The sequence below is a fragment of the Myotis daubentonii genome, chromosome 9, assembly GCF_963259705.1.
Source record: "Myotis daubentonii chromosome 9, mMyoDau2.1, whole genome shotgun sequence".
Classification (NCBI taxonomy): domain Eukaryota; kingdom Metazoa; phylum Chordata; class Mammalia; order Chiroptera; family Vespertilionidae; genus Myotis; species Myotis daubentonii.
The window spans coordinates 32021914-32166092 of record NC_081848.1 but is presented as its reverse complement, the minus strand read 5'-3'; positions in this window follow the sequence as shown (position 1 = coordinate 32166092).

Below are 144179 nucleotides of genomic sequence, written 5' to 3'. Positions count from 1 at the left end.
TCTGATGAACAGAATGAACTGTTGATTATAATAGAATCAGGGACATAGAAAGGGAATGGACTGACTATTCTTGGGGGGGAAAGGGGTGTGGGAGATGTGGGAAGAGACTGGACAAAAATCGTGCACCTATGGATGAGGACAGTGGATGGGGAGTGAGGGCGGAGGGTGGGGCGGAAACTGGGAGGAGGGGAGTTATGGGGGGGAAAAAAGGAACAAATGTAATAATCTGAACAATAAAGATTTAATAAAATAAAAAAAAAAAAAAAAAAAAAAAAAAAAGATTCTGCATTTCTACTAAAAGCCATTGCAATGAGTTAACAGACCACACTTTGAATAATAGAGTAGTAAGAAACAGGGAATCCCTGAGGGGTTTTAACAATAATTGCAACATACATCCAAGTTATGCATATAAACACATGTGTGTATATACATACATACATGTATATGAATATTTTTAAAGGGAGGGTCCCATCTCAGCAGCATGGAAAATGTACAGAGGTGGGATCATGGGAAAGGTAAGAATAATAATTAGGAACTGAGACAGATTAGGACTTAAGGGAACATAACAATCAAGATCAACTCCCACTTTTCTAATCATAACTACTGGGGAGTGGTGTTGCTAGTGGGATAGAACAACTCCCATTTATCTACAGTAACAACTGAGATGGTGGCATACGATCCAATGAGCAGAGAATTGATCAGGAGAATGATTTATGCTCGAGGGCTCGAGAGGGTGAACGTTTTCCTGGAACTTTCAGAATTCTAAATTCTAACAATTTATTCATGTACTGTCAAACCAAATTTTCATGAAAACTGTTGTCCCCTGCAAGGTTGGTTCAAGAACTAAATTACTTAGATTCAAAGAAATGTGTATGTATTGGTAGAAATATCAGAATAGTAGGTACTTGAGGGAAGGGTTATTTTCATAGATTTCAAATCTGGGACTAATTTTGAATGCATACTGGAAGAAAAGGTTGAAATATTTAGTTTCTTTCTCTCACTAGTATTTACTATAAGTACACATAAACCTGGGAAACATATACCAAAACAGAGAAAATCTACATCATATCTACATCATCCTGATTACACAATAAAAATTTGCAACCAGAGTGGTAACTGGCTAATTGAATCAATGATACTACTATGAAGTTTACCCTTAAGTGTCAGATTCCCCAAAAAAAGAGATAAAGGAAAAGGAAGATGAGAAGGAGGAACAGAAACATCCACCACTATTTAGTGCCTGTGTGACATATACAGCCGTTATACTGCATATGATGTGCAGCCACTATGTGTATCATTTGTACTAGCGCATTCCCTTTGTCTGGGATGATCTTCCCCCAGATCTTCACAAAACTGTTCTTTCAAGTTCCCAGAACTTTCCAGAGAGGACATCTCTGTCCACCCTGTCTAAAGTAGCCCCTGTCTCTTTTTAGACTCATCCAGCCTTTTTGTATTCCATTTCTCTGCTTTCTTTAAATTATGGCCGTTATTGCTATTTAAATTATGTCTATTACCCGTTTGCCTATTAAGGCCAGTTTCCTCACTCTGTAATATAAGTTGTATGAGGGCAGGGACTTTGTCTAATTTACCCACTGTTGTATCTCCACTGCTTACTCCTGGCACTTAGAATGCACTAAGAAAGTTTTTATGGAAGTAATGAATATTGTGTTTAATCCTCACCACAATCCTTCAAAGTGCTCCATTATTATTTTATTTTATAAATAAGGAAACTAAGATTTAGATTGATTAATTTGGCCCGAACAACAGGACTAATAACTGGCAGAGCTAGGATTCCCTCAAGAATCTGATGGATTCCCAAGGCTGCGCTTTCAAACACTAGGCTATGCCGCCACTCTGAGCCAAATTCAGCGATGGATGCCAACTGCTATCCACCTGCCCAATAACTGATTCTCTGAGGGACCTCAGGCATCCTATGCCAATTTGCCTGGATCACTGTAATTCGCATAAAATTAGTTCTAACGCATATATGGATACAAGTCTCATTTTCTCCAGCATACAGCAATGCTACTGGTAATACAGGAGCCCAGTTTACTCTAGAATTTCCTCCTTTCAATAATTAGAGTCATCTCTTCCAAGTGTACAGTATTTTATAGTTTTCAAATACATAAAATAATTTGATTCTGTACAGTAATCCTGTGAAGGAAGTACTAATAAACCGGTATCATTATCCCCATTTCAGATTTGAGAAAATAAGGCTTAGGGAGAGTAAATTGAATTAAGATTTCTAATATAATAAATGGCAAACTGAAGTCTATAACTTTATTTTCTGAGCCTTGGTCCAATGCACATTCCCAAATTGCCTTTGGTGAAACACACATACAAGCAACCCGAAAGGCCTTGCGGACAGCAGTAATCCCGGGTAATCTGCTCTAAGAAAATCTTATCTGCAAACATTCAGATGAAATAATGGTGAAATAATAAAGGGGGTGATGAATTCTTTGGTACTTATGAAGAGAGTTACGTGATTATTTAAATTCTGAGTACAATAAATGTGTTTCAATGTTATTTGATTTGTAAAATTTGATTTGCACTTGTTTCCCTTGCAAACCCACATTTGTCTTATAAAATAAGATTTAGCTAAAGGTCTTAGAAAGGCCAATCCTCTCCAACTCATAGCTCTTACAGCTCATGCGGCTTACACTCATAGTGTTAGAAAGGGCTAATGTCGTGAATAAAATCTTGGTAATGAGGTTTGGCAGAAAACACTATTTACTACAGATGTATTAACAGATGACTGGTATGATTCATGTAATAAAATGTTATTTCATTTGTGAAAGTTTACTTTTACCATCTATGGCTATGTGTCTACAACAACTACAAATCTACACTAATTTTGAGTGATTCAGGCCCACCTAACAAAGATTGCAGCAGGGACTTAATGAAACGAACACCAAGGAAAGATAAGATGGTAGGGAGATTGCGAACCCCAATAGAAAACAGTACACCTCCCCCTACAAAGTAATATAACAAGCACTTTATACTTCTTATCTCATTGAATCCAAATCTCATACGACTAAACAAAAGACAAACAATAAAACTTAAAAATGGGCAAAGGACCTAAGTAGACACTTCTCCAAAGACGACATAGAAATGGCCAAAAGACGCATGAAAAAATGCTCAAAGTCACTAGTCATCAGAGACATGCAAATTAAAATGACAATGAAGTATCACTTCACACCTGCCAGTATGGCTACCATCAACATATCAATAAATGACAAGTGCTGGTGAGGATGTGGAGAAAAGGGAACCCTAGTACATTGCCAGTGGGAATGCAGACTAGTGCAGCCACTATGGAAAACGGTGTGGACTTTGCTCAAAAAATTCAAAATGTAACTGCCATTTGACCCAGTGATCCCACTTCTAGGAATATATGCTAAGAATCCTGAAACACCAAACATAAAGAATATATGCACTCCTATGTTTATAACAGAGCTAGTTACAATAGCTAAGATCTGGAAACAAATGCCTGTGAGTAGATAAAAAGAAGCTATGATACATTTACCCAGTGGAATACTATGCAGTTATAAAAAGTAAGGATTTCTTACCCTTTGAGACAGCATGGAGGGAGGGACCTGGAGAGTATCATGCTAGGCAAAATAAGCCAATTAGAGAAAGATACGCATTGCATGATCTCACTTATATGGGGAATTCAATGAACAAAATAAACTGACAAACAAAATAGATCCAGAGACATGGAAGCATGGAACAGACTGACAGATCTCAGAGGGAAGGGGAGAGGAGTGGTGGGAAGAGATTAACCAAACTTATACGCATATATGCATAACTCATGGACCTAGACAACACTGTGGTGAAGGCCTGGAGGGGAGCGGAGTGAGGTGGAAGGGGTCAATGGGCTGGGAAGGAGAGACTTCTGTTATACTTTCAACAATAAAAAAAACCTGTGAGATAGATACCATGTTACAAAAGACAAAACTACAGTTCAGCAAGAGAAAGGTGAAACCACTGTATTTTACTGAATAGGGGTAAGAATTGGCAAAGGGGCACATGGCAGAAAATAGGAAGAGAGTGCTCAAATCAGAGAAACAAAATGGGTGAGAGGTCAAGCATCAGTGTTGGGGTTTGGAACCAGTGTTAATGATGGAGGAGAAAACCTATTTCCTTTAAGATAATATCTTAACCTCTTGATATTGCTGACTAAGCCCCTAGCTATCTTTGCAACCTTTGTATCTTGCTACTCACCTTGGACACCTTACACCCCATTCTCTCTCCTCTCTTCTCTCTCTCTCTCTTCTCTCTCTCTCTCTCTCTCTCTCTCTCTCTCTCTCTCTCTCTCTCTCTCATCATCATCATCTGTCTATCACACGTGGGACTTTTAAAACACTCTTCCCACCTCCATTGTGCCCTCCATTTTGCTTATCGGCTTAAATGTTACTTCTTCAGAAAACCTTTCCTGGATAGTAAGCCCCTGCTTACTCTGCAACCCAGCCCTCCGGATTCTTCAGGTATCCCTGTGCTCATTTCCACAGCACCCTGTAGTCACCCCCTTATCATACATCACTGTTATTTCTATAATTCGCTGTTTCCCCATTTGACTAAAAAAGTTCCACAAAAACAGACTGCTATTGTATTCCCATGCCTTCCAAAATGTCAGGCACATGTTAAACATTCAATAAGTACTTGTTAGATGAATGAAATGAATGAATGGATGTGCTGCTTCCACCACGAGAGCAGATGCAACTATACACCTGCATGAATAAATAGCTTTGTCTATGAAGACAGGGCCTCTCAGGGAAGCCATTTGTTGCCTTGGTGATTTCTTTCACGTTCCCTAAATAAAGCTCCCATAGAAAATAAAAATTTTAGCCCACCATATTTCTATGGTAAGTCCATTTCTAAAAGTAAGACATGCCATTTTTTACTATTGTCATAATAAATAACACAATATTTATTAGCCTCGATTTCAAAATCTCTCTTAAATGCCCAGCAAAAATTTTTATTTCCCATAGAAATTCTAAAAGACTTTAATTTTGGTAAAAGATGGTGGATTGATGGAGGCAAAGAGTGATCTTATTGACAGAACAGATGTAGTTAAGAACATCAATAAATGTTTATTTCATGCTGTCTGATCCACTTTTCATTTTTCTGTTTGAATTTTATTATGCGTAACCTATTAAACATAGTAAAATTAATAGCATCATCATGCCTTACTTTAAAAACTACAGCAGTAACTTATAACATATTTTAGTTGTCTTCATAGATGATTTTTTTAAACTTAAATGTCCATTAAGTCTGGTTAATGGGCATCTGAAATGATACAAATGTTTGATTCACACAATACTTTTTAAGATACTTATTGCACATGAATAATGTTATTTTCAGAAATAATGTACTTTAGTATAATATTAGGTTAGAAATAGAATAGGAAGAACCTCAGAGATGCAGTGAAATACTCATTTTACCAACAAGGACACAGATGCCCAAATGCCTCTTGGTGCCCAAAGTCACAAAGTACAGATTTACTTTCATTTTTCACAGTTCCACATTTCTTCTGTTCTTGTATCAAATCCAATATGTTATTACACATGATACTTAAGAAGTCGCACATAGCCAAAGAAATTTCTACTGACTGCTTGCATTCTATTAAATTTAGCCCAGAATATTCTGCCTGCTGTCCAGCATGCTGTCCTATTGCCAATTATCTTACAGATTGTCTCCGCCTTCACATAGGCTAACATTATTTCCTTTGTATTTCAGTTATCAGACTTGCTGGGATGATTATCTTTCAATGATTCGAAACATATTTAAGACATGTCCTCTCTGTAAAAGGTGTTACATTACTCAATTGTATTTAATCAATATTGCTGAGATGACCTCATTTTCCTCAGTGACCACACCCAAAGAGAGGAATAGATTAAAGACATCAATTGTGAGTTGCTCAATAAATTATCCTATACTGAATTCTTTCCATATGTCAGGAATTGTGTTAGGTACTTCCTATATTTTTACCACATCATTTACACATAGGTAATATCATTTCCTTTTCACAGATGAGGAAATCAAGGCTAAGGGAGGTTAAATAATGTATCCAAGTCCTTTACCCAGTAAGTGTCAGAACATCAACTCAAACCCAAGTCTTGCCCTAGAGCAGCAATTTTCAACTGGCGTGCCGAAAGAATTTTAAAACATGCAACACCTGACTACTTGGCCGGGGGCACTGACCTCTTTTAGATTGTCAAATAAAATAATGACAACAGCCAAAACAAAATAGCAATCCAGTGTAAATGCCCTGTCTTGAACCATAAATCTATAGGTTATATAATAGAGTTGCATCTTATTGGTCACATCACATAATAAGGTTATGCAATTAGATTGGTTAATCCTTGGTACCAGAAATCCTTACAAGTATGGGCACCTGATTTTTTTAAAAGCCACTATGGGATAAAAAGGGTAGGTAATTACTATTATTATTATATTTTTATAAACCAATCAAAATTATACCTATTTTTTGTCAGATTGGCAAAAAATATAGTAATTTTAGTAATTAGTTTGTATGTGTCATGAGAGAAAAAAGGTTGAAAATCGCTGTCCTAGAGTTTTGCTCTTCACAATAAGTCATGTTACTTGTCTTTCTCAGTAGTGATATCTGAGACAAAAGAATTGAAATTGAAAACGGACAGAAACATTTGATAAAAGAGATGACTTAGTTTTCTGATGTAAGAGAACTGTCTGAACATCTGGAAAGACCTTGAGACCCATGTGGCAGAAACTCCGTGCATTTGGTGACTCTGATGATTTTCTAGCCTAAAAACTCTTACCCCACATCTGAGGGGTTCTTCAAATCAGTCCAGCCAGACTGAAGACCTTAAGAGCGGTTCTCAACCTGTGGGTCGCGACCCCTTTGGGGGTCGAATGACCCTTTCACAGGGGTCGCCTAAGACCATCGGAAAACACATATTGAATATATAATCACATATTGTTTTGTGATTAATCACTATGCTTTAATTATGTTCAATCTATAACAATGAAAATACATCCTGCAGATCAGATATTTACATTATGATTCATAACAGTAGCAAAATTACAGTTATGAAGTAGCAACAAAAATAATTTTATGGTTGGGAGTCACCACAACATGAGGAACTGTATTAAAGGGTCGAGACATTAGGAAGGTTGAGAACCACTGCCTTAAGACCTTAAGCAATCTGAGTCTTATGGGTGATACCTAGAGTAGAAATATTTCATCAGGGTGGGGGAGGGGGTTAGAATCTCATGAAATGTGCCACAATCATTTCCTTCCTTTAATATGAAGAAAAACTAACAATCAAAACACTTCATTATGTCTAATAGGTGCTTTTATATAGCCATTAGTCAGTGCTTTCTCTCGATTTGTTATAATCTCTCACTAATCTTCTAGTTTTCATTTTTTTCTTTTTATTTTTTAAATTATCTTTATTGTTGAAAGTATTACAGGTGGCCTCATTTTTCCCCCCTCATTAACCCCTTCAATTCCCCCCTTCCCCCACCCAGGTCTTCACCACACTATTTTCTGTGTCTATGGGTTATGCATATATGCATACAAGTTCTTTGGCTGATATCTCCCCATCCACCCACCCTCTCCCACTTTCCCTCTGAGCTTCCTCAGTCTGCTCCATGTTTCTATGTCTCTGCATGTGGAGGAAAAGCATGAAGAGAAATTTATTTCCACAGTGTGTGTAATAGAAGGGGGTGGGAGAATGAGCAGGTACAAGAGGTCACGGGAGGATCCAAGGGAACAGCAAATGCCTTTCATGACAAGGCAGGAAGGAATGAAGAGACCCGTGAAAGTAGTTATAGTATTTGTGTTCCCTGCCACTGCAAACTTTGACGGGGTGGGGGTCAGCTGTGATATTGAGATGTGCCACGCACAAGGTGGCACCTAGGACAGATCAGGGTAGTTAACCGTTGGTCTCACATAAAGCAAGACGAAGAAAGTGTCTCAGCTGAAACTGCTAGAAGGTGGACTCGTTGCTGAAGGGGAAAGAAACGGATATTAAACTGAGATAGAATTAAAATGTGCACATTGTTGGCAAGTTTTTGGTCAGAGTCCCAGCAAAGTGGAGCAAGGGCATCCCAAGTGCACTTGGGCAAAGATCATCAATGGTGCTGTGTGAGGTGGACAGGATTGCATTCTGAAGTTCTCCAGGAGGGCTCCTCACCTACGTGCAGCTTTTAAATCGATCATGCATTATTTCCCATTTCAACATTGGAATATAACTTTGTTGTAAGTATGTTTGTTCTAGAAGGAGGATATATATGCCACCCTAGAAATATTCATGAGCATAATTACATCAGAAAACTCATGACGTCTCATATATTCGTTTGTCCCATTGAATTGTATAATTTATATGAAAAATCAAAATACTGGAAATGACATTTACCTCTGTTATAGCATTTAAAGAAGAAGGATATGTCTTCCTTTTGTATCTGTGCTCATTTATATTTTGGTAAGTTGATATAAAGCACGTGACATTTTTAAAATTAGATCATGTTTTCCAAATTGAGGGAACTTAGATTTCAGTGTTGTTTTAACTTGTTCAATGCAACAGACTTCCAGTTTACAGTTCTGCTTAATAACGTCTTATAACTTATTTTTAAAGTACTAATTATGTTTCACGGTATCTGCAATTATCATGATTTTGGAATAAATAATTATGAAACACATATAGGTCAGATTTTATAGCATTCTCTCAAGAAAAGTAACACCAAATGTAACACCTCAGGAAGAATAAAGCATGTTTAAGAGAATTTCCTTTCCTAGATTACATAAGAATATCCTATTTCCCATTTAGCTTTTTTTCCCCTTAGTTCATTTTTACTGATTTAACTGGAAAAACTGAATGAGATGTTTCATAAGTTTTAGAAGTAAAATAAGGTATTCACCTAACTTTGAAAACTGGTCAACTAACCCAAATAGAAGTTTGTAGGTTTCAAATCAATTAACATTAATTGCAGCTGCCATGTGATGCTAGGCCCTATGGGAAGATATCCATTAAGATTCTCTGAAAAATAATTTGTTAAAGTAAAAATATTTAAGGCCATTCTATGGGGAACTTGGTCTGTGGCTTCAAAATCAAATAATCTTTTTTTTTTTTTTTTTTTTTTTTAGTAGTGAAAGGAGATCACAGTGGGAAATCTACACTTAATGAGTCTCATGCACTAAGCTATTGATTTTGTCATGTTTAATGGGTGTCCAATCAATGTGAGATCCGCAAAGACATAGCTCAAATGAACTCACGGTATGCTTACACGCAAAATGAAAAGGAAGCTAATGAATAAGTGTGTTTTAATTAGTTTTTTCTAAAAACAATAGTAATAACCAGTGTTTATGAAATTTAAATACATTTAGAACTGACACCAAAAAATAAAATGTTTTTGAAATGTTTAGCTATTTTCAGCAAACCCACAAAAGTATTACCTACTGATTTTATTCCATTCCTAGTTTTACGTTTATTTCTGATAATGCAAATAATGTGTTCCTAATCAAAATAGAGAGAATCAGCTCAACACTAAATATTGTTTGTTTCAAAAAACCTACAGATTTTTTCCTTTAAAAAATTTACTAAAATGCAGAATATCATAATTCTCCAATCAGAAACAATATGTCAAGCCACAGTAAAGCTGATTGGCTTCTTCAAGCACAGAAGATATGGTTTTTAAATGAAAAGCTAATTATCACACTCAGAAAGACTACCCTGGTATGTTATGTTAAAATGATGTGTAAGCTACACTACTACTATAGATATGTTAATTTTGAGCTATAAACAGATGCAAAAGCAAATCCTGCCATAAAAACCCCAGGCAAATTCTCCTTCCATCTGCACAAAATACACAATATCACTTTAAGAAGTTGAAATCAAATAAAGACAGGACCCTCAGACCCTCCTGGGGAACAAAATCCCCGGCAAAGTAAATTACACTCATCCTTTCATCCCAGGAACTGGCAGCACCTACCAGACCTGCTTAATGACAGGACCAGAATAATCACAGGAAAACGCTGCACACACACCAGCAGCCCTGTTTCCTAGCCTACCTTTGTGGTGACAATGCACAGGCAATCCATCCTGGATCCCTACACAGGGCTCAGTGCATGGAAATCACACCAGCAAATCAGCCAAGGTGAGAAAAGCCTTGTGGTCAGTGGCACACAGAGAAGCAGAGCCTGGATTCAGCACTGACGGCTCTTCCAAGGGGGCCCCTCACGGGAAGGTCGAGCCCTCCTCCATACAGCTCAAGGCAAGCCGGGTTCTCCTAGGCACCGGAAAAGCCCCTAGCAATCAGCTCCGGCAAAACTTCCAGGTGGCTCGCGGGGCTCCGCGGCTGCATGTCTCTTAGCGAATTCCGTGATCAGTACAAGCCTCCCGTGAGTGCCTCGCACCGCTTGAGCGCGGCGGTGAGTGTTACACGGAGCAACAGAGAATCACATTTCAGCTCTCGTTCTTGTTTCTGAATTCGGATCTGCTGCTTCGGTACACACATGAGATCTCCCGTGCCAGAGTCCCCCCCTTTGGCTGCCTTCCTCTTCCCTACTAACAACTCTGAGTAAGCACCACACAAAAAAACTGCCCGGCCCATCGATCAAAGGGCTGTCGTTCTGCTGCCAGAATAGCGGCTTTGGGTAATAAAAAGCTATTTGTTATGAGCATGATTCCAGGGAGTCTCAATGAATGGAGAGATAGGACTGAAAGAAACGCTAAGGTGCACGGGGTGCTGCATACATCACGTCTCAACTCGCTTGCAATTACAAGGGCAGCTTCTTACAAATGACTAACAGCTGGAGAAAGGGAAATCGGGCCAGGGACTTTTATTTTAAAGAAAAAAAAACACACAAAACTGTGGATTTGGAGCTTGAACTTAGAAAACATGAGCTTTCTTCTTTTCTTTGTGTACCTAGTTGTGTGGTCGATGACGCACGCAAATACACACACAACCTGAATATCCGGACAAAATGGTATATTAAAAAATTAAGGTGGGAGGAGAGCCCAGAGTGTTTACAAAAGTTCCACATTCAGAGAGACAGAAAACTGAGTTCTTTCCCAAACTTTTCTCTCCTCGCTGGCTGCCTGCAGGCACTTATTACGTGGGCAGAGCGCTGTGCTCCCTCTGCAGCATTTTGCCAGGCAAATGACTGACTCTCCCCCTTCCCTCCAAACCCTCCCTTTCTTCCAGTGAAACTGCCACATAAACTGCCTTTGAGGGGCTTGACAAGCATCACTGTGGGTAATAATACACTTGTTTTTCATTGTCTTAGACGCATAGGCAGAGACAGACTAAAACAGATACAAAGAAAGAAACAGGGGTGCAGACAGAAGGAAGGATGAGAGAGCGAAAGTGAACGACATGATGAAAAGCCCTGCCTGACCAATAAAAATGGAAAATCAATGCGGCCTTTTCACTAGGAAGAAAACAGAAGAAATGCCCACCCTGGCCAGGTCGCTCAGTTGGTTAGAGCATCGTCCCGATTCACCCACATGTGGGTTCCATCTCCCAACAGGGCACGTACAAGAATCAACCAATGATGCATAAGTAAGTGGAACAATGAATGGGTGTTTCTCTCTCTTTCCCTCTCTCTCTGTGTCAAATCAATCCATAAAAATAAATAATTTTTTTCTAATGAAGAAATGTCCAGGGACCCATACATTGTGTTAGTGCTTTAAGATTTCAGTAGGGCCCTAACTGGTTTGGCTCAGTGGATAAAGCGTAGGCCTGCGGGGACTGCAAGGTCCCAGGTTCAATTCCGGCCAAGAGCATGTACCTTGGTTGTGGGTACATCCCTGGTAGGAGGTGTGCAGGAGGCAGCTGATCAATGTTTCTAACTCTCTATCCCTCTCCTTTCCTCTCTGTGAAAAATCAATAAAATATTTTTTTTTTTAAAAAAAAGGGTTCCAGTAGAACCCTTCTCCCCCCACAAAGTATTTTGCACAATGAACAATTTTTTCAAAAAGGATAGACATGTAAAACTCCTCTACTTTTCATGAATTATCTAGGTTCTAACCTCAATATCTTCCTGATTGCTTAATAGATGAGTGTCTCAGAAACTGACATGGCATTATTTTACCATAATAAGAGCTCTGTTTGTAAAGACATAAAAAATAAAAAAGTTCACAGCAAATCAAATGTGTCCAAAGCAAAAAAAAAAGTAGTTCCAAATTTATTTATAGATGAAAAATAATTTCCTCTTTACTGTTATCTTGCTGGAGTAATAAAATTCAGGTAATTTTCAAGTTAAGCAACACAAATAAAACCCATGCTCTGGTCCATTCAATTAGGCAGTTGTCTTATGGTTCAGTACTATTATGAAAAGGTCAAAAAAGCATCACTTTGCCTATTCACTTCTTTATTTATTATATATCACAATAATTTAACATAACATTTCCTAAGCCTGTCTCAGAGCAGGGATAAATCATGTCCTTGAGCATTGCCAGGTATCAGATTATATTTTGGACACAACCAAAGCAATGAATATAAAGTTGATGCTGATTGTCGCATTCATCTTCAAACTAATTAGGCTTTATGTTCCTATAGCACATAGTTGACAAAGCACTTGTAATTTTCTCACCAGCTTGAAAGTTTAAATGACTTCCCAAGGAGAGATAAGTTATTGCAAGTCCAGGGCTTGGTTAGTCATTATCAGAATAGAGACAGTCAGAGATTAGAAAGAAAGAGGCAGTAAATTGGGTAGCAGAGTAAATGGATATTTTATAAGGTGTCCTTGACAGAAAAATACCTTTGGGAACTATGTCCCTATATCCTACTGTGGAGAAAGCTAAAATATGAGCAAACTGGCCGAGGGAGCCTGATTAGTCTTCTGACCCTGGCTGAGCACAGATGAAAGCACTTTGTAAACTATAAAGACCTGCAGAAACGAAAGGCAACTCATCTAGTGTAACTCCTGGCATTCCATATACACTCCCTAAGTCAGTGGTTCTCAACCTGTGGGTCGCGACCCCTTTGGGGGTGGAATGACCCTTTCACAGGGGTCGCCTAAGACCATAGGAAAACACATATATAATTACATATTGTTTTTATGATTAATCACTATGTTTTAATTATGTTCAATTTGTAACAATGAAAATACATCCTGCATATCAGATATTTACATTACGATTCATAACAGTAGCAAAATTACAGTTATGAAGTAGCAACGAAAATAATTTTATGGTTGGGGGTCACCACAACATGAGGAACTGTATTAAAGGGTGGCAGCATTAGGAAGGTTGAGAACCACTGCCCTAAGTCATTCATATACCACATGTTTATTCAGAGCTCACTATATGATTTTTTAAAAATTAATGTCTGTATCACCTACTAGGCTGTAAGTTCCTTAAAGTCAGTTTTGACCCTATATTTCCAGTGCCTGGACTAATGTCTCATTCATTTAATAAATAATCTTGAGAATGTACTTATATGAGGACACAAGAGTGAGCCCACTCTAGCAGAATCCCCGCCCACAAAGGATTCAAAAACTATACCACAGTACAGCAAACACTTGGGGTGTTTAAGACACAAAGTAGAGGCAGTTAAGCCAGAATGGAGTAGTCAGGAGGCATTCTAGAGAAAAACCTTGAGCTGAGAAGGACCCATAGGAATTAGCTAGAAGTTGTAAGGAAGAAGAATTCCATGCATTCTGTTATATTTGACAAATAAGTGAATCAGTATATTTCATCTTTCTGCAAAAAGCTTACATGAATGAACATATCCAAAGGGCTTTCACTAAATCAGAGCACTTTAGAGCAGGCATTTCACAAACTGACCATGCAATCCCTACTGGAGAAAAAAAAAAAAGAACATTCATATGACATTAAGTGAGTACAAAGGTGCTGTGGAAGTGTGTAGAAACCATGTGTCCTTCCTATAATCATTGGGTTGTATTTACCCACATGATGCATTTGGATAATCTTGGTATCCTATATAATAAAACCCTAATATGCAAATCAACCGAACAGCAGAATGACTAGTCACTATGATGTGTACTGACCACCAGGGGCAGATGCTCAGCACTGGTGGTCAGTGAACTCCCATAGGGGGAGCACCGCTCAGCCAGAAGCTGGGTTCATGGCTGGTGAGCTCAGCGGCTGTGATGGTAGCCTCACAACCCTCCACTGCAGGCAGGCAGTAAGGAGCAAGGGCCCCAGGACTGCAAGGGGGATGTCCGCCTGCTGGCTTAGGCCCAACCCCCCAAGGCGTCCTGGACTGCAAGAAGAAACAGGCTGGGCTGAGGGACACCTGCCCCCCCCCCCACTCCAGTGCATGGATTTTGTGCACCAGGCATTTAGCATTTAGATAAAAGTAAGCAGTTAACATTTTAAAGTATAGTTCCTCATAGGATGCAGCTTTCTGCTTTGTGTCTACCTTGCCTTCTACCAATTTTCCTCAGATATAAAGATCAAAAAAGATAATCCACTCCTTCACCTCAAGGGAAGTATTCTTTTATTTTTAAAAGTAACAAGGCATTGGCTTGAAGCATTTTTTTATGGACACAGAGCTCAATTGAGCCTGTAATTTTACAAGAAGTGTTTGGCAAGAGAGAAAGCCATACCCTGCACACTCCTTTTCTTGATTCTGCTTCAGGTTAACGATATGAAGCCAGGAACCTATTGATTTGTAGTAAAATCTACCACTGGAAGTTTGATATCAGGAAAATTACTATTATAAATTACTTGTACTAAACCTGTACCTTAACCATTAAAGTGTGTTACTTTTGTTTTTTTCCAATGGGGGAGGAGGGGCTAGAGAATCTCTAGAGTGAAATAGACCCTCTGCTTATTCTCCTAGATCAGGGGTGGGCAAACTTTTTGACTCGAGGGCCACAATGGGTTCTTAAACTGGACCGGAGGGCAGGAACAAAAGCATGGATGGAGTGTTTGTGTGAACTAATATAAATTCAAAGTAAACATCATTACATAAAAGGGTCTTTTTTTTTTTAGTTTTATTCATTTCAAACGGGCCAGATCCGGCCCGCAGGCCGTAGTTTGCCCACGGCCATCCTAGATTCTAAGTCCCACGAGGGCAGATATAATGTATACTTCTGGCATGTAGCATAGTATCTGCACTGAAGAGGTACAAAATTGATATTTTTTGGAATGAAAGAATGATCAGAGCTTCAGTTATACCATTTATTTTTCTTGATAGGAGATTAAAAAACACCTGTGATACACATCTTTTGTCCCTATGAGAACTATGTATGCATATGGTAACTATTATATATTTTATATGTATATATCTATACTAATAAAAGGGCAATATGCTAATTAGACTGGGAGACCTTCTGGACAAAGCCATGGTGGTGGGGCCAAGGCAGAGGTGGTTAGGTGCTATCAGGCCAGGAGTGCATGGCAGTTGGGGGTGATCAGACTAGCAGGGGAGGGGGTAGTTGGGGGCAAGCAGGCAGGCAGGGGGCCAGTTAGGGGTGAGTAGGCCGGCAGTGGGGGGCAGTTGGAGGTGATCAGGCTGGCATGGGAGGGCAGTTGGGGGCGAGCAGGCCGGCAGGCAGAATGGTTAGAGGCGATCAGGTAGGCAGGCAGGTGAGCGGTTAGAAGCCAGCGATCCTGGATTGCAAGAAGGATCCCAGATTGGAGAGGGTGCAGGCTGGGCTGATAGACACCCCACCCCCGCCCATGCACGAATTTCGTGCACCAGGCCACTAGTAAAGTATACATTTAAATATATACTTAAGAAAGAATATACTATGTTATATATAATTTTAAGAAAGAAATAGATTGGTGCATGTGGCTGAAGATATTTGCAAAAAATATTATGATTGGCGAACCCAGTCTAATGGGAGCAGGTGAGTTTGGAACAATCTGATCTGTAATAGAAAAGCATTTTCCAGCTGAAGTGCTTGCTGCTGAACTAGGTGTTTGCCCTGGTGATAGAAAAACAGTAATAAATACAAGCACTTTTATTAATAAAAACATTCACTTATTAAGTGGCTATTTTCTGAAGTCCTGTGGTAGATACTTGAAACATTATCTCTACTGGTCACAACACCCTTCAGAAAGGAGATATAGGCCCATTTTATAGATGGGGAAACAAGCTCCCTGAGATTGTAGGATTGGCCCTAGATGACACAGCACCCAGGTGACGCCAAGCCACGGTGCAAAGTCCGAGTGCTTTCCATCTTTTACCTCAAATCCTGAAGCAGTTTCTGCCTTCCTGGGTCCCACCCAAGGCTGTGGCAAAGAGATTCAAAAGGCCCTTTCCAGGCAAAGGTAACCTGGACTCCATGCAAACTAAATACTTGGGATCCGCCTATAAAGACGGACACTTCTCCAGGCTCCTACACTGAGGCCTTCATAGCTCATAGCAATGCAGAAGGAATGGGCCCACATTAGAAAGATCAACTCCAAAGAAAAGAACTGAAGAAATCCACCCATGTGTACTCCCATCCCCATCTGTCTCTTACACTCTAGACCCAGGACAGCAGGCCCACAAAAGGCTCTGCAAAGCTTGCTAGCTTACTAAAATAAATAGACTGCAGGCAGGTCATGGCAAAATGCCTGTCCTCATTTCCAAATTCTCCAGAGGCAAATAAGAGATAAGGATCAACCAGAAAAGATCTGACTTTTCCAGAGAGTTTTCATGATGAAAAAAAAAAAATCTAGATAGTGGCTGGTCCTGAAAAAATTTCATGAAAGGTGGGAGTCTATGTATTCTGGGCATGTAAAATGTTTGTAAAATGTTTGTAACAAAAATTAAATTAAAAAACTTTTTGAGTGAGTCAAAACTTGCTACAGAAATCAGTAAATGTTCACTTTTTACCTAATTTTTCATAATATTTTTTAATTGTATAGACCAGAACTGCATGTCAGTTTTGCTTACATGAATGAACTGGAACATAGCTACTTGAGAAGCATGTAACACCCCACCTTGTTATTAGCATCAAAATCTTAAATAAAACTCTGAGATTTCCATAATTATAGGTGATAAACTATAAATGATGAGAACACTTTGTAAAAATTCTGTTTCCTTAACAAATCAAAGTTTATATAAACTCTTCTGGACATCAAATATCTTCTTCATAAGGTTCAATTTTTCCTACTGTTATACAATACTATGCGTTTAATTGAGTCCAGAAACTAAAATAGTTGTGCATAGGCCTCAAATTTAAAAAGGTATATGGTCTTAAATATAATTTTGCTTTCAAGTTACTATAAATAACCTCAGTGGTATTGCTAAATGCCTGCCCCCAACTCCATCTCCTTACACTCCATCCCACTGGCCTGTTAGCTGTTCCTCAAATACAGTAAACTCACTTCATTCTTCATCGGGGCCTTAAATTTGTTGTTCCCTCTCCCAGAAACTCTTGTCCCCTGGATCTTTACACAGCTGGCTCCTTCTTATCATTCAGGTCTCTGCTTAGATGTTACTGCTTCATTAAGACCTTTCCCAATTGATCTCCTTAATGAAATTAGATTCCCGTCCATCACTCTCCATTACATAGTCCTGTTTACTTCACAATCTGAAATTATCTTCTCTACTCACATCTTACTGTATCCTCTATGTGAAATTTATTCTTAAGAGCAAAAAACTCATCTGTTTTGTCCATGGCTGCCTCACCAGTGTTTAGAATAATGCCCAACACACAGCAGATGCTATATACTTTTTTGAATAAATTAGTAAGATGCAGCACAACAAATTTCTTTTTTTAAAATAGGGATGGGATGAGGAATCCAATATGAAATTTTCAGTCTCACTTTTAATATAGCTTTGATTCTAAAGATCTGATTTTTACAAACCATGGTATTTACAAATATATAAAATGAAAAATAGTTTTCAGATTCAGCATTAACTTCTTAGTGAATAGGATGGGATTAGGCAGATTCAGGTATATACTATCACTAAGTATTCATAGCGAGTGAAGTATGATTTCAGAGGTGATAAAACTGAGGCTCAGGAAAGTTGACTTGCTCAAACTTACACAGCTACTGAGTTAGTAAACCAGGACATGACGGGCACTCCATAGACTGGGTGGATGAATCAGGATGTGAACCTTGATCATCTAAGTCCCACCCCATCTTTGTTATCATGGTGACATGTTACAATTTCAAAATCATTGAACTCCTGATCCAGGTAGTAAGTACCATAAACCTCAAATGTTTGGTTCTAAGTGCTTCATATCTGAACAAATTACACTTAGCTGCTTTCAAACATATGTAAAAACCAGGCTCCTAAATAGAGATATATCAAATGACCAGAGTCTCATTTCTGTAGTATCTGTGTCACTTTAGAGGTAGCTATTAAATAAATTAATTAATATTTAAATTTTTACTAATTAAAAATACTTTTCTGGATTTGCCAGAGTTAGTAGCACAGAAACCTGATTCTCTGCAGTCTTAATACAAAAGTCCAGTCATTTATCTTTAATAGCTAGAACACTGACCTTGAGGCACTACAATAGGCCTAAAGACAAAGCACAATATCTTCATCAACCTGGAAATGAGGAGAAATTACATTCTATGGTTAAAATTAGTAAAGAGAATTAGCCAGAGTTAACAACAGTATGCCATTAAAAAGAAGAGATCACTTCCCCATTAATTCCAGAAACTTGAAAGTTTGCCACTTCACCTTCACTGACATTGAAAAATAGAAAATACACTCCATGCTAAAATAGCTTGATCATTATGAGTGTAAAGAACGAATAAAAAGAATAACTTGCCCTGATAGAATGAACTATCTTGGGAGGTGATAAGGTGGTAAATATCCTATAACTAGAAACTTTCCAGCAGATGACAGATTCCCCTTTAGCAGGGCAGCAGTAGAAGAGATTCAAAACAGAGAATTAATGCCCTGATTGCCATTAAAATGATCTGTGGTATTTATTTATTTTTTATTTTTTAAATATATTTTTATTGATTTCTTAGAGGTAAGGAGGGGGAGAAAGAGAGAGATAGAAACATCAATGATGAGAGAGAATCATTGATCAGCTGCCTCCTGCACAACCCCTACTGAGGATCAAGCCCACAATCCAGGCATGTGCCTTTGACTGGGAATAAAACCCAGGAGCCTTCAGTCTGCAAGTGTTGCTCTATTCACTGAGCCAAACCACCTAGGGCTGATTCTGTGGTATTTTATGTGTTCTCCAGGGGGATAAACTCAGAACCATCACTTATAAAATAAGGACCATGGACAGCATCTACTTTACACATAGGCAAAGAAATCCTTCTTCTACTCAAATTCCCTAAAACAAAGAAACATCAACACTTCCTTTCCAATAACTAAGTGGCATTAAGAAAAGAAAAAAAGGGGGGGTTGTTTTTTTAAAAAATGTCAGTAAGGAGATTAAATAGAGAAATAGAGCTGAGCTGCAAAATTATTCTTAATCAGAAGATGATGGTGTTTGAGTATATTAACAGATACATTTTAGTCTGAAAAAAAATAATGGCAATATTGAGATCCTCTGAAATAACTAATTTCCTTATTCTATCAAATTGTTATAAATGTATTATAACTTAAAAGTACCCATAAATTATTTCATCAAAGCTCTTCATTTTATTAGGAAACTGAGGCACAGATAAGCCTGGTGATTTGTCCAAGAACACCCAGATAATAAGAGCAGAAAAACAATAACCCAAGATCTCTGGCTTCTAATAGGACTTACCCCTACACCATGTATCTTTTCCAGTCTGATATGTTTCCTATAGTTCTTACTCTCTACCTAGTTACCTCTCTGTTCTTGTTAAGAGACCTAACTTTCTTCCCTATCCTTTGTGGTATTTGCATAGTTTCTACTCAACCCCTTTAGTGGTTAATTCTAATTCATACAATTGGCTACCATCTATTTTCTGCTTAAGAAATTAGATTTAAAATACCAAACAACTAAAACACTATATAAAACTTAATATATTTTAAGAGACATTTTTGGAGACATTCTTGTTTCCAAATGTCTGCAATGACCAGAGCATTTAGCTATCAGTCCTTTCACATATTGCTATTTCATTTAGTTCTTACTGTACCCTAATAGGATAGGCACAATAGATGTTACCTACACTTTGCAAATAAAATAGAGGTCTTCTTAATCTGCTCAAGGTCACATGAATAATTGATGGTAAAGACAAGATACAAACTCTGGTCTCTGACTATGAATTTTTTGCTCTTCCCAATCTATCACACTGTCCTGCCTTAATATCACACTTGGTCCTCTCTAAATATTTTCTCTTAACTGTTGCACTGTTACCTCAGATTTAAGATGTCACCATAGAAATCACCTTTTATCTATTAATCAACATAAATATCCCCATTTTTGTTCTGATACCACCCAATTCTCAATCTACTTAGTCACCAAGTCCTGTCAATTCTTTAGGTTCACTCTTCTCTCTATGACCTGATTTTTTAAAATCCTCATTGTTTATCACTAGGACTCTGGGAGATCAAATCTCCAAACTTTATCTTAGTTTATTAGGTTTATTTAAACACAGAACATACCCATAGAGGATTATTTTAAACTAGAGGCCCAGTGCACAAAAATTTGTGCACTGGGGGGATGGGGTGTCAGGGGGAGGGTCCCTCAGCCCGGCCTGTGCCCTCTTACAGTCTGGGACCCCTCAGGGGATGTCCACCTGCTGGCTTAGGCCCACTCCCTGGGGGATCAGGCCTAAGTTAGCAGTCAGACATCCCTCTGGCAGCCTGGGAGCCCTCAGGGGATGTCCACTTGCCATCAGGGAGCAGGCCTAAGCTGCAGTCAGACATCCTTAGCACTGCTGAGGAGGCGGGAGAGGCTCCCACCACCACCGCTGTGCTGGCAGCCGGCAGCCTGGCTTGTGGCTGAGCAGAGCTCCCGCTGTGGGAGCGCACTGACCACCAGGGGTCAGCTCCTGCATTGAGCATCTGGCCCCTGGTGGTCAGTGTGTGTCATAGTGACCAGTCATTCCCAGTCATTTTGCTGTTAGGGTCAATTTTCATATTACCCTTTTATTATATAGGATTGTTCAAATAATAGAAATAAAATAAAAATGAAGGAATCAGGCACAGAAACCAATGGAACAGAATTAAGAGCCCAGAAATAAATGTACATGTATGTGGGTAAATAATTTTCAGCAAAGGGGCCAAAAACATACAAAGAAACGAGGGGAAGCCTCTTCAATAAATGGTATTGGGAAAATTGGAAAGCCACATGCAAAAGAATGAAATTAGACTGCTATTTGTCACCATATACAAAAATTAACCCAAAATGGATCAAAAACCTGAAACAATAAATTGCATACTGGTAGAAAAAAACATAGGTACTAAACTTAAGGATCTTGGACTTAGAGAAGATTTTATAAACTTCACCTCAAAGATAAAGGAAGTAAAAAATAAATGAATGGAACTATATCAAACTAAAATGCTTCTGCATAGCAAAAGAAATCATTAACAAATAGTTAAGAAAACTAAAAGATTGCCCAGCTAGTGTGGCTCAGTGGTTGAGCATCAACCCATAAACCAAGATGTGGTTGGTTTGATTCCCAATCAAGGTCAGGGCACATGCCAGAGTTGTGGGTTTGATCCCCAGTGGGGGGCATGTAGGCATGTAGGGAGAGGCTGATCGATGTTTCTCTGTTTTCAATGTTTCTATATCTCTATCCTTCTCTCTCTAAAATCAATAAAAACAGATTTTTTAAAAAACTAAAAGGCAACCAACCAAATGTGAGAAGATATTCACAAATACCTTTGATAAGAGGTTAATATCCAAAACATTTAAACCATTCATACAACTCAACAATAAAACAATCCAAATAAACAATGGCCAGAGGGCCTGGATGGTGTTGCTCAGTGGTTGAGCATGGACATTGAAACAGCAGGTCACAGTTCGATTCCTGGTCATGGCACGAGCCTGGGTTGCTAGCTCGATTCCCAGTAGGGAACAAACATCATTGATGTTTTCATCGCTCTCTCCATCTCCCTCCCTCTCTCTAAAATCAATAAAAACATATTAAAAAAAGAAAAAAAATGGCCAGAGAAACTGAACACTTTTCCCAAGAAGACATACAAATGAACAACAGAAATATGAAGACATGCTCAACTTCACTAGCTGTTAGGGAAATGTGAATCAAAACTACAATGAGATACTCCCTCATGCCTGTTAGAATGACCATTATCAAAAAGACAAGTAATAATAGGTGTTGAAGAAGTTGTGGAGAAAAAGGAACCCTCATTCAGTGCTGGTAGGAATTTAAACTGGTACAGCCACTATAGAAAACAGTATGGAGGCTCCTCAAAAATTCAGAATAGAGTTATCATATGATACCTCTTCTAGGTATCTACCCCAAAAATTTGATAACATTTATTCATAATGATATATGCACCCCAACATTCATTACAGAATAATTCACAATGGCCAAGACATAAAACAACCAAAGTGTCCTCCAATAGATGACTGGATAAAGATTTGGTACATATATACAATGGAATATTACTCAGCCATAAAAAAACGATGAAATACTGCCATTTGGGATAACATGGATGGATCTTGAGAATATGAGGCTAATCAAAATAAGCCAAGAACCATGTGTCATCACTCATATGTGAAATATAAAACTGAGAGCAACAAATAACACTCCCAAAAAAGCAAATAAAAACCCATAGTATGTCAATAGTATGGTGGTTACCAGAGGGGAAGGAAGATGAGGAGGTAGTAAAGGGTAAAGAGGGTCAAATATATGGTGATGAAAGTAAATTTGACTTTGGCTGGTGAATACACAATGAAGTATACAGATAGCATATTACAGAATTGTACACTGGCCCACTGGAAACCTCTAAAATTTTATTGACCAACGTCACCCCAATAAATTCAATAACAAATGAATAAACCATGTTAAACAAAAGATTTCTTCATCCATAGAGGGTCTGAAATTCTCAATGGTATCTTTTTTATTTTAATTTTCCAAAATTTAATCTTCTCACTGGATTTACATAATTTCATCAGTACTGGACAAGGTAGCTACAACAAATTTTGCAAAATTGTATTGCCCTTTGTAACACAGGGTTTTCCACATCATATGATAAGTGATAGCACCATGATTCCCTTAAGCCCTTGAACCAGAGCAGGATGAAGTATACAATTGGAAACACTGCCTTATAAGAAACAGAAATCAGTTGTCTAAGTCTCAATAATGGGAAAAAGCATTTCCAAATTTGTTGAAATAAGGCAGAAAGCATTTTTTTAAAAGTGGGAACATTTCCCTGCTGGACACAGATAAGGAATGCAACTGAGACTAATGTCTGATTCTGATTTCTATGATCAATTCTTTTAAAGACAACATCTCCCATCTTTCTTCTCTATTAATTGACTTATAAATCCTCAAATCACTTTCTGGATCTTCCCTAAATTGACTTGTTTAAAGTATATGACAAGAAAGATGGTAAGTGAACTCCCCAGAGAAATCCAGGGGGTTTACTACACATGACAGCTATTCTCAAATTTTAGCATACTTGAGAATCACTTGGAAGGCTTATTACAACACAGATGTCTAGGTGTCACCCCCAGCTTGTCTGACTTAGTTGGTCTGGGGTGAAGCCCATCAATTTACTTTTCTAACAAGTCCCTAGAGCAGTGGTTCTCAACCTGTGGGTCGTGACCCCTTTGGGGGTCAAATGACCCTTTCACAGGGGTCGCCTAAGACCATCGGAAAACACATATAAAATTACATATTGTTTTTGTTATTAATCACTATGCTTTAATTATGTTCCATTTGTAACAATGAAAATACATCCTGCATATCAGATATTTACATTATGATTCATAACAGTAGCAAAATTACAGTTATGAAGTAGCAACGAAAATAATTTTATGGTTGGGGGTCACCACAACATGAGGAACTGTATTAAAGGGTCACGGCATTGGGAAGGTTGAGAACCACTGCCCTAGAGGATGCTAATGCTGCAGGTTGGGGGACCAACTTCAAGACCCACCAGCTTATGCATGTTATCAACCTAATGTTGCCTAAGGAAGCTCTTCTTATTTGTTTTTCTAGATATAATTCACTTCCATCTACATTTGTGTGGGGTTCATCACCTATTGCTGCCTAAATACTTTAATTATACCAGTGGGTTCTCTATTCATACAATACAAGAGGCCCAGTGCACAGACTCGTGCACATTGAAAGGAAATTAATTAGAAGGTAGCTGGCAGGGTACGACTGGGAGAGTTGGGCCGGACAAGCCCTGGAGCCAACATTCAGCAGTCCCTCCCCAGGGAGGCGCCAGGGCTCGAAGGGCATTTGTGGAGTGAGTGGGGTCCCTCCAGCAGGTGGGGTCCCTTTGCCTGGCCTGTGGGGATCATGCCGAAAAAGGCAGTCCGACATCCCCCGAGGGGTCCCGGAGTGTGAGAGGGCACTCTGCAAAGTTGCTGTTGCTCCATAGCTCCTGCGTTGAGCGTCTGCCCCTGGTGGTCAGTGCGCATGATACCTACCAGCCAGTCAGCCATTCGGCCCATCGGCTGGTTGCTTAGCCTTTTATATATAGAGATAATTTATTATCTGCAATTACCGTCAAAGAATTATTAGACTTAAGATCTGGAAGATCTCTTAGGAATAAAATGATCTAATACGCTAATTCTGAAGATAAAGAAACCGAAGTCTAGTGTTATATTTAACAAATCTACATAATTATGATTTTCGAATTGGGGTTTACTGTCAATAGCCCTTGAAGAATGGTCTATGAACTAAAGAATTACAATAACATATTATGTTAAAATACTAATCATGATTTATTTTTCTTGTCATATAATTATATTATTTTTTAGTTTAATTAAGAACGTTTCACTGATGCTTAGGTTTTTTAAAAAAAAAATTTTATTGATTTCAGAGAGGAAGGAAGAAGAAGAGAGAGTTAGAAATATCAATGATGACAGAGAATCATTAATTGGCTGCCTCCTGCATGCCTCCTACCGGGGATCAAGCTCGCATGTGCCCTGACCTGGAATTAACACGTGACCTCCTGGTTCATAGGTCAATGCTCAACCACTGAGCCACACTGAGCCACACCAGCCTGGCACTGATGCTTATTTTAATTCAAGCAGAATTTATTTTGAACAATGGTAAGTAGAAACCTGCAATGACCAACTGGTTTCCAGGCAAAAGAATGTTAGACTCTTAGTAATGAAATACAGGCATAAATCCAAGGAAATCCTCAGAGCTCTCTATAATAGAGTCTACCACTTCAATAAAATAAATCTAAGAACTAACAATTAATTTCAATGGACTGAAAATCTACTTTTTGCCAGGTAGCACTGATATGCGGAATGGCAAGCTCCTAGCTAGACTCTCCTTATGGGATCTTGTCCTATGAAGATTGAAAAATAAATTTGCAGACTAAAATATTTTCAGAAAAATTGTGTAAGTTTATTGCAAGCATATACAAACTCCCCCTGTGAAGGGGTCCCCAAATTAGGAGAGCCCCCTCTCTCTCTAAAATGGGGGGGGGGGAACAGTCCTGTCCAGTGAATCTCTTTGTCTAGGGGTTTATAAATGCTGGTAGCTCTTTGTTCATTCACTTTCTAATTAGACCCTGTCTTATTTTATGTCCCCTGTGCTCTCCTAATTGGTCACTTTCCCTACTATCAGTTTCAAAGCCCACCCGGTGCCCCCCTCTTCTTCCCCTTACCTTAAAACATTTCTCCGTCCTCTGTGTATGTAAAATAAGCAATCTGGCAGTTTCGAGCTGTCTCTGCCTGTTATGTATACATAACTCTCCCATGGACATCCCTTCCCTAAAACTGCCTTCCCTGCCTCTAAAATCCTTTCAGTACTAAGCACTTCATAGTCTGGATCTCTACCGAACTACCCTGTAAGATAAAGAAACTAAAGTTTTTAGAGTTTAAATATCATAGGCTAGAAATATGGTTTCCCCTGGAAAAAAACACAAAAGTTACCTAATATATTTGCTAGCATGTATTATTTTATATATATATATATATATATATATATATATATACACACACACACACACACACACACACACACATATTATTGATTTCAGAGAGAGGAAGGGAGAGGGAGGGATAGAAACATCAATGATGAGAATCATTGATCAGCTGCCTCCTGCATGCCCCCTAGTGGGGATCGAGCCCACAACCCAGGCATGTGCCCCTGACCAGAATCGAACCCAGAACCCTTCAGTCTGCAAGCCGACGCTCTATCCAAAACAGCCAGGGCAGCACTTATTTAATTTAGCTGCTTGACAAGTGGGCACATTTGTATCCTACTAACATCTGATGACTTCATTTTCAGGAAGCAAAAATATTCTCTTTGACAGCCAGGAAATCTAAAATTTTGTTTTCTAAGTATTCAGGAGTCCAGTATGGATGTTCACCTCTTTCTCCCCTTTTGAAGAAAAGCAATGCTACTGCCAAATTAGAGGACTTCCTTTCCTGGAAGCACATTTATCATATTATAACACTCTCAAACAGTTCCAATACCACCTCCTGTGTTAAACAAAAACATTTTTCATCAGAGGACAATACAGTCTTTTAAAGACATATTCGATAAACTGATCTCTAGTTCAATTCAGCTCTAGGTTACATGCTTCCTTATAAAGGGAAAGACAATTCACCATACAACCTTTCTTATTTTAACTGAATTCCTCACAGCAATGATCAAAATTCATAATTGGGACTGACCCAGAACTTTGTCCAAGTCCCAAGGACAAGTCAACACTAGCAGGCTCAATCAATTGGCAGTGCCAGAAAATCTGTCCAGGTTATAAATGGTAAATCAACAGTGAAACTGTTCTTCATTGAATATTAGTAGACATATCCCCTTATATTTGAAAGCTATATGAAGGCCTATGGGGCCATATGGAAGACTGTCTCTGCTTGCTAGATTTAGAAAAAAGACAAGAAGAAACATCATTGAAGGTAAATTGCAAAAAGCCTCAATATATTCAATTTCTATACAGTAATCTCCCAAAAGAGCTTTATGTGTGCTTTAAATATTCACTTAATGTTCATAAAAATAATATCTGTGGTTTGTTTTCATTGTCTTCATAATTAAATTTGGAGTCTTTATGAATAAAATGAAGAATGGAACCCCAATTTTTATCATTGAGCTATAGTAAAGGGTCACCTTCTGAAAGTTGATCAGAAATAAATTAAATCTGAGGTTGCCAATTAGTAAAATACTTTTACTTGGAAATACACATAGTTTTCACAAGCTCAAGTTCTTGGTTTCATCATATAAAGCACTATGGCCTCTTTTACATGACCTGTAGATGATTTTAATTCCTTGTCTTGAATAAATATACAAGATGATGATTTTTAAAAAAGGTATGATTGAAGTAGTTTTTAGATTGCTTAGGGGAAGGTATTTTTTAAAAAAAAATAAAAACAGGGTCGAAAAACCACAACCAGAGTATAGTGTGAAGGTTCTGAAAGAGACCTGAACCAGGTAAGAGAGAAGTGAAGTTGCTTACAAAAAGGTTGTGTCATCACCAGCAACTTAAGAGTATACACCAAAACACAGAAAACAAAAATTTCAAAACGAAAATATAGTTACTCAAAATGACACGCAGTCGATGTCAGCTCAGTAGCAAGGGAATCCTGTATGCTGACCAGGCCAAAGGCAGAAATTAGGTTATATCCCAGAGAACAAGACATAGCTTGCCCATTAAATGTAGAAACAAAGAGAACACTCTAACACTTACACTGGTCTTGTTGTCACTTTCATTTCCAAAAAACTGATTGTCTTTATTTTGTTCAATATATGAAGCATTTGCCTTTGGTACACTGCAAGCTGTAAGCTAAAAAAATAAAAAGTTGTAAAACATCAGTACTTTTTGTTTTCTGCAATGTGAATGAAATGTTTTACAATTTTTAACATGCACATTACAATGTCTAAGAACTGAATATTATTAAATATTGTGTGTGTGTGTCTGTTTTAGAATATGAATACACTGTTTAACACATTTTTATATTGCTCCTAAAGAGAAAACATAAAATGGGACAGTTATTCAAAGGCAAGCTTTTCGTCAGGGGATGTTGAACTTGGATCATTCAAATGCAAATTGCTGATCTGCTAAAATCTCAGCTTGGTTAATGGGAAGATGAAGATAGAAGGGTTGATTGCATTTTATGTAAGTTCCCATACTTGCAGGAATCTCCACTCTGTAGTACCCTCTGGGGTCCATAGGCAGAGGCACTGAGTGACTTTGTTCTGGACTATCTTTTCAAGGACCTTTGTATGACTACAGCTTTGGATGACTGAAATAATGTTCCCTCATTGGCCATTGTAGAAGATGGTGTTCCCTAAACTGAGGGTTATTCTCCATTGTGTGCAAATGTATCACTTAGCCACCTTTGCATTGTCTGTAAGAATTAAGGGTTTGAGGAACTGGTTCAAGAAAATGCTGTCTGGCTACTGCTATTGTTGCAAATAATAAAGCCATTTGTCTTTGCCCTAGTAGCCTTCTGAAAGCATCCATGAAGTTGTGACAGGGTTTCTGGATTGCAAGAGTAAAATCCTAGACCCTTTATAGTTCTTGACAGTTATGGTGACAAGAACAGAATGTTGACAGAGTTGTGGCTTTCTGGATCCTATACCCTCAGCCATTCCAAACATTTCTAATGGAATCCATTGCACTGACTGATGGCACTTGGAATGTAATCTTTCCAATGTCTTTTTTTGTATCCCAATGGCACTCAAAGTCCAAGGTCAATTTTTATTCATATGGCAAGGCCCCCAGTACATTTACAGTGCTTTCTCAATACCTAAACTCCTCTGCGATCTGCCATAAAGATCTAGGGTGAGTGGTTTTATTTACTCTGTAATGTTCAAAGTTGTTACTATACTGTATTGATGATGCCCTGTTAGTTGGCAAATCAGAAGACTCAGCCTGCAGACGTGGAAAATGAACTGAGAGAATTGAGAGCCAATCTGGGCAAATTCCCTCTAGATGTCAAAGAAAAAAACTGCTGTTTGTTGTTTTTGTTTTTGTTTTTAGTCTCAACCTCAAAAAGGACATCCAATCCTAACTACATTGGACTCTAAATATTGGAGAGAATATGGTCTTACACGGGCATGTAACTCGATCTTTATTGTCAGCTCATGCACAAATCAGCATCCTTTAAGTGAGGTCCAAATCAATAGGCTGTGTTGGAGGGTCTGGCAAGCTGTGGCATGCTCTCTACCTTTGTAGCCCTAGAACCGTGGTCTGCAAACTGCGGCTCGTGAGCCACATGCAGCTCTTTGGCCCCTTGAGTGTGGCTCTTCCACAAAATACCACGTGGGGGCACACATGTACAGTGCGATTGAAACTTCGTGGCCCATGCGCAGAAGTCGGTATTTTGTGGAAGAGCCACACTCAAGGGGCCAAAGAGCCGCATGTGGCTCACAAGCTGCAGTTTGCCGAGCCGCAGTTTGCGGACCACTGCCCTAGAACATTAGTCCTCTAACTACAGGGCTTTATGAGTAAGAGAGACTGATTGAAACCTCTGGCAAAGAGAGGCAGCCTCCACCCAAAATCCCTGCTGGGGTTCTTGTTCCAGCATCAAGAAGGGCTCAGGAATCTGGAGAAGGCTGTGGGTAGATTAAATAGGAGTCCAGAGACACAAGATAATTTTGAAAGGCATTTGCGGGTCAGAGGAACTTAGCTAAAGGAGCTAAGTTCTAAAGTCTAAGGTCTTAAAAGTCTAAGGCAGTGGTTCTCAACCTGTGGGTCAAACGACCCTTTCACAGGGGTAGCCTAAGACCAGCGGAAAACACATATATAATTACATGTTGTTTTTGTGATTAACCACTATGCTTTAATTATGTTCAATTTGTAACAATGAAATTGGGGGTCAACACAACATGAGGAACTGTATTAAAGGGTCGCGGGGAATTAGGAAGGTTGAGAACCACTGGTAAGGTCTCTTTGTCTCAGGACCCCATGCTTTTTATTAACACAACTTGTCCTGAGGGGAGGCAGAGATATACACTTCAACGGGTATACACAAGCATTGTCAGAATGGGGGAATTAGCCTACAGCTGTACAGGTGTTTGGGCAGTAGGAGGCAATACCATGTAGATTAAGATGCCCTTTTAGCTGTCTGGCAGTCAACAATCATCCCTTTTCAGGTTTGGGGAAATGCCTTCAGCCATTCCCAGATTCAGCCCTGCTGTCATGTTGGAATTGGTCTCTGGCAAATACCCTGAAGCCAAACCCTGGCTCAGTGAGGTCCTCAAGCCACAGAGGTTTACACTCAATGCCTTGGCCTGCTTCACTAATGGTTTAGCTAACCTGAAGCCAGTCGTGTCCACTGAGATGCTGATGCTGTCTGCTCTCAGTTCCAGCTACACAGAATTGAAATGAATATGGTTCCTCCACTCATGGGGCAGAACCCAAGGCTGTTCTCACAGCTCTGGCCAATATGCTTCCTGAATTCAATACCTTAACTGGCTTTCTATGCTTTTGTATCCCCACCATTACTCCTTCCACTGTTAACATCCCATCAATTTGGCTTTCATAGAAATAATAATTTTATTCTATACTTCTATACTTCATTCTTGTAAAAATAAAGACCTTTGATTACTCTTGCTCCAAAACCAGCAATCTATTTCTGACCTTCTCAGAATAAATATTCTTAAAAGACATAATAGTTGTAATACTAACACTAAATAATTTAATAAAAAATTATAAATATAATAATTTATCGAAAAGGGGGTCACATGCTAACCTGACTAGCTTAGGAAATTAAAAAGCAGTTTATTGTGTGTAGTCATGTCCTAGGCTGGTATCATCCCTGATAAAGGTCAATCTTTACCTTAATAGCCTACTGTCTTTTTGCATCTACAATAACATATCATTGAAATGTCAAAGTAATTTTCCTTTTTTCCAGAGCCTCAAAGCACAGGCACCCCTCATTGTTATTGACTTAATTGTTGACTGTTAACTATCCTGCACTTTCCTAAGTAAAAGTACCGTGTCTACCATTTTACCCTTTATCCAATCCCAGAGGTCCCCCCCACACACACACACTTTGCTTTCTCCCGCCTCCCTAATCTACCACCAGTGGATTTCACTTATGTTTCTTCTTTTGATTGTAATGTGTAAAACAAGGTGCAAACTGCCATTCTCCACAGCATTATCTCAGTACCTTGAGATTCTGCTTCCTGGAAATTGTCAACAGTTTGGCTCAAATAAACTCACAAAAATTCTTTCTGGGTTTGAATGTTTCTTACCTTAACATAAGCTATGGGCTTGTAGGAAATGGTTGGTTTATATCCATTTATCTCAGTTAGAATGAAACAGAAACCTAGGAAGTCAACAGTATCATCCTTATTTCCTAGGTGAGAAAACGGAACCTAGTTCTGTCTAAGCACGAAGTCTATGCACATAGCCACTGCGCTAAACTCCAGCACCACTTCCTTACCGTTCACTTATCCTTTAACCTTTCAACATGTGGTCCCCAGACTAACAGACTCAGCATTACCTGGAGACTTGCTAGAAAGACACATTCTTGGGCCTCACCCCCAACCTACCGACTCTGAAACTACAAGGGCGGGAACTGCAATCTGTGTTTCTTGTGTGATTGTGACGCATCTGAGTTTGAAAGCCACTGACCTAGATGTCTGTGTCGAATGATGGCAAGTGCTTCAAATAAGTACAGTGACCCAGGTGTAAGAAATATTTAGAAAGAGATGGATGGTCCTTGCCAGAAAGGAGAGCTCATGCCGTTTAGTAAGAGCCATCTCTAGACATTTCCAAGCATGTTGCCTGCAATGAGAAAACCCCAACCCAATGTTGCTGGATGTTTAAAATTTTCAAGACAACTTGGAAGCCTGAACTTTTATGTGAAATACCTTGATTTTTAAATATGGACAAAAAGTATATATTTTTAAAACACCATATGAACTAACACAGAATAGATCAAACAAAATATAAACTCAGGCTGGAGTCTGCACAAGGGCAGCAGCTTGTGACTTTCACTTCAGTCCCTGAATGCTGCCATTTCTGCCCTGAATACTGACCTGACTGCATGCTTACAGCTCACCAAGGCTCTCCTAGTCCTCACTGTCTTCCACTTTCTCTGACTTTCTATAGTCCTCACTATCTTTCTTTTTCCCCCCTCTGGCATTTAATATCATTACTACTTCCTCCTCCATGAAACTGTTATCTCTATATTCAGAAACACATCTCTCCCAGTTGACACCCTATCTATAGGTGATTGATTACTCCTCTCATTTCCTCTTCCTCTTTTTAGCAGCACCTGAGCTCAGCTGTTTTTCCTTTCCTCCATCTCTTCTCGCTCCCAGAAGACTCAAATCTACAGAATCTGTCCCCCAATTTCTAGTCTTATACTTTCAGTTGCTTGTATTACCTCTAAAACTCACATTGGTACCTCAAACCTGTTCAATATAAATGGAATCATTTTCTCTTCAGAACCCACTTCTACTCCTGGCTACCCCATTTCTGTCACTACCCAATATTTTAAGAACTTCATATAGGCATCCCTCTTCCACAAAGCCTATACTAATCTCTTTTTTCAGCTAGATGAAGTGCTCTCATTTATGTACTTCTGCTTTACATTTTTAATAATGATTAATTACTTGTGTTTTAAAGAATAACTTAGAATATAAACAAAAGGAAAAATGAACTTAATATTTTTGTATTATCAACTCAAGTAGATTTTAAGTTTCTTGAAGGCGACTGATATCCTTCATGTGCCAGGTGCCAGAGACATAGAAGCATGGAACAAACTGGAATCTCAGAGGGAAGGTGGGGGTGGTGGGTGAGTGGGAAAAGGTCAACCAAACAACTTATATGCATATATGCATAATCCACAGGCACAAACAATGAGGTGGCGAAGGCCCCAGGCAGGGGGCAGGAGCATGCTAGAAGGGTTCAATGGGGGAAAAGGGGGACTTAAGTAATACTTTCAACAATGAAGAGTTAAAAATAAGTAAATAAATAATAATCAGAGGCCTGGAAATCCTATATAATAAAAGCCTAATATGCTAAGTGTCAGACAGTTCCACCGTTCAACCAGTGGCTATGACTCACACTGACTACCAGGGGGGCAGACACTCTGACCTGTCTGTTAGCTTGCTGCTGGCATCCAGCCAATAGGGAGGGCCAGGCATGTCCTGGAGCCTTCCCTCGGTCCCTCCCTGGTTGGCCAACCTCCCAAGTTCCTCCCAGGCCCCAATCTTGCACCAGTGGGGTCCCTCAGCTTGGCCTGCACCCTCTTGCAATCTGGGACCCCTCAGGGGATATTAGAGAGCTAGTTTCGGCCTGATCCCCACAGGCCAGGTCAAGGGACCCCACCAGTGCACAAATCCATGCACTGGGCTTCTAGTATATATATATTTACCAACTTTACTTTAAACTGATTCATCTCTTATATATCTCAGAAAAGTTTTCTACTTAAAAAAAATCTTTAGCAAATGTATTTTTTAATCTGTAACTCTTCTTGTAAGATAAATAAGCACTCACCTTAATTTAACTGTTTTATAACCTTATTTATTTTTTAACTTATTTTGTTTATTTATTTATACTATTTCATTCAAACCTGGAATTCTTTTCTTTGAAAATTAGTGTTACTACTGGTGAGCATCATGCACAAAATCTGTGTCAGGAACCAAAAGCCTTATAGACTCCCCAAAGTAAGTCTAAGAAGCTCTGTGATGCTGGTCAGTGGAAGCACTGCCCCCTCCATCCTCTGTGAATGCGAAGTATACAGATGAGCCACAGATATATCCCAGGTGTGTTCTGGAGTTGTCCAATCCTATTCCTATTTTCTAGCTTATACCTATGAAGCACCTGGTTTTACTTCACTTTGCGATATCCTCTTCATTTTAAAAAAAATATTTTTTATTGATTTCAGAGAGGAAAAGAGAGGGAGAGACAGAAACATCAGTGATGAGAGAGAATCATTTATCAGCTGCTCCTGCAGGCCCCCTGCCAGGGATGGAGCCCACAACCCTGGCACATGCCCTCAACCTGAATAGAACCAGGGACCCTTCAGTACACAGGCCGATGCTCTTTCCACTGGGCCAAACCAGCTAGGGCTGCAATATGCTCTTCAGATGTAAGAAACATTGCAAACTACAGGACTGGGAGGTTGAATACCTTTTCATGTCATAGGAAACCACCTGCTGCTGCTTTATAGATTCTGGCTCTGCTTTACAAACTGATGAAACTAAGCTCTTTTCTTTTCTGAGAGAAGAGTAAACTCCATTATTATGTGTATCCTGAAGATAAAGGCCTTGGGAACTCCTAAAAAGCTGAAGGAAGAAACAAACTAGGCACTCTGTAAGACCTCAAGAGAAGAGTACCCCTTTTCAAGAAAGGTCCTCAGCCTGTTTATTGATTTAACAAATATTCATCACATTCTACTACATGTGGTTCATAAACAGCAACAACAAAATTCATGTAAAAAAGAAGATAAGATATATACAAACGTCACTATAAAATCAGGTAGAAGGCTATGAGCATCATATAAGAAATGGGGACAAAGTGCTCTGGAAATTCAAAATAGGAGCAGTTCAATAAACATTTCAATAATGTTTACTGTGCTAGAGATTGAGGGAACTTAGACTGCAGTAGGTGAGATAATTGTATAAACTGACCAATTGAATTCAAGTTTGAAATAAAGAAACATAAAACAAAAAAAGCCTTGAAGACAAGCTGGGACCTACGCGGAGCCATGGGATAATAAAACAGAAGGAGGTAGTTGGAGGGGGACATTGATCTACTGTTGCTCAACCATGAGGCAAGGACTTTTAAAAAATAAAATAGAAAAGGTAATAAGCAGAAACCAGTTTCGGACCGTCTTAGATGTTAAGCCAAATAATTTCGATTATCTCATGAAAAATAGGAAACCAGAGAAAGGTTGAGGGGAGAAATAATAGGGAAGTAGGAGAGGGGTCAAATGGGAGAAATATTTCAGAAGTTAAGATCACATAAACATATTAGCCTTATTATTGTCTTAACTTAAAAATACATTTGGAAATAATTTCAGGCTAAGAAAATGTTGCATAAATAAAATAAAGAATACCATGTTCCACTCACACACATTTCCAAAATGTTAACATTATAAATAACTACAACACAATGATTAAAATCAAGAAAATAACATTGCTATATAGAGCTTACTCAAAGTTTACCAATTATCCTCTTAATGTCATTAGATTTTGGTACAGGAATACTTATTGCATGATTTTTATGTATTTTTAATTTCCTTTAATCTGGAACAATTCACAGTCTTTCTTTATCTTTTTAAACCTTGGTGTTTTGAAGAGCACTGAAAAGACATTTTGACAAATGTTCTTAATTTGAGTTTGACTGATACTTCATAATGATTGAATTCAGGTTATACATATATCACGAAATTACCACAGAAGCCATAATGTGTACTTCTCAGTACACCATTATCAGGAGGCACATGCTGTTAGTTTGTCCCATTGACTGGTAATGTTACCTTTGATGGCTTTGAAGCAGAATTTTTGGACTGGAATCCTGATTCTTTGTCCCCCGGAGTCGAAGAATGAATCCATGGACAGAAGATGGTACAGCAAAGGTGGGGATTTATTGAAGAACAAGTACAGACTCCCACTTGGGGAGGGGAAAAGGGTCCCACTGAGTTCCTTTTCCCTACGGCTTATAAAGACTGCAGATCCTTGTGCCTTGATATTCCCTCTGATTAATCACTATTCCCTTGGACTGGTTACTATAATAACTCCTGGGCTCAAAGGTCAAACCTCACATGTGAGGTTTCCCCCCCACCTCCTTATTGTTTTCCTATTCCCTTTGGGCTTTCTTATTCTCCTGGATGAAGGGCTTCCTTCTCTTTATTTTATAAATACAGACCTTTTGCTGTTCCCAGCTCCCTCATTCTATGGAAATGTACCTGATGCAGCTTTTCAGCTCTCCTATTCTATGGAAATATACCTTTTGCTGCTCTGCAGCCCTGTGTTTCTTCCATGGTTTCCTTCATTTCTAAAATTTTTAAAATTTCCTAAAACCTGTCTTTTTCACCCCCCAAAATTCCTGTTTCAGCTTGGCTAAGGTGGTTCTGCTGGGTTTCTCCACTGTAAAGTTAGTATTTTCCCTGCTCAACTAATAAGAATATTATAGACGACAATCTGGTGTAGATAAAATCCTGTGTTTCACCTTCTTCCACTCACTAATTTTAGCATTTATTGATCATTATGATTGGAGGTTGCCAGTGGTGGTTTTCCGATTCCTTCATTCCTTCTGTGCATATTAGTTGGCAGGAGGAGAGCATTCTCTTCTTCACTTGTTTATTCATTAATTCACATAATTTTACCAATAAAAACTCCTGGATTTTCATTTTATTATATGGGTTATACTCTATTGTTCACATTGTCCCAAATTTGGCCATTGGGATTCCCCTCAAGTTGGCCTTTGTGTCCTTTTGAAATATCTTCATTAAGTGTAGAGCACTTTCTTATATTCTGATAGAGTGAGATGTTTTAGGCTCATCCTGGACTTTCTTTCTCTGCCCCAGCCTTTATAACTATACAAAAAGATATATTCATAGAAGAGTTACTCTTCTCTTATTTCTTTTATTCCAATATAACCATACTCTTTAAATAACCAATATCATTAATATCTGACTTAGCCTTACTATTTTGACTCTTGCACAAATAAGGAAATATAAGTGTGTGTTTTTATTTCACGATCTTACATGGAAGATAGCATATCATAGGTATTTTTTGGCACTTTGTTCTTTTTACCTTCACAATATATCCTGGAATAACTCTATAGTAGTTCATAGAAATCTTTCTCATTTACTACATACATGTACAATAGTTAGCCAGACTTTTTAAAGGTTTACAATGACAAAGACTTCTGTTTCCAGCCATAATAGAGTATTGGTATGTGGTACTGGATAAGACTAACTACCATACACTGCATAAAAATATATGAAACAACACTTAAAATTTTAGAGAACAGGTAATGCAGGACTGTGATTCCCTGAGAAAACAGAAACATATAAAGAGAGCCACACAATTTCTCTGACTGTTTTCTGGAGGTACTTACTGCACTGAGGAACTGAGGCAGTAATAGAGGCCAAATAAATAACAGTGGCCCCTCTAAGCTGAAGAGGTTTAAGATCAAAATTCAGAACTGCAAAGGAGCTGAAATTTGCAGAGCAAGGTACCAAAAGGAGAAATCTCAGAAGAGAAGTTACTCTGGAAACCAGCATTCAGTTTCCTTTAAGTTTTTGGCTTAATAAAATGCTTCACATACAGAGAAAATGTCTTCAATGCCTGACATAAAATAGCTATTGGGGACCTGCAGGCTGAATAGATATATCAGAGGTTACACAGTGCTGATAAACATGTCATATGACCAGTCAGAGAAGAGAGAAAATACACAACACTCCAGGAATTCAAAATGAGAAATTAGAAAGCCATGCCTTAGAAATACAGTTACCATATATTTAAAATAATAGCTATTCTAGAACTGCTATAGAAAAGCTTTAAACACAAATGTTGAAAGTATTATTCATCTGTCAGTAAATTAACTGCCTGCCAAACAAAATTCAACACTACTTAAAGACAGACAATAAAACCCAAATTCTCAAAATGAAGAATTAATACTACTATTCAGTAAGTAATCAACATTTGCTAGTCATGTAAAGAAGCATAAAAATGTTACCTATAACAAGGGGGGAGGGGGGAAAAATTAACACAAACAAATCCAAATATGTCAAAAGCATTAGAATTAACAAATGAAGATTTAAAAATAGCTATTACAAATATGCTTAAGGATTTAAGAGAAAGGGTAAACATAATGAGTGAACAGATGGGAGAGAATTAATGGCAAAAATAAAGTATAAAAAAGAAACAAACAGAAATTTGAGACCTAAAAATTTCAATATCTACACTAATAAAAGACAAACACGGAGCTGGAGCAAGCAGGAGGCTTGGTTGCCCCAATGATGGAGGAAGCCAAGCGTCCCGCTTGCCGTGGCAGCCTCTGAGCTCCACTCAAAGCAACAAAGTTTCAATTATAGAAGGTAAATAAACCCCAGATACCTGCTTTCAGCTGACTGTGGCCACTGAGCTGGAGTGAGCAGGAGGCTTCCCTCCCACCCGCCCTGGCTGGTTCTGAGCTCCACTCAAAGCAACAAAGTTTCAATTACACAAGGTAAATAAACCCCAGGAAAAAAAAAAAAAAACGTAGAGGCTGGGAGCTTCTGTTGCTGGGGAGGCTTGGCCAGCCTAAAAACGTCCCTCAGCCCCTCACCCAGACTGGCCAGGCACCCCAGTGGGGAACCCCACCCTAAAGGGGGTGTGGCCAGCTTGAAAACAGCCATAATCCCCTCACCCAGGCTGGCCAAACCTCCATGGGGTGAGGGTCCCCACTGGGGGGGGGGCAGATTGACCAGCCTGCAAACAGCCATCAGGCCCTCACCCAGGCTAGCAAGGCACCCCATTGGGGACCCTCACCCTGAAGGGGTGTGACCAGCCTGCAAACACCCATCAGCCCCTCACCCAGGCTAGCCAGGCACCCCAGTGGGACCCCCACCCTGACCCGGGACACCCTTCAGGGCAAACCCACCAGCCCCCACCCATGCACCAGGCCTCTATCCTATATAATAAAAGGTAATATGCAAATTGACCCTAACAGCAGAAAGACTGGGAATGACTGGTCACTATGACACACACTGACCACCAGGGGCCAGACGCTCAATGCAGGAGCTGCCCCCTGGTGGTCAGTGCACTCCAACAGGGGGAGCTCTGCTCAGACACAAGCCAGGCTGATGACTGCCAGTACAGTGGTGGTGGTGGGAGCCTCTCCCGCCTCCTCAGCAGCGCTAAGGATGTCTGACTGCAGCTTAGGCCTGCTCCCTGCTGGCAAGTGGACATCCCCCGAGGGCTCCTAGGCTGCCAGAGGGATGTCTGACTGCCAGCTTAGACCCAAACCCCCGGCAGCAGGCCTAAGCCAGCAGGTGGTCTTCCCCTGAGGGGTCCCATACTGAGAGAGGCCACAGGTCAGGCTAAGGGAACCCCTCGCCCCTGAGTACACAAATTTTTGTGCACTGGGCCTCTAGTACAATAATAATAAAAAAAAACATTATTGAATGGGCTTAACAGGAGATTGGATACTACAAAAGAAAATATCAGTGAGTTTGAGGCAATAAAAATGATTATAAAGAAAACCTAAAATATAAACAATTAAAAGTAAAGAAAATAACTCACTGTTATTTTATATACATAATCAAAGTTCCAAAAGAAGAGTACATAAGAAAGATTGGAATAGGAAAAATTTAAAGATATAATGACTGAAATTTTTCCAAATATGATGAAATACATAAATCCAAGATGTAAGAATCTGAACAAATCCTACAGAGGATAAACACAATGAAAGCTATACTCAGATACTTTGAGCTATATACTCAAAGTTAAATTAATTAAAAGCAAAGATCAACAAAAAAAATCTTAAAAGCAATTACTAAAATGAACATATTACATAGTGGGGAATACCTAATAGAGTCAATAAAAATGGAATTCTAATGAATATCAGTTAATCCACACCAAAAAAGAAAAAAGAAAAAGAAAAACACCATTATCCCATCATCATCATTCTCAATAATAACAACAAAGATGGGACATGTGGAAAATTAAGTTAGCCTTACTACAGAAGTTCAAATCTTACTCCACCAGTGATTTAAATAAAGGAAAATGAAGAGAACCTGGAATGATAAACGGGAGAGGAAAATGTTAATGAATGGGAACTAATCTGATAATGTCTTCCTCATTTGAATTTGTGAATTTATCAATTTTATATATATATATATATATATATATATATATATATAGAGAGAGAGAGAGAGAGAGAGAGAGAGAGAGAGAGATAGATATAGATATAGATATAGATATAGATATAGATATAAATTTCACCTATTCCATCTATGCCAAGCATAAAAGAATCACATAAAAGGGCCACTATCCTTAAGCTGAAGACTGCCTACTTGGGAAGGCAGACACTGAACAACTGGCTATGGAAGAACTCTGAAATAAAACCTGTGAATACTTCTGCTGAGAGAATAAAACAAGTGTCAAAAGAATAGTAAAATGCTTATTAATGCATAACAGGATGTTTAATGAAATACACAAATTACAATCTATACTTACCCAGCCTACAAAAATATAAAATTCGAAGAAGTATTAGCAAAGTTTGGGGAAGATGTACTATTCTTCATAGTTCAAGTAGATATAAATTGGTATGAAAATTCTGGAACTATCTTTCAAAAGCCTGGAAAATACAGTTACCCATTGACCCAGTTATAAGACCTGATTCTGGACTTCAAGAGGCCACATGGGGGCAATGACAAAAATACATACAGGAATTAACTTCCATGAATTTATACTGATAAAAATAAATAAACAAATAAATAAATAAGGGAGAAGTGAAAGCTCTTCCTTATAGGGAAATGCCAATTAATGAGTGCGGAAAAAAATGAAGAAATTAGAAAACACTAAGGGGCAACCTCTATAGTGATAATTGGTTCAGGCAAGACTGATAAATGAATGCTAAAGTTCTTCTGCCAGATATGCTTAATCTAAATTTGATAATAAGAAAACACCAGAAAAATTCAAGTGGAAAACTATTTTACAAAATAAGTGTCCTCTGATAGAACAAGCTCTTAAAGAACTGACCAAGATAGCCGAAACCGGTTTGGCTCAGTGGATAGAGCGTCGGCCTGCGGACTGAAAGGTCCCAGGTTCGATTCCGGTCAAGGGCATGTACCTGGGTTGCGGGCACATCCCCAGTGGGAGATGTGTAGGAGGCAGCTGATCGATGTTTCTCTCTCATCGATGTTTCTAACTTTCTATCTCTCTCCCTTCCTCTCTGTGAAAAATCAATAAAATATATTTAAAAAAAAAAAAAGAAATTCAAGAGAGAAAAGACACATTATCTGCCGGGGTCCAGCCCCAGCGGGTCCAGGGGTTCCCCAAAGGTGTGGACGGAGTTGGCAATGAAGGAATGACACGGAGATAGCGTTCAGTTGATCAGCAGCCTAGCCAGGATCTCCAGCCAAGTTCTGGTCTCGATCTCCAGAGAGGTTCTGCTTCGGATCTCCAGCGAGGTTCTGTAGCCATGTTCCCTCGCTAGGTTCTCCAGCCAGGTTCTGTCCAGGCTCTCCAGTCAGGTTCAGTGTCCAGGTTCCAGTCAGGTTCTCCTGCCAATCTCTGTAGTCAGGTTCAGTCCAGGATCCCTTGCCATGTTCTCCCGCTAGGCTCTGTCTCTAGGCTCCGAGGCCAGTCCCTCTCCAGGATCCTCCGGCATTGTCTCTCCAGCAAAGTTCTTCTGTCTCTAGGCTCCGTGTAGATTCTGTCTTCTTGATTCTGTTCTAAGTTCTGAGTGTTTCTGTCTTGTTACAACTGTATTTATACCAGTTGATTCAATCCTATCAATCTCTATTACAAAGGTTAGGGCATTTCTTATCTCCATTCCAGGGAGAAAAGATTATGTAGTTTAAGCATGATTGTTCGTAGTTAAAGGGATTAATTACCCGCCTGGCACTTAGTTGAGGGGTTTTATTCCCTCCCTAACTTCAGGGGAAAATCCCTACCTGGGGAAAACAACCTTTCTCAGAGACCTTGGTTAAAACACATAGTGCCAAGAAGGTGAGCAAACATATTAAGAACAGTATGCCATATGTGCCAGGTCCCTTGAAACAGCAAGCATGGACCGGCTCCCGGCAATTATCTATAGAAAAACAATTATAATAAGCAGATTCTCCTCAGTAATAAGTGACTAAAGACAACAGAATATATGTTCACAATGTCAAGAGAAAATAACTGTTAACCTATAAGTATATACGCAACTTAATTATGTAAAAGTGTAGGTACAGACATACAAATATTCAGATAATTTAACAATCAAGATCATTACAAACATAATTATTAAAGGATGTACTTCATCAAGAAGAATGACCTCAAAAAACACATAAGTAAACAGGTCAATGGTGAAAACAGAATTTAATAAAATATATATGCATTTAATCAGCCATTGATTTTTTTAAATTAATTTTATATTCAAATAAGGATAACAAGTTGGGAGATTGGAGTGTTCAATAGAGTTAAAGTACATTAAGGTCCTTGTCATAGTTGAGAGAGACAAATACTTAAGTTTAAATTTCTTAGAGTAATTAATAGATTATTGTGTATGGCAAAAAGATAACCAATAAAAGTAAATGTAAATATAATCAGAAGTTTCCAAACTAGCAGAAGAAAAAATTAAATACAAACACAGAAATATTTTTAGTACAATAGGATATAGGAATGGGTGCCTAAGGTAGGAAGAAAAAGGATGGTCAACAACAACAATAACGAAACTGGAGAGCATTATGCTAAGTGAAATAAGCCAGTCAATGAAGGAAAAATACCACATGATCTCACTCATTCATGGATAATAGAGACCATTATAAACTTTTGAACAATAATAGATACAAAGGCAGAGCTGCCTCAAACAGATTGTCAAACTGCAGCGGGAAGGCCGGGGAGGGTGGGTGCAGGAGGTAGGGGGGTAAGAGATCAACCAAAGGACTTGTATGCATGCATATAAGCATAACCAATGGACATAAGACACCGGGGGATAGGGGAGGCTAGGGGACTGTCTAGGGCGGGGGGAAAAATGGATACATATGTAATACCCTTTGTAATACTTTAAGCAATAATAATAAAAAAAAATAACGAAAAAAAATTATGTCCTAAAATTATAGAATAAGTCTAAATATTTTCAGACACACAATTAATGCAAATGAACTAAATTTACATATTTAAAATAGATATAAGACAAAATAAATGTTGGCAATGATAGTTAATATTTATTGACTGCAATGCTTCATAAGGATTAACTCATTGAATCATCCCAATAAGCCATGAGGTCTGTATTATTACTGCTATAGATAAGGAAACTGAGGATTAGGGAAGTTAAATAAATTGCCTAAGAACACACAACTTCTAAAAGGTGAGGCTGTGTTTTCCACCCATATAGTCTCACTCCTGAGTTCACACAGGCAGTCCTTGGGTTATTTCGGAGATTGGTTCCTATGGCGCAACATAACTCGATTTTCACCATAAATCAGAACCCACCTACATAAGCACCTATGTCACTCACATGGAGCACATAAACAGCAATAATGAAGTGAAACAGTAAAAAAAAAAAAAAAAATTAAAAAAATAACAATTCCTGACCTTTCCTTGTGGTAAATAAATAATAAAAAACATAAAGCACATATGTACATACATCGAAATGACGGAACTATTTTTTTTATAAATACTGTAAATGGTAGATGGCGACATAACCATGAAACGACTTAAGTGAAGTCAGACATAACCCAAAGACTGCCTGTATTCTTAGCCACTGTTCTATTCTGCAATAACTCAATATAGTCTTGAATCTGTTAAAGATTATACTATAAAAGAATGTTCATGGATATAAAAATACCAGCAGATTATTTTAAATGAGATAGGTATGTTAGAAGAGAATATACATGGTGGGGCCAAAGCAGGTTTACAGTTGTTCATATGGAAAATAATATAATAAGTAATCTATCCTATCTAATAAAAGAGAAACATGGTAATTGGCGTACGACCGATACCCTTTTCATTGGCTAATCAGCGAGATATGCAAATTAACTGTCAGCCAAGATGGCAGCCGGCAGCCAGGCAGCTTGAAACTAACATGAGGCTTGGTTGCCTCAGTGACGGAGGAAACCAACGTTCCCCGCCTGCCGCTGCCTCTGAGCCTGCAGTTTAAGAAACTCTGTAACAAATACGCCCAACTTCAGCCAGCAGATTCGCAACATTGTATGCAAAGGCCAGAAACCTACTTTCAGCCGGAGGCCTAAGAGCTGGAGCCAAGCCTCAAGCTAAAGCTGGCACTGAATTAAAAAAAAAAAAGGAAAAAAGGAGCGTTTGGGAGTTCAGTCACCCCCAGCCCGAAAACAGCCCTCAGCCCCTCACCCAGGCTGGCCAGGCACCCCAGTGGGGACCCCACCCTGATCCAGGACACCCTTCAGGGCAAACCAGCCGGCCCCACCCATGCACCAGGCCTCTACCCTATATAGTAAAAGGGTAATATGCCTCCCAGCACCAGGATCAGCGTGACAGGGGGCAGCGCCCAAACCCCCTGATCGCCCTGCGGCTCTGTGTGTGACAGGGGGCAGGGCCACAACCTCCCTAGCCACCCTGCTCTGTGCCTGATAGGGGGGAGCTCCCCCCCCCCCACAGGCCCTGCTCTGTGTGTGACGGGGTAGAGCCATAACCTCCCCCTCGGCCCTGCCCTGAGTGTGAGAGTGGCGGCGCCCCAACCCCCTGATCCGCCCTGCTCTGTGCGTGACAGGGGGTTGCTCCACAACCTCCCCATCGACCCTGCCTTGAGTGTGACAGGGGGCGGTGCCCCAACTCCCCAATCGGCCCTGCTCTGAGCCCGACCAGGGGCTGCACCTAGGGATTGGGCCTGCCCTCTGCCACCCGGGAGCAGGCCTAAGCCAGCAGGTCGTTATCTCCCGAGGGGTCCCAGACTGCTAGAGGGCACAGGCCAGGCTGAGGGACCTCCCCTCCCCCCCGAGTGCACAAATTTTTGTGCACCGGGCCTCTAGTATATATATAAAAGGCTAACATGCAAATTGTCCTCTCAGGAGTTCAACCAGGAGTTTGACCGCTCACTATGACATGCACTGACCACCAAGGGGCAGCAGCCTGAAGGAAGGCCCTGATCAGCCCTGATCTCTGGCAATGCCTAGAGACCCTACCCATGCACGAATTTCGTGCACCAGGCCTCTAGTTAATAATAAAACAAGAATAAATTCTGTTTTGCATACTCACAACTGTAAACCTACTTTTGGCCTATTCTCTATACTACTGATATCCAAAGTCTGTTCAAAATAAAATGCAGGATGGGGAGGGTAGGTGGGAAGAGATCAACCAATGAACTCATATGCATGTATGTATAACCTGTGGACACAGACAATGGAGTGGTGAGGGCCTTGTGGGGGTGGGGGGTCGAGGACAGGCTGGAAGAGGTTAATGGGTGGAAAGGAGGACCTATGTAATACTTTCAACAATACAGATTAAAAATAATAATAATACATAAAAATCAAAACAAAATAAAATGCAACCCAACTGCTGTATCTCAATAGTTGATCATCAACCTTTGAACCAGGAAGTAATGATTTGATTCCAGGTCAAGACACATGCCCGGGTTGCAAGCTCAACCCCCATTATGGGACATGCAAGAGGCAGCTGATTAATGATTCCCTCTCATCATTGATGTTTCTATCCCTCTCTCCCTCTCCTTTCTTCTCTGAAATCAATATAAATTTATTTTAAAAAAATAAAACAGCCCTAGCTGGTTTGGCTGAGTGAATAGAGCATTGGCCTGTGGACCGAAGGATCCGGGGTTTGATTCCAGCCAAGGGCACATGCCCAGGTTGCGGGCTCCATCCCCAGTAGGGGGCATGCAGGAGGCAGCTGATCAATGATTCTCTCTCATCATTGATGTTTCTATGTCTCTCTCCCTCTCCCTTCCTCTTTGAAATCAATAAATATATATATCTACACTAATAAAAGAGAAAAATGGTAATTGGCGTACGACGATACCCTTTTCATTGGCTAATCAGGGCTATATGCAAATTAACTGCCAACTAAGATTGGCAGTTAACTGCCAACAAGATGGCAGTTAATTTTCATATATAGGCACAATGCAGGGAGGCGAAAGGGAAAGCAGGAAGAAGCCCCCTGCCACTGACAGTGATCGGAAACCCAGGGGGGAGCTAAGAGCTGGGGGGCAGGGGAAAGGCGGCCCTGGGGCCGCCTTTGCCCTGCCCCCCTGCCATGATCGGAGAATCAGGCGCCTTTTCCACCCTGGCCAGTGATAGCAGGAAGTAGGGGTGGAGCTAGCAATGGGAGCTGGGCATGGTCGAAGCTGGCAGTCCCAGGAGCTAGGGGCCCCTTGCCTGGGCCTAAAGCAGAGCCCAAGATCGTGGGGCCGCTGCAGCTGCGGGTCCCCGCTGCCCGGGCCAGACGCCTAGGCCAGAGGCATCAGGCCTGGGCTGGGGGCAGAACCAGTGATGGGGGGAAATGAGGGTCCCCTGCGATTGGAGGGTGATGGGGGTCAACGCCTGAGGGTTCCCAGTATGTGAGAGGGGGCAGGCTGGGCTGAGGGACACTCCCCCTCGCCCCCACACCCAGTGCACGAATTTCGTGCACCGGGCCCCTAGTATATATATCCTTATCTAATAAAAGAGAAAAATGGTAATTGGCGTACGACGATACCCTTTTCATTGGCTAATCAGAGCTATATGCAAATTAACTGCCAACTAAGATTGGCAGTTAACTGCCAACTAAGATTGACAGTTAACTGCCAACAAGATGGCGGTTAATTTGCATATGTAGGCACAATGCAGGGAGGCGAAAGGGAAAGCAGGAAGAAGCCCCCTGCCACTGACAGTGATCAGAAACCCAGGGGGGAGCTAAGAGCTGGGGGGCAGGGCAAAGGCGGCCCCGGGGCCGCCTTTGCCCTGCCCCCCAGCCATAATCGGAGAATCAGGCGCCTTTGCCGCCCTGGCCAGTGATAGCAGGAAGTAGGGGTGGAGCCAGCAATGGGAGCTGGGCACGGTCGAAGCTGGCAGTCCCGGGAGCTAGGGGTCCCTTGCCTGGGCCTAAAGCGAAGCCCACGATTGTGGGGCCGCTGCAGCTGCGGGTCCCCGCTGCCTGGGCCGGACGCCTCAGCCAGAGGCGTTAGGCCTGGGCAGGGGCGGAGCCTGCAACCGCGGGGAGCTGGGGGTCGCCTGCCCAGGCCTGACACCTTTGCCAGAGGCCTCAGGCCTGGTCAAGGGGCCGATCCGGTGATTGGTGATCGGAGGGTGATGAGGGTCAACTCCTCTGGCCGAGGCATCAGGCCTGGGTGGGGGGCGGAGCCGGGGATTGGCGGGATATGATGGTCCCCTTGCCCAGGCCTGAAGCCTGGGTCAGAGGCGTCAGGCCTGGGCGGGGGCCAGAGCCAGTGATCAGGGGGAGATGGGGGTCCCCTGTCCAAGCCTGACACCTCTGGCGGAGGCGTCAGGCCTGGGCAAGGGGCCGATCAGGTGATCGGAGGGTGATGGGGGTCTACGCCTCTGGCCGAGGCATCAGGCCTGGGCTGGGTGCAGAACCAGTGATGGGGGAAATGAGGCTCCCCTGCCCAGACCTGACGACTCTGTCAGAGGCGTCAGGCCTGGGCAAGGGGCCGATCCTGTGATTGGAGGGTGATGGGGGTCAACGCCTAAGGGCTCCCAGTATGTGAGAGGGGGCAGGCTGGGCTGAGGGACACTCCCCCCCCCCCACACACACACCCAGTGCACGAATTTCGTGCACCGGGCTCCTAGTATTAAATAAAAATAAAACACACACACACAAATACTGAGGAAAAAAATCCACCAAAATATAGTTTTGGTTACTTATGGACATTGTGATAGTATGTGACATTTATTTTATTCTTTACATACTTCTGTATTTCCCACAGTAAATAACACTGTGTGATGCTCTTATTAAACTTTTCTTTAATGAGCCTTAAATAGTGCTTGGAATAAAGTACATGCTTTGTTAATGGTCAAGAAAGAGAAACAGAACCACAAAATCCTCTAATTAATTAAAGATTGGTGCAAGCTACTGACCTAGGGAAGTTGTGGTACCCAACGCAGTACCCATTGAGATCCTAGAGGCATATAGACTGCATACTTTCTAAAAGATACAGGAATGCATGAGGAAGAACAGAAATCTTTACAAGCTGCCTTCTTGTGTTATTCTCAGGATCTGGTTTTTTGATCCAACCTAAACTGCAGCTCCAGAAGAAGCCTGAAGCTAAAGGCCTTAGCTGTAGGAATATAGTTAAAGAGTAGCACTACCTAGAACAGTGATGGCGAACCTATGACACGCGTGTCAGAGGTGACACGCGAACTCATTTTTTGGGTTGATTTTTCTTTGTTAAATGGCATTTAAATATATAAAATAAATATCAAAAATATAAGTCTTTGTTTTACTATGGTTGCAAATATCAAAAAATTTCTATATGTGACACGGCACCAGAGTTAAGTTAGGGTTTTTCAAAATGCTGACACGCCGAGCTCAAAAGGTTCGCCATCACTGACCTAGAACACAGAGCTCAGGAATGTCAGAGCTACAAATGTATTCATGGAGATCGCCACCTAGAGACTAACTTCCTCACTCTTATACATCAGAGAAAAAGACTCACAGAAGCAAAGGGTCTTGTCCAATTGTATACAAAGTTTCAAAGAAGAATCTAGACTGGAATTCAGAGTTCCTATCTCAGAAAATATATTGAGGCTTATTGAGGTTGAATTACTTGCCCCAAATTACTCAGCTACCAAAAGGCAGGGTGGGGTTTCTAATTTGATTTAATCAGATTCCAGAACCCATGCTCTTTCTGAATTATGATCAAATACACAATTCTTCAATTGTTCAGTAAAATATTATTTAATTGACAAATCTATCAAACATTTATTCAACAATGTTTATTCACCTAGCACTTCCATTTTGCTAGAACTAAAGGAGAAACAATTTATTTATTCTTTGATGTTCATTTTTCTTACTAGAGGCCCGGTGCACAAAAATTTGTGCACTGGGCGGGGGGGGTGGTCCCTCAGCCCGGCCTGTGCCCTCTCGCAGTCTGGGACCCCTTGGGAGATAACGGCCTGCTGGCTTAGGCCTGCTCCCGGGTGGCAGAGGGCAGGCCCAATCCCTAGATGCAGCCCCTGGTCGGGCTCAGAGCAGGGCCAATTGGGGAATTGGGGCGCCGCCCCTGTCATGCACAGAGCAGGGTGGATTGGGAGGTTGTGATGCCACCCTCAGTCACGCTCAGGGTAGGGCTGATTGGGGGGTTGGGGCACCGCCCCCTGTCACACTCAAGGCAAAGTCGATGGGGAGGTTGTGGCGCCACCCCCTGTCACGCACAGAGCAGGGCCAATCAGGAGGTTGGGGCGCTGCCCCCTGTCACACACAGAGCAGGGCCCATCAGGGGGTTGAGGAGCTCCCCCGTCACTCACAGAGTAGGGCTGATAGGGGAGTTGGCACACCGCCCCCTGTCACACACAGAGCAGGGCCGATCAGGGGGTTGGGTCGCTGCCACTGTCACACTCAGGGCAGGGCCGATCAGGGGGTTGGGGCGCCGCCACTGTCACACTCAGGGCAGGGCTGAGGGGGAGGTTATGGCTCTACCCCATCACACACAGAGCAGGGCCCGTGGGGCGGGGGGGGGGGGGGGGTTCGGGTGCCGCCCTCTATCACCCACAGAGCAGGGCGGATAGGGAGGTTGCGCCCCCACCCCCTGTCACACACAGAGCCGCAGGGCGATCAGGGGGTTTGGGCGCTGCCCCCTGTCACGCTGATCCCAGTGCCAGGAGGCCTCACGGCTCCGCTGATCCCAGTGCTGGGAGGCATATTACCCTTTTACTATATAGGGTAGAGGCCTGGTGCACCGGTGGGGGCCGGCTGGTTTGCCCTGAAGGGTGTCCTGGATCAGGGTGGGGGTCCCCACTGGGGTCCCTGGCCAGTCTGGGTGAGGGGCTGAGGGCTGTTTTCAGGCTGGGACTGAAGCTCCCAACTGCTCCTTTTTTTCTTTTATCTTCTTTTTATTCTGGGCCAGCTTTAGCTGTGAGGCTCCAGCTCTTAGGCCTCAGCTCCTGAAAGCAGGTATCTGGTTTGTTTCGGTTCTCGAAACTCTGTATCAACTCCAGCTCTGAGATCCCAGCCGGCTGAAAGCTGGTTTCTGGAGTTTTGTTTAGCATCTGTATTTGTTACAATGTTTGAAACTGCAGGCTCAGAGGCCTGCAGCGGCAGGCGGGGAACGTTGGAGTCCTCCATCACTGAAGCAAGCAAGCAAGCCTCATGTTAGTTTCAAGCTGCCTGGCTGCCGGCCGTCATCTTGGCTGACAGTTAATTTGCATATTGCCCTGATTAGCCAATGGGAAGAGTAGCAGTTGTACGCCAATTACCATGTTTCTCTTTTATTAGTGTAGATTACTTGAAATATATATATGTATAGATATTATTTTTAAATCATGATTTGAATAGTACCCTTTAAGAATTTTCCCTGTGATGTATTTTTTGTTGTTGTTTAATTCTCTGTGACTTACTCTCTGAAAGACCCAAAACTTTTTTTAAAAATATATTTCATTGATTTTTTACAGAGAGGAAGGGAGAGGGATAGAGAGTTAGAAACATTGATGAGAGAGAAACATCAATCAGCTGCCTCCTACACACCTCCCACTGGGGATGTGCCCGCAATCAAGGTACATGCCCTTGACCGGAATCGAATCTGGGACCTTTCAGTCCGCAGCTGACGCTCTATCCACTGAGGAAAACCGGCCAGGGCTTAAAAGGGCAGGTGTTGTGTCATATAATTGCATCTCTCGTTTTAAAATTTAATTTTCCCTCTATCCTCTTATTTTTTTCTTGTAAGCAATGCACACAATGCATAACAACAGTAGCCCTCATAACCTGGCTAACCTTTGCCTGCATGCCTAATGTTTTCCTGCCTCCCTGTTGCCCCAATTAAATGTATTTTTATATTTAGAATGTACTTGTAACACAGCCATTTCCTACGTGAAAGAATAATTTTGTTGTGGTGTGACTGTTGTTGTTCAATAGATAGAACCAATTCTCAATCTCGATATTAGCTTGATAGGGAGTTTGTTTGCTTGTTTTTTAATATATTTTTATTGATTTCAGAGATGAAAGGAGAGGGATAGAAACATCAATGATGAGAGAGAAGCATTGACCGGCTGCCTCCTGCACGCCCCCTACTGGTGATCGAATGTACCCTGACCAGGAATTGAGCTGTGATCTCCTGGTTCATAGGTAAACACTCAAGCACTGAGCCACACCAGCCAGGCTAGCTTGATGTTTCTAACCAGGTGTGATGCTGGATAAAATATCCTAACTGAATCTAACAAAAGGTCAACTTTTCTTGGAGGCTTCCAGGAAATGTCTTTTTCTACTGTCATTCTGTACATTGTGAGCATCCCAGCAAGGAGACTACCTACTATTCTGCTCCTTTATTTCCAGATTTGCCTCATCTTTGTCATGTGGAAATGTGTACAGTAATGAAGAAAGTATGCATTCATCTAATGAGTGAGACCAAATCGATTTTGAGTATCAAACTAGAGACCTGGTGCATGATAATTCATGCACTCGGGGGTCCCTCAGCCCATCCTGCACCCTCTCGCAGTCCAGGACCCTTCGGGGTATGTCCACCTGCTGGCAGTCAGACATCCCTCTGGCAGCCCAGGAGCCCTCAGGGAATGCTAACTAACGGCTTAGGCCTGCTTCCCCACAGGGAGAGGGCCTAAGCCTTTAGTCCAGTGGTTCTCAACCTTCTGGCCCTTTAAATACAGTTCCTCATGTTGTGACCCAACCATAAAATTATTTTTGTTGCTACTTCATAACTGTGATGTTGCTACTGTTATGAATCATAATGTAAATATCTGATATGCAGGATGGTCTTAGGAAACCGCCAAAGGGGTCGCGACCCACAGGTTGAGAACCACTGCTTTAATCGGACATCCTTAGCACTGCCAAGGAGGCAGGAGAGCCTCCAGTCACCACCGCTGCACTGGCCAGCCATGAGCCGGCTTTTGGCTGACAGCACTCCCCCTGTGGAAGCACACTGACCCACAGGGGGCAGCTCCTGAATTGAGCATCTGCCCCCTGGTGGTCAGTGCGCATCATAGCGACCGTTTGTTCTGCATTTAGGGCCAATTTGCATATTACTCTTTTATTATATAGGATACCTTTTGTTAGTTGTTTAGATGTGAAGGAATTAACATTTGTTATAATGTCCTACTACCTCCTGTAGGACCTATTCTAGGTACTATACCTCTATGATCTCAATTTATTTTTCACAAATATCTTACAAGGTAATTATCAACCCATTTTATTATCAGGCTGAGAGTGGTTAAGTAATGTGTCCAAAGTCATAGAACTAAAAGATGATCGAGTCTGAATATAAGCCCAAATGTGTCTTTTGCTCTGTACACTGAAGCACACTTCTCATCTTACTCTAAATGTGTTAAAGTGATCAAGTAGAGAAAAAGTGCAATGAGAAATACGCTTTTTATTCAGCCTTCCATATTGCAGTTGCTAAGGAAATATTACATCAGTTAGTTGTTGTAGAATTGAACCACTTACATCACAATTTTTATTGAAGACACACAAAATGCCTTTTTACAACCATTGAAAAAGGCTTTTGAAATCTGTGCATTTTCTAATATAATTATCTGTCTCTGTGTGTGTTGGAGAGAGAGGGAGAGAGAGAGACTTACAAGCACACAGGCAAGGCTGTGTGAACATGCATATTTAGCTATTATTCTCAGGTGGAAATCACACCCCAGCAGCAAATTCAGAAATGTAGCTGGGAGCCAGAAGGGTAGGAAGCCACATTTACGAAATTACTGGCAAGGTAAGAATCCTGATAATTAAAAAAAAAAAGAAAAAAGAAAAAGGAAAGAAAGAAAAAAGAGATGGGGAAGACACTTCAAAGCAAGTGCATCAAGTTACTATGGCAACCAGAGAATGTGGGTTGAAATTTATGTCTTCATTGTTCCAGCAGAGAGATTCTAAATGACACCCTAGTGGCCTGACAGAGTCATGCATCTCTCTGAATGCTCTGGCTTATTACTCAAGAGTGCTTTTGGCATTGAGAAGGAAGAGAATCACAGTCACTTTGTCAGTTCCAGCCACCCAGCCCTTCTCAAGAGAAGACACTTGTTTCTGGAGACACAGCGCGCTCATTTTCAGAGTCAGATTGGACCAAGCCTAGCAGAATATTACTCTCATGTTCACCTATGTCTGAGGGTAGCAGCCATTTACCTTCCTGTCTTAAGTCAAAGATCCAGAGTGCCTGGAATTAGCTCAGCCTGTACATGTTCTCCTCAATTCCCCTATGCTTTCCTGCTAGGACCAAAGTCTGCCTTGATCCCCCGTTAAATGAATCAGCGCTTCTCAATCAACATTATCATTGTTATTAACACTGTCAGCCATAACAGTCTAGTGTTAACAGACATTTATCATCAGTTTTACATTTACAACCTTGATAATAAAAACCCCAAGTATGTATTATCTATAGGTGCTCAATTAATATGTTGCACATATATGGGAAACTGAGGTTCAGAGACATTGACTTCCCAAAACAGACCCAAAATCTGACTTCTGATCTAATGACAAAGCTTTAACCAGAAGGATTTCGCTTATTACATGATACCTCGGCATGTGGCTGGGCCCATGCTCTAACACGAACACACTCACCAAAACACAAGACAACTCTGAATACTATGGCTTCCTAAAGACTCCCACTGCCATATGCCCATTTACTGCACTGGGCAGGCTCCGATATCAGGGACAGCAACTCCTGTCCAGATGAAGTCAAAATTAGCCATGCTCCCTTTACCTCTGAACATTGAATTACTAAGAGAGGAGGCTGCTTTAAATCTGCACTCATTTCCTTACTGGAACTCCACAGATTTCTGGCTTCTCAATCCTTTCTCATTGGCCTTCAGTGAAAGGGAATAGGAGGAGGAGAAGGCAACTAAGGTATTTTGAGCATCTATTATGTGTTAGGCACGATACTAGACCTTTTGAATGTATTATCTCACTGAATTCCTCCTCAAAAAATCTATGGGCTAATTATGTTCATTCCTATTTTACAGATTTGACAACTAAGAATCAACAGATAAATAATTTCCCAGGGCTACACAGTAATGAGTAGAATCTAACCAAGCATCTTTGATCCTAGTCTCTTGCCTTTTTATTCTCATTGCCTCTCAATGCAGACTGGCCAAGTTATAACAATCTTTGGAACTGGGAAGAACCAGAATATATTAATTTGAAGTGATGTAATTAGTTGTTTCTATAAGTGCCATTAAAAGCAATAAAATAGAAGTGTAGGCGTTCGTTAAATAAATAAAAACAAATGTATGTGTAACTCAATATCTAATCCTACACAAGGGGACTTTCAACAGAGATTTTTCCCTTTTGGTAGGAAGGGGTCAGCGTAGATTAGGGCGTTCTACTAACCAGGATTTCATTCCCTGAAATAAGTGAGTCACATTTTATAGTGAAGCAAGGTAGTTACTAAGGAAGGCAGTAACAGCAGCTCTTGGTGTGAGTATTTCTTGACACCACTGAACAGTGTCTTCCAACTAAGACTCATGCCTGGAGATTCAACTGGACCTCAACCTACCCACTTCCCTTGCTCAGGACAGCAAAGGTTGTTCTTTTCTTTAGAGTGGAATTAGATAATCACTTAGCCATCTTCCCTGTCACAGAGTAATACCACTTGGACATAAATGAATACACATAATTATTAAATTTTTAAAATTATTTTTATTGATTTTAGAGAGGAAGGGAGAGGGGGAGAAAGATAGAAACATCAATGATGAAAGAGAATCATTGATTTGCTGCCTCCTGCATGCCCCTTTACTGGGGATCGAGCCCACAGACTGAGCATGTACCCTTGACTGGAATCAAACCTGGGACCCTTCAGTCTACAGGTCAACACTCTATCCACTGAGCCAAACCGGCTGGGGCAAAATTTTAATATAAACTTGTATTAGAAATTAGCCCACTATTTTCTTTATTACACTTCTGTAATATGAGCTTCTTTGGAGAAAAATAAAAGCAAATTACCAATTTCCAGTAGAACAAGTGTGAATAGAATAAATTTAACAACTATACCGTGTTATCATAGCAACCAAAGTTTAAAAAAAAAACACTGATGTGATAAAAAATGACACTAGAGAACAAGTGCATCAAGTTGTTATGGCAACAGGGGAATGTGGGTTGAAATTTATGTATCTAGAATCCAAGAGGATAGTCTAAGCAACTAAAATAAACATTTGCTTATTAAAATAGCCCCCAAATAGTACTTATATATAACATTAAAGTGTTTTCATTATCTTGTCTGCTTTTGCTTTTATTTCCAATGGGTGATTTTAAATTGTGAGCATTTGTATTTTCAGTTCAGCTTACTTTTTGGCAACAAGATGCGGTTTGATTTGCAGAAAATGGTACAAAAGCCAGTTTAGGTTTCTTTTACTCTTTTAACCAAATGTCTATACTCTCCACTTTTGCTACTTAAAGAAGAGGCTCTCCCTTGCTTGATGAATCAAATTCATTGCCTTCTCTTTACCTGACTTTGGAGGTCTTCCTCTTAGGCAGAGTGTGGGTTGAACAATTATATACTAAATGTAGATATTTAGAAAGCCTTCTGATGCTTTATATACACACACTTCTTTTAATCGCACAACCTGTTGTCTTAGACTAAACTTTCAACTTCCCACATCACTTTGCTCAGGCTCACGTAGAGTATGTCACTGTAAAGAGAGGAGAGATGGGATTCTCTCCTGACTCCATGCCTTTTGGTAAGAGTTCTTCCCCTCTTCCTTCCATCCTTCTGTCTACTTGACTGGTTCGGAATCATCCTTTCAAATGCAGTTTAAATGTAACTTACCGAGGTCAACCCATTTTAGCCCTGTCCTCATATAGTGCTCAGGGCATACTTTAGCTAAGTGTCATCATCCTCTTGAAAATCAACACAATTAGCATCAGCATAACAGCTATTCTTATTAAGCATTCTCTGTGTTCCAGTGACTCTGCTAAGTACTTCTCAAATATTGTTTCACTGAATCTTTACAGAAATTCTCTAAGGTAAAGCCCATTTAATGAGTTAGGAAAATGAGGCCCAGTGTTGAAGTTACTTGAATTAGATCACATACTGAGTAAGTTACAAAGAAGAGATTTGAATCCATGTCCCTGAAAACATCAAAGTTCATGTTCTTTATCATTTAGATAATCATTGAAAAGTTTCCTGTGGTTTATATCTCTCCGTTAGATTGTGAATTCTTTGGAACTCTGTGCCTGCACTGTAGCTGTATAAACAAATCCTTGTCCCCAATGTCTCTTGCAATGACCAATAGAAACATAATGTGAACCACAAATGACGGCCATAATAAATTTTTAATTTTTTATTAGCTATATTTAAAAAGTGAAAAGAGCCCTAGCTGGTTTGGCCCTCAGACTGAAAGGTCCCGGGTTCAATTTCAATCAAGGCCACCTGCCTCAGTTGCAGGCTTGATCCCTGACCCCAGGTCGGGCATGTGCGGGAGGCAACCAATCAATGTGTCTCTCTCACATGGATGTTTCTCTGTCTCTCCTCTTCCCTTCCACTCTCTCTAAGAATCAATGGAAAAATATCCTTGGGTGAGGATTAAAAAATAAATAAAAGAAAAAGTGAAAAGGCAGTAATAATTTTTATTTAGCTTAATATATACAAAATGTTTTCATTTCTACATATAACCAATGCAAAAATGATTAATGAGACACATTGCTTTTTTAGTACAAAGTCTTCAAAATCCACTACATATCTTATATGCACAGAACCTCTCAATTCATACATGTGGCTAGTGCAGCCGTGGGCAAACTACGGCCCGTGGGCCAGATCCGGCCCTTTTGAAATGAATAAAACTATTGAAAAAAAAGACCGTACCCTTTTATGTAATGATGTTTACTTTGAATTTATATTAGTTCACACAAACACTCCATCCATGCTTTTGTTCCGGCCCTCTGGTCCAGTTTAAGAACCCATTGTGGCCCTCGAGTCAAAAAGTTTGCCCACCCCTGAGTGGCTGGCTACCTATTGAACAAGGCAGGTCTAACCCATGCCTGAGAAGTAAACACTTAAAGAGTACTCAATATAAGTTTGTTGAATAAATAAATAGATGAATGCAATGCATAGCAATGAGGAATTATTGATTTGCTTTGTAGAAATATCCAATTCAACTTTGTGAAACCCTTAAAAGCCTGCTTGTGAGGAAATTAAAGGGCATATTTTTTTAAAAAGTATACACAGGTAATTAGTGCACATGTGTCTTGATGATTCCAGGATCACTTCCACATCCTAACCCAGTGGTTCTCAACCTTCCTAATGCCTCAACCCTTTAATACAGTTCCTCATGTTGTGGTGACCCCCAAGCATAAAATTATTTTCGTGGCTACTTCATAACTGTAATTTTCCTACTGTTATGAATCGTAATGTAAATATCTGATATGCAGGATGTATTTTCATTGTTACAAATGGAACATAATTAAAGCATAGTGATTAATCACAAAAACAATATGTAATTTTATATGTGTTTCCAATGGTCTTAGGTGACCCCTGTGAAAGGGTCGTTTGACCCCCCAAAGGGGTCGCAACCCACAGCTTGGCGACCCACAGGTTGAGAACCGCTGTCTAACCTGTCATGGAGAACTGCTGGCTTAGTCACTGGTTGTAACTAAAACCCACCCATGCAGTGTCAGTCAACTCAAACTGCAGTCTCCCAATTTTAGACCAGGATCAGCACACTACTAGGCTTGGGCTTTAAGCTTTGATTCATTATATATTGCATTTTAAACGCTCCTTTAAATCACTTTAATCAGTAGCTATTAAAAGGAGGTTAAGAATACACATTTCTTTAATTATACCAAATCAAATCAGCACATATATATAATTATTTTAAAAGTCTATCCCAAGCACCCCCTGTAAAGAATACTTCCATGTCAAAGCAGAATATTTGGAACCCATGGATATATCAATACTGCACTGAATATTACTGGTAGAAATAGTCAGTACTTTAAAAAGCCATTAACACTATAACAGCTAAACCGAGCATTATAGTGTCTTTTACAGAGAAAGAAAAAAAAAAAACAAAAAAACCTGGCCATGCCATCATTTCTCAGTGGTAATATTGAGTGTTGCTAACACTGACCTTGGGAGGGAGAATTATAAAATAAAACTACACTTGCTAAAACTGCACATAATAAAAATGTTCTTGATTAAAAATAAACTTAAGAAATTTAGATCTATAAAAATTGACCTGGGAAAGATGAACTTGATAGAAAAAAATGCTCACAAACAACATAACAGCAGCAGCTCACCATGGCAAGGGCGATGATCTATAACAATTTTACATGGACCAAAAAAAGAAATCGATGAATTAAATGTTTTAAAGGTTAGGTGAATATGACCCAGGTTAAAATAATTTCAGTAAAATAAAAACAAAATTTTAAAGGTTAGAAATGGAGGTGGCACTTCTGGCATGGTGAAGTGAGGAACCCACAAAACCTCTCCTTTACAAAGCACTGCTAAAATTCAACAAAATCGCTGTAATTCACCATTTCATCCTAGACAGCACTTGTTACCGCCTGTCCCTTCTTATTTGGCCATTCTAGTGGTATCTCTCTCTCGTGTTTTGACTTGCTTTTCCCTAATGATTAATGATACTGAGCATTTTGCATGTGCTATTAACTATTTTTTATCTGCCTTGGAGAAATGCATATTCAAATCCTTTGTCCATTTTTAATTGGGCTATTTGTCTTTTTATTACTGAGTTGTAAGAGGTTTTCATGTATTCTGAAACTTGACTGTTCAGATACACTTTTTGCATATTTTCTTCATTTCTGTTGGTTGATTTTACACTTTTTGATAGGGCCCTTCAAAGCACAAAAGTTTTTAATTGTGATGAAGTCAAATTAAAATAAATTGATCTATTTTTTTTTTCTTTGGTTGCTTATGGCTTAGTTGTCAACCTAAGAAATGATTGGGTAGGTCTTATTTTAATACCAACTCTGCCAATCACTAGGTAGGTGATTTGGGAATAGGTTACTTAACCTGTCAAGCATAGTGGAAAAAATATAGGAGGATGTGGCATGAGGTTGGATGTTAGTAGGTCCCTGATAGGGACTTATAACCTTCCCTATCTTCCTGGTCAGCACTTAGTAGAGAATAGAATGAGAGCAAACCCACATAGTTAAGGGAGGGAGGTAGCAAAAAGCAGAGAAGTTTTCTTTTTTTTTTTTTTTTGGAGAAGTTTTCATTTATCAATTTATTTTATTTTATTCATTCAGTCAGTCATTCAATCAACAAACATTGGGCACCTACTATATGTCAGGCTATGTCTAAGTGTTGGGAGTACTGCTGGCTCTCACTTCCATATTCAACTGGAAAATATAAAAATTCTGGTAGAGAAGTACTCTACAACAGCCTGGCTCTATAACCATAGGCATAACAGAAGCCAACTCTACTAGTAAAAGGAGAAGGCCAAAGATACTCTCTGTCCTTAATCTCTGAAACCCAGGAAGAGCAACAGAGAGCTTCTGAAAATTTCCTATATCCCTGAGAAGTGTGACAGTGGAGAGTGGGAGCTTGCCCTTGGAGAGGCATTCAGATTAGGATGAAGAGGTCAGAGCCATCAGTATGGACCTGATAAGTAATGTGCGGAAGGGGAGGGAGAACATCTCAGTGAACCATGCAGTAAAAAGGCCACTGTCTTCTTTCAACAAGACAGCATGCTAAGTGCTAGACCAAGGACACATCACCTTCTTCCCTGAAACTGGAACGAGATAACCCTCTGGCCCTGTGGAACTGAGGTCAAAGTTCTGGGGAAAAGATAAGGGAGAACCCCGAATAGACCCAACCTAGAATGGGGTAAGTTTAAATGATAAGTGAATGACTTTCCCTGAAAGTGAGAGTGCTTCAGAGATTCTAGAAATGGGGAATTAACTAAATATTTTTTTAAAAAAGGAAAAAATTTTGCTCAAGCCAGTTTGGCCCAGTGGATAGTGTCGGCCCTCAGACTGAAGGGTCCCAAGTTCGATTCTGGTCAAGAGCATGTACCTTGGTGGCAGGCTCGATCTTGGCCCTGGTTGGGGCACGTGTGGGAGGCAACCAATCGATGTGTCTCTCTCGCTATTTCTCCCCCTCCCTTCTACTCTCTCTAAAATTCAGTGGGACAATATCCTCAAGTGAGAATTAACAAAAATAAATAAAATAGGAAACATTTTGGAAAGTACAATTTCATACACTTTGCTTTTCAGATGCAGTTTTAACTCTTTGAAGGGTGACCATCTTTAAATGCTCATTTTCCTTTGGAATGAGAATTTTCACCCCAAGTAGCTTCCTGAAGACTAACACACTCCACCCAGCATTACCACCTTTTATCCTGAGAGAAACTAAAGCACAAAAGGTGATGTGATTGCTCAAGGCCACAAAGTCAACAACAAAAAGGACATTTGACTCCCAGTCCTTTGACCTCCCTTCCAGTGCTACTTCCTTTATTTTTCAAAGTATTTGACAACAAATGAGAAGCACTACACACAAGCACTTTGCAGACTGGAGTTTTGATATGCGTGACTGTTTAGAGAGGTGGAATTTTTAGAAAAAAGTATTCAAAGTCTGCCTGATGTGAGTTTTCTCTGGAGATGGCTAATTAGATAATATGCAAAGTATGCCATCCTAACTGAGACAGCAGCTGCTCCAGACAGAGGTGTGCTGGTCAATTTAACAGCCTGGTTCACAAGGAGTAGGAACCCCAATTAGTGGAAGTTGCTAATTTTCATGCTATAAATACTCCCACCATGACCAACTTCCAGCTACCAAGATGATACCAACCAGATGGCAAAATTCCTTAATAATTTAAAAATCAGTTTCACGAGCTGATTAGAAGCTGGTTCTAGCACACCACTGTGAGCAGGGGTTTTTATTCAAAGCAGAGGCTGACAAGCATTTACTTGTTAGCCTCGGGAGCTTTCATTGGGGCAATATGCTGAAGTGCTTTAAGAACCAATATACAGTTAGCATGAATGATTATCATGAAATTAGAGTACTTAATCTAAAGTGGATGTACAGAGTAGCTTTCTCCTGCAATCTCCCCCAATCAAATACAGAACAATGTGTTAGGTCTTCCCACACAGTCCCCTGGATAGAAGTAATATTTGAGAGAACAGAAACCACAAAATCTCTTTTGTGAGATCCACATTAAAGGCATCAACTGTACCTGTTTCATTTTGTAACCTCATAAAAAGCAACAAAATAGCTACATCTATACAAAGTCTGAATGTTTCTTTCTCTCTACCTAGAAAAGATCAAAGACAACAGAGGGTAGATTTAAAATGACTTGTGAAATTAGATTATGGCGGAGGAGTGCAGGCACTAAATTGCTGGACCTCTCTGTAAAAAGAGAACCATATAATTTGGTGGGTCTCTTTCAGGCATAATTGAACTTGCTTTTTACAGTTGATGCATTACTAAAATGGTGTGTTGTGTTACATGTGAAAGGTCAAGTCACTTTTTAGATTCATAGGATATTTTTTTTCTTTTTGAACCTAGATATCTTTGTAAATCTAAAGAAAACTGAACTTTTTACAGAAAAGGCACATATCTGCACATGCAGAAATGCTGCATAAAATGTCAAAGGATTGACAGACATTCTGTAACTCAACCATGGTCTTCGGACTCACATGAAGAACCCATATTATAAGTGTATTGGGAAATCTCAAAATTTCAAAGAAAACCCATGATGATTACTTTAAAAAGGAAATACAATTACTTGTAAAAGAGAGCAACCCCCTTAACTTGTAATTTCCTTAAATTAATCTTTGATTTACTGAGTTGAAAAACATGAGGAGCTAAAGGAATCAAATACAAGAAGTCCCTTATTTTACAAATGAGGAGACAGAGGCCTCAAGCACTGAACCAATTAGAACAAAGTCCCCATGATGAGGCCTCAAGCCATTGTCTAATGGATACAGCCCTGAACATCAGAAGCCCGAATTCCTCATGTCCTGACATTTATGATCAACATGGTATTGGGCACACCATTTAGCCTCTCTGGTATTACCTCAGCTAAAAGCTTAGTTAGAATGCGAAGCTGTTAAAAGCATTAACTGAGATGATATTTGTGATGACAGTAAATATTAAAATGTCATATAATAACTTAATAGAACCATAATTATGGTGTGGGATGGCAAAAAATATCTTCAAATTACATATCAAAGGGTTAATATCTGAAATAACATACTAAAAAACTGTACAACTTAGCTAACAAAACAAAAGAATCCATTAAAAGTTGGGCAGAGGATCTAAAGAGCCATTTTTCCAAAGCAGATAATACAGATGGCCATCAGGTACATGAAAATGCACTCTACATTACCAATAATCAGGGGAATGCAAACAAAAATCACCATGAGATGTCACTTCATACTTGTTAGAATGGTTATTATCAAAAAGATAAGAAATAACAAGTGTTGGTGAGGATCTAGAGAAAAGGTAACCCTCGTGCACTGTTGGTAGGAAGGTAAATTAGTGCATCCATTATGGAAAACAGTATGGAGGGTCCTCAAAAAATAAAAAATAGAACTACCACATGATCCAGCAATTCCACTTCTAAGTATTTAGCTGAAGAAAATAAAAACACTAAATTGAAAGAATATATACATGACTATGTTCACTGCAGCATTATTTACAATAGCCAAAATATGACAACAACCTAAGTGTCCATAAATGAATGAATGGATAAAGAAAATGTGAGATAGAGATACAAATCTATAGATCTATCTATACATATATATAAAAGCCTCGTGATCATTATGAACTGTCAACTGAACAAGACAATCGGTCCCTAGGAAGTGCACTGACCACCAGGAGGCAGATGCTCAATGCAGGAGCTGCCCCTGATCATCAGTGTGCTCCCACAGCCAACCTCCCGTGGCTGGGCAACCTCCCACGGTCCCTCCCCCTGGCCAGCCAGACCCAAAAGGCCCCAATCAGGTCTGGGCGAGACGGCCTTGATAGCCCCGATTGCCAGCCAGGCTGAGGGACCCCACCGGTGCACGAATTTGTGCACCAGGCCTCTAGTAGATCTATAATAGAATACTACTCAGCCATCCTATCTAATAAAAGAGAAAAATGGTAATTGGCGTATGACGATACCCTTTTCATTGGCTAATCAGGGCTATATGCAAATTAACTGTCAGCCAAGATGGCAGTTAACTGCCAACATAGGCGCAATGCTGGGAGGCGAAAGGGGAAGGAGGGAAGAAGCTGCCTGCCGCTGACTGCAATCGGAAACCCAGGCGGCAGCCAAGAGCCAGAGAACCGAGCTGCCTTTGCTCAGAGAAGCCAGGCCTCCTTTGCCGGCTTCTGTGATAAGAGAACCTGGCCGCCTTTGCCGGCCCTGGGCCAGTAATGGGAGAAGCTGGGTGGGGCAGGGAAGAGGTGGATGTCTGCCTGGCTTCTCAGATCACTGATCACCAGTGATGGGAGAACACCCAGAGGCGGGGCCAGAGGCCAGGCTGCATAGCTGCCTGGGGACACCATCTGGACCCCAGGGGTGACGCAGCCAGGCCCCAGAAGGAGACCCAGGGCCCCGGGCTGAGTTGCAGCTGTGGTACGCAATCCAGTGCCTGGGCTGAGGAGACCCAGAAGGAGACCCAGGCGCTGGGGCTGTTTTTGCCGCTGGGGCACGCAATCTGGTGCCCAGGCTGAGGAGACCCAGGGCCCGGGGCTGCGTCACAGCTGGGGCACGCCATCCGGTCCGGGGGCGATACAGCCAGGCCCCAGAAGGAGACCCAGGCCCCAGGGCTGTATCGCTGCTGGGGCACGCGATCCAGTACCTGGCTGAGGAGACCCAGAAGGAGACCCAGGGGCCTCGCAAGAGGAGAGTCTCCATGGTCAGATGGCGTGGTGTCGGGACAGGAATAAAGACCCGAGGTGACTCAGATGCCTGGCCACAGGGTTAGACCAGCCAGCAGGGCCTTTCAGTTGGGACTGGGGTGGGGGTGGGGCGAGGGAGGCAAGCCGGAAATAGAGAACTACAACTCCCAGGAGGCTTAGCGGCCAGGGCCTGGGTGCCTGACTGTGAAATCCGATGTGCTGTAGTTTCGTAAGCCACTTTAAACTAGAGGCTTGCAAGGTTGGAAGTTCTGCGCCTGGAGCCAGGGAGAAACGGAGCTGGAGCAGAGAGAGGGGGCCATGGCAGCTGTGGGCTTTGAGGAGTTCTCAGCACCTCCCGGCTGGGAGCTGGCGCTGCCTCCGCTGAAGGTGGTCACATCCTGGAGAGCGAGCTTGAGACCGAAGTGTAGTTCGTGTCTGGGGGTCTGGGCAGCTCCAGCCTCCAGGAGCGAGACGAAGAGGAGGAGGCAGCCTGAGGCCAGCAAGGGCGGCGCCAACAGGAACTCAATCCAATCGCAGGAAGTACCAGGCGCTGGATCAGTGCTGCAGGGAGATTGAGCAGGCGAAGGAGCGGGTCCTGAACAGGCTCCATCAGATATAGAGGATAACATGGAGACTCCAGCAGGAGCGGAGGTTCCTCATGAAGGTGCTGGACTCCTACGGTGACAACTACCGGGCCAGCCAGTTCACCATCTTACTGGAGGATGAGGGCAGCCAGGGCAGAGACGCCCCCAACCCAGGCAACGCTGAGAACGAGCCTCCAGAGAAAGAGGGGCTGTCCCCACCCAGGAGGACGCCAGCGCCCACAGAAGCCAGCAGCCCGGCCCCTGGCGAGGGGCCCAGCAGTTGGAAGAGGCGGCGAGTGCCATAGGAAGGGCACTGGGCAGGAGTCCCGCTGACTCCGGAGCTGGCCCCCGTGCAGATAAAGGTGGAGGAAGACTTTGGCTTCTAAGCCCTCGAGGCTCTGGACTTAAGTTGGGTTTCTCGGGGGCCAGACAAGTAGCTGCCCTACCCCACCCTAGCCAGCTCCCCCTTTGACTGACCCCCCCAATAAATGGACCCGATGCAAAAAAAAAAAAAAGCTTATAGAGGCATGTTTATAGGATCAAATAGTATAAATATAGATGTAACAGGACAATAAAAAGAGAACCTGGCTATGATGATAACCTGAATGCTGCCTCTGTGTCATTCCTTCTTTGGGAACCCCTGGACCTGCTGGGGCTGGACCCCAACGTTCCTCTTCTTATAAGGACTTCAGTGAGATGGGCTAAGGGTCCTACTGGAACTGCCACAATTTAATGTAATCCCCTCTTTAAAGATCTTATCTCCATATACAGGTACATTCTGAGGTTCTGGGGATTAGGATTTTAACATACATTTTGTTGATTACCCAAATCAGCCCTTAACAACCAGCATGTTTCAGAAAGTAGATTCCTACAGGGTTATTTACCAAACATTCAGAAGTATTTTTAAAAGAGCTAAGCCCCTCGCCCACCGTGTGGGCCCCTCCCAGCGAAGAGCGAAGGCCTGGGTTCCGGGCACCGGAGGAAAACTGGTGCCAGCAGCCAGGGGAAGGGGCCCCCAAGGGGCCCCAGATTGCGAGAGGGCACAGGGTGGGCTGAGGGACCCACCCGAGTGCACAAATTTTTGTGCACCGGGCCTCTAGTATAAAATAATGGAATCTCATTTGCAACAATACGCATAGACCTTGAGTCCAACTGGGTTCTAGTTTTAACCCTACTATTAACAAGTAAAACTGACAAATCATTTCAGACATCTAGGCCAAAGTTTTCTTGGGGATCAGAGATTATTAAACAAGTTCTCAAGCATTTGATGTCAGAACAAGACCCCTGTAAAAACACAATGAAAACTATGAAACATCCCCCTACAAAAAAATGTACATTACATTTGGCACATCATTTAAGAAAGGGCAGGGTTCTCAGTAAGGCTAGCTCTTACATTTCCAAGAAAGTAACTGCAATCTTCCTATACTTATTTTTCTGGGGCCAAATCAATTTATATATGTAAAATGTTTCTGTATATGTACACATATATATATATATAATTAAAGAATTTTGAGAAGTAAAACTGAGAGCCAGTTTCTACTCATTTTATTTGGAAAAGGTTCTATTTAGGTAATAATAGTAATTAGAATATTGATTTCCATAGCCTCAACAAAGGGATATCTTTTCACTGCTCTGATTAAAAATATATCTCCTAGCCCTTCACTGCCTTAATGTTAGAATTCAAACTCACCATTTTGGCTTTTCTGAGTCCAACCAACTTTTTATTTTCATTAATTACTTTTCTTCCACACCCCACTCCATCTTTCTCTTAAAATTTATAAGAGCTTTCCGTTAGTATAGCTCTTGCCTACTTTCTTCTTTATCCTGTTCCCTGATGCTATCAGAGTGCAGGTATTAATGGTACGCCATTTTAAGAAATGTCCTTTTATTTAACTGGTCTCTTAATTAAGATGGAAAACTGATTTTAAATGTTTGCTTTGTAAAAGCAAGCACATTTCAAACACATCCCCCTAGATCACAGTAGGACACACGACACCCCGTGGGACTCTGCCTGTGCACTTGGCAATCCCTCTGTTGACCTAGGTATCTTCAAGATCAGCTCAAATGTGATTCCCCGCCCACCACCCCCCCCCATCCATATCTGATCATCTTTCCATTAACCAACAAGAAGATCTGGCCACTCTCTTCCCAGTAAACAAAACATTATAGTCACACTTCTGTAATGGGACCCATTGGCTCTATTATAATTTATATGTCCCTCTCTGCTATTAAACTGCAATTTTCACTAGAGTATGTCTTGTATCTGTATTCCCAGGATATAGCACAGAGGCTGGTACATAGTAAGAATTTAATAAATGGAAGGAATGGAAAGAAGGGAGGAAGGGATGAAAGGACAGAACACAAGAAGAAATGCAAGGGATGGCTGCACGTAACTGGCAGAGGGAAGAACTCAGGATAGATTAACAGCCCTGAATTCAAATTCTGATTTGACTTCTCACCTGTACTTAACAGGTGTATAACCTTTGGCAAGTTACTTACCCATTCTGGGGCCTAGTTACCTCATGTGAAAAATGTGAATGATTCCACATTTGTTGTCAGACTCAAATAGAATGGGTAAAGTACTCCCATAGGGTAGGTGTGGAATAAAAGCAGCTACATTATTACGTTATGTGTGACAGCATGCTCAGGTGCTCTCAGGGAATCTATACTCTCTCAAAAGGTTCTGATTAAATTGTTTAAAGGCCCAGTGGGAAGGAGACATTCCTTGTTGAACTTTTGTTAGAAAGATCAGACAGTACATGTCTATGTCAGTTTGTAGTTGTTACTACATCAAGCACCTAGAGCTGTGCTGTCCAATACGGTAGCCACTAGCCACATGTAGCAACTGAAGACTTGCCATGTGTTAGTGTGGCTGAGGATCTCTATTGAACCAAACTGTGATTGTAAAACAGATCCAGGGCTTGGGAGACTTGGAACCAAAAGTAAAAAAATCTAAGTATCTCACTATCACTGGTGCTGATTAGGAATGCACATTTGAATCACTTCTAGGCATGGAAGCCTACCTGTAAGAAGTGGGTTTGTAGCAATATGATTTTCTGTACATCTTTTCTTTTAAAAAAAGTAATTTTTCTTACAGTAATGGTATATAAAATGTTAAATTGCTAACATATAGTTCATAGATTAGAGCATAAATTAAATACATAAATTAGATCAAAAGTTAAAAGTGTTATAACCCCTAAATCCAAGCCAAGCAGCTCAATCACTGTATTTAATTGTTATCAAATAGAGACTAATTTTCTTTCTCATTACAGAGCTTGCCCTTGGTACAGCTCTTGCCTGTTTTCTTCTTTGTCCTGTTCTCTGATGCTATCAGAATGCAGGTATTAATGGTACACCATTTTAAGGAGTGTCCTTTTATTTAACTGGTCTCTTAATTAAGTTGGAAAACTGATGTTAAAATTTTGCTTTGTAAAAGCAAACACATTTCAAAACACAATAAAATGGCTAAAATAAAATACATATTTGATTGTACAACTTTCATACATTGCTGGTGGGAGTGTAAAATGGTACAATCTCTTTGGATAATTATCTGGCAGTTTCTTATAAAGTTTCTATAAAGTTAAATAAGGACTTAGGACCCAGCAACTACATCCCTAGGTATTTATCCAAGAAAATTGAAACCTATGTCCACAAAAAGAATTGAAGAAAAATGTTCATAGTAGCTTTCTTCATAATAGCTCAAATCCACAAATTACTCATCAATAGGGAAATGGAACAACAAGTTGTGTTATATTAATACAAATAATACTACTCAGCAATAAAGGAGAAGGTACTATTAATGCATGCAGCAACATCAACGAACTTTATATTCAGCAAAATAAGTCTGACACAAATGCATATATTCTGTATGATTCCATTCACATAAAGTTCTAGAAAAGGCACAAGTAACCTATGGTAACAAAAAAGCCTGAGGGTAATGTGTGACATAATTGGAATGAGTTATCAAAAGCTTTTTGGGGTTTGATGGTGGTCACATGAGTATATGCAATATCAAAGTTCACTGAACCAAGCAATCAAAATCTATGCATTTTACTGTATGTAAATTATACCTCAGCTGTTCTTTGGCTTAGTATTGATATTTATTCCTGGAATGCAAGATTGGTTCAATATCCACAAATCAATTAACATGATTACACCACATAAACAAAATGAAATATAAAAATCATATGATCATATCAATAGATGTAGATAAAGCATTTGACAAAATCCCGCACCCATTTATGATAAAAACTCTTAGCTAAGTGGAAATAGAGAAAACATACCTCAACAAAATAACGGCCATATATGCCAAACCCACAGCTAACATAATACTCAACAGGGAAAATCTCAAGCACTTCCCTTAAGATGAGGAACAAAACAGGGATGTTCGCTTTCACCACTCTTACTCAATATAGTCCTGGACACCCTAGCCACAGCAATCAGACAAGATGAAGATATAAAAGGAATCTGATTTGGAAAGGAAGAAGTAAAACTATCATTATTTGCAAATGGCATGATAAATTACATAGAGAACCCTAAAGATTCCACTGAAAAGTACTATGATAAGTGAATTCAGTAAAATAGCAGGATACAAAATTAATATTCAGAAATAGGTTGCATTTTTATACACCAAGAAGAACTATCAGAAAGGGAAACTAAGAAAGCAATCCCATTATAATTATATTAAAAAATACCTAGGAATAAATTTTTTTTCCTTTCATTATTTTTTTTTAGTAAATCTTTATTGTTCAGATTATTACATTTGTTCCTCTTTCCCCCCCCCCATAGCTCCCCTCCACCCAGTTCCCACCCCACCCTCTGCCCTTACCCCCCCACTGTCCTCATCCATAGGTGCACAATTTTTGTCCAGTCTCTTCCCGCATCTCCCACACCCCTTTCCCCACCAAGAATAGTGAGTCCATTCCCTTTCTATGTCCCTGATTCTATTATAATCACCAGTTCATTCTGTTCATCAGATTATTTATTCACTTGATTCTTAGATTCACTTGTTGATAGATGCATATTTGTTGTTCATAATTAGTATCTTTACCTTTTTCTTCTTCTTCCTCTTCTTAAAGGATACCTTTCAGCATTTCATATAATACTGGTTTGGTGGTGATGAACTCCTTTAGCTTTTCCTTATCTGTGAAGCTCTTTATCTGACCTTCACTTCTGAATGATAGCTTTGCTGGATAAAGTAATCTTGGTTGTAGGTTCTTGGCATTCATCACTTTGAATATTTCTTGCCACTCCCTTCTGGCCTGCAAAGTTTCTGTTGAGAAATCAGCTGACAGTCGTATGGGTATTCCCTTGTAGTTAACTGAGTTTCTTTCTCTTGCTGCTTTTAAGATTCTCTCTTTGTCTTTTGCTCTTGGCATTTTAATGATGATGTGTCTTGGTGTGGTCCTCTTTGGATTCCTTTTGTTTGGGGTTCTCTGCGCTTCCTGGACCTGTAGGTCTATTTCTTTCACCAGGTGGGGGAAGTTTTCTGTCATTATTTCTTCAAATAGGTTTTCAATATCTTGCTCTCTCTCCTCTTCTGGCACCCCTATAATTCTGATGTTGGTACGCTTGAAGCTGTCCCAGAGGCTCCTTACACTATCTTCGTATTTTCGGATTCTTTTTTCATTTTGCTTTTCTGGTTGGGTGTTTTTTGCTTCTTCGCATTTCAAATCTTTGCCTTGATTCTTGTGCTCCTCTGGTCTGCTGTTGGGAGTCTGTATAATATTCGTTATTTCAGTCCATGTGTGCTTAATTTCTAGTTGGTTCTTTATCACAACATCGAGGGTCTCATTAGATTTCTTGAGGATCTCAATAACTTTATCGGCGGCTTCTAGACAGTTCTTGAGAGACCTTAAAAGTGTGGTTCTGCACTCAATATCCTCCATTGACAGTTTTGTCCTGTTTCTTGGTCTCCGCATTTTTTATGCTTTCTTGGTGCACCCCCTAATGGTCTTTGTGCGCAGTCTTGTTGTAGTTAAGCCTTGATTGTTGTAGTTAATACTAGGGGGATTTGACCTCCACGCCAACTGGCTGTGAGAATCAGCTGTGTCTGCAGTGGGGAGGAATAAATTTAACTAAGGATGTAAAAGACCTATACTCAGAGAATTATAAGACATTGAAGAAAGAAAGTAAAGAAGATACAAATAAATGGAAGCATATACCGGGCTCATGGATAGGAAGAATTAGCATCATTAAAATGTCCATAACTAGTCAACCAATCTATAGATTCAGTACAATTCCGTCAAAATAAAATTTTACTGAACTGGAACAAATAATCCCAAAATGTATATGGAACCACAAAAGACCCCGACTAGTCACAGCAAGCTTGAGAAAAGAGAACAAAGTCAAAGGTATCATGCTACTTAATACCAAACTATACTACAAGGCTATAATAATCCAAACAGCATGGTACTTACATAAAAACAAACATCTGGATCAATGGAACAAAATAAACCCAGAAATAAACCCATGCCCATATGGTCAATTAATATAGTTCCCACTCTTTTGTAATAGATTCACTTTTTAACAACTACCAACGGTGATTCTTATGTAGGTGGCTCATTGACCTCTCTTTGAAAAGTTGTGAGGGATTAAAACTTATCCTTTTACTAATATTATACTTTACACAAAATAATAAACAAAAATAATGTAAAATAGAGCTTTAACAATGACTCCAGGCAGCTATACAGTGGGAGACAGGTACGTAGAGAGAGTAACCCACTTAATCACATATAGGTCCCAAACCTGGGTGCACTTCAGAATCACACAAGAAACTTATAAAACAGGATCCATACTGTAACAAGAAAGCAAAATCTTCTTGTGGTAATCCCAAGAATCAATATTTTCAAAACGTTCTTCCCTGGGATTCAGGCAAGCAACACAATTTTGGAAAGATTGATCCAGACAATAAGTATTTGCTAAGGGAGAGAACAAAGTGTGGTGCAATTTTCTGTTCAACTATATCTTCTTTTCATAACAAAAAGATTTCCAAGGCCCAATCTTGTCATTCCAATTTTTCCAAATATAATGCAAAATAATTGCATTTTTTTAAATATATATTTTATTGATTTTTTTACAGCGAAGAAGGGAGAGGGATAGAGAGTTAGAAACATCGATGAGAGAGAAGCAACGATCAGCTACCTCCTGCACACCCCCTACTGGGGATGTGCCTGCAACCAAGGTACATGCCCTTGACCGGAATCGAACCTGGGACCTTTCAGTCCCCAGGCCGACGCTCTATCCAGTGAGCCAAACCGGCTAGGGCAATAATTGCATTTTTTAAAATATGTTTTTATTGACTTTTTTTTTTTCCTTAGAGAGGAAGGGAGATAGAGATAGAAACATTATCCATCAGCTGCCTATACACGCCCCCTACTGGGGATTGACCCTGCCACGTAAGCCTGTGCCCTGAATGGGAATGAAACTGGTGACCAACCTCTTGGTTCTTGAGTCCATACTCAACAGCTGAGCCACACCAGCTTGGCTGCATTTCTTACTCAATAACCAATAAAGGCAATGTTTTACAGCAGAAAGATCTAAGGATTTGAAATCAGGTAGACCTGAGTTGAAATTTTAGCTCTACCCACTTCAAACCATGTAACACTGGAAAAACCATTTATCCACTTTGAGCCTCAGATTCAAATTGGCCAAAATGGAGTTATTTATCTTTCTTTGACATAGTAAATGTGAAAGCACCAAGCACATGGTATATAAACAATAAGTGTTTGCTTTATTTCATCCCAGTAAGTTTTGAAAAGATACTCCCAGATTTCATAAAACAGGAAATCACCTGAATATGCAGTGGGATATATTTATTCTATTTCTTCTTATAGGTCAGAGGTTCTAGTCTCTTATTATTTTAAGTTCAACAGCATCACATGTATTGTTTGTCATCAAAAAATATTTTCCAGGACACAATTAGGTCATTTCAATTTCCTTTGGGCAGTTGTTTCTCAAAGCTATAGTTATCACAGTTCTAGTGGGATAATTCAATATCTCTTTATTGACTGGACATTTTATCAAACACATTTCACTGTTGAGACAACTTGTCACTGATAGTCAATTTTCTGTCTCATAAGCAGTATAGTATAGTAATTAAATTTTTATCATGACAACATTTCATTCCTATTGCTCATGCATAATTCATACTTTATATTTCAAGCATCAACCACACATATATTTTGCTAATGAGCATGGAAAAGAAAATTCTCTCTCTCAGATGACTTCTGGGTCATTGTAAACAATTGCATTCTTTTTCTAAGGGCAGGTATAGCCAAAGACACAACTCTAAAGCAGAAGCCCACCTCCCTAGCCTACTTCCCACGGATCTTCCTACCTATGCAATTCATGTTCAACAAATTTCCTCTAAATTACTAATGATTTATTTAAAAAGAGCTGGAAATACTATTCATCTTTTAAGCTCCAACTCAAGCAACACTCTTTCCTCTGTACATTCTTTATTCTTCAATAGTAGCACTTGAGCTGCTGATTAATGGTTTGGCCTTCCAATTACTTTGTAAGTTATGTCAGGGTAAGTTCAAGCCCTTTTATTAATTAGTTTTCTTATTGGTTAGCACAATGCTTGGCACATACTAGTAGACATACTGAATTTAATTTAATCCCATTTAAATTAAATGGAACTGGATGAATATTTATATTCTGGAAATATGTTTGCATTTTGAAAGAAACGTTCAGAGCCCTGGCTGGGTAGCTCAGTTGGTTAGAGCATTGTCTCAATGTGCAAAGGTTGCATGTTTGATCTCTAGTCAGGGCACACACAAGAAGCAACCAATGAATACACAACTAAGTGGAACAATAAATCAATGTTTCTCTCTTTTTCTCTCTCTCAAGTCAATTTAAAAAAAAAAAAAGGAAACATGCAAAAATGCAGGTTTATGCTTCACATGTGCATATTTTGGCACTTAGATGGAGATATTGATAAATGGGGTTGAAAGGAGAATTTTCCTAACACCACCTAAGCCATATCAAACTTTAAATGGACTGTTTCACCCTCTTGCATTATCTCTCCAGCCTCATCTTTACCACTAGAGTCCGAGCAAACTATTCCCTCTGCCTGACTGACCTCCCATGACCTCTACATCTGGTAAACTACTTCTTATCCTTCCATACCCATCTCAGAAGTACCTCCTCCAAGAAACCCGCTTTGATTATCAGACATTCACTACGTTTTCTGAGTTTCCACAGTACTCTGTTTATACTACAAGTAATGGTACATAGCTACTAGTAATGAAGGCCTATCATGTGTAGGCAGTGTCCTAGACACTTTATAGAATTTACCTAATTGTATTCTTGTAACAACCATACAAAGTGAATGCTCATGTCATTTTTGAAGAAAGGTGGAGGCTCAAAAGAATTACGCAACCTGCCAAAAGTCACACAGGTAGTAATCTACAAAACCAGAATTCAAACTCGACTGTCTGACTCCAAAGCACATATTTTCCATGTTTCGCATAGCTCTGAATAAATGAACAAGTGCCTGAAGGAATGACGACCTTGACAAAGGATAGCATATTCTCGTGAGCATACAAGTGACTGAAGTAAATTTGAAATTTCATTTTCCTCTTTAACATTTAATATTTGATCTATTAAGGTGCATTGAGATGTCTATGTTAAGGCATGTGGCAAACAACAAACCACAATTTGAATGCAATCCCCTCAGGATCATGACAAAGACTTCCTATTACAACTGAGCATTTGAGAATGCGGCTTCCAGATTCATATTCCAGTATCAAGCCAACCTCATTATATGTTATTTCCATTTAAGCCTATTCTGATTATATTTTCCTTGGTTATCAGCCCCAGTGGTCCCAATAGGCTGCTACAACATGCATAAAATATCTGCTGAGCCAGGTTAATGAATTTCAGTTAAGAGACTAATATTATTAACATTATATGATGATTTGCAATTATCAGTCAAATAAGATCAGTTACCAGAGGACCAGGGAGGTCTCAGTAAAAAGGTGAACCACAAAGTCAGCACACTCCCTGCTCAATGGGTTTATAACCTGAATGGGCAATTGCCAACTAGGAAGGGGGTAGAAGAGCTCTCCAGGGAGAGGTGGGAAGGAGGAATCCTTCAACTGTTCTTGTTCTTAATGGAAAAGGCTTATGTAAAAAACAAGCTCAACTGCACTCCCCCTTCTACCCCCACAGTCTGCACTTAACCTTTCTGCAAGCACAGTGGGTTAAAAGACCGATATTGAGAGGCATCTGTGGTTCAGGGTCTAATGTGGACTCTAGTCCTGGGTCTGCCACTAATTCTGTGACCTTGGTCTCTATACTTCTCCCAGAGCCCTTGTTTCAGTACCAATAAAATTAGAAGATCACACTAGTTCAATCTAAGATACTTCCAACTCCAACATGCAATACTTCATCATTGAACACAAACACCTACTCGTAGAGTTCAATATTTCCCCACTCTGTGTTTTCAAATTGACATCAGTGTTGGCGACCTGCCCCAGCATCAGCATCGATCCTTCTCATACCAGGCGAAAGCGCTGGTACAAGAAGGCAGCGAAGACAAGAGAGCAGAATTATTCTTACAGTTTTCATTTAATGTCCCCAGTGCTTCTCTTAGCCTATGGCACAAGGAAACTAGTCCCTTAAGTGAAATTCATTTATTTGATCTAAAAGGCCCTTCAGGATCTGGCTTGCCAATATCTCTCTGATCTCACCTCCTATTCCACCTCACCAAGTACTCTTCTGTCACGCTGGGCCCCTTACCGTTCCTCTATCACAGATCTGCCTCAGAGGCTTTGTACTTTTGGTTCCCCCACCTGGATATGCCTCTATCTCACAGCTGCCTAGTTTGCTCTCTCACTTCCTTCAGATCTTTATCCAAAAGTCACTTTCTCAATAAGACCTGCCCTCACCACCATCTCCACCCACTCAACATTTCATATCCTCCATTTCTACTCCATTCTCTCTCCTCAGCATTGCTCACTATCCATTTATGTATCTCCTTGTTTGCCTGTTATCCTCAGTGGGATGTAAGCCAGGTAAGGGCAGAGAATGTTTGGTGTGTTTACTCCTTTTGTATTCCCAGTGCCTAGAATAGAGTAGGCACCCAATAAATATCTGTTGGATGAAGGAATAAAAGCCCTTGCTCCATCCCTTACTCTGATCCAGACACACTGATCTTCTCCCTCCTTATCATCCAATCCCAGCACACGCCTTCCCGGGGCCTTTCTACGTGCACTTCGTTATGCCTGGAATCTCCTTCCAAAGATGTCCACATGACCTTCCCTTCAGTGTTTTACTCAGACCTGTATTCAAGCGTTATTTCATCCAGAGGCCTTCTAAGTTCAACCTATCTATAATAGCAACATCATTCTTCACTATAGATTTTACTCTTTGATTTCAAAACTGTAAGTGGTAGGAGTGAACCCCTCGGATAGATCTTTTTCAAGGGATCCATCTCTTGGTGAGTATCCACTCTGTGGTCTCTGAGGCCACGTTTCCCCTGGGCTGCTACCAGCCAATATTTAAGCCCAGCAAGAGTAGGTCTAAAGGCCCCACTGGTAAGGAGCTTGGGACTCCTGTAATAGGCAACTTTAGTTCAAGGACCCCCATCCACCTTGATGAAACTTTCTTAGAACTGTGTTGCACTCTGTTCTTCCTCCCCAAACCTCATACCTTACTCCTTTCCTTTCACATGTTTCAGACCTGTATCATGGCCTGAAGCCTCTCCTTGTCTTTCCTTTCACATGTTTCAGACCTGTATCATAGCCTGAAGCCTCTCCTTGTCTATTCCTCTTCCATCCCCAGGTATTCCTATCCCAAATCTCTTATATCATCTAATCCTATCATAGTATTTGCCTTTTAAATCAACTGAACTAACACAATAAAACTTATAACATAGCCCTGGCTGATGGCTCAATTGGTTAGAGCATCGTCCCATACACTAAGAGGTTGTGGGTTCAGTTCACAGTCAGGGCACATACCTAGGTTGTGAGTTGAATTCCTGGTTGGAGCATGTTTGGGAGGCAGCCAATAGATGTTTCTCTCTCACATCAATGTTTCACTCTCTCCCTCTTCCTCTCTCTCTAAAAAGTCAATAAAAACATATCCTCTGGTGAGGATTAAAAAAATAAAATGTATATTTATTAGTTTATTTTTAACCATCCACTTCTCTTACCCCATGAAGGTAGACTTAGTCTATTTTATTTACTACTATACCTCCAGCATGCAAGATGATGCTTGCAAAGACTAAATATCTTTAGTAGAAAAACATTACTTCTATATGTTCATTTCATTTATTCATGAAAGAAAACATGGAGTTTCTACTTTGCATTAAGCACTATGCTAAGCACTTGGCAGATGGAGGGTCTAGTAGAGAAGACAAACATCTAGACAAGTAATTTAAACAAATAAGTCTTTACTAAAAGTGTTCATAATGTATGGAGCACAAATAATTTTGCATACACATGTAAAATTTTCAGTTGCATACATAATTGAGGTAAAGTATTGTGATTGTCCATTAATACAAAGGGTAATTCTCCTTCAATAAGCAAATTCCCTTGTCTTTGCCCCCAAGACCTCTTTGAAACAGAGTTCCTTGGGAAGATTTTCTTCAGGTTTACAAAGTACAGTGAAGGCCATTTTCTTATATGAAAGTATACTGTTCAGTACTGACGAGGGAAAAGTGAAATTGAATGTTTTTTTAAAGGCTATGGCTTTAAGCCCAAGGAAAAAAGTGTGCAAATCAGTGATATTATTACAATTTTTCTAGCTTACATCTCTAAAAGTATCTCACCTCCAATACTATCTTCTCTAGGAACACTCTTATTATTCCCTCAAGACTAAGCCGGGTCCCTCGTTTTATAGGCTGCCAAAGCACCCTATACTTTTCCTTCTAAGAATTAACCAAGAGTGTAATTCAGTAGTCATGTGTGAGCTGCCTCATTAACAGATAATAAACTCCCTGAGAGGACCATCTCTATTACACTGACTGCTGTACCTCCAGCACCAGGCACAAAGAAAGGCTCAATTAGTATTTCTTGAATGGCTATATGGAAGACTAGATGAATAAATTAAAAATGAATGAGTACATGAATGATGTGAAAAGTTTTTCCCCATCTACTCAACTGTAAAATTATCTCCATTATCTAAATTTCCATTGCATTTTAAATATACTTCTTACATGTCTTCTGTCCCTGTATCTACTTGTGATGTAGGTAAAAGCTTTACAAATTAATAAAGAGCCGTACACTCTTGTCACTGATAAAGCATGAAAACCTTAGGATTCAGTTGCTCCTGGGATCATGACTCAGCATGATGTGAACTACCTGAGCTTAGATCTAGAAGTGATGGGAAATAGCCCTCTTACTCCCACCCTGGCAGAATGGTAATGTCACCCACTTCTAATCACTCTGGCTGGGCTCCTTTACTTTCTACCTTTGGGGGAGCCTGGCCTGTAGCAGTCATTGCTTGAGTAGCATGCCTTCTGCTTGGGGGACAAGGAATTAAACTCCTTATTCTGAAAGTTGCCTTTTATCACTTCTTCCCACTTTATTTTTTTACTCTATTGAGCCAAAGTCACTTCATTCTCCAGAGTCATTTAAAATCCCTCCATAAACCATCAACTTCTATCCCTCTCATGCGACATTCTTCCACATTATAACACATGATACACATTCTACCTTGCATTCTAGTTATTAATGAATCTCTCTTGCTGAATCCTAAGTGTCCCAAAATGTTTAATTCTTGTCTTTATCCCCCACAAGACCTAAAAGAGTACTTTGCACAAGTAGGACATTGTGTATTTTTATTTACCAGTGGATGTATCTTATTCAAGTTCCATATAATTGCCCATTTAGTTCACTATAACCAGATCCATTACAAAAAGGTGAGGTTGGCCTGATTCTATCTTTGCTTCCCCAACTCTCCTCTAACTTTGAGCAGTGAGTGCTCTACATCTGCAGCAGCCTCATTATCAGCTGATGCTACCCAGAGACTCAAAAGGGAAATGGCAGTATCTGGAGAAGTAGCTGCATAATGGCCAAAAGAGGTGCAACTGCGAGCAGTTGAAGGACAGAGGTGCAGAGAAGCCAGAAATGCAGTTTCCAAAAGCAACACCAGTTGCTGGGGAAACAGTCCTGGCAGATGGTTAGCTGGGCCTGAGACCCCAGGAAGGTGGTCTGGAAGCACAGGAGGAGAGCATAGGATCAAAACCCTTCAAATAATAGGCTTCTCTCAAGAACAAGAAAACAGGAAATAATCCTAATAAAATTTTATCATAGCAACCCCTATCGTTAGCAATCATTATCGATGCTAACACCAACTTACATAAAACAGGAAAATGAACAGGAAAAGGACAGGGAAGAGGAAGCTAGATAAAGGGATGAAGAAGGGAGTGAAGAAATGCTAGGAAAAGGGAAAGAGACTTGAATGGTTAGCATCCTAGATCAGGGGTGAGGAACGTCTGGCCTGAGGGCTAAATAAGGCCCTCGAAATCATTTCAACTGGCCCTGCCAAGGCGTTAGGGGTGAGTTAATTAAATGTTTGACCAAATACAGCAGGCTGATTTTGAAGTTGATAATTCTGTGTGGCCAGAGAATGACGTTATAAATATCCAAATGGCCCTTGGCAGAAGAAAGGTTCCCCACCCCTGCTCTAGATCCACAGACGCACAGCTTCAGCTTATACAGCCCTGAGTGTGCATTTGCATTTTTATAAACTCGCTCTCTTCCCCCGTATTTCTCTCTCTCTCTCTCTCTCTCTCTCTCTCTCTCTCTCTCTCTCTCACACACACACACACACACACACACACACACACACACTTTAGGAGAAGCCATGAAGGTGTGAACATGGTGGAAACAGAATGGATTTTAAGTCAGAAGCCTTGCCTGGGTCTGAGTCTATTTCTATTTCTCATCACAACTGATTTGCTGATCACTGAGGACAGACCGTACTGACTTACAGGAAAATAACCACTAATGTTAGGAAAAGTACAGAGGACAAACATGTCTGTGGTGGAGCAAATCAATCTAACCTGAAAATTTGCAGCCATCAGGCCTTCAGGAATCACAAAACACAATGGTCTGCATTTCTGCAGCTGCTCTCAAAAAATTTCAAAGAAGTCTCTCATCTCATTTTCTCATCTTCCTACACCACAACCTTTTACGGACTAGGCACGGAAGGCACTGACAAGTTCAATACCAAGGTCACACAGCTAACTGACCCTCATTCGGTGCTCTTTATGTTAAATAGCAGGGAGAACCACTGGATCACGTAAAACTTTTCTCACCAGGCGACCTCAGTTGTCCCACTGTGTCTTCAAGGCCTGAAATTAGCAAGTAGCCTGCCAAAGTAAGGTGAAAACTGCGTACTGCCCACTCTATAAAAGGGGAGGACATAGGCTTTGCTGTAATTACATAAGTAGATATTTAGCTTCTTTACCTATTTGCTGTCTAGATATTTGATATTTTTTATGAGCTCATAAGCGGGGAATAAAACAATAATGTAGGTTGCCCAGCCAGATGTGGCTCAGTGGTTGAGCATCAACCCAGGAACCAGGAGGTCACCGGTTCAATTCCCAGTCAGGGCATATGCCCGGGGTTGCGGGCTCGATCCCCAGTGTGGGGTGTGCAGGAGGCAGCCAATCAATGATTCTCTCTCATCACTGATGTTTCTATCTCCCTCTCCCTTCCTCTCTAAAATCAATAAAAATATATACATATAAAAAAATAATTTGGTTGCCCTGGCCGGTTTGGCTCAGTGGATAGAGCACCGGCCTGCAGACTGAAGGGTCCCAGGTTTGATTCCGGCCTGGGTTGCAGGCTCCATCCCCAGTGAGGGGGGCATGCAGGAGGCGGCCGATCAGTGATTCTCTCTCATCATTGGTGTTCTATCTCTCTATCCCTCTCCCTTCCTCTCTAAAGTCAATAAAAATATATTTTAAAAAAATAATGTAGGTAAATGTGGAAAGATTAGGATTTGGCACAATGACTGCAAAAAGTGAAGGTATATCTACATCTCCAGATGCCCTAGCACAGCGGTTCTCAACCTGTGGGTCGCGACCACTTTGGTGGTCGAATGACCCTTTCACAGGGGTCACCTAAGACCATCCTGCATATCAGATATTTACATTATGATTCATAACAGTAGCAACTGCCGGGAGCCGGTCCATCCTTGCTGTTTCAAGGGACCTGGCATATATGGCATACGGTTCTTAATATGTTTGCTCACCTTCTTGGCGCTGTGTTTTAACCAAAGTCACCTCTCCGAGAAAGGTTGAATCCCCAGGTAGGGATTTTCCCCTGAAGTTAGGGAGGGAATAAAACCCCTCAACTAAGTGCCAGGCGGGTAATTAATCCCTTTAACTACGAACAATCATGCTTAAACTACATAATCTTTTCTCCCTGGAATGGAGATAAGAAACGCCCTAACCTTTGTAATAGAGATTGATGGGATTGAGTCAACTGGTATAAATACAGATGTAACAAGACAGAAAGAGACAGAACTCAGAACACAGAAATCATGAGACAGAATTCAGAACTCAGAACTTAGAACAGAATCAAGAAGACAGAGCCTACACGGAGCCTAGAGACAGAAGAACTTCGCTGGAGAGAGCATGCCGGAGGATCCTGGAGAGGGACTGGCCTCGGAGCCTAGAGACAGAGCCTAGCGGGAGAACATGGCAAGGGATCCTGGACTGAACCTGACTACAGAGATTGGCAGGAGAACCTGACTGGAACCTGGACACTGAACCTGACTGGAGAGCCTGGACAGAACCTGGCTGGAGAACCTAGCGAGGGAACATGGCTACAGAACCTCGCTGGAGATCCGAAGCAGAACCTCTCTGGAGATCCAGGTTAGAGATCCTGGCTAGGTTGCTGATCAACTGAACACTGTCCCCGTGTCATTCCTTCTTCGCCGACTCCGTCCACACCTTTGGGAACCCCTGGACCCGCTGGGGTTGGACCCCGGCAAGCAACATTACAGTTATGAAGTAGCAACGAAAATAATTTTATGGTTGGGTCACAACATGAGGAACTGTATTTAAAGGGCCAGAAGGTTGAGAACTACTGCCAGAAGGTGATGAATGCAAGGAAAGAATCAGGAGGAAAGGTGAGGACAAGTCACACTGCCTGAGGCCTCACTTCATATTCCCTCTTAAATGCCCAGGTCTAGCTCCGGAGAATGCAAAAGAGAAGGTAAGCTCTGCATCCCACCCGCTCCTTTTGAAAATCCATCTTCTCACCATAGCTTGGCTCCAGGGCAGAGAATAAAAGTCTCTCCACCCAAGCCCCTCACTCACATGTCCCATGGTGACCCCCATACAAAGTTGAATGTGGAGATTTCCCACCTTGCCAGTCTCCTGCATCTTCCTTCTCCTTTCACCCTCACTCCTAATCTAGTTCTGGCCTCTTGACATAGTCTCATGGTTCTTGCTATTGCCTCTAGTCTAGTCACTAGTCTGAAGCCCTCAAATCCTTTCTTCGCACTATTTCAAAATTCACATTCCTAAAGTAGATAGCTGATCCCCTACCACACCCTGCAAAATCCTTTCAAAATTTCCTGCCTGCATAGACAATAAGGTTGAAATTCTACCCTAGCCATCTTTCCCTGCATCTCCCTGCCTCCTGCCAACATACATTCCACCTGGGCCTATCAAATTCACAATCCTGACTCACAGTTTCTCACCTATCACCACTCTCACACTGTTCCTTGAGGCTAGAGTACTTGCCCAAAGTACTTTTTATCTTTGTGACATCCGTTTCCCCTCCCATCTAAAATTTTACCTTGATCTCAAAAATGCCCTATGCTAGTTGCTTCTTAACTGCAGATGACAAGGTTCAGCTCAGCACTTTAGAGATCCACATAAAAGTACCTTTAAAGTTTTGTCAAATATAACTTCATGAATTAGGAAACTTGCTTTTTCCCCCCCTTAAACTAAACTAAGAAATACACTATAATAAATATTCAGTTATTAAGATATCTGTGGCAATTCCCCTTGCTTGGCTGTTCTGAATGATAAACCTCTTATCAAAAATAGAGAGGCGTAAGGGAAAGACAAATTGCTCTATAATATTTTTACAATGAGAACTTATCCGAGTCAGATCTAGCCCCAAATATCAATTCCATGTACATTTGTATTCTGACAATCTACCACAGTGACCTATTTTCACACCGGAGCCTGAGTTAAAAACGTGATTGCTTTTACAAAGAACTGAGTAAAAATTCTAAGAATGGTATTAGGAGCAATGAATAAATCAAACACGATTTCCTGTAAGCAGGTCTGTAATACAAGCCTGCTGAAACATTTGGGTATTTTTAGAATCTTTTTTGGCCATGTTTGATGCTATAAGTCCATTGTGTATATATAAAAATCATGGGCCAGTTCAGTTTCTATAATGGTATTATGGTGCTTAATTATGACTTATTTCTGGTTTACTGATGAAACTAAATTTAAAATATAAATATTTGTTGAATTCTGTGAAAATGTTTTTTCTCAAATACTTTCATTTCATTCATTCAACAACCATATACGAAGAACACATTCTATATGCCAAGGACTTAAAATATAAGGGAAACAAAATATAGTGCCTGTCTTCAAGGATCCCAGAGTGTAGTGGAAAAGGACAATAATTAAACAGATAATTAAATATAAAAATTTAGAAGTTTAAAAAATTGGAATAAACAATAAAAGGCAATTACATTGAAATTTTTAAAAAATAACAAGAAAGGCTGTGGGATAACAGAATTATACAAGTAGTTAGTCTTGGTCCTTTTATGCTTTATATTCATATTAATTTCTAGCAAACCTTTTTAGTCTTAGAAATAATAACATAGGTGACCTGAAAGAATTCAATAGGCTTAAAATTCCACAGTGAGACTACAGAAATTTTTAATGTCATTAATTTTTTCTTTTTTGTTATTGTTGCTCATTTATTCATGTCTCCAACAAAGGCTTTTGGCCAGAAATATTGCACAGGTTTGTGGGCAGTTATGAAAGATTCAGAAGTTATTCAGGTGCCCTATCTCAAGTTACTGAAAGTTTTATAGCATTTCAGGCTGATTTTCATGGCATTAGAATGTTTGGGAAATGGGAACAAAGTGCATTTGATTCAGATGGATGCCTAAAGAGAAATGTAAATCACAGAATCTTAGAGTGGGTCGCCTAGTTGAGAACCCCTCCAATGGTTGGAATATCTCTGGTAATAATTTGTATTTGTACATTGCCTCATAGCATTTGAAAACTCTTAATTTTCAAATATCCTAACAGCAATATTGTGGTACTGGTAAAACAAAATTTAGCTTAAAAAGGAAGAGACCGCCCTAACCAGTTTTGGGTCAGTGGACAGAGCGTCGGCCTGCAGACTGAAGGGTCCCAGGTTTGATTCTGGTCAAGGGCATATACCTTGGTTGCAGGCACATCCCCAGTAGGGGGTGTGCAGGAGGCAGCTGATCGATGTTTCTCTCTCATCGATGTTTCTAACTCTCTATCCCTCTCCCTTTCTCTCTGTAAAAAATAAAAAAAGAAGAGACCAAGATTCCAAAAGATAAAATTACACTCAAGATTCTAATCCAATGCATGTTCCACTAACCTGCAATCCCTTAAAGGTCATACCTTTAAAAGTGTATTTCAGATCCTACCACCCAGCATCTCTCTCTCTCTCACACTCACACACACACACACACACACACACACACTCACTCACTCACTCACTCAATCATACACAATAGCTAAAAAGTGAAATTCTAGCCCTGACCAGTTTGGCTCAGTGGATAGAGCGTCGGCCTGTAGACTGAAGGGTCCCAGGTTTGATTCCAGTCAGTATGCTCTCAGTGTGAGCACAGCTCAGCCAGAAGCCAGGCTCACTATTGGCAAATGCAGCGGCGATGGCAGAAGCCTCTCCCGCCTCCAAGGCAGTGCTAAGGAGCGGCAAGCCAAGTGGTAAGGAGCGAGCAGGTGGGCAGTTAGGAGCGAGGAGCCCTGGATTGCAAGAGGGATGTCCAACTGCCAGTTTAGGCCCAATTGTGTCTAAACGGCAGTCGGACATCCCCCAAGGGGCCCTGGATTGCAAGAGGGCGCAGGCTGGGCTAAGGGACCCCTTCCCCCAACCCCCTCCCCCACATGAATTTCATGCATCAGGCCTCTAGTATTTCTATAAAAAAGGTGCCTTTCTTTCCTATCCTTGTCCAGAACTAATTGACTAAGTACCAGAATCAAGAAAACTCTATAATGCCAGGTAGTTCTAAACTCCCAGTCGATTTGCAGGAGCTTCTACCCAATCTTAGTTAGAACCTGCTTTGTGCCTCACTGGATTATTACAGCATATATCTATTACAGCCTACTCCATTACAACCTCTCCTTCATAAGCAAGGACAGAAAAATTCACCTCCAGGCACTTCTGAAATTATACCACACTAGGGGCCCAGTGCACGAAATTCGTGCACTGGGTGTGGGGGGGCGGGGGGGAGTGTCCCTCAGCCCAGCCTGCCCCCTCTCACATACTGGAAGCCCTCAGGCGTTGACCCCCATCACCCTCCAATCGCAGGATCGGCCCCTTGCCCAGGCCTGACGCCTCTGACAGAGGTGTCAGGCCTGGGCAGGGGACCCTCATTTCCCCCCATCACTGGTTCTGCCCCCAGCACAGGCCTGATGCCTCTGGCCCAGGCATCAGGCCTGGGCAGGGGACCCCCAGACCCCTCCGATTGCTGGCTCTGCCCCTTGCCCAGGCCTGATGCCTCAGCCAGAGGCATAGACCCCCATCACCCTCTGATCACCTGATTGGCCCCTTGCCCAGGCCTGAAGCCTCTGCCAGAGGTGTCAGGCTTGGACAGGGGACCCCCATCTCCCCCTGATCACTGGCTCTGACCCCCGCCCAGGACTGAGGCCTCTGGCCCAGGAATCATGCCTGGGCAGGGGACCCCGATCTCCCTCTGATCGCTTGCTCCACCCCCCACCCAAGCCTGACGCCTCTGACCCAGGCTTCAGGCCTGGGGAAGGGGACCATCATATCCCCCCAATCTCCGGCTCAGCCCCCCGCCCAGGCCTGATGCCTCGGCCAGAGGAGTTGACCCTCATCACCCTCCGATCACCAATCACCGGATCGGCCCCTTGACCAGGCCTGAGGCCTCCGGCAGAGGTGTTAGGCCTGGGCAGGGGACCCCCAGCTCCCCGCGGTTGCAGGCTCCGCCCCTGCCCAGGCCTAACACCTCTGGCTGAGGCGTCAGGCTCGGGCAGCGGGGACCCGCAGCTGTAGCGGCCCCGCGATCATGGGCTCCGCTTTAGGCCCAGGCAAGGGACCCCTAGCTCCCAGGACTGCCAGCTTCGACCGTGTCCAGCTCCCATCGCTGGCTCCACCCCTACTTCCTGCTATCACTGGCCAGGGTGGCAAAGGCACCTGATTCTCCGATCATGGCTGGGGGGCAGGGCAAAGGCGGCCCCAGGGCCGCCTTTGCCCTGCCCCCCAGCTCTTAGCTCCCCCCTGGGTTTCCGATCACTGTCAGTGGCAGGGGGCTTCTTCCTGCTTTCCCTTTCACCTCCCTGCATTGTGCCTACATATGCAAATTAACCGCCATCTTGTTGGCAGTTAACTGCCAATCTTAGTTGGCAGTTAACTGCCAATCATAGTTGGCGGTTAATTTGCATATAGCCCTGATTAGCCAATGAAAAGGGTATCGTCGTACGCCAATTACCATTTTTCTCTTTTATTAGTGTAGATTCTCTCTGCTTCTGTCCCTTTGCACATGCTTTCCTCTATTACAAAGCCATCCCCTTCCTGGCAACTCTGGCTCATTTAAGTTACAACCTCAGAAAGCTTTTCCTGATGCCCCTTTCCTCTAGGCTAGACTGGCTGTATGCTCCTTTCCTGTGTTCTTGGAATTTCATTCCCTTATAATACTTCCATTACAGTATATTTCCATTTTCAGTTGACCCTTGAACAACATAGGTTTGAAGTGCACGGGTCCACTTATATGTAGAATTTTTTCAATAAATACTGTAAATGAAAAAAAAGAAAAAAAGAAATACTGTAAATGTATTTTCCTTAATAACAGTCTCTTTGTTTAGCTTTTTAAATATGAGTATAATATATATGTAGGTATAAAACATACAAAATATGTGTTAACTGTTTATGTTATCAGTAAGGCTTTTGATCAACAGTAGGCCATCAGTAGTTCCGTTGTGGGGAGGTCAAAAGTTATATAAGGATTTTCGTCTGTGCAAAGGGGTCAGCACCCCTAAGCCCTGGGTTGTGCAAGGGCCAACCTTACTTCCTGATCTCTACCTCTAGGCCATGAGCACTTTGAAGACAGGGAGAACTGGATCATTTACCAGTGACTACCATGTTGCCTGATGCTCAAAAAATGTTTGCTCAATAAATAACAAATGAGCCCTATTTCTAAGTGCATTAGTTACGAGGGCTGCTGTAACAAATTACCACAAATGTGCTGGTTTAAAATAATAGTAATTTATTTTCTCACAACGAAGGCTAGAAGCCCCAACTCAGGATGTCAGCAGGCTATGCTCTCTATAAAGTTTCTAGAGGAGGATCCTTTCTTGCCTTTTCCTTATTTCTGGTGGTTACTTTGCAATTCTTGGTGTTTCACCTCATTTTAACTAGGTAATATGTGCAAAGACTCTATTGCCAATAAGATTACATTCACAGTTCTGGTGAAATGGTATTGGGGAAATGGTATTGAACGTGCTCTTTTATGTTACAATTGGAGGGAGAAACAATTCCTGAATTCTGCATTTGCAGTCCAGCACTAAGCAACCTGCCCAACCACATTTGATCAGACATCTTGATCACAGCCTTATTTGCGAAACGGTAATTTCCCACAAGAAATTACAAATGCCTTTTGTCTTAATTTGATAAGTTCATTCATTCATTTTCTTAAATGAATAAATTTACTGAGTGCCTGTGACATGTCATGCATTGTTCTAAGTGCTAGGGATATAGCAGTAAAAAAGGACACAAAAATCTCTGCCATTATGAAGCCTACATCCAAGAGGGGAGGGGAAGTAGACAATCCTATATAATAAAGAGATGATATGCAAATTGACCCTCACACCCTCAAAAGATGGCTGCCTATGACCAGGCCAGCAGCAGGGGAGGTTAGTGAGGGATGACCAAATGACTGAACAGCAGGCTGTGTGGGGTGACCAGGCTGGCAGGGGAGGCCGTAAGGGGTGACCAGGCAGGCAGGGGAGGGCAGTTGGGGGTGGCCAGGCCAGCAGGGGAGGCAGTTGGGGGTGACCAGGCCAGCAGGGGGGCAGTTAGGGGCAACCAGGCTGGCAGAGGGGGGGGTTCAGTTGAGGGTGACCAGTCTGGCATGGGGGGCATTTGGGGGCAATTAGGCTGGTGGGGGGGTGAGTGAGGGGTGACTAGGCCGGCGGGGGTGGCAGTGGGGGCAACCAGGCTGGCAGGGGGGAAGTAAGAAATGACCAGGCCAGCGGGAGAGGGGCAGTTAGGAACGACCAGGCCGGCAGTGATGGGGCAGTTGGGGATGACCTGGCTGGCAGCGAGGGGCAGTTAGGGGTGACCAGGCTGGCATGCAGAGGCAGTGAGGGGAGATCAGGCCAGCAGGGGATTACTTAGGGGTGACCAGTCAGGCAAGCAGGTGAGCTATTAGGAGCCAGCGGTCCAGGATTGTGAGAGGGATGTCTGACTGCCAGTTTAGACCTGATCCCCAGAATTGGGCCTAAACCGGCAACCAGACATCCCCTGAAGGGTCCCAGATTGGCGAGGGTGCAGGCTGGGCTGAGGGGACCACCCCCTGTGCATGAATTTCATGCACTGAGCCTCTAGTAAAAAATAAACAAGCAAAACTCGGCACATAATATCAAATTTTGGTAAGTGCAGCCGAGAAATACTATGCAGGTAATGGAGAAAGGAAAGCTGAGTGGAGTTGGGGATGCTGCAATGTCAAATGAGGTGATTAAAGAAGGTTTCACCAAGACAGAGACAGCTAAGTATCTGAAGGAAGAAACAGAGGTAGTCTGGTTAGTATTTGGAAAAACATAGTTTAAGCAGTAGAAACGGCAAAAGCAAAGGCCCTGAGGGAGGAATGTGGTTGGGGTGCCAGGGACACAACAAGAAGGCCAGGGTGACTAGCACAGAGCTAAAGGGAGAGCAGTAGATGGGGTCTGAGGGGTAACGGAGGTAAACAAAAAATAAAATAAAATCAAAATTTCTTCCTCTTTCCATTATTGACTAAGTGGTTATTGTAAAACACTTAGATTCCTAGTTTCTACAGAAGGAATATTTTGAGTTCTTATGAAAATAAGTTTCTCTACATCAAAATGCAGAAAATAATCTTATTTTACACAACTGAAAATGCTATGCTCATTAAATATTAAAATTAAAATCTTTTTAGAGTCCTTCATCTCTCTGCCTTATCATTAGGAAATTATAAACAATGTATGTAGCTGCACTATAACAACAATATTTATTTTTATGCAAATCACAGTTCTACTATTAAAATTACTTTTTAGGACACTATGTCAGTCTAGCTAGGAAATTTGAATTATCTCAACTTGTCAAAATGAGCATAAAATTCTTTTCTTTAAACAAAAATATTTCCAGATTTACTTCAGTCTAGTCTAAATTTTCAGAATATGGTTGGTGCCACCTTATGGGAGAATTTGATAGAAAATGGTCCGTTTAATAAAAAGTCAAAATCTGTTTTTATGGTGATCTCAAGCTTACCAAGTCCTTCTCCATGTTAACAAAGTATTTTAAGAAAACAATGTTCTATGTACATATGTGTGTCCTTTTATCCTCACATCAACCCTCTGAGATAAGAATTATGATTTCCACTTTGAGATAAGGAAACTGAGCCTTAAAGGGGAGTAGTTGTTTATTCAATGTCCTGTCTAGTGGCAGAATAAGATTCAAAATTATTTGCTTCTAACATCAAAGCCTTTACTCTGAAGCTCTGGGCTCTTGTACCTCCTCATATCTTTATATCACACAGTTCTCCCAACAACCATGTGAATTACACTTATATCCCAAATCCCCAGCACACATTTTCAAATAGGTAAAATAATGTGCCTTAAGTCACATAGCTTTTTACTGATAGATTCATTCACTCGATCATTCATTTGTTCAACAAATATTTATGAAGTACCTGCTAAGTATGACATATAGTGAAAAAAACACCTACTCTTCTGAAACTTAGTTGGAAGAGAGTTTCACAATGGTAACTAACATTTATTAATTGCTTATTATGAGGCAATTACTAGTCTAAGAATGTTGCTGGTATAATCTCATGTAATATTCATAATAGCTTCATCAAGTGTTTATTTAGATAAGGAAAGTGAGCCCCCAAAAGTTAATTGGGCCAAGGTCTACAGATTGTAAATGGGTAAAAAGAGGCTTTGAAGCCAGGCTATCTAACTCCAGAGGAAGGAAGGAGGAAGGAAGGAAGGAAGGAAGGAAGGAAGGAAGGAAGGAAGGAAGGAAGGAAGGAAGGAAGGAAGGAAGGAAGGAAGGAAAGGAGGGAGGGAGGGAGGGAGGGAGGGAGGGAGGGAGGGAAGGAGGGAGGGAGGGAGGGAAGGAAGGAAGGAAGGAAGGAGGGAGGGAGGGAGGGAGGGAGGGAGGGAGGGAGGGAGGGAGGGACTCTTTTCATTATATCATACTGCCTTCTAACATTTTTCCAGCTGGCCCTAGGGGCAGCACCCCTGAAGACCCAATGACCAACTCTAACAGGAGGGTTAGTTTGCCAGTGACATAAGCACCAGTAGCCACCACCTTTACCACTCTCTTTCCTCCATCTGCCAACCTGTGAGAACCCTTGAACACAGAACCAGTGGGCATTCAGACTTCTCGTGCTGGCACAGATAAGCAGCCATTTCAAGCCTGGGAACTAAAGAAGAAGCAGTGAAGGAAGTCAAGAGACAAGAAAGGCAAGACTGAGTGTGTCAAGCAAATCTAATGCCCAAAAAAAAAAAAAAAGGAGCTTTGTTGTTAACCAAAATATTGAATCAGCATTTATTATCTATAAACTCTAAAGTATTACAAGTACCTGAAGAACCATTTACAAATTTTAAAGACATAAGACTAAACAGCAGTGGCATAAGAATGTTCAAGCTTGGAAAAGCAAGAAGCACCTGCATCAAGTGATCCTTTCCTAGAAGATGAATAGATGAGAGAATGGCCGTGTTTAAAACAAAAAAACAAAAAACAAGAAACATGATGAGAATCTAAAATACAGGGGAAATTACACTAAAAGCCTGTCTATAAAATCTGGACCATTTCATGGAGCCATCAAGAAAATTTACAAAGCAGTTGGAATACCAAGATTGGATCTTAGGAGTGGAGTTGGGGAGAAGTTAACCCTCAATCATGACAAATAAACGGTTCAAGTGAAATGTTTTTGTAAAATACTAACTTGAGAAAAATCGCTCAGCTACCCTTTCATACAGGGGTTACGAGCAGGATTCCAGGACAGACTGCTTGGGTGTGAAACCCAGTGCACTCTATTAAAGAATGTGATCTTGGCAAATTACTGAATCTCTATGTGCCTTACTTTCATAATTTTCAAGGTAGGAATAATTTGCACTACTTATCTCCTAGATGTCTTGTGAGGAATAAATAAAATTAATCTATGTAAAATATTTAAAATACTGCCTGACACATAGACAGCACTATATCAACATCTGAGATGATTATACTCCTAAAAGTTCCTCCCATATGAATTTCAAGAGCCACAGTTGCTTGAGGACATAATAATTGACATTAGTCAGCTGTGGAGTAGGGAGCAACAGGAGAGGGGAAGCATTCACATTCATGGTAACAGCAGGTTTCATGGTGCTTGTAAGTGAGTATCCTTTATGCTTTTTCAAAAACATGGGGACATTTCTGTTTAATACAAGTTGACAACGCATCCCTCCTTCTCTTCACATCCTGTTCTATAGTCCTTACCTCTGCCTATAGGTTGTGGGGAAAGGTAAAGATGTGGGCAGTTTGTGAAGGCTGCACTGATTAGAGACTCTCCAGGTAAAATTCTCTTATGGTCCATGCTGTGTAAACTCAATGAAGAAGAACTGGGATCAAATATTAGCAAAAAATGTCACAAGGATACATTTTCTGAAATGTGACATACAAGCATTTATCAAAACCCTTAGCAACTGAGTCATTATCTCTGGATTATGAGTGATTTATATTTTCATCTTTATACTTTTCTGTATTTTAAAACATTGACAATAAATAGCAATTGTTTTTATAGTAAGAAAAAATACAAATTTTAAGGAGTTGAAAAGAAAGATATAAGGCCATTTATAATTAGCACAATCATCTATCCTATATAATAAAAGTAATATGCAAATCAACTGAATGGCCTAACACAGAATGACCATCTGGACGACCATCCGGGACAACGCTATGACACCCACTGGCACCAGGCCAGCCAAGGTAAGTGCGATGTGATTGGTCGGGGGCCCAGCCATCGCCCCATGATCACCCCGCAGAGGGAGGTCCAGGCCACCCGCCAGTGGGGTGATTAATTGGGGGGCTCCACAATCACCCTAAAGAGGGAGGCCCAGGTCACCAATGGGTGGGCTATGGCGGGTGGGCGGGGCTTCCCTCTGCAAGTCCGGGACCTGGCTGCGGGTGACCGGAGGGAAGCCCGGGCCCCAAGTGCCAGAGGGAAGCCAGTGCCGACAGCCAGGGGAAGGAAGGCCCATTCTTGCATGAATTTCGTGCATCAGGTATCCAGTATATATATATAAGCCAAGTGACCAGAACGACTGGAACAACCGGAACAACCAGTCACTATGACATGTACTGCAGACAGCCAACCGGCCCAATCAGGGGCGGGGCCAGCCGGCCAACCTCCCTCGGACCCTCCCCTGGCCAGCTGGGCCCCTGATTGGCCCCTCCCACCCGAATCAGGGGCGGAGCCAGCTGGCCAACCTCTCATAGACCCCCCCAATGGCCAGGCCAATCGGAGAAGGCTTGCCAGACCCCACCCATGCACGAATTCGTGCACTAGGCCTCTACTGCAAAATAAGTAAGCATGCAAATAAAACTGTGCATTAGAGAAAGTACTGGAAGGACAAAAGTATCAGCAATCATTTTCTTAATGGATGAGATTATGCTACCTTTTACTTTTCTTTATTTTCCAAGTTTTCAATAATGACTTTTCATGCGGGAACAGTGCCAATTAATTTTAATTAAAACATAAAACATCAAGCAGATTTACCTCAGGTGTTTAAAATGCAAACCTTTGTTTTTCCTCTTGCCTGAATTAGGCTTTAAATTTACTGGAAAATTATTTGCTGCTTAGACTATAAATGAAAAGGAAGCAGGCAGAATAGGAAGAGGGGCTGTCATGGAATGATGAGTGAAGAAAGAAGAAGTTATTTATGGTTTTCAACCTCTTCAAGGCTTCCAGCAATCCTTTTAGTACCCACTCTCCAGTCAACTTCTTCTCCCACAACCTAAAGTGGCTATTATAACCCTTCATCACTCTCATCAAGATCCTGTCCCAGCCCACTCTCTCTCCTCAGTGACCTTGCTTCCTACTTCACCGAGAAAACAGCAGTCATAAAGTACAAACTTCCTTTTTCTTCCCTCCTCTGGCTTCCATTTCAAGCTTACCCATATCTTAAAATTTTAACCCAAGCTTATCTCCTCTCTGTTTGGGAAGGACAGGTAGATCTTCCTCTTTCTTTCTTTCCAAAGTCAACTCTCATTTTATGCTCCTACTCCCCCTTTCTTTTACTTCCTCTGAGTTGCTTTAATCCTGGGGTCCTCAAACTTTTTAAACAGGGGGCCAGTTCACTGTCCCTCAGACCGTTGGAGGGCCAGCCTATAGTTTAAAAAAAAACTAGTCGGCTGCTAAGCAACAGGTAGCAGCAGCAAAAACACCCGGCGGGCCGGATAAATGTGACCACTGATTCCTTCCCTCCATGTTACCTCTGAGTTCTCTCTCCTCCTTATGGTGCTGACTTCTCCTTCCTTTTATTCTCTCTGTTTATTTTACAACCCAAAGCAGTTTGACTTGATTCTGGGCAGATATTATACTGCCATCCCAGAGGTGGTCTCAAAAATCCCTAGAAGGCTAGAGCCTTCTTCAGCTTCCAACTTTAAATTTTGATTCCCATTTCTCTATCTCAAAGGGCAACCTCTCTTCCTAGCTCTGTGGATGAGAAAAAAGGTCCTATGGGTGATCTTGAGGCAGGTTAGTAAGCAACTAGGAAAAATTCCCTGGCAAGTGGAATAAGGAAACTAAAACAAATGGCTGAACAAACCTCCAGAAAGGCTGGTATCCAACAGCCAGCTAATAAATCACAAGACTCTACCCTCCCTAACAGAAGTTGCCTAAGAGCAGATGGTTTAAATCACCATGTTCAGGGAGGTAGATAACAAAAACTAGTTAAAACCATACTAATCCAAGATGGAGGTGAAATTGACCAGAGACTGACCCAAACTCCATTATACACTCATTTTAATACACCAACATACTAGACAACACACCCTGACCTGCCATGATCAGAAGCAGAATATCCATAAAAAGTGAGAAGTGTAATAAATATTCTGTTGAGATCCTCCTCTGGGTCCTTCCCTAAAAACCCTTCCTATGGAAAAATCGATTAAAACTCTCAGAACAAAGAATGTCAGTGCATGCTCTTCTTTGAGCCTGCCCGTGCCCCTTTCTCGGGCATGTACCTTTGCTTCTTCTATACTAAGCTCTAAGGCAGTGGTTCTCAACCTTCCGAATGCCGCAACCCTTTAATACAGTTCCTCATGTTGTGGTGACCCCCAACCATAAAATTATTTTCGTTGCTACTTCATAACTGTAATTTTGCTACTGTTAGGAATCGTAATGTAAATATCTGATATGCAGGGTGTATTTTCATTGTTACAAATTGAACATAATTAAAGCATAGTGATTAATCATAAAAACAATATGTAATTATATATGTGTTTTCCGATGGTCTTAAGCGACCCCTGTGAAAGGGTCGTTCAACCCCCAAGTGGTCGGGACCCACAGGTTGAGAACCGCTGCTCTAAGGGTTTCAACAAGACTTGCAACCAGGGAAGGAGTGGGCAGCAACAGCTCGGCCTAAGCTTACCTCCATCCTGTCTCCAAGGCCTCTTCCTTTGCCTCACTATTCTGAACTTCAATAAATTTACTTTTACCACACTTGATCTTTAATTCTTTCCTGCACCAGTCAAGAACTTGGTCATGCTAGACTGTGCCTGGCAGGACTTGCCTTGGCTCAGATCAGTCTGGTGACAATCTGATCATAAATTCCTAACTGGGCCGATCAAGGTGGGTAGTCACACTCCAGGCATACATTTTCTTTACTAAAAGGCTTATCTTTGCCCTGCCATCATGGCTCAGTGGTTGAGCTTTGACCTATGAACCAAGAGGTCACATTTTGACTCTTGGTCAGGGCCCATGCCCAGGCTTTGGGCTCAATTCCCAGTGTGGGGTGTGCAGCTGATCAGTGATTCTCTCTCATCATTGATGTTTCAATCTCTCTCTTCCTGTCTGAAATAAAAAAATATATATTAAAAAAAAAATAAGGCTTAGATTTGCCTTAAGCAAGTCATGTCCATTGTTTCTACGCATCTAGGTTAACACGGCTTGGAAATGACTCTTTTTAGATCCCTCCTTCTAAGATATAACCTCCCTCAAGACAGCAAATAGCCTTAACTATCCTGTATTACAATCGCTGCTTTGCTTTCTCCTACCTTCATGTAATCTTCTTTACTTTCCCTCCTTGGTTTAAAATGCATAAAAGAAACTACAAAACTATTATTCTGTGGAGCATTTGAGATCTTGCACCCCAGCATATATTGCCAGTTTGGCTCAAGTAAACTCTTAAAAACAATTCTCCACAGGGTTTGACATTTCTTATGGCAACAGCTTCCAAACTAATATTCCTAAACATCTCCATCTGGGGTATCTCATAGATACTTGTAGTTAATATGTCTAATACTGAACTTATTCCCTCTACTGTGAAACTTGTTTTTCCTGTATTTCCTAACTCCTCAATGCCATCATCAACCAGACATTCATTGTAGAAACATCTGAGTCATCTCCATTCATTCCTCATCTCCTTCATTCAAGCATGAATTCTCATAATTTCAATTTCCAAAATATTTCTTGAATTCAGCTCCTGCTCTGCATATCCACATATCCACAGTGTTAGTTTAGGTCCTATCAGCTGAAATAACTTAAATAGTCAGCAGACTTCCTTACTCATTTCCAATTCATTCTGCACACGGCTGCTAGATTTATCTTTCTACAGCATCCTTTCATTTATCTGTTTAAAAACTTCCAATTGCACCCTGTGGCTCAGAAAAAGTTCAATTTTTTTTTTTTACATAACATAGAAGTCCTTCACAGTCTGGTATTCCTGTGTGTTACCAAGTTTTCTCCCTTCCCTTCTCTGATGCACCTTAAGGTTTAATGGGGGGGGGGGGGGGGACATGCTATGTGCTTCTATATCCTGTGCCTTTGTACATGGTCCTTCCTCTGTTTAAAATGACTTACATACCTTCTTCACCCGCCAAATTATTCTTACTTTAAATCAGTGCTGCTTAAATTTAATGTGCTTACAATTCACCTGAGGATCTTGTTAAAATCAAATTTTGACCCCATAAGTCTGGCCTTCTACCTGAGAAACTACACTTATAACAAACTCCCAGATGAGAGTAATGCTAGGAGCTAGGCTACTGGCCACATTTTGAGGAGCAAGAACTGGGCCCCACTTAAATATGACCTCCTCTGGGCTTTCTGTCTCTCCCAGAGTTAGTCACTCCTCTCCCTCTGCTGCGATCAGAACACTGTGGTGACCTCTCTTACAGCTCTTTCATTCTGTGATATAATCATTTGTTATATTTCTTTATCGCCCACTAAACCACAAGTCTTTGAAGGGCATAGACCATCCCTTGTCCATTTGTAAATACTAACTTCTAACAGTATCTGGCATACAGTGGGCACTGATTAAATGAATTCATACTGAATAAATAAAAGTAGAAATATTACTGAAACCACATTCCAATGGATTGAATAAATCTTTGGATAAATACTCAGAGGTGGAATCGCTGGGTTATGTGGTAATTCTGTTTTCAATTTTTTGAGAAACCTTAAAAACAAATATTTCAATAGCTAAATGTCAAAGATCCAAGCTACATAAAAGGCATTAACATAAATCTAGTATTGAGGACAGACCAATAAATCTGCAACTATTTTCTCTCTGCCTTTCATAATCCTTTTGTAGTTATTTTATGGGATAAGAGTTCCATTTCCACTCTTTACCAGAATAATACCATAGATTATGTCACATAATGGTACTCCTCTGCTCAAAACTCCTTCCAAAGGCTTTACATCTCATTCAGAAAAAAAATCCAAGTCCATGGAGAGGCATTCACAAACCTACATGGTGTAGCCCCTCACGACCTCCCTGGCCTCCCCTTCTGCTAGACTGTCCCCCTCTCACTCCCGTCACACTCTTCTCCTATTTGTATAAAAGGCATACTCCTGATTTAACACCTTTGCACATGTTGCCTCTACCCAGGATCATCTTGTCCTAGGTATCTGAAAGTACTACCTCACTTTCCCCAGGTCTGCAGAGATCATATCATTACAGAGAGGCCTTACTCTACCACTCCTGCCAACACTCCTAATTCCTTATTTTTATTTTTTTCTATTGAGTAGATCACTTCCTGGCATGCTCCATATTTATTTGTTTGTTTTCTGTGCCCCGTTCCCTATCTCCCAGGAAGAGTTCAGTTAATTCATTGTTGTGTCCATAGGGCCTACTACATAGTAGGAGCTCAAAAAATGTTTGTTGAATGACTAACGGGTAAAGGGTTAAATGTGAGACCACCAAGAGGTGCTTTATACCTGAGTTGTTCCTTGCAGAAGGGAAAGGAAGATTGCCAGACAGCAAAGAGGTTTGAAGGAGGAGAAAGAGCATTCTACATGGAAGAACTGCATGAGAAGAATCAGAGAAGCAAACATGAAGAATATTTTTTTAAATTGTGTATATCCAGTGGAGCAGGAAATTTATATTTTAGAATGCTTCCCAGTTAAGGTGAGGTTTTTATCTTTTTTAGTGACTCCTTCACCAGGGGTCCAAGACATCTGAGGTATTTCAATTTCCATTTATCATAATGAAATGCAACTCACTACCTCTAGTAATGCTTTTCATATTTAAATCTACTGTATCTGATATTAATATAGTCACACATCTTTTTTTTTTATGGATGTTAGCATGGTCTATCTTTTTTTCCTATTCTTACATTTACCCTATTAGCATATTAAATTTCCTATTTTTATACTTACCCTATTGGCATATTTATATTAAATTTTTTCTTGTAAGCAGCATACCTGTTTTTAATGCAATCTGACAACCTTTACTTTTAATTTGAGTTCTTAGCCTGTATAAAATTAATGTAATTATTGATATGGTTGGGATTCAGAATACTATTTTGTTCTTTGTTTTTTATTTGTCTCATCACTGTATCTCTTTATAACCTCCTTTCTTGACAAATTTTGAGTTTAAATATTATATACAGCGTTCTATTTTATCTCCTCTCCTGGCTATTAAAGCATATCTTTTTTTGTATTTTGTGGTTATTCTAGGAATTGTAATATGCTTCTTTAAATTATCACTGTCCACATTGAATTAATATACCATTTCACAACCTTACAATAGTATTGTTCCATTTACCCACTTTTGTCTTTTGTACTCATGTTCTTTTACAATTTTCTACCTGTTCTATAAATCAAAACACAGTGTTATTATTTTTGCTTTAAAAGTCAATTGTATTGTTAAGACATTAAGAAAAATTAAGTATTTTTAAAAATATATATATATTTTTTAATATATATCTTATTGATTTTTTACAGAGAGGAAGGGAGAGAGATAGAGAGTTAGAAACATCAATGTGAGAGATACACCCATCAGCTGCCTCCTGCACATCTCTTACTGGGGATGTGCCCGCAACCCAGGTACATACCCTTGACCGAAATCGAACCTGGGACCTTTCAGTCCGCAGGCCGACGCTCCATCCACTGAGCCAAACTGGTTTCAGCAAATTAAGTATTTTTATATTTACCTGATGTCACTTTTGGAGGTCTTTATTCCTCTATAGATAGCTGAGCTTCTATCTGGTACCATTTTCCTTCATCTTAAAATTTTCCTGTAATATTTCTTAAAGTACAGGTATATTTTAAGTTGCTCCTCTGCCAGGCCTCACCATGTTTCATCCTCTACTTGTACTTCCCAGTTTTCAGCAAGACTCAGGGTATTTCCTGTGCAGATTATTGGATTCTCTCTCTGCACAGTTCTCTCATTTCTAGCATTTTGCCCTGCAATTCTAGCCACTTGAGTGCAATAAGCTCCAATATCACTTTCCTCCACCCTTTAAAAAGTTTATTCTCTGCCAGACAGAAAGGTAGGATACAGAAAAAAACTCACCTTGTGTATTTTACTTTGTCAGGGATCAAAACTTTGTCTTGTCCTTTGTTTCATGCCCCAAAACAGTTGCCTTATACCTTTTGTCGAATTTGTTGTTTATGGCACAAATCTAAGTCTGCTACCCATTATCCCATCACCTCTGAACAATATGTTTTTTTGATAATTTATATTTTCATCAAAAACTTGGAGTGAAATTAGCCCACTTCAATTTGTATAAAATGCTCACAAAATAACCTAAATGACAAAGCCAGTTATTATCAAACATCAGTAAATCATAGTTACTTTCCCCTGGAATAAATAATCTGACTTCATTTTTTAATTCAAACAAAAGTATTATATACCTTCCCATAACCACAGTCTCACTTCTTCATTCAAAACAAAATGGATAAATAGACAGACAGATAGACAAATAGAAAGGAACATTTCTTTAAGTGTATTATTTGGGGGAATATAGCAGGTGCTCAGAAAACATTAATTCTCTACAATGAACTGAATTCTTGTGTAGCCCCACAACTTTAATCCCCAACGTAATGCTATTTGGAGATGGGAGCCTTTTGAAGATAATTAGGCCATGAGGATGGAAGCCTCATGATGACATTAGCACCCTTATAAGAAAAGACAGGAGAGAACTGGCTTCCCCTTTCTTGTTCTCCACTATATTATAAGGAGTCAACTGTCTGCAAACAAGGCAGAGGTCCCTCACCATGATCTTGGACTTTCCAATCTCCTGAGCTGAGAAACAAATGACTATTGTTTAAACTACTCTGTGATACTTTGCTAAAGAAGCCTGTGCAGACTAAGACATTTTCTTCCTTCCTGATACTACAAACACCTGAAAAATGTAACAGCATTCTGTATTGCCTACTTCTGTGTTGTTGGAAAGAAGCCATTAGACAATGTGCACAGCAAGAGTATTTATTGTCTCTAGGTGCACACTGATGAGAGCCAGATCCAGATTATATGTACAGGTTAAGTGCAGAATCTGCTTAGCACAAGAGTATTTATTATCTCTAGGTGCACACTGAGGAGAGCCAGATCCAGATTATATGTACAGGTTAAGGGCAGAATCTGCTTAGCACAAGAGTATTTATTATCCCTAGGTGCACACTGATGAGAGCCAGATCCAGATTATATGTACAGATTAAGGGCAGAATCTGTTTAGCACAAGAGTATTTATTATCTCTAGGTGTACACTGATGAGGATAAGCCAGATCCAGATTATATGTACAGGTTAAGGGCAGAATCTGCTTAGCACAAGAGTATTTATTATCTCTAGGTGCACACTGAGGAGAGCCAGATCCAGATTATATGTACAGGTTAAGGGCAGAATCTGCTTAGCACAAGAGTATTTATTATCTCTAGGTGCACACTGAGGAGAGCCAGATCCAGATTATATGTACAGGTTAAGGGCAGAATCTGCTTAGCACAAGAGTATTTATTATCTCTAGGTGTACACTGAGGAGAGCCAGATCCAGATTATATGTACAGGTTAAGGGCAGAATCTGCTTAGCACAAGAGTATTTATTATCTCTAGGTGCACACTGAGGAGAGCCAGATCCAGATTATATGTACAGGTTAAGGGCAGAATCTGCTTAGCACAAGAGTATTTATTATCCCTAGGTGCACACTGATGAGAGCCAGATCCAGATTATATGTACAGATTAAGGGCAGAATCTGCTTAGCACAAGAGTATTTATTATCTCTAGGTGTACACTGATGAGGATAAGCCAGATCCAGATTATATGTACAGGTTAAGGGCAGAATCTGCTTAGCACAAGAGTATTTATTATCTCTAGGTGCACACTGAGGAGAGCCAGATCCAGATTATATGTACAGGTTAAGGGCAGAATCTGCTTAGCACAAGAGTATTTATTATCTCTAGGTGCACACTGAGGAGAGCCAGATCCAGATTATATGTACAGGTTAAGGGCAGAATCTGCTTAGCACAAGAGTATTTATTATCTCTAGGTGTACACTGAGGAGAGCCAGATCCAGATTATATGTACAGGTTAAGGGCAGAATCTGCTTAGCACAAGAGTATTTATTATCTCTAGGTGCACACTGAGGAGAGCCAGATCCAGATTATATGTACAGGTTAAGGGCAGAATCTGCTTAGCACAAGAGTATTTATTATCTCTAGGTGCACACTGATGAGGATAAGCCAGATCCAGATTATATGTACAGGTTAAGGGCAGAATCTGCTTAGCACAAGAGTATTTATTATCTCTAGGTGCACACTGAGGAGAGCCAGATCCAGATTATATGTACAGGTTAAGGGCAGAATCTGCTTAGCACAAGAGTATTTATTGTCTCTAGGTGCACACTGATGAGGATAAGCCAGATCCAGATTATATGTACAGGTTAAGGGCAGAATCTGCTTAGCACAAGAGTATTTATTATCTCTAGGTGCACACTGAGGAGAGCCAGATCCAGATTATATGTACAGGTTAAGGGCAGAATCTGCTTAGCACAAGAGTATTTATTATCTCTAGGTGCACACTGAGGAGAGCCAGATCCAGATTATATGTACAGGTTAAGGGCAGAATCTGCTTAGCACAAGAGTATTTATTATCTCTAGGTGCACACTGATGAGGATAAGCCAGATCCAGATTATATGTACAGGTTAAGGGCAGAATCTGCTTAGCACAAGAGTATTTATTATCTCTAGGTGCACACTGAGGAGAGCCAGATCCAGATTATATGTACAGGTTAAGGGCAGAATCTGCTTAGCACAAGAGTATTTATTGTCTCTAGGTGCACACTGATGAGGATAAGCCAGATCCAGATTATATGTACAGGTTAAGGGCAGAATCTGCTTAGCACAAGAGTATTTATTATCTCTAGGTGCACACTGAGGAGAGCCAGATCCAGATTATATGTACAGGTTAAGGGCAGAATCTGCTTAGCACAAGAGTATTTATTATCTCTAGGTGCACACTGAGGAGAGCCAGATCCAGATTATATGTATAGGTTAAGGGCAGAATCTGCTTAGCACAAGAGTATTTATTATCTCTAGGTGTACACTGATGAGGATAAGCCAGATCCAGATTATATGTACAGGTTAAGGGCAGAATCTGCTTAGCACAAGAGTATTTATTATGCTTTGGCTGGGTTTGCTAAGTGGTTGGAGCATCAGCCCCCGGACCGTAGGGTCATAGGTTCAATTCCCAGTTTAGCGCATGTACCTGGGTTGCAGGTTCAATTTCCGGCCCTGGTTGGGCATGTGTGGGAGGCAAATAATCAATGTGTCCCTCTCATGTCGATTTCTCTCTCTCTCCCCTACCTCCCTTCCAATCTCTCTAAAAATCAATGGAAAAAATATCCATGGGTGAGGATCTAAAAGAAAAGAATATTTATTATCTTAGGTGTATTCTGATGAGAATAAAATTCTGAGAGCCAAATCAGATGCACAGGTGAAGGGCAGATCTGCTCTTGTCAGATACTTTAACTTGAGAGTTTTGCAAGGCACCTAATACCAGTAGGTTAGGAAGCATCTAGTGATCAATTTTGAGTAAACAATTAAATGGTGGACCTGTGGGTACCAGACGGGGAGAAATAGATAATTTTTATTTTCTGTTTGGCCATTGGAGTCTTAAGTCTACAATTCTATCTAATAGATAATGGCCTTATCTGATTGAAAACGTGTCTATCATAATACCTGGGGTTAAGATGTTCAGCCTGGAAATGACACTTCAGTGTTAGAAGAAATGTTTCAGATTCTCTCCCTTCTGAAACAAATTTTTTAAATCCATCTATAGCTACTGATAATATAACCTTTGTGGTGTTAATGTAATTCTTTACTCTGCACTCTGTATTTGCATAGTGTCTTCTCATCAAGAGAAACAAAAATCATTACAGGCACTAATTAACCTTACTCATGTCCCTGTCAGAAAAGAAAATTATAATGTTACTATATATGCACCTATATATCTAAGTACTCATTCAAGAGTTTAATGAAGACAATCTTTTAAATTCTCAATTTCAACTCATGCACTAGTAATATAGATGCAATAATTTCTAAATCAATTTTGACCAGTGTATTTTAGTAGAAAATTGAGATAAAAAGAAAAAACATTCAATGTTATTAGATCATCCACTGCTATTAATAATTCATTCAAAGTATGTAATTCTAATATCAATTAGTGCTTGTCAAATGTAATTATCATAGGAATACAAGTATGCTTGCTTTGTGTGCCTGTATCCTTCCATCCATCCTTTCATTCATCCATCCATCCATATATCCATGCATTCATCCATTCAGCAACTCTTTAAAGTCAACAATTATAGTAACAGATGTTTAGAAGTGCAAGTAAAATCCATTTTGTTTGAAATTAAGAAATTTTTTACAAGACCAATTGAAACATAATGCATGATTAGAATTGTAATAGGAGTAGATGAACATACTACCTCCAATTCAAACAGTTCTGTTACTTATAGTTTTCTCATAATTCTTTATTTCCTCTTGGTTTTTCTTTATCCACATTGACTTTAAGGGAGGAAGCTAGAAGCCTATGCCAACTTTGTATTTTGTCAAGAACAGGATTTAGCCCAGCCTGTGTGGCTCAGTGGTTGAGCATTGACCTATGAACTAGGAGGTCATGGTTGGATTCCTGGTCAGGGCACATGCCCAGGTTGTGGGCCCAGTGTGGGGTGTGCCAGAGGCAACCAATCAATGATTCTCTCTCATCATTGATGTTTCTATCTCTCCCTCTCCCTTCCTCTCTGAAATTAATAAAAATATATTTTTAAGAAAAAGAACAGAATTCAGAAGTATAATTGCTTGTTTACTTGTCTATGTTTTCCATTATGGCTGGACATTGAGCTTTACAAAACCAGAAATTCTATTTTATTAAATTTACATTCCTAGACCTATATAGAATATGGTATATAACTGACATTCAATAGATAATTCTGAGTTAAATAATATTTCTGCTTGAAGTTGAAAAGATTTCACTAAAAACTTTCTGCTGTGATCACAAGTTACATTTATTCTCTTCTTTTGCAGCAGCTTATCACTTAATAGGCAACTGTGTTTCTTTAGGGAAGTCACTTAAGCGCTCTAGCCCTCCTTTTCTGATCTAAATGACTCAATGCCAGTGCATGAGACACATCTTATTTCAAAATTGAAGAAAAAAGAGCCACATGCGCCAAACAGCCATAAAGCATATTAGCAGAGTTAAGCTGTTCCATAATTTCACTTATCTATTCGTTGATAGTCAGGACCATTTATTTTCAGGGAAAAAGCAAATTGTGAAATTTCCTATAATTGCCAAATAAGGTCAAATTCTAAGTATTGTGAATTATGGTTCTTTCCAGGGAAATAGAATAATATTGAAGACAGGAGAACCTGGAGAGACTCTGGTTCTAATCTCAGCTCTGCCATAAACCACCAGCCTGACTTTGAATAACTCACTAGATACCTGTGAACATTATCTTTGAGTCTAAAATGGGAGAATTGAGAGGCAGAATGCCATGGAAGACAAGCTAAATTTGAATCCCAGGTCTTAATGGTACGTTGGTGAATGTTTTAACCATTTAGCCTCAGTGTCCTTATCTTGAAAATAAAGGTAATATCACTTCATTAGAGTTGCTATAAAGTTTTAATGAAATATTGCATGTAAAGTAATTTGAACAGCATCAGTTACATATTGAGTGTTGCTAAAATGTTAGTTGCTTTCCAACCACCACACGTATTTCAAGCATATTTCAGCCTTATATGGTGATGACCTGAATGATTTATTGAAAACTGAGTCTATTTTTCTAATCCAAGAGTTGCCTACCAAAGTTTCAACACTGTATTTTTTTTCTCCTGAGAGCAAAAGAAATGAATTATTTTAGATGTCAACTTTTAATCATAAGTGGTTTAGAAGTCAAATAGGTATACTTCAATGCTTCTAGGTGTTAAATATTGTCATCATTGGCTAGTGGTGAAAGTTTATGCAAGGGGAAGAAAATACAAGTGATGTGCAGATATCATTTCTATTTTAAGCATCAGCAACTGTTCCAGTAAAATATTCATCCACCAATGGTATACTAGGGAAGTGTTTATGCATGGGGCAACAAAATGGAAATCAACATCTGTGGTTAAACAAAAAAGTATGTGTCACTGCTTATATCTGTGAAATTAATGGGCAAACATAATGGAATAGTGTAATGAATTGTGTCAAGGGCCAAAGGAAGGAAGTGATAATCATAGTCAGATTGTGATTGGTGCCTTTGTTTCTGGCAGCAAAAATAAGTATCCATTAATTATACTAAAATGAAATGTGTTTGGATACAGCACTAAGGATAGCTCTGGTTAAATTATTATATGTGCCAATGAGCAGAGATAAATGAGTAAATGCCAGGAAGTCTCTGCTGAACTGTTTATGTAACAGAGCCATCAAGTAAGTGATATGGTTCAATGGTTTCTGTGAAATTAAACACTACATCATGGCAGTTGTATTACATTAGAATAAGAGTAATTAGAACTCTGGCTAGTGATCCAAATGTCAATCAAGGGACAATTTCTCATCTATCACATGGGACCTTTAGTAAAAGGTATTCCATTGGATCCAACACATTTGTTCTTGTAGTTTATCCTGAAAAGTAGGCAGCATGGTGTCATAGATAGGCTTGGGGGTCTTGAATTAGGTGGGTTATGCTTCAAAATTTTACTTCTAATCACAGAGGTAAATTAATGCATTCATTCATTCATTATTGTGAAATTTCAGAACTCTACAATAAAGACAAGATACATGATTCTAGAGATAAGAATAGGGCATCAAGAAGGGAATAAAAGTGGCCTAAGGTAGCTCATATGAACCTTGAATAATAATTTGGCCACATATATCCAAATCTATTTTAACATCTCCACTTGGATAGCTAATGGAAATTTCATGCTGGCCCTGTAAAAATATGAATACCATATCTTCCCCACCTCCAAACTTGCTCCAATTATAGCTCCCTCCACTTCTCCTGATGTCCACTTCTCTCTCCAGCGCTCATAATGGAAACTCTAAAAACATTCTTAATTTCTTGCTTGCTTTCACAACCAAAGCTAAGCTGTTAGGAAATATCTTGGCTTTAACTTCAAAACATATCAAGAATCCTAACAATTCTCATCACTTCCATTTCTAACACCCTGGCCTGACACGCTAACATTTCCAACCTGAATTATGCAAGCCGTCCGCCTGGTCTCCTGCATTTACTCTTTCTGTCTTTCTTTCTAAATTAATTTCAGAGAGGAATGGAGGGGGGGGAGAGAGAGAGAGAAACATCAACGAGGAGAGATAATCACTGATTGGCTGCCTCCTGCACACCCCACACCAGGGACCAAGCCCACAACCCAGGCATGTGCCCCAATTGGGAATCAAACCTCGACCTCCGGATTCATAGGTCAACACTCAACCACTGAGCCATGCCGGCGGGGATCCTGCTTTTACTCTTGGCCTCTATAAACTATTCTTTATACTGCAGCCAGAGTAATCCTTTCCAGTTATGGCAGATTACGTCACTTCTCTGTTCAACACTTTGCAATGAATATGCATTCACTAAGAGCAAAGCCAAAGCCATTAAAATAACCAACAGCAACAAACCCAGATGATCTCACTTTCCATTCCCTCTCTGACTTCACCTCCTATATTCTAGGGCTCTCCCTCTCGTCCACTCCATCCAGCCTTACTGTCCTCTCAGCTTTTCCTAAAACACAAAGGGCATATTCCTCAGGATGTTCAGACTGCTCATTCCCTCTACTTGCAGTGCGCTTCCCCTAAATATATTCTTCACCTGCTATAAGGCTGCTCAGTTTTCATGTAATCTATGATGCCTACCCTGACTGTAACATTTAAAACTGCAAGCCACTCCCACTCCAATCCTGATCATTCTTTCCTACTCTAATTTTTGTTTTGCCACAGCACTTATCATTTTCTAAAGAACTATATATTTTATTTTTCACTTATTGCTTTGATTGTGTGTGTCCCTACCCATCACCCACCCTGCTAAAATGTAAACTCCTGAATAACAGGAATCTTCATCTGGTTTGCTAATGGAACCATTAGAATGCATGCAAAAGTACCAACAAATGTTTAAAACTCAACAATAAGTAACCAACATCTTAATAAGTGCTGGAGAAAAGAACAATTAATTAGATGTAGAATTCAGAGGAATAAACATCAGACTAGCCTCAATGAGTAATAGAAGACAGCAGAGCAAGTCATTCATTTCTCAGGAAAATAAACCTTGAATATCATACCAACACTATCTAACTATATTTGAAGGATGAGGGTATAATAAAGTCTGTTTTTAAAGTTTGTATTTTGAATATAATATCATACTTACAGAAACATTGCAACAGGTAAGTACAAGAAATGCTCATATACCTTAGTGCAGATTTTCCAAATGCTAACATTTATGTTGTTTTTTCCCCTCTCTCTCACCCGCCCCCATCCATCTGTCTCATGTGTGAAAGATATTATATTACCTCGTTTTATGTACTGCATAAAATAAGGCAAACATGGAGCTGTGAGTGAGTACAGTGGAGAATCATTCTCATTAACTAAATTTTTCTTTTTTAATCTCACTCGAGGATATGTTTAGGGAGACAGAGAGATAGAGAGAGAGAGACGGGGGCGGGGGGGAAATATAGATGTGAGTGTGAAAAACACTGATCAGTTGCCTCCCATATGGGCCCCGACCTGGGATCAAACCCATTACGTAACCTAGGTATGTGCCCTTATGGGGAATCGAACCCACAACCTTTTGATGTGTAGGACAATGCTCCAACCAATTGAGCCACCCGGCCAGGGCTCATTAACTAAATTTATGATGTGTCTTCATCAGAATAGTTGTTAGTATTTAATAATAGTCATAAAATCACATAATAGTTGCATGATTGCATCATAGTTGTATAATTATATATTTGAATTTGTGTAAATATATAATAATGTTAACATGAGTCTACATCAAATCTGAAGATAGAAGATAGATAACAACAACTTACATATGTATGCAAATCAGTATTAACAGGAACTAGGCTTTTAGTACAACTTAAGAGCATTGCTGCTTTTGCTGGGGAACCCATTTGTAAACATATATAAGCTGGAATTACATACTGAAACCTCATTTTTAACGTGACAATCACTGAATAAGTAAAGTGCACATTATATGCTAATGAAATTTAATGTTCAAATCATGTTTACTCTGCTTTCTTCTATCCCCATTTATAAAAACAGAAGTTCTGTCATCACACGCATTTCTTAAATACTTGTGTGCAAGTTTTGTTAATTTATCATGAATATAATGTAAAGGTAGTCTTTTTGCTATTAATACCATCAGGAAAACATGAGAAGAGGAGGTAGTGAAGGAAAACAATCATTTTTATTTGTTTTCAGCACTATGTGGCTAAATGGTAACTCTACTGATGCTGTATTCCAATGCTGTCTGTATTCTATTTACCTCTTCCTGGGTTTGAAGTCAGTGGAGTTAGCAGAGGAAGAAATAAAGCATGATTCACTCACTGACCACAGAAATATCCTTTAGGTCTTTCCTCAAATACCCTCTTCTCAGTGAGTCCCTCCTGGTCATTCTATCCTAAATTACCCGGACACTTCCTGCAGCCCCTTCCCACCTCATTCTTCCCCCCTAATATTCATCACTAACAAACTATATGTGTTATTTGTTCAATTTTCTTATTGTTAATCATTCCTAACAACTAGACTTTAGTTTTCAAAGAAGCTTTCCAAACTTTCCGAGGGAATACAATCTTTCCCTACTCACTCCCAAAGGCTGCCCTTATTTCAAAGGTAAGAGGCAGTCACGGAGCTTACAGCTGAATATTTGCCATCTCCCTGGAAGTCTGATTTTTCAAGTTTAAAAAAGAGATTGAAGGCTTTGCTTGATACCCTAAGCATAAACATTAATACATAAACTAGGTCATCAACTTCCTAAATCACAGGACCATATATCATATTAGATATTTCTGTTGGTCCTTGTATTTCAATGTCTCAGCAACTCAAAGCACATTTTCCCATCTTTGCTTTGGTCCCCTTCCAAATTCAATTGTCTTGACAACATTTATCATCTTCTGCACCTTGCCACCCTCGAGAAGCTCAGGGCCTTATTTATTTCAGCTCTCTGATCTCAGACGCCAGCTTCTGTATATTATTGCCAGTGCTCTCCCTGTCATTCCACCCTGGAAATGGAGACCAGGTGCACAGTCATCATTCCTTACATTGTGCAGCACATTTTGCTTTTCAAAGCACTTTCATCCTCACTATCTCACTAGACTGTGTGAGACAGCTAAGTGCTTCTATGCCATTTGACAGCCAAGGCCTAGCCTGCTCAGTGGCTTACCCAGGTGATGGCAAAGCCTCCTATAGTGTTCTCATAGCCTCATCAATTAGTCCTCATGCCAGCATGTTCACACCGTTTTCTTATGTCCACTCTTGTAAAGTGGGTTGACTATTATTATTTCAAAGTTGTAATATGCTTACATCCCTGACTTCAGTTGAAAGTTCTCAACATGACAGATTTTTTTGTTAAAGCTTTTTTTAAGTTTAAAAAATGTAGAAGATTTAAAGACATGCTTCAAACTCAGCCCAACAACGTCTGCTCTTCCTGCTAGCTAGCCATGTCGCATAGCTATGAGTTAGGATGTAGCAGTTTATCATCAGAGCTGTGGTGAATAGAAAATGTAGGTGGGTGGCTGGAAATGAGGGTGGAGGTGGCAGTAGTGGGGAGAAGAAAGAGACCAAAAGTCCAAATAAAAGTGCTCACTGGAAAGGACCTTTCCATTTAGAGCAGGCAGTCTGAGCAGGATTACTAAACCCAAATAGGGAAAGATGAGGATGTGAAAATGTCAGAAATTCGAGCAAGGAATAAGTAACAAATTCTAGAATATGCAGCTATAGCATCATTTTATATCATTCCTACAGCTTCCCCGGAAGGTTCAAGGGTAGTCTGTTAACGAAAGACCAGGTACCACAGATTCTCTTGGCTAGGGAACACATTCTAGGGATGATTTTTAGATCACAAGTTTAGCAATGATATTGGAGGATATTTCAAAATTCCAACTGTATTCAGTAAAATTAACTTGTTCTAGGAGGCAATATACATCTAGGAATGTTTTTTTAAAGAGTGTGGCCACTGCCCTGGCTGGTATAGCTCAGTCAGTTGGGCATCCTCCCATGCACTGAAAGGTTGTGATCAAGCCTAAGGTATGATCCAGTCAGGGCACATGCCTGTGTTGTGGGCTCAGTCCCTGGTAGGGGGCATGCAAGAGGCAGCAGATCGATGTCTTGTTATCACATTGATGTTTCTTTCTCTCCCTCTCCCTTCCTCTCTCTCTAAAAAAATCAATTAAAAAAATTCTAAAAGAGTGTGGCCACTATAAGTATTAAAAAATAACAACACACCAGCCTCTTCATTAAATGTTGGAAATAAATTATGTTTCATGAATTTTCAGACATAGGTCTGAAAATTATGTTGAGGATTATTATTTTTTTAATTGCTTTATTTCTGAATATATTCACTTGGGATCACATGTAACTTTTTCAGATATATCATAATTGACGGTCATGTACCATGAGATTGAAAACTAATTACAACTGCATATTAATCACCTACTACTTTGACGCTGAGAAATATTTACCTGTGACAGTAGATGTCATGACATCAAATTCGTAGAAGAACTTAAAAGCATATTACTAAGTGCAATAAAGCAATCTGAAAAAAACCCCACAAACTACATACTGTATGATTCCAACTACATAACATTCTGGAAAAAGCAAAACTCCATAGACAGTAAAAAGATCAGTGGTTGTCAGGGTTTAGGAGAGAGGTGGGTAGGATAAATAGGCATAGCACTGAGCATTTTTAGGGCAATAAAAATACTCCATATACAATGGATAGATAGTGGATACATATAATGATGGATACATACATTTGTCCAAGTCTACAGGATCTACAACACCCATAGTGAACCTTAATGTATGCTATAGATTGGGTGGTTATGATGTGTCAAATGTAGCAAATGTTCCCCTCTAGTTAGGGATATTGATAGTAGGGAAGGCCACACATGTGGGACAGGGTCTATATAGGAAATCTCTATACCTTCCCCTCAATTTTGCTGTAAACCTAAAACTGCTCTAAACAATTGTCTTAGTTTTTAAAAATGAAATAGTATTGGATATAATCTTAACCTCTGTGTGTGCACATGTGTGTGTGTGTGTGTGTGTGTGTATATACATATATATATATATATATATATATATATATATATATATATATGCATATACATACTATCTTATAAGGTGTTAGCTTTTCTGTCAGCTTAAAATCTAACTACTCTATGAGTATTCTGTGCTGACCCACATAACAGGGTGGGTTCCTATGAGCGGATAATAGTGAGAGAGAAGCAGTGACACTGAAAGGGAACGGGCAGAGGGCAGAGACCTGAAAGAAGATTCAGGGATGGACTGAGGTTGTTTATCTACTAAATATACAAGAGATAGTACTGAGCACTGCAGAAATCTCAGTGCATCCAACTCTGTCCAGACCACTGCTCTAAGAGATCAAACCAAATTCTGTGTGGCTTCTGGCAAGCTTAAGGTATGATCCTAGGATGACTCCAGACCCACGCTGACCCTGATCCTCCACTAAAATGTCTGCTCAGAAGCTCAATACACCCAGGATAACTTACTGTTTGTTCTGATCAACACGTGTCATAGGCCTCTGACCCCCCTTTCTTAAAGCATTTACTAAAAAGAGCTTACAGTTGTGCATAAGTATCTCTTACAACTCAGAAGTGTCTTTCTCAAAGGCCTGAGAACTGTTCCTTTGAAATATAGTGACCATGAAGCACCAGGGCCCCAGACTCCCGGGCTCTGTGGGAGGAGAGTAATGCTAACTCCAGTAAGTGCCCGTAGTAGGTACAGCTGATCTCACCTCATTGATACTGATCAACCCTTTGTAACTTTTTACTTCTCTGACTCTGCTGGGCCCTCACTCTCCCTTTAAAACACTCAGTCGTCTCTGCACCTCTATTGCCAGTAGTTTCTAAATAAAATCCGTCTTCACCTCTTTGACTAATGCCTGGCTGTATCTATCTTTGTCACCACGTCCACAACACAGTGAGCACATAAGCTGGAGTCCAGGGACAAACCCAAGGTCAAATCTTGAGAGAGTGGGCCAGCAAGCAACGCAAGGGACTGGAATATTTTGCAGTAGTCCACATGAATATGCACGTTTCCTTATAGCAGAGCCTCGTTGCTTAAGCAATTGAGAACCTCGTTTATTTTATGCAGTGCTATAGTCTGAACTGTTTACCACCACCACCCCAGATTCATATGTTGAAGCCCTGGCTCCTAATGTGATAGTAATTGTAGATGGGGTCTTTGCAGGGTAATTGGGCTTAGATGAGGTAACTAATGGGGCCCTGATGATGGCTGTAGTGCCCTTATAAGAAGACACTGGATAGCTCCCTCCCTCTCCCTCTCCCTCTCCACCATGTGAAGACACAGTGAGAAGTGGCCATCTGCCAAGAAGTAAGCCCTCAGTGGGGAAGCAAATCAGCTGGAACCTTGATCTTGGACTTGCCAACCTCCAGAACTGTGAGAAATAATTTCCTGTTGTTTAATCTGCTCAGTCTATGGTATTTTGGTATGGCAGCCTGAGCTAAGATGGGAGAATGCTAGACAATATAGAAGGTATACATTCAGATTTATTAATGATGAGAGAGAGAGAGAGAGAGAGAGAACATCGCATACTAAAAGAAATCAAAATTTGATTTAGGGCAGCAAGTTTATGTTAACAAATGTTATAATGAAGTGCTAAAGGGCTTAGAAGTTTACATCAAAGCCCAAAGGAGGGAGTGGTTAGTCACATGTACAAGGGTGAAAAGGAATAAGGAAATTATCATCCAGCAAGGAATATGGTCTCAGCATGTCTTCGATGATTTTAAAGGCAAGGAACTCAGAACTCAAGTATTATGAGTTTCTTTTTAAAGTTCACAATTAACACTCCACTAGTGCATACCCAGGTAAATCAGGTGCACTAAATAATTAACTATATATCAGTTTTATTCACTCATTGATCAAACACTATCTGCTATTATCAGTCACTAGATTAATTTAATGCACAATTAACATCTTACAATACACATTTTTATTCTATCTAGCAAATTACCATAGCAGTACAATTATCTCAAAATGTGTACTTATTAATACCTTTATTCTTTAATAAAATGACAAGATTAACCCTTTAAAAAGGTTTATATGCACCTTTTATCTTGGGATAATATAGTTTAAATTCACTGCCCAATTCTGCAGGGGGCGTCTCATGCTGACTGCATCTTTTCCTTGCAAAAAATATTATTCATGCAATGCTTATAACATAATTATTTAGCACCTTCTATGCTCCCAGACATCTTTTGGGTACTTGGAGACACGAAGATGAATAGATGATGGAGATTAAAACTTACTGGAAGAGAAATATAGACAGCTAACTACAAATAAATGTAATAAGAACAATAATCAAAGTCACAATTAGTGAAGCTAATAAAATTTAATCTTCAGGACTCCTCTCTCAAACAAGTTCCCTCCAAGCCTTAGGAGGAGCCCTAAAAATGTCTTCACATGGTCATGTGATTTGTAAAATTTGAAAAACAAAACAAAATGTAGGCTATTCTGCCCAGCCAGTGTTACTCAGTGGTTGAGCATTGACCCATGAACCAAGAGGTTACCAGTTCGATTCCTGGTCAGGGCGCATGCCTGGGTTGTGAGCTTCACCCAGTAGGAGGCATGTAGTAGGCAGCTGATAGACATTTCTCTCATTGATGTTTCTAGCTCTCTCCCTCTCCCTTCCTCTTTCTCTAAAAAAAAAAACCTTAAGATCTTTGTCTTTCCATTCCAACTCCTTCATTATATTTCCCTACACAAGTTATCATTGGAATGACCAAAGGCATATGGGGGATTTAGTAAAGGAGTTACTGAGTTGGGAATACAGTTAGTTTGAGTTTAATATTGTAAGCAGAATATTCAGTTCTCATTAACGCTTATTCAAAATGGAAATTCTCACCTGTCAGAATTATACTCAATAATGCAACAAATACAGTTATAAATGTTCCATATTTTTATTTTTAAGGGGAATCAAGTGAAATAGACATCACAATCCTACAGCTATTACAATAAATCATGAGCATGTTTCTATCAGTTCATATATGAAAAACTTAAGTTTTCTCAAATTTGAAGATTCTAAAATGTTCTAATACAAATTATAAATAACAACTTGTGAAGCTAAAAGAAACTTTTTAACACTGTTGATAAAAATAAATAAATTTTGATCAACCATACCATAAGAAAAATTGAAATATGCTTCTATTCTCTCTTTAGAAAATAATATTACAAAAATTTGGTCTTAGTAATAGGTCATTAATGATTCTACAGCCAAAAAAGGTGGTCCCTAACCAGTTTGGCTCAGTGGATAGAGCGTCAGCCTGTGGATTAAAAGGTCCCAGGTTCGATTCCATTCAAGAGCATGTAACTTGGTTGTGGGCACATCCCCCGTAGGAGGTGTGCAGGAGGCAGCTGATCAATGTTTCTCTCTCATCGATGTTTCTAACTCTCTATCACTCTCCCTTCCTCTCTGTAAAAAAAAAAAGGTGGGAGGGGTGTATTTCAGAAGTGTATTAGGCCATAATTAATTTTAAAATATGATCTAATATGTCATTATTTTGTGATATTTGCAGTTATTTTGTACTTTAAAATTTTTTATTTATTATAGTATATTTTTATTCTAAATAAATATTCATTTTCTTACCTAATTTTTTTAATTAAATCTTTATTGTTCAGATTATTAGATTTGTTCCTCTTTTTTCCCCCCATAACTCCCCTCCTCCCAGTTCCCGCCCCACCCTCTGCCCTCACTCCCCACCCACTGTCCTCATCCATAGGTGCACGATTTTTGTCCAGTCTCTTCCCGCATCTCCCACACCCCTTCCCCCCCCAAGAATAGTCAGTCCATTCCCTTTCTATGTCCCTGATTCTATTATGATCAGATTATTTATTCACTTGGTTCTTAGATTCACTTGTTGATAGATGCATGTTTGTTGTTCATAATTTGTATCTTTACCTTTTTCTTCTTCTTCCTCTTCTTAAAGGATACCTTTCAGCATTTCATATAATACTGGTTTGGTGGTGATGAACTCCTTTAGCTTTTCCTTATCTGTGAAGCTCTTTATCTGACCTTCAGTTCTGAATGATAGCTTTGCTGGATAAAGCAATCTTGGTTGTAGGTTCTTGGTATTCATCATTTTGAATATTTCTTGCCATTCCCTTCTGGCCTGCAAAGTTTCTGTTGAGAAATCAGTTGACAGTCATATGGGTATTCCCTTGTAGGTAACTGAGTTTCTTTCTCTTGCTGCTTTTAAGATTCTCTCTTTGTCTTTTGCTCTTGGCATTTTAATGATGATGTGTCTTGGTGTGGTCCTCTTTGGATTCCTTTTGTTTGGGGTTCTCTGCGCTTCCTGGACCTGTAAGTCTATTTCTTTCACCAGGTAGGGGAAGTTTTCCATCATTGTTTCTTCAAATAGGTTTTCAATATCTTGCTCTCGCTCATCTTCTGGCACCCCTACAATTCTTATGTTGGTACTCTTGAAGCTGTCCCAGAGGCTCCTTACACTATCTTCGTATTTTCGGATTCTTTTTTCATTTTGCTTTTCTGGTTTGGTGTTTTTTGCTTCTTCGCATTTCAAATCTTTGCCTTGATTCTTGCGCTCCTCTGGTCTGCTGTTGGGAGTCTGTATAGTATTCGTTATTTCAGTCCGTGTATGCTTAATTTCTAGTTGGTTCTTTATCATAACATCGAGGGTCTCATTAGATTTCTTGAGGATCTCACTACATTTATCGGCGGCTTCTAGACAGTTCTTGAGAGACCTTAAAGGTGTGGTTCTGAACTCAATATCCTCCATTGACAGTTTTGTCCTGTTTCTTTGTCTCCGCATTTTTTATGCTTTCTTGGTGCACCCCCTAGTGGGCTTTGTGCGCAGTCTTGTTGTAGTTAAGCCTTGATTGTTGTCGGCAATACCAGGGGTGATTTGACCTCCAGGCTAACTGGCTATGAGAGTCCGCTGTGTCTGCAGTGGGAGAGCTTCTGTGCTGGATCTCTAGGGTGGTGCTAATCTAGCCTTTGCCTGAGGCTATCCGGCAAATGGCTCTGGGCAGGGCTTGGGCGGGGCGGGTCCCCGGGGATCTACAGGGCGGGCAGGAGCGAGCAGTTATGGCTGCTCTCAGTTCCGTCCCTAGGGGCTCTGCCTCACAGAGTCCCAGCAACCGCTGCAAACCTCAGAGAGAAAGCTGCCTTCGAGTTCCGACCGAAGCCAGAGAGTCCTGCTTCTCCTATTTGAGTCTGGGTCCCTAGAGACTCGCCTGGATCTGGAGCTCAGAGTCTGAAACTCCCTCCCAATTGAAAACAACAACCGCGCCCTCCGCCTCCAGCCTGCTCCGCGTGCACTCCACACCTGAGTATTTCACTTCAGCACTGCGCCTCCTCTGAGTCTGGGTATGATATTCTCTTTCCTCCTAGTTGTAGAATTTCCACTCAGCCAGCCTTCCTGTGGTTCTGGATGATGTCCGTTCTGTCTTTTAGTTGTTTTTTGAAGTGGTTGTTCGAGGCAGCAATCTCCGGCGTTAACCTATGCCGCCATCTTGGTTTCTCTCCAGTGTTTCAATTATCCCTAATTTTGTATTGATAATTTTATATTATTTACATTAATGAGAGACTCCCAAATTGTAAAATCTTTAGGACATGCAAAACCTGAATCTGTTATAATAATAGTTGTTTCCTTTGCCCAAATTTTCCCCTCTTATAATATAATAGAGGTCAGTGTCGACTGATGAAGGGGTTCCCTTGGGGCAAATCTGGTGAAGGGGAAGAGTGCCAAACAGAGATAATGAGAGAGAGAGAAATAGCAGTAAGTGAAATCTGAGCTGTAATTGAGTTGGGGAAGGAACCTAGCTGCTCAGAAAACCCAGGGAAATGTTCACAAGTGGATGAAGAAACTACAGGTTTTGAGTTGGAAGATCAGAGTAGCAGCACTGTCACCTCGGTAAGATGGAGGGTGGTCTTTGGTGAATGTCCAGACCACAGCATCTGCGGTAACTCATTCTACGTGGCAGAAGAAAGTGATGGCTATGAAATGATGCTGACCAAGTCACTCCAATATGTGTTCTTATACATCAATTTGCACAATAGACGTCTGTGGCCAATACTTACAGGGGCAGACTGGTAGTGAATTGAAAGTATTAGAAAAGACTGAGAGGAAAGGAAAACATGAACCAGTAGAAAGGGCAAATATATATATTAGAGGCCCGGTGCACGAAATTCGTGCGGGGGGGGTGGGGGGTGGGGCGCGTGGTCTCGCAGCTTCAGCAGCGTCAAGCCCTCGCAGGACCCCAGGCCTCGCCACACAGAGCCGTGAGACCCTCGGCCTCGCTGCATGGAGCCATGGGACGCACCTCCACACCGCGCAAGCAGCATCAAGAACCTGCCCATCCATGCGCGCCTGCTGTGCATGCAGCCTCCTGGTGATAGGTTGTTATGGCATGAGGGCATCATGGTATGAGGGCGTCACGACCACATAGGCTTTTATTATATAGGATATATGCAAATATCAGAGTTTAAATATCTGGGTAATCTGTTGACTCTATCGCTCCTGAATATAATCTCAGGAGTCTCTAGGTCGACTAGTCTAAACCTATTGGTAAAAATCTCTGAAAAATATTCCACAATGTTACATATTTTTACATATTTATTATTATATGCACACAATTATTTCCTATTTTTGTGAATATTATTTAAACTAGTTTCTTTTGTTGTAAATAAAATTCTATTTTCCCTATGTAATTGCTTAGGGTGTTCTTGATTATTCGTTATTGAACCTTAGCTTTCTATAGTCTAAGGTACATTTTTTGATGTTTTTCATGATGTATTTTTTTCAGCACTGTAATTATAAAGTTCTTGACCAATGGCATCAGCGGCATTGCTGAGCTAAGAAAAAAACAAAGAGTCAAATGTTGAAAGCAAATTTGCATATACTGATAGTTTTACTCAATGTGGAAGCTGGACACAGGACTTGGGTGTTGTCTGTGAGGCAGGGATCACTGACTAAGAACAGTCTCAGAAGAGAATATGGAAACGAGCAAGTTTATTTCTTAAAATCTTAGAGTAATGGTACAATCTGAATTGTTATGGAAGTAAATTTACAGTGATGGTTCAGCCCAAAATTCCACTTCTAGGAATTTTTCCTAAGGAAATAATCACATATTATTTGTGGCAAAACAAAATTTATATATCAGACATCTTATGGAAGTAGTACTTTTAAACTAAAGTATTGTAAGTAAATTAAAAGTTAAAAATAACAAATTGTTAAGTAAGACAAAGTACATAATATTATGATTATCATCTCATTAACATATGTGGAAAGAATATCAAATGAACATTAGTTAAAAAGGAAATTTATCTATATTGCTAAAACAGAATAAAAAACAGTATGTGAAGAATACAATTTTATAAAAAATGTATACATATGTTTACATGAAAAACTATTTGAAAGCATTCCCTAAAAAGCCCAATGCTTACCTTGTATAATGGCATTATTAATAAATTATTTTGTTTTAATTAAAGCACATTTCTATCTTCTAGGTTTTAAACATTACTAGTAAACATATACTATTTTGTTACTAGAAAAAAGTTATAAAAAGAACACAGGGAAAAAAGTCATGAAATAATTGCTAAAAAGTTGAAAATATTTAGCTCGACTACATGATTTCATTGGAATCTTGGAACAGTTTGTTTTTGAGAAAAATTTTTTCTTCCAACAGCTATTATCATTTATATTTCTAATCATTATAAATTTACATGCTATTTTGTTGGGGAATCTTAAATAATTTTATAAACTTGGATTTTAAAAAAACTAAAATTATATCAAATAACTAATTTTTTGTATAAGTCATCTACTATAGTCATTAAATATCTAAAGTACATTTTTCTATAACATAGTACTTAAAGTAAAGTTGCAACATATCCTTTTGTGGGCTTATAATCTCTACTTAACACTACTGACATCACATTTAATAAGCATTTTTGTGTTTAATGTTTGCCAGTGGTTTAATTCTACTTTGATATTTCTAATTAATTCATATAGAAAATAAAGTACACACAAACACACATGTGGATATTCATACCCAGACATTCATACATACATAGATAATTATGTATATAAACTGCAATGGAAAATGCTATATATTCTTTAAAATGCTTGAACATTTAAATTTTCACTTAAAATTCCAAAGACTTAATTTTCAGGGAACTCAGTGAAAAATTAAGAGTTATTATTAGTTCGAAAGCATGCATCCAATTATTTAGTTATGTCTTTTCCTAGTCTAGGCCCCTGATAATACAAGGTAGTCTAAATTAATAGTCTCTTAAATCATCTGAAGAACAGTATCAAATACTAAAAATGCAAACATCTCATATAGGTACTTCTAAATTTAAAAATGACACTCATAGGGTCTTTGCATTGAAGTACAAATGTAAAATTATATTTCCTCACTGTTGGAAGAAAGAGGAAAAGCAGACTGAAAGAAATACAAAGACAGAACGAACAAAAATAGAGAAGAGGGAGAGTTATTGGAAAAGGAAGAAAAAAAAAATAGGTAACCAAGAGTAAGGATCAACCTTAGCATTTGGCTCAGTAAATAGAGCATCGCCCCATGGACTAAAGGGTCCCAGGTTTGATTCCAGTCAAGGGCACATGCCCAGTAGTGGGCTCAATCCCCAGTAGGGGGCATGCAGGAGGCAGCCAATCAATGATTCTCTCATCATTGATGTTTCACTCTCTCCCCCTCTCCCTTCCTCTCTGAAATAAATAAATAAATAAATAAATAAATAAATAAATAAATAAATAAATAAATATTTTTAAAAAGGAGTAAGGATCAAAGAAGTTTCAGGAACAATATCAGTATCTTCTGCTAAAAGGAACTGAATAAGAAAGTTACTTAGGCCATTTAAGAAAATACAAATCCTTTACAGAATTTTCTGGTATATTATTGATATCAATGCCTCTAATACTATTATTTTCAACAGGTCCAGCACAAAATCAAAAGTTAATTTTAAAAAATTTATATTCAGAGAAGCTATCTAATATGATGTAATTATTGGATGATTATAGCAACCTAACTCAAAATTCTTTAAGTGATTAAATAGACTACAAATGCAAGACAATAAATTATTCAGGCTTAAAATGGAAACTATATAAATTTAGCATATATATATATATATGTTAAATCTAGAAATTAAAAATCAAAAACAGAGAGAAGAAAGAAATAAAATGCTCTCAGCCTTTATTGATGTAAAATAAAGATTGATGCATGCTATATGCAGTGAATGAGTAATTTTATTATGCCTAATGATACAAAAGTAGATCCTGGGTCATCTAGACACATTTACTTAGTTCTGGGAATCCCAAATCATCACTGTCATGAAAAGAGCTATGAGGTAAAAATCACATTCCATTTACTGGCATGCAAATTTTCACATCAAGCTGAGAGGGATAATATTTCTTAGTCAAATTAAATCTGTTCAAAATAGTACAGAAGAAATAAGACTTAGGTGTACATTCCCCTGAATAGAATGTATGGAGACAAAATATATATAAGAAGTAAAACATCAGACAGTTGAGAATCAATGTTAGGTTTTTACATTTGGAAGATTTCTGAAACTGGATAAACTAGATAAATACTATGTGAATGTGTCTGTGAGAAATGTTATTTACAACAATTCACCAGACCTTCTCATTGAGAAAAGTGTGCTAAAATTTTTAAGTAATAATGCTGCAAAGCCTTTTTTATAAAGGTAAAGATCAGAAGGGTGAAGGAGTTTGCCATTTTGTGCCTGAAGTTCTGAGACATGACCATGGAAATATTAAGATAACGTTCACCTAAATTTATTTCTACAACAATGAGGTGATAGATGAACCAGTGTCATCTGATGTGATACAATCACTCTTTCATTGAGACATTGATTAAGTTTACTTTCCCAGGAAAAGAATCCTTCCAGAAGAGTTAAAAAGACAACAACACACAAATAAGCAATATTATAGAGGATTTAGGTTTACAAACTGCATTCTCATAGAACACCAGTCAATCCTTTGAAGAGTTTTACAACTGAGGAAAGGAAAGTTTGGGGAGATTAGGAAATTTACCAAAGATCTAAAGATAACACATTATGAAGTCAGGATACAAATGAGGTTTTGAATAGCTGGAACCTGGCTGTGTAGATGGGATCTTCCAAGCCCGTTTACTCTGAGGACCCAGGAACTGATACAGTGGCGGTCTTATAGTTTAAGAGAGTATTTTACCCACCTCTGTCACATTAGCAAAGGAACATCTTCTTCCTTTTAAACGGTTTGCTTCAAAAGAGAAAATCTAGAGTAATATGCAATTTGTGGTCTTCCCTCACTTTCTCCCATAAGCAAACGCATTATCTGAAAATCTTTTCCTGCTTTAGAAATACTAGATACAGATTATTTTTACTCACCTCTTCAATATGTCCCTCTTTACTATTCCTTATCCCTTTAAACTAGAATTGAAAAAGCATAATCTTGTGGGTATTTCCTATTACTTGTATAAGTAATATATAAGTGACAGGGAGCAGTAAATCAAGAAATGGTTAAGACACTATCTTAAATAGGTTTTCATAAAAATATTAAAGAGAAGATATCAATTCTAGTATTCTGCTTAAAGAACTAAAATGTTATTTCTCGGGATATGGATGTGTGACTTGGCTGTGAGAATGCAAACCCCAAAGATCTTGGTTCACCACAGTGAATTTCAGTACACCTTTACTGAATTGACATTTATGATGAGTGGATGCCTAGCCGTACATTTTTAATGTTTATAGGCATGTGCTGGATAACAGTTCTGAAAGAGATTCTCTCAGAGAAAACTGTTTGTTTGAGGGTTGTTTTTTTGTTGTGTGTGTGTGTGTGTGTGTGTGTGTGTGTGTGTGTGTGTGTGTGTTTGCTGGGGGGGGGGAGGGGGCGAGAAGAGATTAACCAAAGAATTGATATGCATATATGTAAAACCCATGGATACACAGACAATAAAGTGGTAGGTCTGTGGAAGGGGGGATCAAGGTGGAGGGGGTCAATGGAGGGGGGGGGACATTAGTAATACTTTCAACAATGAAGATAGATTTTTTAAAAAGAGGGGAAAAAGAAAATGGTTGAGAGATCAATATAGTGTACTCCCATAAACCTTCCTAGAATAGGCAACTGTGGTCTATCCAAAGGTTTGATTTTTATGGAACCCATAAACAGTATGAGTTAAAAAAAAAGGGGGGGGGGCAGATGCTCTTTAGAATTGGGAATAATTGGTGGGAGAAGGGTAGGCTTAAGCTCTGCCCTCCTCAAAGCTGAATACTAGAGAAGGGAACTAACATGTATTGAGTACCTACTTTGTTCAGGCAAAGCATTATGTTTTGCCTGCATTTAGTCTCATTTCATCCACACAACCATCTTTTGACACAAGTATAATTGCTACCTCACAGAAGAAAAATGAGGTTTGTAGCGAGTAAAGATCATACACCTAACATATGGCAAAACCAGAATTCAAAATCAGTTTGCTCACTCTGCCTCATTTCAGGTTCTGTCACAGCTCTACACCCGCTCAGTTTGAGACTATTTCCAACAAGTCAAACATGTATAGTCCAGCTGACCCTCCCAAGAAACCTTCCTTATTCTCTGAATTCTAATGTGAATTTCATGTGATACTTCTGCTCATTTGGGGGTGCTGCCAAGGCCTCAGCTTGTTTAGGTCCCAGTTCTTCTCCTTGCCTTAAGATGCCAGAGCCCATCCCACCTCCAATCAAAATTCCACTGTAGTTCCTGACTTCAGCCTCTCTGTCCTAGCTTCTCCTAGAATCTCTCACTAGAAATTGTGGCATAATTTAATAAATCCTCGTTAGCCTTCTCATTTTTTTCAGGCATATTTGAGACAATGCATAGCTATTGAGAAGATAAGCTCCTTGAGGGTAAGAATTGTTTTGTATTCATTTACATATTTCTTGTACCTAACATGATATCTGGTACAGGTAAGCCCTCCAATGCTTTTTAAAATAGAAAATGAATGAGTGAGTGAATGAGTATATCAATGAACATTAAGCTAAAATGCCTGAGTCTGAACTCTGGTTTTTCTGCTGCCTTTGATCTGAGTGTAAGCCCTAGAGTGAGAATTTCTCTGCTTGAATCCTGTCTCCACCAAGAGCTATATGACTTTTAGCAAGTTATTAATATATTTACCCCAGATTCCTAATGTTTAAAAGAAGGATAATGACAGAACTCACAGCATGGATAGCTGTGAGGATTAAAGGAGAGAATTTACATGACACACAAGTATGGCACAGTGTAAATATTCAGATGCATCTCCCTCCTTGTGTTCTATATAACTGGGACCACTATCGATAGAGTTCTACTTCTTGACTTTTATGAACATTGCTGGATAGAATATCCATAACTATAATGTAACTAGAAGCTCAGTGCACAAATTTGTGCATGAATTTGTCACTTGGACTGGCCAGCAATCGGGGTTGATTGGAGCTGGCCAGCTGGGGGGAGGGACCATAGGAGATTGGCTGTGGGAGCACACTGACCACCCAGCTGTCCAGGGGGAGGGACCATGGGAGGTTGGCTCCTGCATTGAGCGTCTGCTTCCTGGTGGTTAGTGCATGTAATAGTGACCACTCAACCGGTCCTTTGGCTGACCAGTCATAATGGTCGCTTAGGCTTTTATATATATACTAGAGGCCTGGTGCACGAAATTCATGCATGGGGTTGGGGGATCCCTCAGCCCCACCTGCACCTTCTGCAATTCAGGACCCCTACACCTTTTTCTTATCTAGCTAACCTCTTCGAATTTAAAAAGATTAACTAAAATACCACCTACTCTAGGAAATCCTTTTTGAACAAATCTCTTTACAATATGTATTAAGTATTTTCATAGTATATTATTCTTTTTCTTTAACAGCAACTTAGAGTGGATGCAATGTGCGTCTCATTCTTGCATCTGAATTTTTTTCTTCTTGCTCTTGTAATAGCAAAGCTTATCCAATTTACATTTGCCCTTCAAGGGCTTATATTTGGTTCAGTTTCTAGTTGGCTCCCTGCTTTTGTTTTTAAGAAATAAATCTAGGTTGTGATAGTAAGCCTCACTTGTAATCAAGCCTGTAGTTCTCCCTATCTGAATATTTCTATAATACCTATCACTTTAGCATACCAGAGATTGTGTTCATTTATAGAAAATAACAATAAATGTCACCTGATCATTTGATCCTCTAGTTATTAGAGTCTAGTAATATTTTATAGCAAGATGTATTAGTCTAGTAATTTAACTGTTACAAAACTGAGGTGTGGAGAAATCAATCACATTGAACAATAAAGAATGACTCAAATATCAAAGCATAGTACACTTAGGGCCTCCCTTGTCCTGTGCCTCAGATATCATAGCACATTACACAGTTCACATGGAACTCAGTTTCCTTTAAAATAGGAAGGGATCCCATACTCATGAAGCAGCTACTTCCACACAAATTTCTTTTTATTTCATTCACAGCACATAATCTTTGTACTAATTGTTCGAAAATCATCCTAGCAGTTGCCTCTGTTCCTCTCTGTATTGTTGCCTTAGATTCTGATGTCATTATTGCATTTTTATCAGCCACTTGCTCTAAAAAGATTGTGAATTATTTAAGGGCAGAGATCATGACATGAGCTTGTGTGTTCCCTGTCATGGTGCCTAGATAAATACTTAAATGCCATCCAGTCCAAATGACTGTAATGAGAGAGGCCCACTGTTGCTGAAGACCTCTGATTTTTATTTAAGGGGCCTCACTTGTTCTGTGCCTTTACAGAGGGGTGAGTAGTGGCTGAGGGAATTTGAGGAAACCCAGACATAATTCTCCTCCTAAAAGATTTTGCTAAGCTGGCACCCAGGACTGCCGGGCATTTGTCCAATTAAAACCCGACACACAGCAATAACAAAGGCACTGGTCTCCTACTGCTAATGCCTAGGGATCAAACCCCAGCCTGTAGGAACTCACCCCTGTAGTCAGGGGTGCTCCTAACTCTGGGGAGAGGGAGACTTCCCATGGCTGCAGGCTAGAGGCCCCGGACTCCATGCCACCCACCCAAACAGGTCCATAGCACAGGCTGGTCAGTGAAGCAGCTTCTTCGCCTGGGATCACAGGGAGGCCTGGCCTGGCCTGTTCACCCTGTGATCTATCGCGGGGAGGCCTGGCCTGTTCACCTCATGATTGCGGGGAGGTTTTGCCTGGCCTGTTTGCCCCGTGATGGGCGCTGGGCTGGGGGGTGTGGACCCAGGCCACTGCTTGGTGCCTGCACATGTGCAAGCGGCCACAGGGTGGGAACATCCACCTGGTGCCTGCGCCCATAGGCCCGGAGTGACCGGGGGTGTTCTGGGACCCTGGCTGTGCAGGGCCTATGCGCGGCCTACAGGCTAGGAGCAGCCTGGATCCCGAGGATGTTCCTGGGACCCAGGCCGCTCAGCACCTGCATATGCAAATTAACCTGCCATCTTTGTCGGGTTCATTTGCATACTCTCCTGATTGGCTGGTGAGCATAGCGGAGGGACGGCCAGTTTACATGTTTCTCTTTTATTATATAGGACTAGATGCCCAGCATGCGAAATCACGTGGCCCCGCCCACCCACGCACTCACGGCCCTACCCACCCGTGCTGGTCTTTGGTCATTATGGCGTTAGGGCCATGGGCTTTTTATATATATACATATAGATAATATTGATCATTAGACAATTATTTCTAAAAATCAATTTTAGATTATTCTAAAACAATAAAAAATAATGGTCTAATAATCAATTTTATTTATTACTAGAGGCCCGGTGCCCTGGCCTGCGCCCTCTTGCAATCCAGGACCACTCAGCGAATGTCAGACTGCCAGTTTCGGCCTGATCCAATGCGACATCCCCCAAGAGATATAGCAATGCGCGAAGCGGCAGGAGGCCGGGGAGGAGCCCGAGCCAGAGCCGGGCGCTGCGCCACACCCTCTCATCCTGGCCCTGCTGCACCTGCCGCCACCACTTCTGGCTGAGAGGAGCTCCCGCTGTGAGAGTGCACTGACACCCTGGGGAAACTCCTGCTTTGAACGTCTGCTCCCTGGTGGTCAGTGCGAGTCATAGCTACCAGCCGGTTATCCGGTCGCTTAAGCTTTTATATATATAGATATCAGCTTCCATATGACCTCCATGCTTTTGTTCTAGATCTATCCTTTGAGGATCGTCTTCTACATGAAAGGCAAAACTCTCTTATCCCCATGGTCATTTAATTTTGGTTTATGTACCTATAATAATTTAAATTCTAAATCCTCTGATATGTATTTATTCATTGACTCACTCATACAATGGGTCTCATTCAATCTGTATCCCTAGTATGGCATATAGTAGAAATTCTAGGTACTCAAAAAAAATGTGTTGGAAAGAGTGAAAAAATGATTAAGTGTTTCTTATGCCCCCTTTGCTTCCTTTTACTCAGAACCAATACATTCTGATGACTAAATATTTGCCTCACAGGGAGTCATTTTACCACAGACCCAGCAAAATGTTAGAAAACAAAGCCATTCAGTGTTGTACTGCAGGTTGAATGTTCAGTTCTAGGTAGTAATATTGTTACAGGATTTCCTTTGGCAGCAGTTACATAATTCAAATTTAAGAAACCTGCTCTGTGCTCCTCTAAAAGTTTGCACCCATCTCTACATTAGAACTTGATATTAAACTGCATGGTTGTGCTTAAGACATGAGTCTTCATTTTTGAGGGTGAGGATTTGATCTCACTCATTTCTACATCTCCCAGAACAACATACAGATATCCTGGTATAAGGTGTGTAATCAATATGCATGGGTTGGATGTTGTCAAATAATCTGACAGCAAACCAACCCAAGCCTAACAAATTCCTGGCTCTCTGAAACCATGTGGAATAAGTTATTTTAAAAAGAGTTTTCCAGATATCTTAGACTTTAATCTTTTAAAATAAAAATTTTAAAATTTTATTTTGTACAGAAGCTTTTCCAAAATATGCATACACTGTTTTCTTAAGGAAATCACACTTAAAACAATTAAAACTACTCTGAACATTGACTTCCTTTACAGCAGAATAATTGCTCCAGAGAGTTTATTCCACACAAAATGGTCCCAGGCTACGGTGCTTTTGTGTTTTATGTTTGTTTTTTGCACTTTAATTTTATATTTCTGGCTTATTTTACTACCAAACTGTCAGATTTTACTCCCCAGGATCAGGAATGTGTCTGCCAATAGCAATTGCTCCCTATAGTTAATAATTTTCAAGAAGACAAGAAATAACAATTGTCGCATAGGAAGTGGACAAAAGGGAACTCTTGTGTACTGCTAGTGGGAATGTAAACTGGTGCAGCCACTGTGGAAAACAGTATGGAGGCTCCTCAAAAAATTAAGAATAGAGCTACCAGAATTCCTCTTCTGGGTATCAGAAAAATTTGAAAACACTCATTCATAAAGATACATGTACCCCTATGTTCATTACAGTTTTATTTACAATAGCCAAGAATAGAAACAAACCTAAGTGTCCTTCAATGGATGATTGGATAAAGAAGAGGTGGTACATATCTACACTAATAAAAGAGAAAAATGGTAATTGGCATATGATGATACCCTTTTCATTGGCTAATCAGGGCTATATGCAAATTAACTGCCAACTATGGTTGGCAGTTAACTGCCAACTAAGATTGGCAGTTAACTGCCAACAAGATGGCGGTTAACTGCCAACAAGATGGCGGTTAATTTGCATATGTAGGCACAGTGCAGGGAGGCGAAAGGGAAAGCAGGAAGAAGCCCCCTGCCATTGACAGTGATCGGAAACCCAGGGGGGAGCTAAGAGCTGGGGGGCAGGGCAAAGGTGGCCCTGGGGCCGCCTTTGCCCTGCCCCCCAGCCATGATCGGAGAATCAGGCGCCTTTGCCGCCCTGGCCAGTGGTAGCAGGAAGTAGGGGTGGAACCAGCGATGGGAGCTGGACACGGTCAAAGCTGGCAGTCCCGGGAGCTAGGGGTCCCTTGCCTGGGCCTAAAGCGGAGCCCACAATCGCGGGGCCGCTGCAGCTGTGGGTCCCCGCTGCCCGAGCTAGACGCCTCAGCCAGAGGCGTTAGGCCTGGGCAGGGGCGGAGCCTGCAATCGCGGGAAGCTGGGGGTCCCCTGCCCAGGCCTGACACCTCTGCCGGAGGCCTCAGGCCTGGTCAAGGGGCCGATCTGGTGATTGGTGATCGGAGGGTGATGAGGGTCAACTCCTCTGGCCGAGGCATCAGGCCTGGGCGGGGGGCTGAGCCGGGGATTGGGGGGATATGATGGTCCCCTTGCCCAGGCCTGAAGCCTGGGTCAGAGGCATCAGGCCTGGGCAAGGGGCAGAGCCAGCAATCGAAGGGGTCTGGGGGTCCCCTGCCCAGGCCTGATGCCTGGCCAGAGGCATCAGGCCTGCGCTGGGGGCAGAACCAGTGATGGGGGGAAATGAGGGTCCCCTGCCCAGGGCTGACGCCTCTGTCAGAGGCGTCAGGCCTGGGCAAGGGGCCGATCCTGCGATTGGAGGTGATGGGGGTCAACGCCTGAGGGCTCCCAGTATGTGAGAGGGGGCAGGCTGGGCTGAGGGACACTCCCCCCCCCACACACACACACACAGTGCACGAATTTCGTGCACCGCGCCCCTAGTATACAATGAAATACTACTCAGCCATAAAAAAGATAAACTATTGCCATTTGCAATAACATGGCTAGATCTTGAAAATATCATCTAAGTGAAATAAGTCAGATAGAAAGGGACAAGATCTGTCTGATTTCATTCAAATGTAGGATATAAACAATAAGCAACTTGTTTTATGATGAACAAACAGCTCAAACAAACAAAAAATGCTAGATACAGATAACAGAATGATGGTTATCAGAGGAGAAGGGGGTTGGGGATTAAGAAAGATGGTAAAAGGGGTTAAAGATATGGTGATGAAAGGAGATTAAACTTTGGGTGGTGAACACACAATGTAGTATACAGATGTAATATAAAGGTGTATACTGACATCAATATTAAACAATATTACCAAAATATTTAATTAAAATATTTTTAACTTAAAATAAATAACTTTCTTTTTTTTAATATTTAGCAATGTGCTAAGCACTTTATTTGCATTAATTTACCTAATCCTAACAACTTTCCAAGAGAGTGTAGAACTGGCTCTGGCTCCTCAGAGCTCTTTATCTGTTTTTTCTGACATGTTCCTTATGAGGAAAGCAGGATAATTTAGTCTAAATATCTGGGCTGTAACTAAACATGGCTGGATTGTACAAACCCTTTTCTAGAAAGTCCAATGATTTTATTTCAGCCAGCACCATTACAGTGAGAGTAGATACTTCACTGTTTACCTCTCTGGTATCTTACTTAATGTTTAAAATAACACATAATTGGGACTGCTAATGTGTTTCCAAAAAGCTGCATGTGGTGCCTATATCAGGTAAATATTTGGTCAGGAAAGTTGGGAGAAGAAACAGGAAATAATTGATAGTTTTCAAACTAATGGAAAAGAATGTATATTTGTACTGGGTTACAGAATTATAACTAATGGGTAGTATTTCAGGAAAGCATGCTTTTATTCCATCTCTGGGAGAACATTCTAACAACTAGAACAGTCCCATAATGAGGAGTAAACTCTATATCTCAATCCCATACATTTAAAGTAGCCGACCTGCCAACCATACAGCTACTGGCCTGTTAGAGTATCCCAGGCAAGCATCTACCTCAATCTAGTTCTTACTCAGTTCTTTCCATTTGCAATCCCGCTACTTCTTTGTTGGAATTGTATTTGCATCTGTTACTAAACCTCCTGATTTTCAATGACCCCTTTTAAACTCCATCTTGGATCTGCCCCACTTTACACTCTGCTAATGACTGCCTCAGAAAATAAGTCTGACCTAGTTGTTAGTCCACCAGCTAACATTTAGCTGACCTGCTCAGGCTTCTTTAATAGAAGAGAGATTCCAGATGAGATTGGATGAATATTGAATGAAATAAAAACAGCGTGCATTGGATAAGACCTTGGACTATTTGAGTAATAAGATTCCTCAAATTCTTAGGATTCCATAATACCCCAAGAGGCAGAAAGAGTCAAGAGTACAGATTGTGGAGTCAGAGAGAATTGAATTTGACTTCATAATCTTCTACTACATTGTAAAAGATAGTAAATAATAAGAACAACTTCACAGGATTATTGAGAGAATTAAATGAGATACTATAGGTAAGACTTTGCTATATAGTTTATATGCTTATAAATGTTAACTGGTCAAAACAGTGTTAATGTTAGGCCAGTAACGAGTTTGATGGTACCAGTTCCAACTTCCAATCCATCATAAACAGAGAAATAAAAAGAATTAAATTAAGTATTCTCTTCATCTATTTTGTTCTGTGATTTGTGTCCAGGAACATAATCTATCATTTTAAGATGTATGTAATGCCTAGGTGCTGGATATGGAGAAAAGGGAACCCTTGTGCACTGTTGATAAAATTATAAATCGATACAGCCACTATAGAAGACAGTTGGAAGTTTCCTCAAAAATTACTAAAAATAGAACTGCCACACAACCCAGCAATTCTACTTCTGGGTATTTATCCAAAGAAAACAAAAACACTAATTCAGAAAGATATATGCACCTTCATGTTTATTGTAGCATTATTTACAACAGCCAAAATAAGAAAGCAACCTAGATGTCCATCAATAGATGAATGGATAAAGCAGATGTGAAAAAAATAAATAATATATATATCTTACATAATAAAAGCCTAATATGCTGTGTCCCACTGTTCATTTGACCATTCGCTATGACGTGCACTGACCACTAGGGGGCAATGCTCCAACTGGTAAGTTAGTTTGCTGCTGGGGTCCTGCCAGTTGGGACTGGGTGAGAGGGGCCAGACAAACCCTGGAGCCAACCTCCCACGTTCCCTCCCTGGCCTCTAAAATATTTCTTCTAATTAATTTCCTTTCAATTTGCACAAATCTATGCACCAGGCCTCTTGTGTATATATAATAGAATATTCATCAGCCACAAAAAAGATTGAAATCCTGCCATTTGTGATAACATGGATGAATTTAGATGGTATTATGCTAAGTGAAATAAGTCAGACAAAGAAAGACAAATACCATATGGTTTCATGTATATGTGGAATCTAAACAAACAAAACAAAAACAGACTAATAGAAATAGAGACCAAAAGGATAGTTACCAGAATGGAGGGGGTAGGGCATTGGTGAAAAGAGGAAAGGAAATATAGTCAATAATTCTATATAATAATAGACAAACATGGTAATTAACCATATCTCCGACACACTTCCCATTGCCTAATCAGGGCGATATGCCAATTCACTGCCAACCAAGATGGCGCCGGCAGCCAGGCAGCTGAAGCGAACAGGAGGCTTGCTTGCTCCAGTGATGGAGGAAGCCAAGGTTCCCTGCCTGCCGCTGCTGGCCTCTGAGCTTGCGCTCTAAAAAACAATATTGCAATTACAGAAGTTAAACAAAACCCAGAAACCTGCTTTCGGCCAGCCAGGCTTCAGCCAGCAGGATCACAACAGTGTTTCAATTATAGAATCCAAACAAACCCAGATCCCTGCTTTCAGCAGCCGAGGTCTCAGAGCTGGAGCCAAGAATCAGAGCTAAAGCTGGCTCTCAGCTCCAGTGATAGCCATAGAAGGTAAATAAATCCCAGAATAAAAAAAGAAAAAGAAAAAAAGGAGAAGTTGGGAGCTTCAGTCACCTGCCAGCCTAAAAACGGCCCTCAGCCCCTCACCCAGACTGACCAGGCACCACAGTGGGGACCCCCACCCTGAAGCAACAAGATGGCAGCTAATTTGCATACTGAAGGAGGGGCGGCAGCGAGCAAGGCTGTCCGGGGTCCAGGACCCGGATCCATGTCCTGGTGGGCAGGGGGCAGTGCTTGAGGCTGTCTGCTGTCCCGGGACCCAGATCTGTGACCCTGCTGGGCGAGGGGCAGAGCTTGAGGCTGTCCGCGGTCTGGGACCCGGATCCATGACCTGGCAGGTGGGGGGCAGCACTTGAGGCTGTCCACGGGACAAGACACGGATCTGTGACCCTGGCGGGCAGGGGGCAGTGCTTGAGGCTGTCCGCAATCCCAGGACCTGGATCCGTGACCCTGCAGGGTGGGGGGCAGTGCTTAAGGCTGTCTGCGGTCCCAGGACCCGGATCTGTGACCCTGCTGGGTGGGGGGCAGTGCTTGAGGCTATCCACGGTCCCGGGACCCGGATCCGTGACCCTTCCCGCCGGGGCAGCAGCTCACACAGGGGCGGATCAGCCGGGGTTGGGCAGGACAGGACGCCTGGCTTTGACCCAGCCCCAGTCACTCTGGGCAGGTGAGCAGCACAGAGAGCCTCTGGACAGGGGAGGCAGGCCGGCGGAGGGCGGCCTGTACTCCCCACCTGGTGGTGGTGACAGCTGTGAGTGCACCAAGTGGAGCCTGCAGGCCATCAGAGCCCAGGAGTGGCTGCGCAAGATCTGCCTCCTGGCCCAGAAGGTGCAGGATCGCAGGGACAGCCACCGTGGCGGTCCAGACTAACGTCCTCCTGGCCGCACCACAGGGGTTTGCAGATCTGCAAAGCCAGAGGCCTCTGGTGTGCACATCCCCCCCTGGCGTGTGAACATCCCCCAGCACACTGTCACCCTCCCACGCCTGCAACAGTTGCAAACCAAGGTGTGCACAAGTTCCCCCCACCTCTCCACCGCACTTCCATCAACCCAGCATGCCTAACACCCCCACAGGATGCACACACATCCCCTCTGATGTGCTCACGTCCTTTGGAGAGTGTCTGGGTGTTCTGGGTGCTGAGGGTGGGCGCCTGTGAGATGACAGTGAGAGGGCGGAGTGGTGATGCCCTGTTCCCATGGAGGCCAGTGCAGCTATGAGATCACCTCTAGGGGGTTAATGCAGGTGCTGAGGTGGGAGCAGATGCAGACAGACACACCTGGTAGGCGCAGGCGGCCCTCGCTGCGTTCAAGATCAAGAACCCAAAGGTGGAGAGGAATTCCGTCCTCTCAGTGAAACAGTGGGATAGTCAGGGCGACTGTAGAGGAGGAATGTGCACTTTGGGTGCCAGCACCCATGAGCAAAGGCTGCCCTGACTGAGCCTCGCTTGCTTGGGGCCTAGCGCACTCCTGCCAGGCAGCGGATGACAGGACGTGCTTTTCCAAATTAATGAGAGAAAACGTTGATTCTCCTGCTGCCCACGAAGGTGGAAAGTGAAGTGGGGAGACATGTGGGGAGTGAGTGAGGTTCCCTGTCTGGGGGTTCCAAATCTGCTGTTGGTTTCTTTCACCACTGACTAGAGATATACAGGGTGTCCCCCCAAAATGTATACACACTTTGAATACCTACTAATTCCAATGGTTTTAAGCATAAGAAAGAAACAACAATGGAGCTGTTATCTGTTAAAAGTGTGGGCACAAACAGGTAGTTGGACATTCCCTGAGGGGTCTCAGTTGGAGAGGGTGAAGGCCAGACTGAGGGGCCCTTCCCCCCCCCCGCCCTCCTACCCCAGTGCACGAATTTCGTGCACCGGGCTACTAGTCCTATATTATAAAAGGCCTGTGGTTGTGATGCCCTAACAGCATCACGACCAAACAACCAGTCAGAGCTGTGTGGCGCAGAGGTGGGGCCCGTGGCTCCACGTGGTGAGGCCTGGGGTCCTACACCTCCATGCAGCAAGGCCGGTAGTCCCGCTGGCACTGCGGTCTAGGTCTCACGCGATTTTGCGTGCTGGGCCTCTAGTATTATGATAAGTTTGCACAGTGACAGATGATTACTAGAGTAGTGGGGTGATCACATTGTAAAGTATAAAAATGTTGATTCACTATCTTGTACACCTGAAACTAATATAACCAATATAATACTATATATATACCAACTATACTTAATTTTATTTTTTTTAATATATTTTATTGATTTTTTACAGAGAGGAAGGGAGAGAGATAGTCAGAAACATCGATGAGAGAGAAACATCGACCAGCCGCCTCCTGCACATCCCCCACCGGGGATGTGCCCGCAACCCAGGTACATGCCCTTGACCGGAATCAAACCCGGGACCTTTCAGTCCGCAGGCTGACGCTCTATCCACTGAGCCAAACCGGTTTCGGCAGCTATACTTAATTTAAAAAAAAAAAATTAAAGAAATGGAATGCCTAGGATTAAATTCAAGGTCTTCCACTTACTAGTTGTACGACCTTGGGCAAATCATTGAAGCTTTCTGCACCTTAGTGTATTCATCTATAAAATCAAAGCAATAATAAAACCTATCTTGTATGGCTGTGATGAGAATTAAATGACTTAATATATGTAAATGCTTAGCTAACTGCCTATGCTATATGTGTTGTGTTAGATATTATTAAAATATATTAGTACTTACATCAGTCAGGGTTCTGCAGAGAAACAGAAGCAGAAGGAGAGAGAGATTGACTTTATGGAATCATAAAATTGACTTGCAATCGACAAGTCTGAAATCTATACAGCTGACCGGCAGTCTGGAAACTGTGGCCGCAGTTGGTGTTGCAGTCTTGAGGCAAAATTCCTCATATAGGAAACATCAGTTTTTGCTCTTAAGGCCTTCAACTGATTGCATGAGTCCCCCCCACATTATCCAGAGTAATACCCTTAATTTAAGTCAACTGATTGTAGATGCTAACCACATGTAGCAAAATACTTTCACGGCAACATCTACATTAGTGTTTGGTTAAATAAATAGGCACTATAGCCTATTCAATTTGATACAGAACTTACCATCACAGTACTGTGAAGAAATCTCATGAAGATTGTATATTATACATTTATTTAAGAAATTAGTGCAGACAATGATTTGAGACACTAATGGCTTTGGGTTTATGACTCACTCTTGTAAACTCTATACTAGAGAACTCCTTAGAATTCCTTGCTATGTTATATAATTAATATAATATCTGGTATTTAATGTAATTGATTAATTTTTCATCAGATTGTGAAGAATAACCACAACCTATTTCGAGATGAAACAACTTTTTCTCCTTAAATAAGTAGCAAAGGGTTATTCATGTTAAGACAGGATCTTATGTTTTTTATTTTCAATCACATTTTATACATATAAATAAGTCATATTTACTAAAGTCAAAATGAAATTGTAACTGACAATAATAATATCTGTGAAATATTCAGAAAATGTTTATGCATTAATATAGATTTCCTAGTCTCCAAAACACCCTAGAACTACCATCCAATTCTGTTCTTTAACAGTGTGACAAACTGAATAATTTTATATCCAAAACTTTCTGAAACACTCCCAATTTCAATCACTCCACCCTATTTCCATGCATTTATATAGTTTTAATACTATGGCCCTTTAGATAAGACATATATTTATAATCTATTTATCCAATGAAATGTACTGATTGGCTACTATATGCAATAATCCGGACTAGAGCCAAAAGGATGTAAACCATATATACAGGACACAGTCCCTGACTCCGTAATAATGAAGGGGAGTTACAGCCTGCTCACAAATAACTATCATACAATGTGAAAAGTGATAAGCTCTCTAAGGAAAAATATTGCTAAGCCAACTTGAAGCAAGATGAGTATAGTTCTTGATAAGAATATCAAGTCCTTTTAAGGTTTCCATATAAATTTTATGGAGTCATAAAATTTGGATTGCTATAGAAATTGGGAGATAACATATAGGGTGAGGAGAAAGGAGGTTTACTGTTGTGGTACACAAAACGCAGTTTATTCTTGTATTATCATGTATTAATTACTGTATTATTTTCCATATGAACAACTTGACATACCTATTTCCACAACCTAAGTCCTAAGGCAGGTAGACTTCCTTAGATCTTCTACAATGCTATCCAGGCAGCATTACATCCGGCTGATAGAGTATGGAGACTTGAAACATTTTTCCCTGTTACATTTTATTATCAAGTTATTGATAGTTCCACCTCATGAACCAATCTCACCATAATATTTTCAGAGTGGATTGACTGCCATATAATGTAAGCTCCCTTCTCTATGGGAGAACAACTTTAAGGAGTCTGAAACCTGCTCTATCTTTTATGCCCTGATGCTCTGCCTATTGAATAAGGAATGGGTTTGTAAAATTGCCTAATTGCAAAAATGGCAGAAAATAAATTTTTAAAAGAGAACAAGTTATTAAAGTGGATAAGCAATTAACCCACATCACGTCTGCAGCAGGAAGGAAGATAGTCTCTACAACCTCACCATTCTCTCCAAGACTGCTAACAGCTCGGAAACTTCTCTAATTGTGATAGTAGCACAATCTGCTAATAAAGTTCAATGCACAGGGAAGAATGTGGACCTACATGACATCATGTTAGCCCATAATTTTCCCACAATCTGCCACATAATGAGCACTTTAAAGGATTGAGTGAACTGTGGACTACCACAACCCGTTTCTGTACTTTTAACAACCTTCTTCAGAATTTTACCTAGAACCAGGGACCTTTTCCCTCAGTCAGCCAGGAGATTAAAAGACAGGCTTCTAATATAATACATATATATTTAGCAAAACAGTACTTTTCCTTTGACATCAACGAAAAGACAGTTAATCATCCACTCAATAAACATTTATTGATTATTTACTGCCTAACAAGCTCTGAACCCTATCATGACTGTAGGAAAAGACATAATACTCGATATCAGGATGCTGACAATCTAACAGATGAAGCACTTGAGCAACTAGCTCTAATACAATATGGTGAGCACTCTAACAGAGGCCTGAAAGGCACACAAAAGAGAAGAGTTTACAGGGGAGAATAATTTGTTTGGCTGGAGGTCATTCATTATAAGATTGGTGACAGAAAAATAGCTCATTAAAAGATTAAATTTAAAATGTCCAGATGGAACAAAGGGGGAATATTCCAGACAGAACAACAAGGCTTAATTAAGGCTTCCCTTAAGTTTGGGCCAGACTTTAGGCTATGCTCAGCTAAATGGTATGCTAAGGAAATGGAAAAACAGTTAATAAACAATGAGCCTCAACAGGTAGTTTTTAAACTGTTAGATTGTGGAGGCTGAGTTAAAAGACAAAAAATTAGATTATGGAGATCAATTAGAAGTCTGTTGCCAAATCTTAGTAAGAGTCTGTCCACGCCTGAACTATAGCAGTGGCACTATGAATGGAGAGAAAGGTCCAACAGACACATTTGGAAGTGACTAATATTAGTGGAATGTTACAGCTAAATATCTTTGCACCATCTCAATAATATATCCACTAAGGTCCAGTATTTCTAGTATTAGTGTAATCCAATATTATTACATTTGGATGAATTGCATCAAAAAAATGAAGTACTCCCACCATTTTAGATCATATTTTTAGAGTTCAGCAAGGGTACTCCAAAGAAAATATTACTGTAAATCACTCATGGATAAATACTGAGCTAATATTTAGCCTCAGCAAAGTAACCACCAGCTCCATAAGTTACTCACAGGCCTCTTAAGGCAATTAATTTTGTTATCAGGATTTTCCTTTCTTTTATAAGTTAGTTTGGGTGCATTTTCTAAATTTTACCTAAGTCTTTTCTTTATAAATCCAGTTACTACCCATGAGAAATAATACTTGTAAAGAAAAACCTACCACCCTTCAGTTGGGTATTTCCTAATGTGACAGCCATCTCATTGGTGTCCCTGCCACCGGTTTCTCCCTTTTCTCATCTGTGATGGAGATGCTGCCAGCTTCATCTTCCTCAGCATAGCTGATAATGCCACTTCCCTCATGAAACTTTCTATGGCCCATAACTGCCTAAAGAAATCTAAACTCAGTAGCACTGTAATTGAAGCTCCCAGTCAGCTAGAAGCACCTAATCTGTCTTATCAGTCTTGGATCCCCTGTTTGCTCCACCTGACTCCTCACTATTCATAAAGCCTTTCTCATCTCATCCTGGGAATGGCCATGGGATGTCAGGCATTTGTTTATTAATTCCCAGGACACCACATTTTACTGTGTGACTCTGATCAATTTACTTAACTTTTCTGAGGCTTAGTTTCATCTTCTGCAAATTAGAAATAATAATATCTTCCTACTACCTCAAATGCTATTTAAGACAAGATGAGCAATCAATCAATCAAATGCCTTGCTGGATTACTATAGAAATTAGGAGATAACATACAGGGTGGGGGGAAAGGAGGCTTACTGTTGTGAGTACACAAAACACAGTTTATTCTTGTATTATTATGTACTAATTATTGTATTGTTTTCCATATGAACAACTTGGCATACCTGTTTTCACAACCTAAGTCCTAAGCATCAGACAAAGACCAGTGCTAAAGCTCCCTAGCCATTAAGCCATTTCCAATGCTCTGGTAAAAATTAGCCCATATCTCCTATAGTGTAATGAGAAAAGTATTGGCTTGAAAGCAAATTCCTGACTTCATCACTTTCTTACAATATGATCCTGGACAATTTGCTTATCCACAGCTTTCTCATTTCTAATATGGATAGTGTCATCAACTCTACCTGGCTCACTAAGCCATTATGAGAATCGACTAAGATAAATGATATTTTAAAAATTTTATTGTTTTTTGTTGTTGACAGTATTACAGATGCCAGGTAAGAGATATTTTAAAAACAACATAATGGTCTATACACTTGAGATACTGTTACTCCTACTAAAGTATAAGATCAAACAAAGAGCCTTGGTCTTCCTCATCTTTGTAACTGATATACAAAAAGATATCAATTCCAAGAAAAAGAAGAAAACTAGAATCCAGCTCAAGAAGGGAAAGACTGCAAGAAAGAAGGAATCAAGTGAAAGGGAAAGGTCAAGGAGAGCTGGGCAGAACTGAAGCTATGAAAGAAGAATATGTTCCTGAGGTTGGCTTTTATTTACCAACCAATGTGTGCAGAAGTGGGTGGCAGCTTAAAGATGCTACACAAAGGTGAAGACACAGCAGATATCCTGTGTGTGATAAGGGAAAGGACAGAGAGGAGGGAGAAAAACGGAGGGAAAGGAAGGGAGAAAGGGGAAGAGAAACAGAAGGGAAGACAGTTCATCATTCCTTGTAAGAGCTGGTTTCTGTGCCTCTTTCCAGGCTGGTATTATTATTTAAAAAATGAACTAGTAGTTAAAGCTTATGTGTGAAATCACTCACTTTTTTTTTAATATTTTTTATTGATTAAGATATTACATTGTGTACCCTCTACCCCCCCCCCCCGCTCATCCCCTCACCCCCCCCCCCCCCCCGTTGTCCGTGTCCATTGGTTAGGCCTATATGCTTGCATATAAGTCCTTTGGTTGATCTTTCCCCCTTGCCCCCACCCTCCCCTACCTTCCCTCCAAGGCCCGACAGTCCAATCAATGCCTCTCCGTCTCTGGATCAGTCCTTGTTCATCAGTTTATGTTGTTCATTATATTCCACAAATGAGTGAGATCCTGTGGTATTTATCCGCTCTCCAGTTCCATCCATGCTGTGGCAAATGGTAAGAGTTCCTTTTTCTTCTTCCTCTTCTTAAAGAATACCTTTCAGCATTTCATATAATCCTGGTTTGGTGGTGATGAACTCCTTTAGCTTTTTCTTATCTGTGAAGCTCTTTATCTGACCTTCCATTCTGAATGATAGCTTTGCTGGATAAAGTAATCTTGGTTGCAGGTTCTTGCTATTCATCTCTTTGAATATTTCTTGCCACTCTCTTCTGGCCTGCATGGTTTCTGTTGAGAAATCAGCTGACAGTCGAATGGGTACTCCCTTGTAGGTAACTGACTGTCTTTCTCTTGCTGCTTTTAAGATTCTCTCTTTGTCTTTTGCTCTTGGCATTTTAATTATGATGTGTCTTGGTGTGGTCCTCTTTGGATTCCTTTTGTTTGGGGTTCTCTGCGCTTCCTGGACTTGTAAGTCCATTTCTTTCACCAGGTGGGGGAAGTTTTCTGTCATTATTTCTTCAAAAAGGTTTTCAATATCTTGCCCTCTCTCTCCTTCTGGTACCCCTATAATTCTGATGTTGGTACGCTTGAAGTTGTCCCAGAGGTTCCTTACACTATCTTCATATTTTTTGAATCTCTTTTCTTTTTTCTTTTTCGGTTGGGTATTTTTTGTTTCTTTGTATTTCAAATCTTTGACTTGATTCTTGGGATCCTCTTGTCTGCTGTTGGATCTCTGTAAATTATTCTTTATTTCAGTCAGTGTATGCTTAATTTCTAGTTGGTCCTTTTTCATGTCCTCCATGGTCTCACTATACTCCTTGAGGGATTCATTAAATTTATCGGCGGTTTCCATAAAATTCTTGAAAAACCTTATAAACGTGGCCTTGAACTTTATATCCAGTCGTTTGCTTTCCTCCGTTTCTGCCATTTGTGACCTTTTTCTTTGTCTCCGCATTTTGGCTGCTTCCCTGTGTTGATAGAGTGGCCCTGCACGCCAGGTGTCCTGTAGGGCCCAGTGGCTCAGCCTCCCCAGTTACCTGGGGTAGACACTCTTGGTGCACTCTTGGTGCCTTGGTTGTTGTAGGATCACTGGGAGGAATTGACCTCCAGGCCAATTGGCTGTGGGAATCAGCTGTGTCTGAAGTGGGAGAATGGTCCCCCTCTGACCACTGGGTGCAGTGGCTCCTGGATCTAAGGAGGTGCTAATTCAGCCCCTGCCTGAGGCCACACAGCAGGAGCCACAAAGAGGCTCAGCTGTGAAGCAATGCAAGCCGCTGCGGGGCCTTGGGCCTTCTCTTGGAAGTTCCGGGTCTGCCTGGCTGGGCTGTAGTTAGGTACATTCACATGCAAAAGCCTCTGCCGCAGCCTGGGTGGGGCGGGGTCTCAGGGAGTCAAAGGGCGGTGAAAGCAGCTATGGTGATTCTCCGCGCCTGGAGTCGCGCGTCTCAGTGTCCCGGTAACGGCTGCAAGCGCCTCTGAGGGAAAGCCGCCCTCAACTTCGCCCGCTGCCGCCTGACAGACCAGCCTCTCCCCGTATGAGCCCTGGGTCCCCAGAGACCCGCTGGAACCGGAGTTCAGAGCAGTCGGGAGCTTGTGATTCAAAAAGACAGCCGCGTCCTCAGGCGCCATCCCCTTTCCGCGCGCGCGCGAGCCGCCGCAGTACCTCTGCACTTCACCTCTGCAGCTCCTCTGGCTCTCAGCATGCCCCACTTTTCTTCTAGTTGTAGAAATTACACTCAGCCAGCCTTCCTGTTGTTCTGGACGATGTTTGCTCTGACCCTTGCGGCATTCTTCAATTGTTGTGTGAGGCAACAATTTCCCGGTGTTTATCTATGCCGCCATCTTAGTTTCTCCCACTCACTTTTTTTTAAGGTTCTCTTTCCCTAAGGGGTCTCTTCTCTCTCGTTCACATTTCTCGAATCTCCCCTTTACTATCATTTAGCTCCCTCTCACCATTTCTCAGGCCAAGTAATTACTCTTTTCCCATCCACACTCTCAAATAAACAAATAAATAACAAACACAAAATAAAAACCTACTGCTCATATTTAGATGGCAACATGTAGCTCATTCAAAAGCTTACTGACCGCTCTGTTGTATTGCCTGACAGCAGGCATGCCCACTTTAACTGGCGCTACTATCACTCTCTCTCTTCAATCCCACCAAAAATGTCCAGGGAGAGAATGCCAAGCAACAGAAATGGGCATATGAGAAGATACTTGTGCACTAAATAGTGATGATGATGAGATTATCTTATGTTCACATAGTGCTTTTGCTTTGCAAAATGCTTCCTCATCTGTTATTTGATCTGAATTCCCAGGGAGGACTGATGAAAGAAGAAAATGAAATCCTATTTTTACCCTACATTTCAATATAATGCAGTTTTACAGCATCCATGTGTCAAAGCTCGCTTATATACATTTTTGCATTTGATTCTCCTTAACATGAAGTATTTTTCTCCATTTATTGATTAGAAAAGCAAGATGCAGAGATGTAAAAGAACTTTCCACAAGATCATTATCAATACAGCTGCTATTTATAGATTATTTACTAGGTTCAAGAACTGTACTATAAGCACTTTATATACCTTACATATTAATCATGATCTACAACAATCTTATGAGGTAAATATTATTATTATTTTAACATTTTACAAACAAGGGAATTGAAGCTCAGAGAGGTTAAGTACTTTGACCATGGCTACACAACTAGAAAATGGCAAAACCAAAATTCAAACAGCTCTCAGATGATTCTTGATTTTTCTGTTATGCCAAATTGCTTCTTTCTTGGCCCAGTGCTGTAACTGCAACATGGTTCAATAATTAATTGTTCAGTAATATAAAAATGCTTTCTTTCTGTTACCAAATTAGACTTACTGCTTTGAGCTCAGGAACTCAGGTTCTGTGGGAAAAAATAGACTAAAATATATAAATTCTTAAAGCAAAAGTGGGGAAGATGCTATGCCCATGTCTTTCACAAAAGAATAAAAAATAGTTAAGCAGAAAATTCACATAACTGGGAGCTACAAACTCTCCAATATAATGTTGGCAGATAGGAGAGTTGTTAAGAATCTCAGTATAGAATGGTATAGAGGAGAGAAATAAATCTCTTACAGCTCATTAAAACACACCTAAGAAAAAAAACAAAGAACAAACTTTGGATTGTATGCTTATTTTTAAATGTTTTAAAACAAGAAACTTCACTGTATTCCTAAAATAAAGGCTGAGTAAATAACTTTTGTCATTTCAAAAATTAAAAATAGAGCTAACCATACAACTCAACAATACTACTCTTGGGATATACCCAAAAAACTCTAAATCATACACACAAAGAAAAATGCACCCCTATGTTCATTGCAGCATTATTCACGGTGGTCAAGAGTTGGAAATAGCCAAAGTGCCCCACAGTAGAGGACTGAATAAAGAAGATGTGGTATATATACACAATGGAGTACTGCACGGCCATAAGAAAGGATGAAATAGCGTCATTTACAACAACATGGATGGACCTTGAGAACATTATGCAAAGTGAAATAAGTCAGACAGAAAAAGCTGAGAACTATATGATTTCACTCATATGTGGAATATAAAACTGAAAATTATGAACACAAACAGCAGTGTGGTGGTGGCCAGAGGGAGGGGGTGGGGAAAGAAAGGGGTCCTAATATGAGGTGACAGGAGAAGATTTGAATTTGGGTGATGGGCACATGGTCCTATACCATGGGTGGGCAAACTTTTTGACTTGAGGGCCACAATGGGTTCTTAAACTGGACCGGAGGGCTGGAACAAAAGCATGGATGTTTGTGTAAACTAATATAAATTCAAAGTAAACATCATTACATAAAAGGGTACGCTCTTTTTTTTTTTTTTAGTTTTATTCATTGCAAACGGGCCGGATCTGGCCCACAGGCCGTAGTTTGCCCACAGCTGTCCTATACACAGATTTTGTAAATTAGTAATCCACACATGAAACCTATATGTTCATGTTAAGTAATGTCACCCCAATAAAATTAAAAAATGTAAACAAAACAAAACAAAACAAAATACTCAATACAGAACAGCGGTATCATGACTGCTGCTGCCACCTTCTGATATCAGTCACATATTCCAGGTGAAAATGCTATAAAGGGGCAACAAAGAAATCCTTTTTGTTTTTAATTGAATTTATTGGGGTGACATTCTATCTAATAATAGACAAACATGGTAATTGACCGTACCTTTCCTATGCCTCCTATTGGCTAATCAGCATGATATGCAAATTAACCAACAACAAAGATGGCGGCTAATTTGCATACCACAGGCAGGGCAGGACAGTGCAAGCCGCCAGTGCGCCGCCATCCAGGACAGCCCCAGAGGACCCAGAAGCCGGCCTGCCTTGCTGCCGGGGACATGATTGGGTCCCCGGCGGCAAGGCAGGGCAGAACCAGAAAACCCAGAAGACAACTGATACGGCAGTAACTCTATCAGTAAGCACTCTGAAAGTCAGTGGCATAAATGCACCAATTAAGTCAGATTATGGGGGTGAATCAAAAACAAAACCCACTTTAAATATAAAGACACATATAGATTAAAAGTAAATGAATTAAGCTGCATCTGTTTTGCTAAGTGGATAGAGCATTAGTGGACTGAAGGGTCCCAGGTTCTTTTCCAGTCAAGTGCATGTACCTCAGTTGCTGGCTTGATCCCCAGTCCCTATCAAAGCATGTGCAGGAGGCAACCAATCAATGTGTCTCTCCCTTTCCCTTCACTCTCTCTAAAATTCAATGGGAAAATATCCTTGGGTGAAGATTAACAAAAACAAAGTAAATGGATTAAGTAAAATTAAAGAGATTATAAGAAAAATATATTCCAAATTTTGTTAGTTGCATAATGGTTATGTTTAAATTATTAACACCTAAGAAATTGGGTGAAGGTTACATATAATATGCTGTAATATTTAATAGTTTTTTTTACATGTATAAGATTATTTCAAATTAAAATATCAAAAAATTAAAAATTAATAAAATATTAATTGAAATGTGTATGCATTACATGAAAAATCTCCTAATTGCTTCTAGCATAATTTATTAAATTGTGCTAAAATTTACAAGGGTTCAATTAAAAAATATCTTAATTCTAAATGATATAATAGAAAATATATAATAGTGCAGTTAT